This window comes from Porites lutea, chromosome 1 (genome assembly GCF_958299795.1).
Source record: "Porites lutea chromosome 1, jaPorLute2.1, whole genome shotgun sequence".
Lineage (NCBI taxonomy): Eukaryota > Metazoa > Cnidaria > Anthozoa > Scleractinia > Poritidae > Porites > Porites lutea.
Genome location: NC_133201.1, coordinates 35,543,158 through 35,675,162, shown reverse-complemented (window position 1 = coordinate 35,675,162; position 132,005 = coordinate 35,543,158). Strand labels below are relative to the sequence as shown.

At 38.2% G+C, this 132,005-nt stretch overlaps 6 protein-coding genes and 1 long non-coding RNA gene across 8 annotated transcripts; 3 read left to right on the top strand and 4 right to left on the bottom strand.

Annotated features, from left to right (window-relative positions):
- Positions 1-16,651: 16,651 nt before the first annotated feature.
- LOC140949194 (uncharacterized) lies at positions 16,652-21,873 on the bottom strand. The gene is made up of 2 exons (XM_073398426.1): positions 20,166-21,873; positions 16,652-17,905 (listed from the first exon to the last, which is right to left on the bottom strand). The coding sequence occupies exons 1-2, from the start codon at positions 21,208-21,210 to the stop codon at positions 17,490-17,492; spliced, it is 1,461 nt and encodes a 486-aa protein (XP_073254527.1). The 5' UTR covers positions 21,211-21,873; the 3' UTR covers positions 16,652-17,489.
- A 111-nt stretch (positions 21,874-21,984) lies between these two features.
- LOC140937783 (cilia- and flagella-associated protein 298-like) lies at positions 21,985-29,041 on the top strand. Its single transcript, XM_073387358.1, has 7 exons — positions 21,985-22,170; positions 23,749-23,916; positions 25,048-25,115; positions 25,323-25,481; positions 26,350-26,481; positions 26,995-27,090; positions 28,581-29,041. Exons 1-7 carry the CDS (start codon positions 22,032-22,034, stop codon positions 28,686-28,688), a joined length of 870 nt encoding a protein of 289 aa, XP_073243459.1. The 5' UTR covers positions 21,985-22,031; the 3' UTR covers positions 28,689-29,041.
- A 33,933-nt stretch (positions 29,042-62,974) lies between these two features.
- On the top strand, positions 62,975-64,015 carry LOC140928860 (trace amine-associated receptor 13c-like). Its single transcript, XM_073378668.1, has one exon. The coding sequence runs from the start codon at positions 62,975-62,977 to the stop codon at positions 64,013-64,015; it is 1,041 nt and encodes a 346-aa protein (XP_073234769.1).
- Positions 64,016-69,420: 5,405 nt separating this feature from the next.
- On the bottom strand, positions 69,421-82,239 carry LOC140949177 (uncharacterized). 2 transcript variants are annotated; one of them, XM_073398408.1, is made up of 4 exons: positions 81,984-82,239; positions 77,034-77,327; positions 74,444-74,749; positions 69,421-72,182 (listed from the first exon to the last, which is right to left on the bottom strand). In XM_073398408.1, exons 1-4 carry the CDS (start codon positions 82,039-82,041, stop codon positions 71,671-71,673), a joined length of 1,170 nt encoding a protein of 389 aa, XP_073254509.1. In that variant the 5' UTR covers positions 82,042-82,239; the 3' UTR covers positions 69,421-71,670. The 2 variants fall into 2 exon arrangements, with proteins under 2 accessions (XP_073254509.1, XP_073254516.1); XM_073398415.1 differs by having other exon boundaries at positions 74,507-74,749.
- Positions 82,240-89,682: 7,443 nt separating this feature from the next.
- LOC140928851 (uncharacterized) lies at positions 89,683-95,117 on the bottom strand. Its single transcript, XM_073378657.1, has 3 exons — positions 95,045-95,117; positions 90,777-91,064; positions 89,683-90,126 (listed from the first exon to the last, which is right to left on the bottom strand). The coding sequence occupies exons 1-3, from the start codon at positions 95,115-95,117 to the stop codon at positions 89,792-89,794; spliced, it is 696 nt and encodes a 231-aa protein (XP_073234758.1). The 3' UTR covers positions 89,683-89,791.
- Positions 95,118-97,186: 2,069 nt separating this feature from the next.
- On the bottom strand, positions 97,187-106,252 carry LOC140949162 (uncharacterized). Its single transcript, XM_073398394.1, has 3 exons — positions 106,001-106,252; positions 100,851-101,168; positions 97,187-97,544 (listed from the first exon to the last, which is right to left on the bottom strand). The coding sequence occupies exons 1-3, from the start codon at positions 106,074-106,076 to the stop codon at positions 97,228-97,230; spliced, it is 711 nt and encodes a 236-aa protein (XP_073254495.1). The 5' UTR covers positions 106,077-106,252; the 3' UTR covers positions 97,187-97,227.
- Positions 106,253-117,893: 11,641 nt separating this feature from the next.
- On the top strand, positions 117,894-125,656 carry LOC140949170 (uncharacterized). Its single transcript, XR_012167095.1, has 4 exons — positions 117,894-118,009; positions 120,456-120,522; positions 124,712-124,762; positions 125,267-125,656. It is a non-coding gene; the product is annotated as an uncharacterized lncRNA (long non-coding RNA).
- Positions 125,657-132,005: the final 6,349 nt, after the last annotated feature.

Here is a 132,005-nt window from a genome sequence, read left to right as displayed (position 1 = left end):
ACTCTTAACTGTAGGGTAAATTTCATTGATCTTTATTTAGTATTTCCTAGAAATTTTAGGATGGTATTTTTACCTCATACAAACACTGTAATTTTGCTGGAACCGTACTGTGGTACTATCGCAGAGCCTGGGTGACCTGTGGTCTCTCTCGCAATTTTTATCGCTGCACCGGTTGTATCCAGTCGAACATAAACATCTCATGCAGGAATACTCAAAACGCCGCGCGTAAATATCACTCGCTTTTAAAGATTACACATAACAAAACCATGCCATGCGTGTGGTACTATCACAGAGCCTGGGTGACCTGTGGCCCTTGCACATGAAATAAATCTGTAGGACGTTAAAGAATCCACGCCTCTTCGTAAAGAGTAGGGTACGTATATAGGGACCGGTGTAGTGGTCTATCTCACTTTCACACTCATGTATGGGCGCATCATTATTCATTCCTTCATTCCTTGTAAACTGCACCTTAAGCAGTCTGGCAAAGCCCCCCAACCAGAGTTGTAAATTATCCCTGAAAAGCCCTGAGGGGAGTGGATAGTAAGATATTTACAATTACAATTACAAACTGTACAGTTTTACAGTAATATTGTTGGTAAGGGAGGGTCTTTACAATGAAGCACATCATCAGCAAATCTCATTCAACATGAAGAGGGAAATCAGTCAGTTTTGGTCGTCTAATTTGGTGAAACAAGTCACTAACTTTGATCAACGCCAGCGAGATTTCTTTGTGACCAAAAAAATATGCCATTATTTAAGAAATTTTAATGCAAAATTAGCCATTTTGCGAAATCCAAACGGTGACCGCGTCCGCTTAATAGCGGTGACCGTTGAATAGAGGTCAAATTTACAGTCAATATATATGGAAAGCCGAAATTTTGAGAAATTGATAGGTGACCGTTTAATAGAGGGTTGAGAACTCTGAACAGACTAAAAAGTGTTTTTAATGTGTTGAGGAGGAAATCGTTGTTCAGGGTGCCCCGAAATTGTACGAAATTCCACGTCATGGTGGGGAGTCAGTTGTTGTTGTTGGGTTTGAAACGTGGTGTTTAAATTAGTTTTATCGCTGGAACTTATTATTTGAGATATTATCAATTTATCGTTTTTACACAAGCCTTTTACCGCGCTTAATTTAATCCACCGTGTTGGACCAGCCCTTAGCTGCTATTTCCTTTGGGCAAACTGCCTTTATCGCTAGGAGTTTTGCGTGCGTGTCTTTTTTTTTTGGTTAAGTATATCGATTAGGTATCCTCAGCTATCAGTACTAGTGTAGACTTCGATCCGTCAACTTCAACTCGGCATTGGGCCATAGGATCTCTCTACACCAGTCTTCATCTTCTAAAGCCTACTCAAGTTTTCTGCGTGTGCAAACCAAAATTAGTACTCCTTTCTTTATTTTATAGGGCTTAAGTTTTTTAGTTCTTCTTTTTAATCGTTTTTGGTCAATTTTAGTTTAGCAGCTGTTTATTATTGCCCTTTTATTGTTACCGAGTCAGCTATTCTCGGAATATTGTTACATTTTGGAGTTATTAGGTTAGACTTATATCTTTAATATAGGGTTTATGCATTATTAGCCGCCGCCTTGGTATAGTCATCGCATATTTTGATTATTTTCTTAGCCTTTCGTTTGATATCCGTAAATTAGTAATTTGGCATTTCTTAGCTGCTATCGTTATTGTAAACGAAAGCTGTAATTTTCTCAAATGCATCAGTTTATCCTAGATTATTAGTTACATTAGTTTTTTTCCCTTTTTTACTGTTGTATTTCAGTTCCAACCGACAATCTCGAAAATCTCGACATATCACGGCATACAGCTTTACAGCACGTGGTTATCAAACTCTCTTTCATTTTGGCATGCAATCAGTTTCAATTGAACATATCAAACATTGAACTTTGATTAAACTTGCTTATGGAAATCAGAACATTTCGTCGAGTTCATTTTTATGTGCCGCTCCTCTACCCTTGTTATTTACTTGGATTTTTCTTTCTTATCGTTGTAAGTGACAGTTGTTTGAGCACTGTTATAATTAACCCCATTACTTTTTCGATTTTTCCATTGCCATTGAAAAACTTTGCCTTCATAATGTAGATTTGTATGTTTCAATTATGTTATACATTGCATAAAAGAAAGGTCGAGACAAACAGTCAAAAACACGATCGTTTTTCTCTCCACTGAACTTAAACAGAAGGACAAATGCGCCAAAATGTCGATGGAAGTTTATTGAGTCGTCTCCTAGCTTCTTTTAGACAGAGTTGAAGTGATGAAAGGCTGGAATTTACAACCCCTTTTTTCGATTTTTTGTTTTCCAGACGTTCCCACCCTTGAAAAAACCATACAGAGATCAAGACAGCTCCAGTAATGGCAGTATCTCCTTTATTTCAACACCGTTCAAACCCAGTTGCATAAATTTTGTAGAATAATATAAGTAGTGGTACGATGAGACGAATGCCGAGTGTCTCCTACCAATTAGGGTATATTTTATACGTAACCCTGGATTATTTTAGTAGCCTTAGCTTTTAGGGGGTTTGATTTGTAAAGTTTACATCAGAATTGCGCCAAAGTAACTGTGGTAGGAAGCCATGTATATCTTTGCGCCTCTTATTTCTGGATAAGTAGCGCTAGTCAAGGTGATTTCGTCACCAGCCTTCAGGTTGAACACCCCACCAGTGTTCAAGGTACCATGGTCATTTGCAGTTATTGGCGGCTGCATCATGGTAACGGCTTTTCTGTTTACATTAACAAAGACTCTTCCTTTGTTCATGTAGTAAATTTGGGCGTAGATGTAATAGCGTCCGTTGGTAGGCACCGTCAGTTTGCCGTCTTGGTACCTCATACCGCCTGCAAGATAGCTGTACGGAGCACTGAGCGAAAAGTCCGCGATCACTACGAAGCAAAGTATTAACATTAATTGTTTTGGAAATCGGCATGATCATGCGAGACAAATTTTCAGAAATTTACTTTAATATGTAACCCTAGCCATTACCCCTACTGCATCCTACCCTACCCGACAGGGTGATTAGTGCGCTCCCCCATCATCTTTCCCCATCGCTTGAGTTACTACTTGTACTTTATTTGGTAGGATTTTAGAAATTTCATAGTTTTCATTTTTTTGCAAGTAGATAACTTAATCCTGCTTTGAAAAACCCAGCCTTGGTGACTACAAATCCTCTTACAATCATCTTTTGAAGAAACTCGAAGAAATGAACTTACTTGTACTTTTTTTTCTGTGGTCTGTGTTATAAATCATCGTAACCTTTTGAGGATACACTATCCTTCCAAATTTCTCGCTAGACAAAATAGAAAATTAAACGGAGGCAGTAGCCGTCTGTGATCTGGTAAAGCAGCAAATGACGTACCTGTGCCGTCGGGTGGGTAGAGCACCGTCTTGGCGACCAGCTCAGCCTCGATATGAGCAGCTGGTTTCTAAAAGATATAATTATCATGTATATGATGAATGTTTCCTTTAAAAACATAAATCTTTTAAGGTGAAAGCAGAGATCAATAAAATACTTAAAACACTGTGATGATCATGAGTTCCTGATTCAAATCCTCGTTGGTGAATTTCGTACCGAAAGGCGAGGATCAAGACTGCAAAATTTTGAATTTTTATCAATGCGTGTAGCTACAAGCTACAAGAGAGAGTTTGTTGAAAATTTGTCTTCCATAATTTATTGAAGATTAAATGGAATGTTTCACTAGGCTGTCTATTTCATTTAATTTCAGTAAGTATTGCCACTGAGTTACGCGTCTTTATGCCTTATGCGCTATAGAATTTAACATCAGCGAATAAATTGCTTATATCATATTATATATGGATGACAAAAATCACAGCTAAAAGTACTCTGCTACTTAGTGCGGCTTTCCGTTGTTTTAGATAGACCACTTGGCGGACCCTTCTTCAGTTGCACGCCATAGTACACGTTATAATAATCAAGGCCTAAAATAAAGCTCTATTCTCACTGAGGGCCGTCACGCCCCTGTGACCGTGGGACCCGTGCATTTAATTCCCGCGCATCTGTAGATCCACGGGGGAACTCGTTGTGCATATATTTGTGAGTGTAGTTTAAATTGGCCTTTTTTCATGCTGTTTATTCCCCTCTTTGTTAAAAAGGACACCAGACGCCCCGCTCCTTTCCGCCTCCGGGCTCGCCTCTTCCAACAACTTATCCCAACCTGGGGGCGTTTGGGAGTGGGGGCTCGCAGTGAGAATTTATTACAGTTCTTAGTTTTGAAAAGGGCCGGGCCAGAAGTTGGGCGTCATGCAAATTCATTGGTTTCCGATGTCCTTCCTCCTTCTGTTCAAACTACTTATGCTGGTTTAGAACAAAGCTCTAAATGGACTGGACCTTGGTGCTTGATCGAAGTACCAGAAACCACATCAGAAAACTACGCTCAAATTCCTTAGCACTCCAAAAAACTTCAATACTAAGTCTTATTGCGATAGGGAATTTTTCACGTGTTTATGCCATTTAAAAACTTATCTTTCTGAGTTGTAAATGATTGTTTGACTGATCATAAGATTTAATCGGATCTTTTGATATCGTCCCTTGTTTGAAGAAGTTTTTAACTATATTTTCTAAAGCGCTACAGAAAAAAATAGTAGGTTGGAGCCGTCTTTTTTAAAAAAAGTTCACTTACCTCTGCATGAGCTGTAAAAATCATCCCTGCAACAAAAAGCAACAAAAGGCGAGCCATCGTGTAAGCTTGTTGCCTTGATCCTCAACTCAGCGCTATGAAAGAGAAATGACACGACTGCGGTGAATGCTATCAACTTTATAGACGTCCAAACACTAGTTACTGCACGTTTCGTAGTTCACCACCTATCAATACCGTTCTATATAATTTTAAGTGTCATTGATGTGAGAGGCTATCAACTTTATTGACGTCTGAACACGAGTCACTGCACGTTTAGTTGCTCACTACCAATCAGTACTGTTCTATATAATTGTAAGTACCATTGATACGATGTTTAAGAGTTTCCTGAAAAGCACTTTTAGTGAAATGAAAACTGATTTCTGAGATAGGTACAATTGGAAAGCGATACTTACATTCTTATAATCTACAGCTGAGAAGCCCAGCTAATCTAGAGCGACTCAATAATTTTACTAAAGGTTGTTCAACTGCAGTTGACTCCCTTCTTGCGGACACACCCGCCAGGTATAACAAAAAACTGCGCCAGAAAATCTGAGAACTGGGGCAACCATTCCCGAGCAAGTGATTGTGCTCGCTTCAAGTGATATGTGCTTCTTCGAAAAGATACTTTAGTTGTGACAACTTAGTTCTCTTCGACCTTTTACGTGACAGAATCTACTTGATTCGTATAATGAAGCTTATCAGAAAGGCAGTCTCTCAATATCCCAGCGAAGAGGAGTAATTCCTTTAATTCCTGTCAGAGCTTACTGAATGACGCCCAATAGGCGCCCAATAACGTTGCTCAATGTTGATTACAAAATCGTGGCAAACTGTTTATTGCAAAACGTATAGAACCTTTCCTTCTTTCCTTCCCAAACTAATCCATTCGGACCAAACAGGATTTATGAAGGATAGATTTATTGGTCAAAATGTAAGACTTTTGGATGATCTTATGCAATACACGAATGTGAAGATCTCTGGGATTTTTGTTTTTATCGACTTTGAAAAAGCATTCGACTCCGTAGAGTAGAACTTTATAAAAAGAAGATTAGAATTATTTAATTTGGGGCCAGTCTTAACAAGTTGGTTCTCAATTCTTTACAGTAATTCCGAGGCAGCAGTGATGAACACTGGGTACATGACGAACTACTTCATTGTATCAAGAGGAGTTCGTCAAGGGTGCCTGCTGAGTCCATTCCTTTTTATATTGTCCGTTGAGTTACTTGAGTTGAAATACGACAAGAGCCAATTTTGTAAAGGCATAAGTCAAGAGGCTAAGATCTCACAATTTGCCGATGACACTACTCTGGCTAAAGACACCAGTTCTCTTAAATTCTCGTTACAGATCATCGGAAGTTTCGGCAGCATATCTGGTTCAAAACATAAAAAAAATATTGGAATTTCTCAGCATAAGAGATCCCGCTAAAATACTCGGGGCGCACTTGTCGTATAACGCAGTCAAGAACAACGATGACAACTTCTTTAGCAAGATTCGTCAAATGAAAACTAAACTGAACATCTGGCAAACGCGTGACCTTACGATTTTTGGCAAATCCGTTCTAGCCAAAACGCTTGGTGCCTCTCGGTTAATCTACACTGCTTCACTAATGACTGTCCCTTATGCAGTAACACGCGTGGCTCAAAGCCTCCTGTTCTCGTTTTTGTGGAAAAATAAGAAAGATAAAATTAAACGAAATGTTGTATGCCAGCCACCTGAAAATGGGGGCCTTAATTTTATAAATTTTGAAATAATGGTAAAATCTTTGCGACTCGCCTGAATAGCTAGACTGATTAGCAACTCTAACGATAATTGGAAGGCTATACCGAATTTCTATTTCGACAAATATGTCGGCCTGCCCTTCCTTCTTAAGTGCAACTATAAATACTACAATTTTTGACAGCAATGTACCTTTATTCTACCGTGAGTTATCAGATTATTTCCAAGAACTAACGAGATTCTCAGAATACGATAACAACAATGACCTCATTCTTTCGAATAATAGGAGAATTACGATAGAAAGGAATAGTGTCTTCTGGAAACAATGGTTTGATCAGGGTGTTACTTTCATTAGTGATTTAATGAACTCAAATGGTAAATTTCTAACCTTCGAAAAATTTCAAAATAAATTTGAAATTAAAGCTAACTATTTGCACTATTTTCAATTAATTGCTGCCATTCCTCCGGATTTGAAACGAAAGGCATTTGGTTCCACGTTTCCTGATCTGCTCGGAGCAACTTCAGATCACCGTCATACGGAAGAGCTCGGAAGATAGAACAATAGTCTTAACCAAATTCCGCTCTAAAAATTATTACAGTCTGTCCATAGAGAAACTAGTTTCGGAACCCTCCGTAGTAAGGGCTTGGAAAAAAGCTTTTCAGAACTTCCTGATTGGGGTACCCTGCAAGCAGTGGTTTCTCCGAGCCGGACGCTACGCTACGAAGGGAGAGAAACCACTGCGAGCATCCGTCTGCTTCTCTGATCGAGCCGCCGTCCAGCGCTATGGACGAATAAATTAATTTTTAAACATGTAAATCCTGTTTGACAGCAAGTTTAGGCTCTCGCACATTTGCTTACGCTTACAATTGCTGCCTTAACGCGAGCCTGCTGTCTACTCAGTTACTTTGTCAAATGTAGGCGAACCCAAATGGAGTTGAATTCCAAGTCCAAGAGCGAAAAGAAGAATAAATTTCGTCGTTTCTTGTTTACGTTCTCCATAAAACGCAGAATTAGGCATCTTCACGCCGTAGTCGTGCAAAAATGGCAAAGAAATGCAAAAATAAAAGCGTGATTGCACGTGCAAAGTTGTTATTTTGCTTATTAAACCTATTGTTTTGTTGAAGTTGTCGTTGCCGTCTTGTCGTTGGATATTCGTAGTCATCACGTGGACGCGGACGGACTAAAATCGCGTCCAGGAGGGAGAAGCATTTTTACCAATAAGTGCTTCATGCTGCGCGAAGTGAATTATTAGCTCGGACCTTTTAGACCTTTTAGGCCACCCTGGCACTTGTCCGTCTTTGCATTCCCTTATCATTATTGCCGTAATTGCCTTCTTTTGTCGGAGTCAAGCGAAATTTAAAAATGTTTTTCATTGGAAAAAAAATTAACCCAATCTTTTTATTTCGGCAATTTTAAATACATCTTTTATTATTATAGCAAACTTTGAGAAATAACATAAAATAAATAGTACTTGAATTTACACTGAGCTTTGGACTTGAGTGTCCATGGCTATCTACGGTTTCGCTTTATTTTATTTACAGTACTGACATATCGAATTCACTAAAAATCGTCGGGTGAAAGCAAGGATCAGAGTAACGAGATAGAAGAACACGATCCAAATGAAAAAATGAAGGACGTGACCAGCATTAGATTACAGTCAACTTCCTTTATTGCGGACACTGTAAGGACCTCGAGGTAGTGTCCTTATTAGCAATTAAGAGTCCGTGATAGCAGAACTTTATTTCAGTGAAACGTGACTGTGCAATTTATTTTTGCCTGGGATTTTGCTGCTGTCCTTAGTTATTATCGGAGTGTCCGCAATGCGAGAGTTGACTGTATCTACAAGAAACAACCTCGAACCTCGAGGAATAAATAAGAAACTTGGAAGAAAATGTAACTATTCTATCCTTTTCATCAATTTTTATAATAATTTCATCCATCTGAACATTCCGTGTTTTTTCGTGTTATTTTATGATTGTTTGTAATCTTAATATTGCACGCCTCGCCTACGACTGTCAACTGGTTTAAGAGCTACTTATCTGGTCGCTATCAATACGTGAGAATCGGCTCCACCCACTCGGACACTCTGCCAATCACCCATAGCGTTCCTCAAGGAGCGATTTTATCACCACTGCTATTCCGTATTTATCTGAATGATCTACCCTTAGCACCTAGCTCTTGTAACCTGGAATCATACGTTGATGATTCGAAGTTATTCCTGTCTTTTCCGCTGATAGAACTGGATGAAGCTATTGAAAAGCTGGAACAAGATCTTCTCAGCGTAGCCCAGTGGTGCTGTGAGAATCACTTGCTCATAAACCCAGATGTTAAACAGGCTACCACAGAATCTCAACATGTAATTTCTCGTCGCGACATGAAAACCTGTCGCCTCAGCCAAGGACTTGGGAGTCATTTTAGATCCTCACTTGACTTACGACCATCATATTTTAAAAACAGTTTCTCCCTGCTTTTCTAAGCTATATTAAATAAATAGAGTTAAAGAAGGCTTTGACAAAGAGACACTTAAGCTATTAATTACATCATTCGTTTTTAAAGTCTCCAGATTCCCTTATCCAGCCATGGAGAACAAGCCGCAGAAACTAAAGAATAAAAGAGGCTATATACCCTCAAAACAGGCACGTGTCAGGATGAAGGAAAATAAGTAGGTCAATATAATGAAGAGTTTTCAACATCCTGGAAAACGCTTCAACATCCTTTGCTTGCTTTTCTTAAAAAGACTATATGGTTTTTAAAACAACATTTTCCTGATCGTGCATAGTTAACTTGCACATTCTGTATCACCGCCTTCATAAATATCATAACAATTTCTAAAGGAAATGAATAGATGATGCGGTGTAAAGCTTTTTTCTTCGTGGAGAATTGAATGAAAGAACGAGAGGCAAAAAGACTCAAATGAGACTCAGGTGAGAGTACACCTGAATAAACTTTGAAACATGTATGAATTTTAATTCGTATATGAAGCGCTTTGGTATTGGCGCCCCAGTTGAACCTTATCTACAAAACAGTAAAGCGTGAACAAAGAGTATTACTATTTGTAATATCGCCAACGTGAGACTTGTCATATTTCACTGGTGCAAGTGTTATGATGTTATATTAGCCATACACACAGCCCCCACAAATATTTTTTATTTTGCTTGCTCTATTTTTTCCCGCGATCTTGGAGTAACAGCAAACATCTAAATGATCTAAATGATCTAAAGTTATTACATTAAGATAACGGCTTGCTCGGTAACTATAGTGTTCAAACGCAGCTCTCGCGAGCAGGGCGAAAGAGTTGGTTCGCAGCAAAACTTTTTAAGGAGGGTGGGGAAGGGAGAATTCCTTTCTCTCTCTTCTGCTCCCGCACACATGCCTCCAAGGGAACCGGGCCTGCCCATGAGGTTCTTGTTTCTCGAGAGAGGGTTGTCTGGTATCATTATACTCTGTCTCTCTCCGATTGGCTTTAATTTCCCGACCGAACCATTCATGACCAGCAAGCGCTGATCTGATTTGACGTCTATGAGGGGATAACAGCAAATTTTACACTACTGACGTCGCGCGAAGTAGCGGCGTGGGGCGGCATTTTGACTCTGATGTTCTGGCAGTGCAGAGTACGAAAAAATGGCGGATATTTTTAACACGTTATGTGCTGCACCTGTAGCAGGAGACTGCCAAGAGTACAATAATGCACTCCTGGTGCAAGTCATCAATGTAGGTGAACTTCAATAGGAGCAAGAGGAGGGCCGGCCACCTGGAAATGAGACCAAGGAGACAGAGCCTTAACGACCATACGTCGTTCGACTTTAGGAGAACGCAGTTCATAAAGTTTGGTGTCCTGTGCTAGTCAGTGGTGATCTTTTTTTCGTCCGGTCACCTTTTCAGTACCATCTTGAACTTTAAAATGGGTTTTTTTTGGAAACGACGACTCACAGGTTTCCCCTCCTGACCGAACACCCCTCCCCCTCGCCCCAACAGACACTCAATCCAGCACATGATGAGAACTCGTGTTCCAAACGGTCTTAGGACCTGTTTTCATTGAGGCGGGGGAACCCAGGCAGGTGAAGTAACCCGCCTGCCCGTATAATCTCTAATATGATCACCCCACTTATCGTGTAAACATGATCAAATTAAATTAAAGTGATATAGATTATATGGACAGGCGGGTTACTCCATCTAAGTGGGTTACCTCACCTACTTGGGGTCCCCCACCTCCAGGTAAACAGGCCCTTAGTGTTTACATCTTCGCTCGTAGAAAAATGCCCCGTGCGTAAAGTTATTCGTTCCAATCGCTATTATAGATTCTTGGTGACTGAAAGTACAAACAATTTTCTGAGTAATAAGTCCGAAAGAATAAGTAATAAGTCAAAGAAAGTTAAATATACTAAAGACAACCGTGTTCTTTGAAGACGGACAAATATGAGAGCGTTTTTTAAGGAGAACCAGTTTATTACTTTAAATATGCAAAAAAAACCTAGATAATACTGAGATGCAGAATCTCAGGACAGTTTTTGTCCTACTCATACGTAATGAATCACTAATAAATAAAATGGAGGCACGTAAGGCCAACAGAAGAGGTCGAATAAACAAAAAATAATAATTGAAGAAAATACATTTTTTTACATCTTTAGTTCAGAATTTATTATCAACAAAATAACGACGGATATGTAGCCTCGTTGCACATGTAATGACGAGTTTACTGTTGTGATAACGATGAAGCAATGGTTTACGAAAGCAAAGCAGTCATCATTCATTCATAAACTCAGTTGAATTTTGAAAGCCAGGTTGGAGAATTTGATGGTCAGCGAAACTGATATGGCTACCGATTGATGATCAGAAGCTTTAGACAAGTCTAACAACTACAACAACTAGAAAAACAAAAAAATATCCTACTGCTCATAAAATAAGTGGAAATTCAAAAATATGTAAAAAAGGAAATTCAAAAATTTCAAATGAATCCGCAAAGTTTTTCTCATTGAAGGCTGTTTTTAGTCTTCAGCGGCAACAGTGAGTCGTTGAGAATCACGCACAGCCCTTCGCTTCCTACTGTTCCACGCGAAGTAAGACACACCCATAATGCAAACGGCAGCAACCACAACCATGGCAGCGACCAAAGTGGGAAACATACCTGCAAAATACAATATTGTACAATGTAAATGATTTTACCCAAGTTATATTTATCATAGATCATTCAATTGCGTAAGGTCCTGGATACTGAAATGCTGACGAGCGTGATTAGATTTTGGACAACTTGTGTGTAGTTCTTTGAAAAAGTTAAATGGATGAAATATATAGTTCGTGCTATTACACATTCGCCTGATTAAGACCAGTAGGAAACATTCAAAGCTTCATGATTAATATCAGTGCCCATCGCGAAACAAACCATAAGGTTTGCTTGGGCAACCTATAGCTTTTCGTGCCCATATGAAAAGCTACATCCGGTACAGCATGGACGACAACGGCAAAGAACTGGAACAAGACATCGAACATCGCACCGGAGCGAAGCGGAACCGGAAACCGTAGCGGGTTTGGTTCACTAAACGCCAATCCTCTCCTCTGCCACCTTTTACTTTCGTCTCTCTGGGTTCCAGTCCTCGCTCTTACAAGTACCTTTTTTTTGACATCAAATTAACGACATTAATACACAGCACCAAGGAAAAGAATAAATAAATAAATAAGTCAGTAAGTAACAAAGCAAATTACAATAAAAATAAAAAGTATTGAAAGATAAAAAACCTGTCAGTTGCCACACATATTTAATATTGTTTGGCACAATTTTCAAAGCGATATTGTTCAAAAAGCTTACGTAAAAATTCATCTAACTTAGGTTTCGTTACAAAGTTCTTGCAAGTATACAAGTATTTCTTTTGCAGTAAAACCTATAGACGAAGTTTGCTTTGAGCTGAATTTGGCATTTGCATTGGAAGAGAGTCATCGAACGTGTTAAATAAAATTTTATTTCTTTGAAAGTTGTACGTTCTCTTTATGATATTCATTAAACCACCTTAAAGTTTTGGAAAAGAATTCCTTTGACTCTTGACAATATAAAAAGGTGTGTTCAACTGAATCTGGATTAAGGCAGAAAGGACCTTTGTCATCAGTTTATATTTCAGTAGTTCCTTCTTTGTCGTGATTATTCTGTGCACAACCTTAAAACAGAATTGTCTAAGCTTGTTATCTTTCGTGGATTTGTATATATTCACAAAACAATCACCCCAATCAGGAAGTTCTGAAAAGCTTTTTTTCTAAGCCCTTACTGCGAAGGGGTCTGAAAAAAGTTTCTCGATGAGCAGACTGTAATAATTTTTAGAGCGGAATTTGGTTAAGACTATTGTTCTATCTTCTATCTGACAGTACTCTGAAGTTGCTCCGAGCAGATCAGGAACCGTGGAACCAAATGCCTTTCGTTTCAAATCCGGAGGAATGGCAGCAATTAATTGAAAATAGTGCAAGTAGTTAGCTTTAATTTCAAATTTATTTTGAAATTTTTCGAAGGTTAGAAATTTACCATTTGAGTTCATTAAATCACTAATGAAAGTAACACCCTGCTCAAACCATTGCAGTGCCGTAGCCAGACCAAACGGCCAACCGAGGCAGGCGGGAGTTGCTAGGGGGGTTCGGGGGCATGCTCCCCCCCCCCCCCGAGAAATTTTGAACTTTAGTCTCTCGGAAATGCGATTTGCAGCGTTTTCTGGGCCTTTCGGTAACTTTTTTTTCGAGTTAATTTAAGTGGAATTTAAAAAGCAATAATCAGAAACAAACTACATAATCTGGGTGACCGTTAACCTCGCCAATGGTTTTGATCAGTATTTGTTCAAAAAAAATTTGGCTTAACGTACGTAGCCCCTTGAGATCGATGATATGGTAATTTTTTCATAGTATATTGACTGAATTGCTGAATTCTTTTTAATATCATGATGCGTTAAAAATATCCGATGATCGCTTATGTAAAATAAAAATGATCGGCGAAATTCGCCAAAATTTTACCGAGGCGAGTGCCTCGGTTGGCCTCATACTAGCTACGGCGCTGCATTGTTTCCAGAAGACACTATTCCTTTCTATCGTAATTCTCCTATTATTCCAAAGAATGAGGTCATTGTTGTTATCGTATTCTGAGAATTTCGTTAGTTCTTGGAAATAATCTTATAACTCAGGGTAGAATAAAGGTAGATTGTTGTCAAGAATTGCAGTATCGTAGTTGCACTTGAGGAGGACCGGCAGGCCGCCATATTTGTCGAAATAGAAAGTCGGTATTGCCTTCCAGTTATCGTCAGAGTTGCTAATCAGTCTAGCTGTCCAGGCTAGTCGCAAAGATTTTACCATAATTTCAAAATTTGTAAAATTAAGGCCACCATCCTAGTTTCAGTTGGCTGGCATACAACATTTCGTTTAATTTCATCTTTCTTATTTTTCCACAAAAACGAGAACAGGAGGCTTTGAGCCGCGCGTGTTACTGCATCAGGGACAGTCATTAGTGAAGCAGGGTAGATTAACTGAGAGACACCAAGCGTTTTGGCTAGAACGGATCCAGATTTGCCAAAAAGCGTAAGGTTACGCGTTTGCCAGAGGTTCAGTTTAGTTTTCATTTTACGAATCTTGCTGAAGAAGTTGTCATCGTTGTTCTTGTCTGCGTTATACGACAAGTGCGCCCCGCGTATTTTAATGGGGTCTTTTATGCCGAGAAATTCCAATAGTTTGGTTTTTTTATGTTTTGAGGAGCCAATCCTCAAAACATAATATACAATATAAATATAAAGAGGAATGGACTCAGCAGGCACCCTTGACGAACTCCTCTTGATACAGCGAAGTAGTCTGTCATGTAACCAGCGTTCATCACTGCTGCCTCGGAATTACTGTAAAGAATTGAGAACCATCTTGTTAAGAATGGCCCCAAATTAAATGATTCTAAGCTTCGTTTTATACAGTTCCACTCTATGGAATCGAATGCTTTTTCAAAGTCGATAAAAAGAAAAATTCCTGATATCTTCTTTACATCACTTTACAACCGTGTATTCCATAAGATCATTCAAAAGTCTTACATTTTGACCAATAAATCTATCCTTCATATAAATCCTGTTTGGTCCGAATGGATTAGTTTGGGAAGGAAAGGTTCTATACGTTTTGCAATACACTTGGCCAGGATTTTGTAATCAACCGTAAGCAACGTTATTGGGCGCCATCCAGTAAGCTCTGACAGGTCGCGGTCATTTTTTGGAATTAAAGAAATTACTCCTCTTCTCTGGGATACTGAGAGACTGCCTTTCTAAAAAGCTTCACTATACGAATCAATTAGATTCTGTTTTAAAAGGTCAAAGAAAGTTTCATAGAACTCTTTGGTGAAACCGTCTTCACCAGAAGTTTTATTTTTCTCAAAAGAATGTAACACATTTTTTATTTCTTGTACAGTTAAGTCATGTTCAAGCGACGCTTGTTCCTCGTTAGACAGACGTGGAATTTCCAAGTTTTGAATAAAGTCATTGAGGCCTAATTCCTGTTCAGACAATGGGACATCAGTAAGCTTGGATTTGTATGATTCCCTAAAAAACACCTCTATTTGTTTATTTATCTTTTTCATATCCAAAGTGATTTCACCATTATCTAACTTAATTTTGAGCAAGGTTTTCGTTACATAGTTTTTCTTTTCTAGATTAAAAAAATTCTTCGTTGGTTTTTCGCCTTGTTCTATCCACTTAACTTGGATCTAAAAATTGCCTCTTTACTTTTCAATTCGCACAAGGAATTCAATTCGTTTTTCTCTGCCTCATATTGATCTAGGATATGAGGGTTTAAATCGGCTTCATTGCAAATTTTATAGTCCAGTTCATCTAAATTGTGTTGGAGGACAATGTGACGTTTTTTAACCTCAGCTCTTTTTTTCTTAGAATAGCTCATGTTCTTAGCTCAAAGTTCCATCTTTATCAATTCCCAAAGAAGTTGCTTGCTTTCTACATCTTTGTATTTTTCTAGTGTCCAAGGGTAGATAAAGCTTATTAAATCTATATAGTCTTGATCTTCTAATAAAGTATTATTGAAGTTCCACGTCCCAGGCCCTCTTTTCAGCTCACTTTGTAACTCCATATACCTAAAAAAAATTGCTTTGTGGTCTGGTGCTATGGAAGAGCGCACCTCGGTTCTTTTAACATTACATGAGATAGGGCGAGATATGAGAAAAGTCAATTCTAGATTTCAACTTTGAATTTTTTGTTTCGTACGTAAATGATTTGGTGTCTGCATGGAATTGCCCATAAATATCCAGTAAATCGAGTTCTTCCGTCAGGTCAATAATCTAAGGCTAATCTAGCTTCTATATGTGGTTTCTTTCCAGGGCAATCCTCCCCATTTATCAATTTTGTTTAGGGTGGCGTTACGTTCCAGTCACCTGAAATGATTAATTTTGGAGTGTCAGTTTCGGAGACAAATTTTTCACCTAAGATTCTGATAAATTGTTCCTGTTTGCGGTAATCATTTGGTGCATATACATTAATCACATAAACGATTGTACGCTCTACTCGGAGTTTAGTGATTAAGTACCTTCCGTGGGGATCTATTTCTACAATGGACACTTGAAACTTCGATGCTGGATTGATCAGCATTGTGACTCCTTTCAAATGCTCCGTGCCATGGGAGAAAAAAACTTTTCCTCCCCATTCTATTGTCCAAAACTTCTCGTCTTCAGGCTTTGAAAAAGTTTCTTGCAAATTAAAAATTGTGGCTTTTTGGTTTTTTAAATAGGAAAAAAATCGCTCTCCTTTTGTCCGTATTGTGTAATCCCCTAACGTTCAAAAATTTTGAAATTTTTTTATATATGCGACATATTATTCTACGGAGGTGATAAGAAATTCATAAATATGCTGGGGCTTTGGTGGTTATAAACCGGCAAGAATAAGGTCGGATTAAATCTATCTTCTCGCACAAGTAACAGTTCCAGTTGTTCTTTAGCCTGTGCCCGGCTCTCAGATAGTATGGTGGAGAAGTATTAAAACGAGCAAAGCGAAAATAAGACGCGCGCGACTTGGGAAAGGGGGTGTCTCTCCCCAGCCCCCGCGCGTTTTTCGCATTTCTTTTTACTGAAAGACTTTTCACCACTCTCTTGGAGCCTGGAACAGGCTAGTTGTACTTGTGCCACAATTCAATCGCCTTGCATCCCTTAATTTTTTCACAGAGTTTAGCACATGCACTGCGCAAAGGATTGCACAACGCCCTTTTTTCCACTCAAAAACTGCGTCCCTCCTACGGTACGCTTTTAAAAAAGCAGTCCGCCAGCTAAGGTTCGAGCTAATTCTCAATAATACCTATACTATATTATGGAATTAAGCTTTTTATTGTAAATAGCTATATCATGTAATCTTAGGCTTTATACTGTAAATAAGTTTTTGGATTTCCCTTTCTTTCTTTATTTTTTTTTTCTCGGCTTATTAGCATATTTTTGCTAGAGGTCTAACCAACCTTATCAAATCCGAGATTAAATAAAGCTTCATTCAGCTTCATTCTCCATTTTCCCACTAAAATGCTCAGCCACCCCAAAATTAAAATTAAAATGCTCATCGTAAAGAGGCTATTTTGACAATTCTAAACGTTTAAACGAGTTTCTTAAGGCTAACATTCACAACTGAAATGCTCAAATAATGCTTAATACTTTTGCTTCACTAAAATGCTCAAGAAAATGCAAGCTAATGTACAAAAGCGTTGTGCGGGGAGGGAACCCACTCCACCCCCTTGTGCTAGAGGTCAATAAACCACCCACAGTTTTTATTTTCATAGGCACCCTCAATAACTTCTGAAGAGAAAACAAAGGGGCACTGAACAGGCTAGTTCGCAAAGAAAGCCATACAGTATAATTTAACTGATATTGTCTGATCAAATGCATGCACATGTATATATATATGCTGCAATCTATTGCACTAGCCTGTTCACAGACCCACTATTTCTCGCGTGCTCACTTTGCTCAAGAGCTCGCCGATGTTTTCGAAAAGAACTAAAAGAAAAATTTAACAACGTCTGTGAACAGGCTATCTATTGCACATGAAGAAAACATTGATTAGCTAATAACATAAATGACTGTTGCACTATTAAAATTGGGTATTTCCAGAAAACCTACATACTCCCACACAAAGACAATTCTCTAGTTATAATATCCCTATCACAACTTGCATTGTTTTCCATTCACGCGGAACATATTCACTACACAATCAGAACTAACAGTAGCGCAGAAACTGTAATCCTTATTCCACACTAATCCTTCAATAGACCCAGCATGCATTTTCCTGCACCCGAGCCTTTCGCCAGACATGCAATCCCATAGTACCAAGCGGCCATTCTGTGTTGAGCAGAGACACCACTGTCCAAAAGGATTGAGGCTCAAGTAAGTTAGTGTGTACCAGCCATGAATGTCTTTAGTGTCCAGCAAATGCTTCATTTGGAATGTTGTCCCATCTCTGATATGAACTGTCCTGTCATCAGCACAAGTCGCCAATATCAGCTGTCCATTGGACATTTTCTTCCAGTCTACTGATGTCACTGCTGTTGTATGACCAGTCAGAGTTTCCATTTTCTGTCCTGTTTGGGCAAGGAAAGCGTAAATTATAATATATTATATCAAACACATGATACTGTGCTGTACTTTTCATCTAAAAGCTCAAATGTCCTTCAGGAGAAATTCAACTGTGATCTTGAAAATGTCTGCAAGTGGCTTAAGACAAATCACCTAACAACTAACATCAAGAAATCCAAATTCATGATTATTGGAAGTACTCAAAGCCTGGCAAAGTTATCGTCAACTCTGGTGTTTTCTATTGAAGATGTCTCCTTGACTACCGTATTTATTCGATTAACCGCCCTGGGCGCTTATTAAATTTTTGGACCTGGAGGATGGGCGCTTATTCGAGGCTGGGCGCTTATTAAAATTTCACCATTTTCAGCAAGTGTAGTATGTTTATTTTGCCACATAACAATAAATGGTAATAACAAAACGCGAAGATGTAACAAAGCAAGGTTCCTGTAAACTACTCTGACGAAAACTCCGTCTTCGGGGAAGTCTCTTATTAGTACTTATTCAATTTTTTTTTGCAGGGGGGCCCACTGGGAGTGGGAAGCGGGGTGAGGGTCGGCACTTATTTGAGTTTGAGTGTGTGGGATGGTGGTGGGCGCTTATTCGAGGTTGGGCGCTTATTAACTTTTCTGCCTTTAGGATGGGCACGTATTCGAGGTGGGCGCTAATTCGAGGTTGGTCGCTTATTCGAATAAATACAGTATATTAAATCTAAGGACAACAAAAAGCTAGAGTTGCTTAAGCACATTATGAATTATTTGCCAATTTATCGTAGGCTTTTATTTTTTAATTCTTATGTTTTCCCTTGTTTGATTGGGCCGACATAGTCTCGGGGGATTGGGGTAATAAGTCTTTAATGTCAGATTTACAAGTATTTACAAGTACTACAGAACAAAGCTGCATGTATCATCTTAGACCTTTCTTATAGATCATCTGCAAGTGCTGCCTTAGGGAGGCTTTCCTGGGTAAATCTCAAGATCAGAATAAAGATGCATCGTTTAATATTCATTTAAAAATGTAGGAACCACCTCCTCTCACACAGGTTTGGTCCAGATCTAAGTTTAACATATGTAAGACTGCTGCCAAGCGCAAATGGGGCCATTGGATGTCAGTTAATTTTGTTAGTAACGATTGGAATGATTTGAATCAAGATACTGTACATCAGAAGCTAGGGATATTGTAATCTTTACGAAGCTTATAAAGGGGAGGGGGGCTTAAGCTTATAGTAAGTTATATTTAGTAGTTTTCGCATTACTTTCACCTGTTAATAATAATTATTCTCAAATTGCATGTTTTGGTGTCATTGGATTGAGGGAGGATATCTAGTTTTTTATTGTTGTTTATCTAGTTTTTTTACATATATAAGTGAAGTAGGCTCCCTGAAGCAAGATTGATTTTTATTTTATCTATTAACTGACAAAGATACAATTTATTGTTATCCTTGGTTTCACTTTCTGCTCCTGTTTGTTTGTTTGTTTTTCTCATTGACATCGATGCACATAAATTTTTTTTGTTCTCCTTCCTCCTTCTGCAAAATTAGCTACCATGATTTGTATCTAAGGCATGTTTCTCAAAGTTCCAATAATTAATGGGGCCGGGGAACTGTTACAAATTGCAATACTGTAGTTTTGCAGATAATTTCATGATAAACCTATCAGTTAACAAAACAAAATGTACTGTTCTGTACTCTACATTGTCTAGAACCACACTTTTGTTTTTAAGATTTTGATTTGAATATTGGATTTTGGGCCCGTAAAGTAACCAGGACTTCTGAGAACTGGGCCCAGCAGGAGTCACAGCTTTGAGAGTCAGACTAGCATCTATGTGGTATTCATTTGTTGACAATGTCATTTAACAATTATTGTTTGAGACTAACTATCATCTGAAGAAATATGGAGATCGAGGAAGGTGTAATCCACCTAGGCTGATTAGGCTGAGATGGATAACACCCTCCTGGATTACCAAAACAACTAAACCTTGTCCTTAGGTCTTCTTGGTCAACTGTCCAGTTTTCTGGCAATTATGCTGTAGAAATGATCTCATTTTTTACATATCGCAACCCTCTCCCTAATTTGGTCAACAGCAGCTGATTACATGATGAATAATAATTATCCGTGGGATTTTAGCAAATCAGAAACTGAGAAATATTTTGAATGAATAATAATACAACTCATGGCATTACAACTTACAAAGGCTTACAAAAATATGATAACCCTGTGGTAACCCTGCAACTAGATAAACAAAATTTGACATAACTACATAACTCACCAGTGTCAGCCTTCCACACAACAGTGGTCTGATCCTCAGAGGCTGTCGCAATCAAGGAACCACAGGGACTCCAACAAACACTCCAGATCTCAGCTGCTCTCTTCTCCACTCCCACCTTGATGAAATGAGCTTGAAAATTGAGCTCCTCTTTAGGATCAGATGAATTAAGCTGCTGAAACTTGTAGACACATAAATTTCCTGTGCCCAAACCAATAGCTAAGACAGTTAGGTCATGTGACCAGGCCATGGTCATTATGCCACCAATACAAGACAAAGCCACACTTGGAGAGGAGTCACTTCCAGGGAGCCATCTTAGAAGTTCACCATCTAAGCATCCAATGAAAGCATAGCCATCGTTCCAAGTAAGGCATCTTATGGCAGCTTCATACTTTGTCCAAAAGAGGGGATCTGTTTCTCCCTTCTTCCACACGCAAACATTTCCAGTAAAGTCTCCTGCCAAGACTAAATTTGATTCATTTACTGCAACACCACATCCAGTGACTTCAAGAAACTTAATTGTGTGCCTGACATCAAGGCTTAGAGGAAATTTCTTTTCAAATTTATCCTCTTTGTTATAATTTAGGCTGACATAATTAAGTGACATGATTCCACCCACCCACAAAGCATTTCCTGGTATAGCCCAGTTTAGGTGAATTATAGAATTTGTCGGACCACCACGGATCTCATGGAAAAGTTCCCCATTGGTTGACCACCAGGAGAATATCCCAGTCAGATATGACACAGTAAGGAGATAATCACCATGCCACAGGGCAACCTGTGCAGAACCTGTGGCTTGAAATAGCGATATTACTGACAGTTCATGTTCCTGAAGGAGTAGAAACAGACCACCCTGGAATCCCACAGCAAAAATTCCATTATGACAAGATGAGATACACATCAGCGACGACTTTGAATCACCAAGTGGATCTAATATTTGAGATTTCAACAATTCACCACTTTTTGAAAATAAGTGTGCCTCACTGAAGTTGTTATGATGCCTTTGTAGGAGGGCAATGACTTTATTTTCGGGCGTGAAAATTGCCATATCATAATAATCTTTCTGTTCCACATATGTAGAGCTACTTGGAGTACCCTTGTTGCTGGTAGATTTTGAAGGGTCACTTTCCACGACCTCATGAGAAGAATTTTTGGGAAGTTGTGGGGCAGCAATACGAGTGTTTTCTTGAATTTCTCAATTGTCCGCACATCTTACAACTTCATAAACAATCACCACTGAATCTTCTCCGCCGCAGATTAAAATTTTGTCCCCATTTTCAGACCAATCAGCAAAGTGAACCTCTCCTACACTTGAATTTGTTGACATTAGCAATCTCCACTTCGAACTCCAAACTTTGATTTCGCCGCTGTAGCTTGCAGTTAAAACAAGATCGAGGCGAGCGTTATAAAGCATTACGGTAATTAAATCGCTGTGAGCTTGAAAGGAGTACTTTCTCTGCCTTGTTTCGATATCCCAGCAGACTACAAGGGCGCCAAGAGGTTCAACGTAAGATCGTTGATCCTCTGGATCGAGAAATCTTGCCGGGAAACCGGCACATTGTCGAAGAGAACCAACTCCCCAGGAAAAATCCACCGTAAAACCGTACTTGCTGTTTGGCTCACAGCCTCCAGATTGTGACGGGGATTTATCCATATTTTGAAGACAACAATCGTGACCGGTGAAAAGAAAAAAGAAATTTGCAAACTCATGAAAGTCTATTCTGTATAGTGCTTGTATATGCGTCACGAAAAATAACCATACCGGTTACATTGCATTGTGGTGTAGCGTCTTTGATTTCTATGGCGACAAACCAAAACTATTTTCATTTTGTCCGCCATCTTGGATTTAGAGGGCTCTTTCATTTCATCATGGTCAAATTACACTTGAAACAAGGCGATGAAAGTTTGTTTCTTTACGAAACAACTTGTCAAGCAGAGCTCTCAGAGCTTATACCACAGTTAGTTCGAATTCAGAATGGTCGACTAAAGATAGAGCGCTTATTTTACGGTAAGTATAAATGTAAGCTTAAGATGATCGTTAATTTGTGTTCTTAACACTTGGAACACTGTCAGTCCTGTTCACGGGACTGTTAATAGTTTTCTCTGTCACTAATGTGTGCTGAAAAAATTCAGGTGAAATCAAGCACTCATCTCTAAATCGATTTTCATCACAAATGTACAGTTTACACATCTGTTGTTCGTCGTCCCTCCTTCCCTCTCTCAAACCAACATCCCTTACCAGTGGGGAGGGATATGAGAGTAAATTTTTAGATTATTTTGTATCATCAACCTGGAGTCTGTTTGTAACTTTCTAGACTATCGAAATACTCTGCTATGTATTTTTTAACTTAATCCTTAGGTTCTGTCTTCTGTGATTAGTGATAATTGATGAATGAAGTGTCTGTCATGTGAACAGAACTTTCAAACACCATTTACTGGTCACATTAGATTACTGCAAAATGCCTGCAATGATTATAATGAAATAGATAAACTGATTTGCCCCATGCCGGAAGTTGGAGCAACTTCAGAATAGTTCTGGCCACCTCAAAGCGATATCAATCAACTGCTTACATGATCTAGTTAATGGTCTGTTTTCATTCCACACTCTGGCGGTTCCATTGTCCTGTAGTCAATAAATCAAGTATTCAAACAGCTGTTACTCATAAATCTATATTAATCAATTATTAATTGATTTAAGTACATGTAAAATGACTGTTGCCAAGGTTTCCATGTACTGTAGTGGATGAATCCATTGTTATGTTGGTGATGTCACAGGCCCCCAGCAGTGCCACCACCAATAAAATGTACCTCATCTTGTTGAGAAGATCAAAGGCTTTCCACCAAAGGCAAATTCGTTTCGAAATACTGCAGCATATCAGAAACTCTGGGATGGGTCCATCAACCCCCCCTGCCCCCCCCTTCCACCTCCTTCCTTCCTGTTAAAATACTATTAGAATCAAATCATTATATACGAATTAATACTCTGCTACAAGAGGGCAAAGAGTACAATAAACTATTTTCAACCCCCATGCAAATGCCCTTTTCATATACCCTGATAAAGATGAATGCAGTGAGGTACAATATATTAATTTTGACATGTCAGTTAGTACTGTAATTGTTTTTAAAAATCATTTGATTCCATAATATTGACCAAAACCAGGTTTGCAAGCCTGCAACGGTAATAGCTGAACCCCAACAAAATTTATTCTCAGTTCAATGGTTACTAACTAATGGTTTCTGTCAGTAAGATGGAGTTCCTTCCATTGTTTGGTGTTTCCAGTAATATCACAATATACAAACAGCAGTGTGCAAAGAAAATCATTTTTACAGCTTACCATTTGGGCAAGCTGAAGCTAGCATTTACTAGCCCAGACATCATTTCAACTAGCCCCAGACGTTTTTTGACGAGCAGAATTGATTTCATAGTTCTTCTGTTTAATATTCGAATTGCTCAAAAAACATCACTTGCCCATTGGGGAAGTTAACAACAGAATTCACTAGCCCGATAGCAAAATCCACTAGCCCCGGGCTATCCAGGATACTACTTTCTTTGCATGTGACTCAACAACCCAATCTTTTATAATAGAAATGGAGGAGCTTGCAAAGCATGGCATTTCATTGCCACCCAACATGCAAGGCCTTGCTGAAGAACAGATCTCTGAACTGAATCTTCATGATGACTGGGAAGATGAATGCATTCCCAGTGGAGGTGTCACTGAAAACAGGGATCCACTTGGAAAAAGAAATGGGAAAGGTGAAATTATTTCTTATTTTTGTTCTATTTACATTTTGTTTACCTAATGCATTGAATGTACTTGTTGAAGTTCTCTTCAATATCTTTAACAAGCAGGGTGGATTATTTCAACAGCTTCTGAATTTTCTCAGCAAGTGATAGGTTCACCTAGGTTAATGATTCACAATATACTGGCCCGTGCTGCCTTCATTGGCTTTCTAGAAGTTACGTGTACCACAATATTCTACATGTATATGTAATCTTGACATGTAAGCACCTGTCCCATGTTATATGGTCAAGCTCCTAATAACCTGGTCAATTTTAATTTCACCATTAGAAGGCAATATAGGCACTCTCTATATCAAATGAAGCTATGTCAGCTACATTACTTGTACCACTTACACTGTAGCAATGTGATCATGTACATGTACATGTACATGATGTACAATCCATACACTGGGTGATCACATGCAATCTTGTCAGCTGGACCTAGTCTCTGAAATGCAATATTACATGTACACTGTGACTACTTCCCGTAATCTGAAGTCACTTGACACTAATCTTATAACTGCTGCTGAAACTCTTTTTGATAGCCTTTAAACCTTTTCATATAGACTATTCATATTTCAATTAGTTTTTGAATAAGTCTTGTTTTAAGTCTTTATTTGATACTGATGCTTGATTGAAAATAACGTTCCTTGTTTTGATACATCTCAATCAAAATGTTTTACAGCTATTGTACATTTGTACATTGTAGGCAGGATAACCAGAGTACATGTAGCAGGCGGCAAAGGCCTAAACTTGTGGAAACCTAAATGTTAAGTAGGCGGCAACTATTCCACTTAAAACAGCAAAATTGCTGGCTTCCAGTTTATTTTGACTGCATGGGCTGCATCTTTGATCGTTGTCGCCCGCACTCTCTATAAGCCTTTGGTAATCATTACTAGTATAATATCATATGGGAAGTTGTGAGAACTACATAACGACATGTACTATTATTACTACTATTTCCCCAGTTAGCAAGAACTGATCATGGTGTCTTTTTCTTTGTGAAAACTGTAATTACAGTTGAACCTCCATGTGCGACCACATCCCATAAGCAACCACCTCAGAGCTTGAAATAATTTCTGGTAAATGTTGTTTTTATTTCAGCCCCAAGTGAGAAAATGGCAGAAGTGATTAACAGGACAAGAAAAGAAGCAAAAGCCAAAATTGCCAAGGTATGCTTATACACTGTATCAGATGTTAGTCATGCTATTACCCTGATCTAAAAAGCTAGTGATATTGTCAAGGCTTACATGTACTTCAATGCAGTGGCCACAGTGGGTATAATTTTATTTTAATATTCACCCCTTGAGCTTTCATCATAGGTTTGAAGTGTCTGTTAGAAAAAGAAGGGCTAAAATAATTAATGAATTTCACCACAGGAACAAGTGGATAAAAATATACCTTTGACCCATGAGGTCGTTAAAGATGCCCTTGATCAGATGAAAGGTGCTGTGATGATTGTGTATCCCATGGGTCTTCCTCCACATGATCCAGTCCGACAAGAACTGGAAGACACAGAAGATTTATCAGGTACACAGGTGAGGTTGAAAGTAACAGGAAAGAATAAAATAATTTTTGTTGAAATTTACATACTTTGTACACTGTATGTGGTAAATGAGTTGAAAGCAAAGGTGACTTAATTGTAACAGTAACTGTTAAATGGCCAGTCATACACGCAGGTTGGCTACATGCAGTTACCTCAAAGCTACAGTACAGTTCACAGCCTTTGAAAATATGTGTTACAAATCTCGATGATAAACAAAGTCCCATTCTCACTTCACACCAAAAAAACTTTTATGAATCATAAAAATACCCTTAAAGACCCAAAATATCCACATTCAAATTCTCCAGACTGTTCTCCACACATTTCTCCAAAGAATACGCATTTGCACAATGACGTCTTTTTACTACTTTTAAGACCAGAATTCATTTTGTTTTTCCTTTCATATTCAAATTTGGTTATCCCAGTGAGTTTTAAATAACAAAAGCCCTAATTTGCACAAGAAAGCAATACCCTGAAGGATTCTGCTTGTAGTAGTAAAATGACGGCAATGTGCAAATGGCCTATTACTAGAGTCGCCCCATGTAAAGGAATCCAAGACAGTCTTGAATTCTGGATTCCGTGCCATGGATTCCGGATTCCAGTTACTGGTAAATCCAGTCTTTGTAAGTGGAACCTGGATTCTGGATTCCAAAGCTCACGATTCCGAATTCCACATGTAAAATTTTCCTGGATTCTGGAATCTGGATTCACCTGCATGGGGCGACTAGAGAGAAGTTTTTTTGACGTTAAATCTCGTAACCTTTTTTCTTAGTTATCTATTGGAAGTGAAAAGAGAAAATGGATTTTAGTCACTCTTAAAACTGAAAGGGTTTAATAATTTAAATCACTGTGGTGTTGTTTAGGCTTCCCTTCATGTGTTAGATCAAAACTCTACCCAGCTGTGGTGGGCAGGAAAGGAACTTCAGCGAGGAAAAAAACTTCAAGACTTCATTGGAAAGAACGAGAAGACTAAACTCATATGCAAGCTTCAAAAGGTGAAACAAGTCAGAGAGACAGAGGGAAAGTAATATAGTGAAATCCTGATGATTCTAACCTTCTCGGGAAAAGAAAATAATTTGGTGCCAAAGATTGGATGTAAAGTTACAGTATTTGACTTTCATTTTCCCTGTTATAGGTGCGGCGCTTATTTCAATTACGGGTAAAACACTGAGGGGAATATAGAGAAAATTAAGTGGGGGGCTTACTAGGCATGCACAGAGTCGACCTGTTATATGAACCAAGTTTCGAGAGTTTCCCTACATGTTAAAACTTGAGAACTCACGAGCTGGTCGAAGTCTTATTCTTCGAGCGATATGGTTTTGATGGAGCGTTAATTTTTAAATACCCAAATTAGCGCCGCGGCGCTTTTTCAAGTAGCGGCGCTAAATCGTTCATTTACGGTACTCTCGTTGCTTCACAGCGTTCCTGACCAACAAACCCCAAGCTACACACACAGTCCATGCTGTTACTCCTGACTAACCATACCCTTGTGGGGTTTTCTGTTGCAGAAGGGGCAGGGCCCGCCCGGTAGAGAACCAGTGTTCAGTGAAGAACAGAGAAAACAAATGACGGCTTATGCTTACAGAAAACAAGAGGAACTTAAGGTGTTTAATAGTATATAAATTTAGCCAGGGCTAAAAGCGAAGCCTCCATTTATATACTTACAATAAAAGCAATCAAATTTAAACTAATAACAATATAACAATAATAATTATAATAACAATAATAATAACAATATGAACTCTAAGCCATAAGCAAGCTTAACGTCGCGTATTTACAGACAAAAAAATCAAGTCGGCAGTGTTAACTCAGTCGATAGAGCGTGTTGACTGCAGAGCTGGAGGTCGCGGGTTCGATTCCTGGGGCCGGACCAATACTCAGGGTCTTAAAATAACCGAGAAATGAAGGTACTCCCTTTGCACCGCAACAGGCTGACCTTCGCGTGACTCGGATGACCACGTAAAATGGCGGTCCCGTCTCCAGTTGGAGACGTAACATATAGTGTCCCCAATTAGTACTTTCGTGCTAAATACGTTGACACTCAAATAAAAAGTGCAAGTGCACTATATGCATCAAGCTCGATCACAGTACTTCTTCCATACTACGTGTACACTGTACACTATTAAAATTTGGAAACATTTTTCTTTTTTTTTTCATAATTGTAATTATGTCTGGGAAAGAAGAATGTCAATGGCCTCGTCCAGTTGTAACACGTCTCATACCTAGGAAAATCTAGTCGAAAATTAATACTGGGGCAATATCATGAGAAACATTATGTATTGCCCAGTTTTTGCTTAACGCACACACAAGATACTTTAATACTTTTACTGTGGCAGCTGCCTTGTTTTCCTCTATACTACTTGGGGGCCATGCAGAAAGTAAAGGAAACAAGAACGCACATTGATTCTGATGTTATGATTGGTACCCCTAGATTTTTTTTTCGGTCCTAAAGGAGACTTGTCCTTTCCATATCGTTGCATATATGTTACAAGTCAAATTCGATTTCAGGTTTATTTTGATTTAACGTATAAGTTGACTCTCGATTTCCTTTGTCTTCTAGGGCTAGGAGACAGATGAAATTGAGAATCAACCTAGGTTAGATCAAAATAAACCTGAAGTCAAATTTGTATAGGTAATAGCATGATTTTTAGTGATATTTGGAATAAATACCACGAGTGATATTTCGAAATTGTTATACGTAATTTCACGAGCCGTTAGGCGAGTGAAATTTGAGACAATTTTGAAATATCACGAGTGGTATTTATGACAAATATCACGTACAAATTATGCTATTATTTGTTTATACAACTACCCGCAAAGGGTTTGTAATTTTCACATGGAGGTATTTCAAATTAAGCTGAAATATCACTGCTCTAAGCCAATCAAATTGCAGAAATTTCTCATGTAGTAGTATAAGACCTGTAACATGTACGTCTACTATGCTTATCTCATGCGTGGTGCTACTATGTATGTCAAGAAAGACGGGTCATCTACCCTATTATTGTCCTAAACAGAACCAGAATAATTTTTTAGGGCTCAACAAGCTTATGTTTTTGTTTATGGCGTAACATTTGCTCTTGCTTTGCGTTTACAGAAACTTGAAGCAGATGAAGATGATAGCTACCTCAACTCAGGTTGGGCGGATCCACATTCGCTGAAAAGACAGTTCCACGGTGTCGGAGACGTTAGATGGAGACCTTAGTAAAAAAAAATGAACTCATATTGAATGCGACAATTGGACGATAAAGGCAGGAATGTTTTCGCAAATATAGACCTTTATTACTATAAGATAACTGAGTGCTCTCAAAGACCTCACTGTTATCATTAGTTTTTTAGTCGATGTATAGATTGCTGATCCGTTCTTAAGTTGATATCATCATAATCACCACCCATGTGTGGGGTTTATCGCATAGAAAACTATTCGATATTTTATGAAGAGCATGGACCCCCGGGAGAAAACGAGTTGTGTTGGAGACTTGATGTCAGACGTTTAAACCTTCCGCTTGAAGTCTCCTATTCAACAAGGAACAAAGTAAAAACAGTATGATACCTGTATATAGGCATTCCTAGTTTGTATACGAAAGGATCAGAGCCAAGAGTCCTCATTGTTGGGGTATTCCTATTGGAAAGGGTCGAATCTTCCGAAGGTTCCTACCTTAAGATCAAGCTAGACTGCGAGCAGTCAGTTATTTTTCTTTTGAGTCACAGTCTTTTTACCCCGATAAACCATGTTCATGGGGTCTTGCACGTATTTGTGGGTGCCACTGGCAACAATAGTCTAATCAGCATTTCTACTAGTTAATTAGTTAGGAGGTGCCCTGCATGGGAATCTAGGTCCCGTTTGCACCTTACCTTTCGGTATTTAGAGAGACTCAGACCAATAAAGTTGATAAAACCAAAAACATAAATATAAAAAAAAGGCGAGAGCACACGTGAGGGCTGAGCGGTGAGGAACTAGGGTGGAAACCCAAGCTCTCTCCGCCCCAGTCTCTCCTCCTTTTTACCATTATTTGCATACTTTAACTTTTTCGCTCGCAGTGCGTGGCTCTGAGGAAAGAAGGAGAAGACCGCTCGCGGTCTAAGACTAAGAGATCTGTCCTTGATATAGACCCTTGTCTGAAAGGAGACTAGGGGTGCTTACCATTTGCACAAACCACCGGAGTGGAAAGCCTGTGCATAAACATAAAACTGCAAAATTCATGTCAGTTTCATCTCCTAGTGGTTTGATTCCATTTGAAACTGTGAAAGAAAAAAAAGAGATATTGCTTAAGCCCAGTATATTTGGAGAAATAAGAATTTGATTAGGCTGCGTTCAGCTGCTCTTGGTATCATTTTTGTACGCGATTTGGTCCATGCTTACAAATTTTCCGGTAATTTAGAAGCCGCTTGATAATTTAATTCAAAAAACTTGACAATCCCGAGATTTATCATCAATTTATATTGCCTTCACTTCACGTTTCTAGGACATTGAAAACAAGAAAGGCAAATTAGACAAGTGACAAACAAGTGACCGTCTCCATTATTCACTGGCATTGTTTTCAAGTTTTATAAGCACGTGGACAACTTAAGGAAAAAAGTAATAACCTTCAAAAGTATCCTCGACTACTTTCCGGTCATGTTGAAGGGTCTCCGTACAAAGGAAAATATGGTGCCGGAATGAGAACAGGTTAGGGGTGGTATTACAGAAAGGAAACATACATTGTAAGTGCCAATAATGTTTTGAATAGTGGTTGTTTCTCCATCCTTTATAATAAAAGAAAGACGCCGACATTGTCTTCGCCATTTCTACTATATTTAAAATACAGAGATTTCTTCGGAAAGTAATCGAGGTTCCTTTTATATGGAAATTGGCTTTTTTCCTAAGTTGTGCACGTACATATGAAACTGGAAAACAATTTGATAATGGAATGATTGTCAATTTGGACGAATAATTCGTCTGATTTTATCCTTCTGTTTATCCGTCTTTTTAAATGGGAGTTTGAATACGAATTATCCGTAATTCGTTTCGAATTCACATCAGACTTGATAAACTCATTCCAGTGTTCACCCCAAACAAAAGCCTAGAATTAACAAGAAAGGATGCGTTGTATTCTGGGAAGGAAAACATGGCCCCTGGCAAAGTGCTAGTAATCGTTAGAAGGAGGAAGAAGGAGTCAAAAGTAGATAAATCACAAAGAAAAGCTAAGAGGTGACCATTGTCCCACCTAAAAAGGTTTATTTCTGTTTTCATTCGTTTTGGAGTTCAAAAGGGCTTGGCCCAGCAGCACACTACTCTATGCACAACCCCTGAAGGGTCGGCTCAGAAGCGTTTCACGTAGTTTCACCCACAGAGATTTTAAAGTTTTATGAACACGAAGCGATGGCGCCCATTTTAATGGCTTGGTAACCGCGCAAGGGCTTCGAAGGCATGGTTCATCCGTGCAATGTGAATCCTTGACAAAGCAAATTTAAGTGTGAAAAGACGAATCTTTGCTGGCGTCATTGTTTACATTTTTCCTCATAAGCATACGACTTGACTCATAGAAACCGTGCCCGTACTGAACTAAATTCAAAAGTTGAAAGAGTTGATTAACTTGAGCAATTGGTGCAATTCTCAGCTCTTTGAAAGCAATATTGAAGGAAATATCAGCCATCGAGAACTGTGAAATTACTGGGTGGCAAGAAGGTTTACGTGCCATACATTCTTTGTCAAATTTCGAGTTTTTAAAAGAGTAGTTCTCCGAAACCATGCGGTACATCGATATCGGGCTTAAATTTTCACGAATAACTGATACCGTTATGCCCTTTCAACATTCAGAGGTTTTATTTTAATACCTTTCTCAGGTAATGATGAGCATGGGTTAATAGAGCAAAAATGTTCGCAAAGATTCGCCTTTACGATACGGATTATCCGTCTATAGTGTGAAAATGGCCAATTAATAGGACAATTCCACAATGATGTCATTTCAAAAACTGTTGATTTATTTAAAGCCTTGAAAGGATTAACAAATTTAAATCAGAAAGCAAAAACCAAATGAATTCTCGTAGTGGAAGCCCGAATGATAGGATGACTGCAGTTAAATTAAAATAGAAAAATTAATAGAGAACTGTGAATGAGCAACGGCTCCATTTGGTCGGCTCCAGACGCCGCTTTAATATTGTAGATTTATATCAGTTTTGCTATCACAGAAACTGCGCCTGCCTTGGGCATTTTGTAAGAAAGAATACACCAATAACTGCTTTTAACAGGGTATTAAGTGTCTCTTGAAAAGTAGTGTATGGTCACTGTGGAAAACCTTACACCTCAGGGCACTTAGCGTGCTGGGAACTTAGAGTGGATTCATTCACTCATTAATGCCGCATATTCGCACTAAAAGTACGCCATCGGATTTGCCCTCTGTTTTTTTGTTGTTGTTTTAAGCTCAAGAACAATTGAAAGTTCAAGCGAGCAAATTCGACTGCTCTCGGGATAATGGTGCAAATGATTCCACCTTTTGTACAGGGTCCAGAGGAGATGTGTTTGTCGTTAGAAAATCAAAACCCGTCGAAAACCTCCGAAAAATGGGTTATTTTGATCGCGTTACAATTTCGTTACACATTCTATAGACCGCAAACCAAGAGACTGAGGGCTCGCAGGATCAGCTTACAGTATAAACTACGGAAAGCTTGTCCTTTCTTTTACTCGGCACTTCGTGCCTCGGTCGCCCTTCGGGCGACGGCCTTCGGTCACCCTTCGGGCGACTTGCCGTGCGCCAGCGAGGATATGGATTGCGGTTATTGATTTTCAAAACTCGATCTGGATCAGATAAGAAGCGAAGAAATCGTTTACAGTAGATTTATAAAGATCCCATTGGGCTAATTAATCGTGCTAAGCGACGGGTATAGACATTTTTCAAGGTGAGACTTTAAATAAGTAATTCATTTATTCACACGAAACTCCTCTGGACCCTGTGCCTTTTGTCGTGCTGGTTTTTGTTGTTACTTTTGGTATAAGCAAAGCTGACATTGATAACTAAACGATAATTTATGCATTAAAAATGTTCGACTGTAATAATCAAAAGGAAAAAATAAGATAATTCATCTGGTGCTTCAATGTATCATCACATGTCATCATCAAACAGCTCAAGAGCCTGAGGGGACAGCTCTATTTGATACACTACTTTCTTAAGAAGCTTCGCAAGAAAAGTTTGTTCTTAGTTATGACCCCTCGCTGATGTGATGTTAGGAGCTGTGGCCTTGCCTTTGTATGTTTATTTGATTGTAGGGCCCGACTATCAGCTGTGAACTGCAAAGGCAGCACATAAGTCTCTTTTTTTATTTTCTTGGCACCACGTTTTCACTCGTGCAGTACTCGCTAATTTCAGCAGGTTTTATATCCTGTGAAAGATTTTATGCCGTCTATTGGCCACTTAAACACAAAACGCTGTCAATGCGAACATATGGTATTGTTATTTTTACGGTCTGGTCACTGGCCATTTCTGTGCTTTCTTGCCATTGGCTTCCTTTTGTCATTGTTAACTATCTGGTGTTTGTCCAGGGAGTCGATATCCCTCGACGATTTTTGTTTGTAGATATCATAAATATTCTTAATCTTTCCAACTCCATTCTAAATCCGTTTGTCTATGCGTTAAAAATCCCTGAGTTTAGGCAAGCACTGCGGGTTTCGTGAATAGGAATAGTAGGAAGAGAAAATATGGCTGCCGTTTTAATTAACTCCCGTGTTACAACGAAGAGCAATACAATGCAATTCCAGTCAAGTTCACCAGATCTACGAAAAAGAGGTTATGGACCTGGCACTAAGTTGTGAACAAAGATCCTGTCTAACGCGTAACTGATGGACTCTAAATGCACCACTGAGCAACCTCGTCCCCAGGGCTTTTCCCTTAAAAAATGGGTCCCACCCATTTTTTAAGGGAAAAGCCCTGGGGACGAGGTTGACCACTGAGAAAAAAATGAAAGGCACTACAATGGATTAAAGGACGTGTTTCAAGTGGAAAATTACCAAGTCCTTAAAAAAACATATTTTTTTCTAAGGTGATTGTTATTTTGAAACCGTTTTTGAATATAGAAATAAAAATTATATAAACAATAGAACTTTATTGGCTTTTGAATCATTACCGATCAGTACGTTAATTTTTGATGTTTGCTATATTTTCCGTAACATCTGATCGAGCCCCTGGAAATTGTCGTTTCACTGCTACCAATGCGGTATTGGATAATATTTTGGCTGAGGTGAAGGAACGGCAAATCACCGCAACGGCATGCAATTTTCAAAAAAGAATGACAAGGTTTTTTAAAAAAAGTGGGGTACGTACTACAATGTGTGACAATGTTAGCTCAAAGTGCTACCAAGAATTTACAAAGTGTGAGGGTACAGGGTCTGCAAAATTAATTAAACACCTTTACATGCCTGATAGAATTCGGTTACCTTTGGCTTGTTGCTATCTGTTGCGTTGGGCAATAACAACACTAAGTGGTGAACATTAATTTTTTTCAATAATCCGTTTTTACTTGGCCATCAGCGATTTCGTTCATAGATAACAGTAGACTGCGAGCAGTCTCTCTCAGTTTCTTCAGATTTAGTACTGGGGAGTGCACGCGCGCGCGAGCGTTTAGCGGCGAAGCCGCTTCGTGCCTCTCCAGTCTCGCGCCTTCAGTCACGCGCGTGGCCATTTGCGTGTCTCGGGCGTTTTGCTCGATGGACCAAGGGAAAATAGAGACTGCTCGTAGTCTAAGATAACAGGTATTCAGAATCAATACTATTGGGCTTAAATTAGTTGTTATAGGGTAAAATTTGTATTAGCTTTGACTTGAATAAATTGTAGCAGAAACTGAAACCTCAAATTACAAAAGTTATAACGACACTTCAGTTTTCGAATAAGGCTTAAACACAAGAAAATTCAACAACAATTTTATCATGATCGTACAAAAACCTGGTGGTAGAAGTCCGAGTAAAGAAAAGTCATCATGCAGAATACTACTTTAATTTTGTCGTTTCATATATTCTGCGCGGTTAATGTATGACAATATTGTCCCATATGGCGCCCGATAATATATCTACCCTAGAAAACTGTATCCAGCCACCTTGCTATGGATGTCAGCTGCGCAACTTTATTGTTTTCATGAAAATGATGGAAAGCGCAATTCCATTTCCAATAGATCAGAAAACCCTAACGAGTTATAAGCGCTGTCATCATTTACAGCAGAAAACTAATTGAAAACACCTTAACCATCTCCTGGAAGCTACTAGGTGTCAAACATTGGCATTAAGTTACTTATGCAAATTAGCCGCATAACAGGTGTTGAGCGGCTCCGTCATGCGAGACCAGACAATACGATGCGAGACAAACAACTCTATTTCGCACACTACATTCCATCCAGCTGCGGCAGAAGATGGAAAACAACTCGTTTATCACAAGCTACAACAAAACGTCTACATCCTCTACGATCAAAGACTTTCCTTCCCAAGCACAAGAAGGAGTATTATTGGTCAGCGCTTTTATTTTTGAAAGTGTTATGATTGTCGGAGGAAACATGCTGACAATAATTCTCTTCGTACGGGAGAAGACGCTTCGCAAGAAAAGTTTGTTCTTAGTTATGAACATGGCCCTCGCTGATGTGATGTTAGGAGCTGTGTCTCTGCCTTTGTTTGTTTATTTGTTGGTAGGGCCCTACTATCACTTATGGGCTGCAAGCAAGTCTACATTTAATTTCTACCTTTTTCATTTTCTTGATGTCACTTTTTCACAGTCCTCGCTGATTTCGGCAGTTTTTATATCCTGTGAAAGATTTTATGCCGTCTATTGGCCACTTAAACACAAAACATTGTCAACACGAGTGTATGGATTTGTTATTTTTATGGTCTGGTCTCTGGCTATCGTTATTTCAATTGCCTTTCACTTTTCTTTCTACCCAGAGTCATATAAAGCAGCTATTTTGTCTTGGATGATACTTCTCTTGAGTTTTTTGTCCATCGTTTGTGCTTGTAACATCGGTATATGGAGAAAAGTTCGAAAGAGAAATATCGCTTTACTACAGCAAAACCGACCAGCATCCCAAAACCAACGCTTGACAAAAACCTTGCTGTTTGTATCCGCCATTTCTGTTCTCTCCTTGCTTCCTTTAGTCATTGTTAACTATCTGACCATTTTCCGGCGGGTCGATATCCCAAACGTGTTTGAAGACAGCATAAATATCCTAAATTTTTCCAATTCCATTTTAAATCCATTCATTTATGCGTTAAGAATCCCTCAGTTTAGGCAAACATTGGTTTTGTGTTGTTCAAGACGTCAGGCCGTAATGAATGGGCAGGGTAAAGAAGAAAGAGCAAATATCGCTGCCTTTTTAAAGCCTGCGTTGCAGCTCAGATCATCACATCCCAAATCCAGTCAAGTGCAGAAGACCTCAGACAGACAAAAGGTTATGGATACCAAGCTATGATCAAACTGCCCGTTTTATGTATACAGTACTGATATATATATTGTAAATACACTGCAAGCAAATGGACGAAAGAATATTCATAAGAGCAAGTGTTTAGTAAACAGCAAGTCGTTAAAAACATTTTTTTCAGCACCGAGTGTGATTTCAAGCTGTATTTATTAAAAATAAGAAAAAAATGAGCCGTAAATTCTTACAATGTGGGTTAAAAAATGCCGCGAGCATTTTAGTAAGAAAGAAAACTTCAATGAATATGTCATTGACAGTGTATATGTTGTGGTTCAATTTCATCCTTTGTTTAAATTTTATTTCCCTTTGTTTCAAACTCATTAACATACATTACCATACCCCAAAACAAAGGAAAAGAAAAGTTAAACCAAGGGTAAAATTGAACCACAACATATATCTAAATATAGTGTAGTCCTTATCACTTTACAGCACTTGCGATTATACTGCGATCCGGAGGGGGTACTCACTATAATGGCCTATAGTAAGCGCAGGCTACTCCTGATAAGGGTAATTTTTTCAGGCTTCAGGTATGAAAGGGGAAGAGATTTCACCGAATGAAGAATAAGTAAGTGTATTTCGGTCGTGAAAAGGTCCAAAAAGGCTAACAGCTGCATTTTATGGTAATGAAAAGTCGAGAAAACGTTATGGTGTTTTAGTTTTTCAGAGATATTTTTAGAGACAGTAAATATACAGTACCAAGAGAGAAAGATCTTGACAGTAGTTAATAGGGATGGAAAGTTCTAAAGTAGATGTATAAAACTTTGGTGAGTGTCCAACCTCCCCCTCCCCCCTTGAGTCCTCAAACTAAACATGCGGGTAGTGTTAATCGTAACCACTTTAGCGACGCTAGTACACAGGAGCCCAGAATCCTGGCGACGAGAAAAATTGACAACAATTAGCGGATTATAATGTTTGCATAAAATTGATCGACTGTTATGAAAGCGAAAAATTCTTCACCTGGTTCAAAGCATCCGTGTCGAAACAGACAACGCCATTTCGCGCATTAGTCTCTTACACGAAGGCAGAGAAAATAAGATGGAAAACAACTCGGTCACCAGAAGCTCTACCAACACTTCTGCATACCCTACGATGGCGGACACTCCATCTAAAGCACAAGGAGCAGCAGTGGTTACCGCCTTTATGTTTGAAAGTGCCATAATTGCCATGGGAAACATGCTGGTAATAATTCTCTTTGCACGGGAAAACAAGCTTCGAAAGAAAAGTTTGTTCTTAGTAATGAACATGGCCCTCGCTGATGTGATGTTAGGAGCTGTGTCTCTGCCTTTGTATGTTTATTTGATTGTAGGGCCCTACTATCAGCTGTGGCGGACCGCGAAGGCAGCACATGAGTTTATTTATTATTTTCTTGACACCACCTTTTCACAGTCCTCGCTAATTTCAGCAGGTTTTATATCCTGTGAAAGATTTTATGCCGTCTTTAGGCCACTTAAGCACAAAACACTGTCAATGCGAACATATGGTATTGTTATTTTTACGGTCTGGTCATTGGCTATTCTTGTCTCAATAATAGTCGTTCTCTTTTATGAGTACAATTCATTTAAAGCGGCTACCTTGTCTTGGATGCCATTTCCCTTGAGTTTTCTATTCATCGTTTGTACATGTAACATCAGTATATGGAGGAAAGTTCGAATAAGAAACATTACTTTACAACAACAAAACCGAGCAGCATTCCAAAACCATCGCTTGACAAATGCCTTGCTGATTGTATCCGCCATTTCTGTGCTTTCTTGGCTTCCTTTGGTCATTGTTAACTATCTGGTGTTTGTCCAGGGGCTCGATATCCCTCGAAGAGTTTTGTTTGTAGATATCATAAATATTCTTAATCTTTCCAACTCCATTTTAAATCCGTTTGTCTATGCGTTAAGAATCCCTGAGTTTAGGCAAGCACTGCGGGTTTCGTGTTGTACACGACGTCAGGATGTAATGAATAGGCCGGGAATAGTAGGAAGAGAAAATATGGCTGCCGTTTTAACGCCCGTGTTACAGCGAAGAGCAATCCAATGCAATTCCAGTCAAGTTCAGCAGATCTACGGAAAAGAGATTATGGACACTAAGTTGTGAACAAAGATCCTGTCCAACGCGTTACTGATGAACTCTAAATGCACTACTGGAGAAAAAAATGAAAGACACTAGAAAATGGATTAAAGGACGAACTTTTAGTGGAAGATTACCAAGTCTTTAAAAAACGTATGTTTTTTAAGGTGATTGTTATTTCGAAACCGTTGTTGAATATAGATATAAAAACTATGTAAACAATAAAACTTTATCGGCTTTTGAATCATTGCCGATCACTATGTTAATTTTTGATGTTTGCTATATTTTCCGTAACATCTGATCGAGCCCCTGGAAATTGTCGTTTCACTGCTACCAATGCGGTATTGGATTTATTTTGGCTGAGGTGAAGGAACGGCAAATCACTGCGACGGCATGCAATTCTAAAAAAAGAATGACAAGGTTTTTTTAAAAAAGTGGGGTACGTACTACAATGTGTGACAATGTTAGCTCAAAGTGCTACCAAGAATTTACAAAGTGTGAAGGTTCAGGGTCTGCAAAATTAATGAAACACCTTAACATGCCTGATAGAATTCGGTTACCTTTGGCTTGCTGCTTTTGAAGGTATCTCGCCAATCTGTTGCGTTGGGTAATAACATGCAGCACTAAGTGGTGAACATTAATTTTTTTCAACAATCCGTTTTTACTTGGCCATCAGCGATTTCGTTCATAGATAACAGGTATTCAGAATCAATACTATTGGGGCTTAAATCAGTTGTTATAAGGTAAAATTTGTATCAGCTTTGACTTGAATAAATTGTAGCAGAAACTGAAAGCTGAAATTACAAAAGTTATAGCGACACTTCAACTCTCGAATAAGGCTTAAACACAAGCTAATTCAACAACAATTTTATCATGATCGTACAAACCCTGGTGACAGAAGTCCGAGTAAAGAAAAGTCATCATGCACACGGCCATACTACTTTAATTTTGTCCTTTGATATATTCTGCGCGGTTAATGTATGACAATATTGTCCCATACGGCGCCCGATAATATGTTTACCCTGGAAAACTGTATCGAGCCACCTTGGTATGGGTGTCAGCTGCGCAACTTTATTGTTTTCATGAAAATGATGGAAAGCGCAATTCCATTTCCAATAGATCAGAAAACCCTAACGAGTTATAAGCGCTGTCATCATTTACAGCAGAAAACTTATTAAAAACACCTTAACCATCTCCTGGAAGCTACTAGGTGTCAAAGTTACTTATGCAAATTAGCCGCATAAGAGGTTTTGAGCGGCTCAAAACTCGTCATGCGAGACCAGACGATGCGACGCGAGACAAACACTAGAACTCTATTTCGCACGCTTCTTTCCACCCAGCTGCGGCAGAAGATGGAAAACAACCCGTTTATCACAAGCTACAACAAAACGTCCACATCCTCTACGATCATAGACTTTCCTTCCCAAGCACAAGAAGGAGTATTATTGGTCAGCGCTTTTATTTTTGAAAGTGTTATGATTGTCGGAGGAAGCTTGCTGACAATAATTCTCTTCGTACGGGAGAAGAAGCTTCGCAAGAAAAGTTTTGTTCTTAGTTATGAACATGGCCCTCGCTGATGTGATGTTAGGAGCGGTGTGTCTGCCTTTGTTTGTTTATCTGTTGTTAGGACCCTCCTATCACCTATGGGCTGCAAGCAAGTCTACATTTCATTTATATCTTTTTCATTTTATTGATGTCACTTTTTCACAGTCCTCGCTGATTTCGGCAGTTTTTATATCCTGTGAAAGATTTAATGCCGTCTATTGGCCACTTAAACACAAAACATTGTCAACACGAGTGTATGGATTTGTAATTTTTATGGTCTGGTCTCTGGCTATCGTTGTTTCAAATGTCGTTGTCCTTTCTCTCTACCTAGGGTCACATAAAGCAGCTGTGCCGTCTTGGATGTCATTCCCCTTGAGTTTTCTGTTCATCGTTTGTGTTTGTAACATCGGTATATGGAGAAAAGTTCGAAAGAGAAATAAAGCTTTACTACAGCAAAACCGAGCAGCATCCCAAAACCAACGCTTGACAAAAACCTTGCTGTTTTTATCCGCCATTTCTGTTCTCTCCTGGCTTCCTTTAGTCATTGTTAACTATCTGACCTTTTTCCGGCGGGTCGATATCCCAAATGTGTTTGTAGATATCATAAATATCCTTAATTTTTCCAATTCCATTTTAAATCCATTCATATATGCATTAAGAATCCCTCAGTTTAGGCAAACATTGGTTTTGTGTTGTTCAAGACGTCAGGCCGTAATGAATCGGCAGGGAAAAGAAAAAAGAGCAAATATCGCTGCTTTTTTAAAGCCTGCGTTGCAGCCCAGATCATCACATCCCGAATCCAATCAAGTGGAGCAGACCTCGGACAGACAAAAGGTTATGGATACCAAGCTATGATCAAACTGCCCGTTTTATGTATACAGTACTGATATATATATTGTAAATACATTGCAAGAAAATGGATGAAAGGATATTCATAAGAATAAGTAGTGTTTAGAAAACAGCAAGTCGTTAATAACATTTTTTTCAGCACCGCGTGTGATTTCAAGCTGTATTCATTGAAAATAAGAAAAATATGAGCAGTAAATTCTTTATTTGGCGTTTAAAAATGGATACAAGTATCTTTTCTTTGGTCATCATGCGGTTTTTAGCGGAGCTCCACGCGCGCGCGAAGCGCGCGCGTAGGCGGAGCCCCATTGCTAAGTAAATCTACCCATCCCAGAAAATTTGGTAATCACGTGACCGTACACCGACCGCCGACCGCCGACCGACCGTCCGCCCGCACCACAGGAAAACCAATGTTTACTCTCACATTTTATCTAGTTTGGGAGCCCAAGAGAAAACTAATTTCACATCAATGTTGTGATCAATTGACAGCTGTCAAAACAGGGCATCCGCTGACCAGTATCACCTGACCGTAGCGCGGGCTCAAGTGTCGACCCATCGAGGTCGAGTATTTTTTGAAGTTATCCGCTGACAAATTACCAGTTTGAAATGATCGCAGGCTCAAGTTTATTTTTTCCAAGGATTCATATCAAATATGTTGTGTTTATGTCACTATGGCCCCGCACTATTAGAATTTTGATTTCAAACTGACTTCGGAAGCGAAAATTAAGCCAGTTTTTTTAAAAGTACAGGCGGGGAAGACCTTATCTTACCATGGTCATGCGTTGGTCACGCTCTACGTCCAATTTTTATACTCTGATTGGTCAAAATTTGACAGGTGAGTTCATGCGAAAAAATTATGCAGCATCTTGAAAATTGTTTACTTTGACAGCTGAAGCTGAAGAGTTTTGTGTCAACTTGTGATGTTTTTAACTGTCTTTTTCTTCTGGATGTACAAAATGAAATACAGCTGCTATCAAGAGTCTTCTGTTATTCATGGCTGGTTTGTTTACTGGGTTTTTGGTTGAGGAACGCGTCGCTTGTCAAAATTTGGTAATTCGATTTCGGATGGCATCGTTTTCGTTTTTCACCTTGCTTAATGCTTAAGAGGCTTTAAAAGTCTCAAGCAACTGTGGCCTTCCTTGATAGCTTTCAGGAACTGAATCTCGAATGGTAAGCCTGAGTAACTATTGTATTTGATGTTTGTTTTTGTTATATCTAATTTCATGAAGTCTTGCACATTCACGCTGACAGTTTATGCGGCAAGTTTATGCACGTTTGTAGCCGTAGTTTGAGTCAATGATCTGACCTAGTATCAGGTTTGAACGGTTTGATATAAGCTTACAGAACTTTAAAAAGCCTTCAGATATATTTGCTCACCACAGATAGAAAACGTTCCGAAGAATATTTAGTTATAAATTTGGCTGTAGAAAGAAAACTTTGAGCGATTTTCTTGCTTCGAGGAGTTCACCTTGGAAAACAGTAAACACCCGCGCCGGGAAGCCGGCTTATAAAGCTTCACGCCGAGACTCAGGATTTTTAGAGACACTTTAATACTTGTCTTCATGAATGAAAATTGTTATCTCTGTAAATGTTTCACCGAATTATATTTCTTTTTTTGATTGTTAGTAGTCTCTCTTGCAATTTTAATCGCTTGTCTGTGCCGTTTGTTTTCATCGTTCATGAACATCGCTTGCAGGAGTACTCAAAAATGTCGCGCGTATCAAACGCTTTATAAGATTACACATCATTATAACTGAAACCATTAAATAACAAAAAAAAAAAATTAAATTCGCTATACTGTTGAAGTGTAACGCTATTTAAAAAGTTCATTCAAACACTCGACCACACTGACAGCTCGCACTATAGAAACGAGAACCGGGTAGCCATATGGGTGATTTTGGAAATTTTTGAACGGTTTCGCTTTACGATTGATCGTCCTGAATATTGACTCAGTGCAATTTGTCTTGAAAAATTGTGAAATACTGCATTCTGTCCGAGGTCTGTGTGATAAATAGTACTGTTTCACCTCAAATGTGATGTATAAAAATTATAAAAGGTTGGTTTAAACACCCCCAGATTTGTTGGCAAGAATTTGTAAAGTAAACCTGTCGAACGCAAAAAAATTCGGCGTGATTTGTTTTCCAAGAATTTGTTTTCAAGGCCTAATCTACTGTGATCTTGAATGTGATCGAAGATCTTTGCTATTTTTTGGGTGTACATATAAGGTTATCAATTCGATGTAAGATGTTTCACTCTAAAATAACTTAGCCTTTCCCTCAAAAGTCACATGAATGTGCCCTTAAGTTAAATGATTTGTGGATTAAAAGTTTATTTTTTAATTTAAATTATAAATTTATTAATTGGAGCTTCGCTTTTAGCCCTGGCTAAATCTATATATTAGTGGTTCACGATCATACACTTCGGTGACGTATGAAAGACGCCCGCAGGGACGAAGTGACGCGGCACGCCTGAGGAGGAGGTCCAGTGGTGCAGGGGGGCGACCGCACTTTTCCGGATATTTTTGAAAATGGAGAGTTTTTTTTTCGTTTTAGCCTTTCTTCCACAAGGAAAACGGTGTTTTCAGGCAGGAACACAGTTTTTCAAAAACGGTCTTCTGAGTGGAGATTTTTGAAAACGCCGGCTTATCGTTTTTGTGCACAAGGTAAGGGATGCTATCGTATTTCATTCGTTATATCCTTTTCGTGTGCAAGGGCAAAAGCGGGGCATACGCTACATGTCTACGCGAATTTTTTCGAAAACGGAGAAAAAAAATATCGGTTTTCTTCGTTTAGATACGTGCGGACACGGAGAAGGCCCAACTTCCAAAAACGCTTATCAAATTGATGATTGCATCTCGGTACGCAGTTTAAGACCAGTGGGCGAAGTGTCTGGCACTTTTAATTGTTAAAATAATACTAACCCAGGGATCAATTCAGTGAAACTAATACTAGTCTAATTTACAACAGTAGCTTTGATTTTAAACCATGTAAACTCTAAAACTATAGCTACTCTACTTCAGTATATCTTACATTGTGGGTGAAAAATGCCGTGAGCATTTTAGTAAAAAAGAAAACTCCAATGAATATGTCATTGACAGTGTATATCTAAAAAATAGTGTAGTCCTTATCTCTTTACAGCACCTGCGATTATACTGAGATCCGGAGGGGGTACTAACTGTAATGGCCTATAGTAAGCGCAGGCTACTCCTGATAAGGGTACTTTTTTCAGGCTTTAGGTATGAAAGGGAGAGAGATTTCACCGGATGAAGTATAAGAAAGGGTATTTCGGTCGTAAAAAGGTCCAAAAAGGCTAACAGCTGCATTTTATGGCAATGAAAAGTCGAGAAAACGTTATGGTTTTGTGGTTTTTCAGAGACATTTTTAGAGACAGTGAATTTACAGTACCAAGAGAGAATGATCTTCACAGTACATGTAGTTAATAGGGATGGAAAGTTCTAAAGTAGATGTATAAAACTTTGGTGAGTGCCCGGACTCCCCCTCCCCCCTTGAGTCCTCAAACGAAACATGCGGGTATTTTTGTTAATCGTAACTACTTTGGCGACGAAAGTTGATACAGGAGCCTATAACCCTGGCGACGAGCAAAATTGACAATAGTTAGTGGATTATAATGTTTGCGTAAAATTGATCGACTGTTATTAAAGGGAAAAATTATTCACCTGGTGCTTCAAAGCATCCCTGTCGAGACAGACAACGCCATTTCGCGCACTAGTCTCTTAAACGAAGGCAGAGGAAATAAGATGGAAAACAACTCGGTCACCAGAAGCTCTACCAACACTTCTACATCCCCTACAATGACGGACACTCCATCCAAAGCACAAGGAACAGCAGTGGTTACCGCCTTTATGTTTGAAAGTGCCATAATTGTCATGGGTAATATGCTGGTAATAATTCTCTTTGCACGGATAAAAAAGAAGCTACGAAAGAAAAGTTTGTTCTTAGTAATGAACATGGCCCTCGCTGATGTGATGTTAGGAGCTGTGTCTCTGCCTTTGTATGTTTATTTGATTGTAGGGCCAGAACATGAGTTTATTTTTCATTTTCTTGACACCACGGTTTCACAGTCCTCGCTAATTTCAGCAGGTTTTATATCCTGTGAAAGATTTTATGCCGTCTTTTGTGATTGACCACTCAAACACAAAACGCTGTCAATGCGAACATATGGTACTGTTATTTTTACGGTCTGGTTATTAGCTATTCTTGTCTCAATAATAGCCGTTCTCTTATATAACTACAAGTCATTTAAAGCGGCTACCTTGTCTTGGATGTCATTTCCCTTGAGTTTTCTATTCATCGTTTGTGCATGTAACATCAGTATATGGAGAAAAGTTCGAATGAGAAACATTACTCTATAACAACAAAACCGAGCAGCATTCCAAAACCAATGCTTGACAAATGCCTTGCTGTTTGTATCCGCCATTTCTGTGCTTTCTTGGCTTCCTTTGGTCATTGTTAACTATCTGGTGTTTGTCTAGGGGCTCGATATCCCTCGACGATTTTTGTTTGTAGATATCATAAATATTTTTAATCTTTCCAACTCCATATGCATTCTAAATCCGTTTGTCTATGCGTTAAGAATCCCTGAGTTTAGGCAAGCACTGCGGGTTTCATGTTGTTCACGACGTCAGGATGTAATGAATAGGCTGGTAATAGTAGGAAGAGAAAATATGGCTGCCGTTTTAACGCCCATGTTACAGCGAAGAGCAATACAATGCAATTCCCATAGTCAAGTTCACCAGATCTACGAAAGAGAGGTTATGGACACTAAGTTGTGAACAAAGATCCTGTCTAACGCGTTACTGATCAACTCTAAATGCACCACTGAGAAAAAAATGAAAGACACTGGACAATGGATTCAGTTAAAGGACGTGTTTCCAGTGGAAGGTTAGCAAGTCCTTAAAAAGCGTATTTTTTCTAAGGTCATTGTTATTTTCAACTGAACCGTTTCTGAATATAGATACCTTTCCAATTTGCCGGACTACAAAATACAAGGACCAATCGAAAGCCAGGAAAGTGGATTCTTAAAAGGGGATAAAAACTGAACGTTAAAGAGTACTGTAAAATTTTTTCCCGAAAGGTAAAGGGTAAAACTTAAGGAAGCCTGAACTCCGGCCAATGAAAGCTGCAGTAAAGTAAAAACCCGTGTGTAAGAATCTTTTTTTGTGTGTGGCAAAAGGGATTCTTGTGTTTTGGGTGGTGATTTGGCAACCGGGGCTAATAAAATCTTTGGCCATGAGCGGCAAACTGTGCCAGTTTCCGTGTATATGTTTATGAATTGTCTTCTTGCGGTTCTAGCCCGGATATGTCTTAGCCCTTTGCTTCACTTTGTCCGTAGCCATACAAGATAAGGGTTCCATTATTTTAGTCACGATGCTAATTAACTAGCAAAAGCAAGACAACTCGAAGCAAACACAAAGTGAGCCCCGAAAAATCGCGCTCATGTTATCAGTTTGGTGTGAAAAAAAAAACTACGAGAAAAAAAAGCTGTCAATTGAGAGTTGCTGAAATAAATCAGCTGTATAGAGACGCTTAAAAAAGTGTCGATTTATTTATTTTGTTTAGACTTGTTTTAGTACTGCCTCGGGCATTTTATTAGAAAGAATACATGTACATCAATGACTGTTTATTGACAGTCATATCACTTTCCGACAGCTGAGGCCATACCTAAACTAAACATGCAGGTATTTTGTTGGACTTAATCATTTTTTGCGACTAGTAAAGTTGACATTGAGGAGCAGTTCTTAATGTATGCGAAGAAATGATCGAAAAAGATAATATTTACCTGAAGTTTAAAAGCACACAACCAATTTTTTTAAACGTGTAACAGATTCTTACAGATTCTTACACGGAAGCAGATCCGAAATTAGATGGAGACCCATTCGGTCACCAGAAGCTCCAACAACATTTCTACATCCCCTTCGATGTTGAGGAGCTTTTTTCCTTCCCAACCACAAGGAATAGTAATGGTCACCGCCTTCATGTTTGAAAGTGGTCTAATTGTCGGAGGAAACATGCTGGCAATAATTCTCTTTGCAAAGGAGAAGAAGCTTCGCAAGAAAAGTTTGTTCTTAGTTATGAACATGGCCACCGCTGATGTGATGTTAGGAGCTGTGGCCTTGCCTTTGTATGTTTATTTGATTGTAGGACCCTACTATCAGCTGTGGACTGCAAAGGCAAATACCTTCATGTTATATTTTTATCATTTTCTTGATGTCACGTTTTCTCAGTCCTCGCTAATTTCGGCAGGTTTTATATCCTGTGAAAGATTTTATGCTGTGTATTGGCCACTTAAACACAAAACATTGTCAACACGAGCGTATGGCATTGTTATTTTTATGGTCTGGTTTCTGGCTATCGTTGTTTCAACTGTCTTTCTGCTTTCATTCAACCTAGAGTCCCTTAAAACAGCTGCCTTGTCTCGGATGTCATTCCCCTTGAGTTTTCTGTTCATCATTTGTACATGTAACATCAGTATATGGAGAAAAGTTCGAAAGAGAAATATTGCTTTACAACAGCAAAACCGAGCAGCATCCCAAAACCAACGCTTGACAAATGCCTTGCTGTTTGTATCCGCCATTTCTGTGCTTTCGTGGCTTCCTTTTGTCATTGTTAACTATCTGGTGTTTGTCCAGAGGGTCCATATCCCTCGACGATTGTACATATCATAAATATTCTTAATCTCTCCAACTCCATTCTAAATCCGTTTGTCTATGCGTTAAGAATCCCTGAGTTTAGGCAAGCACTGCGGGTTTCGTGTTGTTCACGACGTCAGGATGTAATGAATAGGCCCAGAATAGTAGAAAGGGAAAATATGGCTCCCGTTTTAACGCCCGTGTTACAGCGAAGAGCAATCCGATGCAATTCCAGTCAAGTTCAGCAGATCTACGGAAAAGAGATTATGGAAACTAAGTTGTGAACAAAGATCCTGTCTAACGCGTTACTGATGAACTCTATACGGTGATCCAGAAGGGTCACACATGCAAATTAAAAATGTTGCTGCAAATTAAAAATAGTACATGCAAATTAAAAATTGTACATGCAAACTAAAAATATTCCGTGCAAATGAAATATAGTACGTGCAAACTAAAAATTGTGCTGCAAATTGAAAATTGAAAACATATCGATGCAAATTAAAAATGAAAAGTCCTGCGCGCGCAGTATCAGTGATGAGGACCTGGTCCGACCCGCGCGACCTGGCCTTGTAGCCGTGGGCCCATTCATGTTTCAAGTTTGTAATATTTTTAGTTTGCATGTACAATTTTTAATTTGCAAGTTCTATTTTTAATTTGCAGAAACATTTTTAATTTGCATGTGTGACCCTTCTGGGCCACCGTAACTCTAAATGCACCACTGGAGAAAAACTGAAAGACAGTAAACAATGGATCATTAAGGGACGTGTTTCTAGTGGAAGATTAGCAAGTCCTTAAAAAACATATTTTTTTCTAAGGTGATTGTTGTTTTGAAGCCGTTTTTGAATATAGAGATAAAAATTATATAAACAATAAAACTTTATTGCGGGTTTTTGAATCATTACCCCGCGATCAGTATGTTAATTTTTGATGTTTGCTATATTTTCGTAACATCCGATCGAGCCCCTGGAAATTGTCGCTTCACTGCTACCATAGCCTGCGAAAACATCCGTTTCTTGTCCCTAGCGGCGAAGAGCGAGGAGAAACGGGTGTTTTCGCAGGCTGCTGCTACCAATGCGGTATTGGTAAATATTTTGGCTGAGGTGAAGGAACGGCAAATTTCTGCGACGGCATGAAATTTAAAAAGAACGCCAAGGTTTTTTTAAAAAGTGGGGTACGTACTACAATGTGTGGCAATATTAGCACAAAGTGCTACCAGGAATTTACAAAGTGTGAAGGTACAGGGTCTGCAAAATTAGTGAAACACCTTTACTAAAATGCCTGATAAAATTCAGTTACCTTTGAGGGTAGCTCACCAATCTGTTGCCTTGGGCAATAACAGCACTAAGTGGTGAACCAGTAATTTTTTTCAATGATCCGTTTTTACTTAGCCATGCGATTTCGTTCATAGATAACAGGTATTCAGAATCAATGCTACTGGGGCTTAAATTTGTTGTTATAGGGTAAAATTTGTATCAGCTTTGACTTGAATAAATTGTAACAAAAACTGGAAAGGTTACAACATTACAAAAGTTATAGCGACACTTCAATTTTCGAGTAAGGCCTAAACACAAGCTAATTCCAGAACAACTTTATCATGATCGTTCAAAAACCTGCCGGCAGAAGTCCAATTAAAGAAAAGACATCATGCAGAATAATACCTTAATTTTGTCGTTTAATATATTCTGCCATAAATATTTACCCTTAGAGCAGAAGCATAAAAGCTTTGGTACAAAACGATTGACCTTTAACAAACACTACGAAAGGTTAACAAGAAATCAAAAAAATTGCTCCTCTTGATTTCGCAGCCGCATAATTCGAATAGCGTGAGAAAACAGACAACATTTCGCGACGCCACGAACGGTTTCCCCGCGAAATGACGTCTGAGAAACGAGCGTAGAAATTCCATACTGATGACGCGTCACTACCCGGATCTGGGTAGTGCTTCTGATTGGCTGAGGCAAATTTCACAAGCGGCACGACCAACCAGAAGCACTACCCAGATCTAGGTATTGATGCGTCGTCAGTGTGGAATTTCTACGCTCGTTTCTCAGACGTCATTTCGCGGGGAAACCATTGGTGGCATGGTGAAATGTCCTGTGTTTTCTCAGGCTATAATTCAAACAGCCTTGACAAGTTCAACGGGGTATAATTGTCGGCCGTTATTGAATAATGATGTTTATTTCTTCATACTTTAGGCAGAAACCTGTAGGACAACAAAATATTGTGTAAATAAATTATATGATTTTTATTCTATAACATGCTTTGAGCCGTTCTTTTTAGTGCCGATACATTACCGGTTTACAAAATACAAGGACCAATCAAAAGCCAGGGAACTGGATGCTTAAAAGGTATAAAAACTGAACGTTGAGTACTGTGATTTGTTTTTCCGAAAGGTAAAGAGTAAAACTTAAGAAAACCTGAACTCCGGCCAATAAAAGCCGCAGTAAAGTAAAAACCCGTGTGTAAGAACCTTTTTTTTTGTGGCAAAAGAGGTTCTTGTGTTTTGGGTATAGTTATTTGGCATGTGTGCCAGTTTTTGTACATAAGTTTTTGAATTTTTTCCACGCCTTGTTTTGGGTAGTTATTTGGCAACTGGGGCTAATTAAATCATTGGCCATGAACGGCTAATTGTGCCAGTTTTTGTGCATATGTTTTTGAATTTTTTTCGTTCGGCTCTAGCCCGGATATGTTCTAGTCCTTCGCCTCACTTTGTCCGTAGCCATACAAGAAAAGGTTTCCATTATTTTAGCCACGACGCTAATTAACTAGCAAAAGCAAGACAACTCTATGCAAACACAAAGTGAGCCCCGGAAAATCGCGCTCATGTTAACAGTTTGGTGTGAAAAAAAGAACAACAACAACAAGAAAAAAAAAGCTGTCAATTGAGAGTCACAGTGCTCAAATAAATCAGCTGTACAGAGACGCTTAAAAAGTGTCGATTTATTTATTTCATTTAGACTTGTTTTCGTACTGCCTCGAGTATTTTATTAGAAAGAATAAATCAATGACTGTTTATTGACAGTCATATCACTTTCCAACAGCTGAGGCGATACCTAAACTAAACATACAGGTATTTTTGTTGGACTTAATCATTTTTTGCGACTAGTAAAGTTGACATTGAGGAGCAGTTCTTAATGTATGCGAGGAAATGATCGAAAAAGATAATATTTACCTGAAGTTTAAAAGCATACGTGTCGAGGCACACAACCAATTTTTTTTTCTCAAACGTGTAACAGATTCTTAAACGGAAGCAGATCCGAAATTAAATGGAGACCCATTCGGTCACCAGAAGCTCTAACAACACTTCTACATCCCCTTCGATGTTGAGGAGCTTTCCTTCCCAAGCACAAGGAATAGCAATGGTCACCGTCTTCATGTTTGAAAGTGGTCTAATTGTCGGAGGAAACATGCTGGCAATAATTCTCTTTGCAAAGGAGAAGAAGCTTCGTAGGAAAAGTTTGTTCTTAGTTATGAACATGGCCCTCGCTGATGTGATGTTAGGAGCTGTGTCTCTGCCTTTGTATGTTTATTTGTTTATAGGACCCTACCATCTGCTTTGGACTGCAAAGGCAAATACCTCCATGGTATATTTTTATCATTTTCTTGATGCCACGTTTTCACAGTCCTCGCTAATTTCCGCAGGTTTTATATCCTGTGAAAGATTTTATGCCATCTATTGGCCGCTTAAACACCAAACAATGTCAATGCGGGCGTATAGCATTGTTATTTTTATGGTCTGGTCTCTCGCTATCCTTACCGGTTCCATTGTATTTTTCCTTTCTTACCACCAAAAGTCATTTAAAACGGCTGCATTGTCTTGGATGTCATTCCCCTTGAGTTTTCTGTTCATCGTTTGTGCATGTAACATCAGTATATGGAGAAAGGTTCGAAAGAGAAATATCGCTTTACTACAGCAAAATCGAGCAGCATCCCAAAACCAACGCTTGACAAAAACCTTACTATTTGTGTCCGCCATTTCTGTTCTCTCCTGGCTTCCTTTGGTCGTTGTCAATTATCTGACCGTTGTCCAGGAGGTCGGCGGCGTTGTCACTGACCTGATCGTGGGTATCATAACCATTATCAATCTTTCCAACTCCATTTTAAATCCATTTGTCTTTGTATTAAGAATCCCTGAATTTCGGCAAGCTCTGTCGCTGTGTTTTTCACGACGTCAGGCCGAAGTGAATAGACCGCGTATGGAAGGAAGAGAAAATATGGCTGCCGTTTTAACACCTGTGCAACACGAGATAACAACATTACAACCCGATTCCAGTCAAGTACAACAGACCTTCGAACAAGAGACGATAGACACTAAGTTATGATCAAACTTCATGATCAAACTTCTTATTTTCTACAATAATAATAATTCAATTGCAATTATTACACAACTAGAAAATTGATTTAGCCAGTCCCTAGGCCTTATTATTCCACGCAGCCAAAGTGTTTCGGGTAACGGGTTCCAAGCCGCGAAAATTGAATTAGCCGAGAGGGACTGGGAAAACGCCGTACGGGGACTAGACAAGAATGGAAAACACTAAAAGGTTGTCGTCAGACAGTGCCAGTCAACGGACAAGTTTATAACAGGAATAGCTAGTGATTAAAAATACTTCAGCCGTGATTGGGAATTTGAGAAGTAGTTAGATGTAACTGAAAACAAGGAAATTCTTATTTTGCTTTAAAATATGGATGAGTATTTTCTTTCTTGCCATTATGGAGAAGAGATCGAAAGAGAAATATCGCTTTACAACAGCAAAAACTAGCAGCATTCCCGGTAAAAACCAACTCTTGACAGAAACCTTGCAGTTTATATTCGCCATTTCTGTTCTCTCCTGGCTTCCTATGGTCGTTGGTAACTAAGCTTAACTATCTAACCGCTGTCTGGCAGGTCGATATCTCAAACGTGTTTGTAGCTATCATTTTTTTTCCAATTCCATTTTAAATCCGTTCATGTATGCATTTATTTAAGAATCGCCGACAAATATTGGTTTTGTGTTATTCACGACGTCAGGCCGTAATGAATGGGCAGGGTAAAGAAGAAAGCGAAAATATGGCCCCCTTTTTAACGTCTTTGTTGCAGCTCGGATAATCACGTCCTCAATCCGGTCAAGTACAGCAGAAGCTAGCAGACCACAAACAGACAAGAGGTTATGCAAACCAAGCTACGTGATCAAACTGCCCGTTCTATATACATTATTGACATACATTGCAAATACACTGCTAGCAAATGGATGAAAGACAATAATGGGCTATTCATAAGAACAAGTGTTTAGTGAACAGAAAGTCGTTGAAAACATTATTTTTAGCAGCGAGTGTGATGTCAAACTGTATTTATGAATGTAAGAAAAGAATGAGCAGTAAGATCTTTATTTGGCGTTTAAATATGGATATGAGTAGTTTTTCTTTGGTCATCATTTTTTTTAGATCTTCACGATCATACACTTCGGTGACCCATGAGAAACACCCGCTGGAACGAAGTGACTCCTGAGGAGCAAGTCGAGTTGGGCGGGGGGGGGGGGGGGGGGGGGTGGGGGGTTCACAAGGTAAATGGTGTTTTCAGGCACCCGAAACACAGTTTTTCCAAAACGGTCTCCAGAGTGGAGGTTTTTTTTTTTAAAACGTCGGCTTATCGTTTTCGTATGGACGGACGAAAACGGAGGCTTTCCAAAACGATCATTCCATACATATCATACAGCGAAAGGTAAGGGATGCTATAGTATTTCATTCGTTATATCGTTTTCGTGTGGAAGGGCAAAAACGATTGGCATACGCTACGTGTGTACGCGTATTTTTTTTTGAAAACGGAGAAAAATATCTCCGTTGTCAAAAATTTTGGATACGTGTGGACATGAACGAGGCCTAACTTTCACAGTGTTGTTAATCGCGATTCGCTACTATCTTCAACTTTGTCCGGCCTTTGTAGCGAGGCTCCCACGCACAGAGCCCCATACTCATAGAATAAGGTCAACCTCTTTTCGTTTGGTTGTCACGTGATTGACCGAGCGTACGTACTCGTCTACAGATTGTACGGGTGGGGTAGGGGAGACTATCAAAAGGAAGGGAATGCCTTGGCAAATCCACATCTCTTATATTGGACATTCACAATATGGTCAATTGACAGCTGTCAAAACAGGATAGCCATTGACCAGTATCACATGACCATATTGCGGGCTCATATGTCAACTCGTCGAGGCGACGTGATTTATTTGGAAGCTGTCCGCTGACCAGTTAATTGTTTTACTAGATCATGATCATCTTATACTTTCTACACAGGAAAACTGATAATGCACACATATTGGACATCAATGTTGTGATTAATTGACAGCTGTTAAGACGGCATCCGCTGACCAGTATCACTTGACCATGTCACGGGCTCAGGTGTCGACGCATCGAGGTCAAGTATTTCTTTGAAATTATCCACTGACAAGTAAATAGTTTTCAAATTATCGCAGGCTCAAGTTTATTTTTTTAAAATTCAAGTGAAATATGTCGTGTTTATGTGCAGCACAATTAAAATTTTGATTTCAAACTGACCTCAGACGCGAAAATACTTTGCTCACCATTGTCACGCGTTGGTCTCGCTCTACGTCCAATTTTATACTCTGATTGGTCAAAATTTGACAGGTGAGCTCATGTGGAAAATTTATGCAGCATCATGAATCTTTTTTACTTTCACAGCTGAGGTTGACAGAGTTTTGTGTCAACTTGGGATGTTTTTAACTGTCTTTTTCCACTGGATGTACAAAAATGAAATTCAGCTGCTATCAGAAGTCTTCTGTTATCCATGGTCACGAGTTTGTTTAATGGGTTTTTGGTTGAGAAATACGTCACTTGGCAAAGTCGGAAATTCACCTTGCTTGATGCGTAAGCAGTCCGGAATATCCCTAAATTTAAGGACAGGGTCAACTGGTCACGCGACACTGTTCAACCAATGAGGAGGCGCGCTTGTGTTTATCAAAACATTGACCCAGTGATCAAAAATTTTCACACCAGTCGACAGAGTTGGACAGATTTTAAGATAAGCTTACAGTAGTCGTCTGGGTTTCACATTATTTCAAAGAAAACAATTGATGTAAGAGAATAAGAGTAATATATAGATTTAGCCAGGGCTAAAAGCGAAGCTCCCGTTAATAAATTCATAATTTAAATCAAACAATAAACTTGTAATCCACAGATCAGAGCTCATTCATGTGACTTTTGAGGCAAAGGCTAACTGCCTTCTAGAGAAAAATAATTTGACAGTCCAAGAGTTAAACAAATTTTACATCGAGTTAATAGTCTTATTTGTACAACCAAAAATAGCAATCATGTTCGATCACAGTAGATTAGGCCTGGGAAACAAATAGACCTATTCGTGTATTGTATTTGCATTAGCTGTTGCATCATAATGTGGCATTCACCAGTCTCTCCAACATTGCTCCGTTTGAGAGACTATGGATAATTGCATGGACAACCCCAAAATATAATTTTAAGAAACACACGCGCCACGATAGTCCTTGGTGGCAGGCAAATTACACGTTGCATTCCTCTGTCTAAAAGGGAAGCCAAAATAAAAACTCAGGCCGGATTTTTTGTCTTCGACAAGTTTACTTTACAAGTAAATCTTGGCGACGAATCTGGTGGTGTGTAAACCATGCAGCCTTTAAAATATACTTTTTCTAATCACGTCTCAGGTACACAGTGCTATGAAGCCCTTTTTCTCATCATACAGACCTCGGACAGAATTTGTTCTTTTTTGCCCTATTTAAACTCATAATTCTGCAGTTTTTCACAATTTTGCAAGACAAATTGCACTCATTCAATGTCCAGGACGATCAAAGCACGCCCTTCCTTTTCACAACAAATTATAGCATTGACCACATTATAAAACGTTTTCATGAAGAGAATTCCATAATGCCGGGACTTTTCAGTAAGAAAAATCTGGTCCTGTGTGATATGCAGGGTAATAATTATGGGCTTTTAGTCAAAACGATAAAAAAAAATTCCCAAAATCACCTTTTCGGCCAGCCGGGTTCTCACTTTTGACCGGCACCAAATTTGCAGTGCGATTAATAGAGTTACCATTTACGCTTCAACATGATAGAGGATTTGTTATGTTTAGGTTTCAGATTTCCCTTTATTTATAAAATTGTTTATGGTTTTTTGTTACGTGTAATCTTTAAAAGCGAGTGATATTTACGCGCGGCGTTTTGAGTATTCCTGCATACGATGTTTACGTTCCACTGGAAACAACCGGTGCAGCAATAAAAAGTGCGAGAGGGACTACTAACAATCAATAAAATAAATATAACTTCTAAGCTTCCTTCTTCAGCTTAACCTTCAGTGATCTTTAACAATTCTGTACTTCTCTCTTTTTCTTCCCTTTCTCTCTCTATAACTGCATACAGAACCTTTTCCTTAGCAGCTCGCTATTTATTTGTTTGGTCATTGATAATAGATTTACATTGATAATAATGCATAGGATGCATTTATCGCAAAACTTATGTTTCCTTAGTTAATTACTAAAAGGGTAGAAATGTCTATTTAAAAGATAAGTATCTTCCAAGGGACGTCAAGTTTGGAGACAAGATGTCCCACTCTCAAAAAGCACGCTGTTAATGTTTATGTTTCTACATGAAAAGCTTATTAGTAAATTGCTTACTCATCATGTTTCATTTTTAAAGGTAAACACTTAGAATGCCCTCTAGAACCTTGAAAGCCTATTGATCGGATGTTTATCGAACTTTTATTAACTTTCCATATATCTTTAAAATCGGGGAGATTCAGAGTCCTGTGACACGCCAGTGGACATCCAAACAACAACTATCATTGTTTTTCTTGGTCTTGTTCAAAGTTTCAGTGCTTGCACGTTTCCCATAGGACCGTCTGTTCTTGCTACGTCATGAATGCGGGCATTGTCCAATCCATTTTTCTGTTAAGGTGGCCCCCGAACATGAAACCAAAACAGAACAGCAGCATTTGCTATCATAAAACGACATTTACAGCTGCAACAAGACTCGCCTTCACCGACGAACCGCCATCAGCCAAAAGACACTTTCTGGGGCGTTGTCACAACAGGAACTTTGCACCAATTGGCTAGTTCGTATTGCCCGTTGTTTTTTCTGGCATTTGATTGGTTTAGACAAGCTATTTTTCTCAAACTGTACAGTTTGCCTATTTTCAAAGGAAATTCCCCTTTAAAGGGTATATGCAATAGCTATGCTGACGACGTTGGATTAACTACCAGCTATGTAATTATCGAAATTAATGGCAGGTTTAAGTTTGAACGCTTTAAATGAAAGTTTCAAAGTTTTAAATGAAATCGTACTTTTTTGCGGGTTTCACTAACCCTCCGTCCCCATATGCCTGTGAAAGTATTGGGAGTTTGCTTTATTTCAGGAACGACGCTCACTAGCAAAAACGAACAAAGCGAAGAAAACACAAAGTGAAAAAAGTGCTTTCATTTTAAATTTCGTGTATACAAAACTGAAATAAAGTAGGGAGCTGTCCATTTCAACGGCTCAGATAAATCGGGTACAGAGACGTTTAAACAGTGTCCATTAATTTACTCTATTCTGAACTGACTTTTTCCACACTGCCTCGGGAATGATTTTAGTAGAAATAGAACACCAATAACTGTTTTGAGAGAGTTTATCTTAAAATATAGTGTATTCATTATCACTTTACAGCACCTGCGATTTGGTGAAACTAAACACTAGTTTTAAATACCTGGGTATTTTGTTAATCGCAAATATTTTGGCGACAAGCACAATTGACATAGCGGATTATAATGTACGCATAAACATTATCGACTGTTGTGAAAGGAAAAAATTATTCACCTGGTGCTTCAATGCATCCGTGTCGAGACAGACAACGCCATCGCACACTAGTTTCTAACACAGAGGCAAAGGAAATAAGATGGAAAACAACTCGGTCACCAGAAGCTCTACCAACACTTCTACATCCCCTACGATGACGGATACTCCATCCCAAGCACAAGGAATAGCAGTGGTTACAGCCTTTATGTTTGAAAGTGCCATAAGTATAATGGGAAACATGCTGGTAATAATTCTCTTTGCACGGGAAAAGGAGCTTCGCCAGAAAAGTTTGTTCTTAGTTATGAACATGACCCTCGCTGATGTGATGTTAGGAGCTGTGTCTCTGCCTTTGTTTCTTTATTTTTGGGCAGGACCCGACTATCAGCTGTGGACTGCAAAGAAAAATGCCCCCATTTTTTATTCTTTTCATTTTCTTGATACTACCTTCTCGCAGTCCTCGTTAATTTCAGCAGTTTTTATATCCTGTGAAAGATTTTATGCCGTCTATTGGCCACTTAAACACAAAACATTGTCAACACGAGCGTATGGCATTGCTATTCTTATGGTCTGGTCTCTGGCTATCCTTGTTTCAATTGCCGTTTGCCTTTCTCTCTACCTAGGGTCACATAAAGCAGCTGTCTTGTCTTGGATGTCATTCCCCTTGAGTTTTTTGTTCATCGTTTGTGCATGTAACATCAGTATATGGAGAAAAGTTCGAAAGAGAAATATCGCTTTACAACATCAAAACCGAGCAGCATCTCAAAACCAACGCTTGACAAAAACTTTGCTGTTTGTATCCGCCATTTCTGTTCTTTCCTGGCTTCCTTTAGTCATTGCTAACTATCTGGTGTTTGTTCAGGGGCTCGATATCCCTCGACGACTTTTGTTTTTATATATCATAATTATTCTTAATTTTTCCAACTCCATTTTTAATCCATTTGTCTATGCATTAAGAATCCCTGAGTTTAGGCAAACACTTATTTTGTGTTGTTCACGACGCCGGGCCGTCATAAATAGGCCGCGTCAAGAAGGAAAGGAAAATATCGCTGTCGCTTTGACGCCTGGGTTGCAGCTGAGAACTTTACATCCCGATTCAAGTCAAGTACAGCAGACCTTCGAACTAAAGACAATGGACACTAAGTTATGATCAAACTGCCCGTTCTATATACATAATGATATATTGTAAATACACTATGGACTATTCGTTTCATAAAGGAACAAGCGTTTTAGTAAAAAGCAAGTTGTTAAAAACACTTTTTTTCAACAGCGAGTGGGATAACCGTAAACATCACTCCACTTCTGGGAGTAATGAATGACGTTCTTTGGACTATTGATGGTCGGCAAGATGTTGTTTAGTCATGCTTGATCTCTCAACCGCATTTGAAACTCTAGACAAATACAAGGATTTTCATTGCAGCTGAATAATGGATGGTTAGAAGTACAGAAGTTGGTGGCCTTATTTCTCTTCAAAACGGGAACCTGCGACGAAAAAACTCTTGACAGTTTTTCGTAGACGCTATATTTTGCTTTGGTAAGATTTGTTTGCGAAAGAGAGGGGCAAATACAACGTATGATTCATGAATAGAAGTTCTTTAATATTACCGCGCACTCAGCATAAAGTTGTTCTTCTTGTAGTACTAACTGTGTTCGCCGTAGGTTTCTGATTACTCTGTTTCTTGCAATAAAGCTTAAAGTAGGAATATCCTTTCAGATAGGAGATAGTCTGTCAGCACTCTACCTCTATTCGTGCGTCAACTTTCACAAATGTGTTAGTGTAGCATTTTAAGGTTAAATTTGACCAGCATTTTGAGCAGCGAGTTCTACGGTCACGATTGCCTTCAAACTTGCAGATGTAAAACTAGAGAGCTCTGAGGCTTATTTGCTGAAGTTAAGGAAAAATCTGCCGTGGGATTTCGAAGTTATTTACATTTTTCGTAAAAATGCGGCTTTAAATATATGCCGATATCTCAAAGGTTTTTATATGTACAAGAAAACAAATAACATTTTCTTAAAGTTCCATTATTATTTATTTGGTATGCCAAAAATCATAGAAATCGGTTGAATCTTTCATTCTGAAAAACGCAAATAAAAACATAACCAACACACGTATAAATAGGTTCAGGCCACCTTAAGCACCCTTCAGAAGTGGATTAGTGAAGTTATAGAATGAAACACCATCAATAAGTTATTGTGCAATCCTAGTAAAACAGAGGTCATTCAGTTTAGTTCTCGTTTTGTCAAGAACCCAATTATTCTTAGTGATTTTTTGATAGAGTACAACTCTCAGACCGAGTTTGTAATCTCGGTGTCAACCTAGATATATAGAGAGCTCAATGTTAGTCATCATAATTATTAATGGAACGTGCAAAAAGGCCATGCAGGCGATTCGATTCATTGCCAGATTGAGGAAGTATCTGCGCAAGGATCACCTTAACATGATGTTCAATGCTTTTTTTATGTCTCGCTTGGATTATTGTAACAGTTTATATTGTGGCTTACCTAAGCGAGAAATAAACAAGCTGCAACGTGTTCAGAACTGTGCCCCATACTTGGTTTCAGGAGTAAGAAGATCTGACCATGTAACTCCTGTCGTGAAAGACTGCACTGGCTTCCTATGGGCACCCGCATCATTTTTAAAACACTGCTTTTAACATGTAAAATTTTAAATGATTTAGCTCCTTACTATTTGTCTTCACTCCTTCTCAAATACCAGCCGACTCCTTTACTCCGCTCATCTAGTGGAATGCTGCTACAAGTTCCTTCTGTTAAAACCGTGACTTACAGGCACCGCTCATTTTCATATTATGCAACGAAAATCTGGAACAGTTTACCTGATCATATCAAATACTTTGAATCTGTTTCCACTTTTTAAAAATAATTACTGTACATAGTTCTTTTAGATTTAATTTACTGCTGTAAGAGCATTGAGAATTTCTTTAAATGCACCATAAAAACCTATTATCATTATTATTATTATTAATTATTATGATTATTACTATTATTATTATTATTATTATTTTAAGCCGCATCTGAATAGTAGAAACATATATTAAGCGCTCAAATCTTTAATTGAAGTCTTAATATTGATCAGTACTTTTTCCCTAGTTAATATCTGATCGTAAAAAGAATGACAAGAATTATAGTGTGAGACACATACTACCATGCATGAAGAAAAAATGCTGGTGATAAAATTCAGTTACTGTTGGTTTTTTACTTTTGAGGGTATTTCTTTCATGCGTTAGGTTAGGTAATTATAGAATTTAGTTGTCAGAACCAATTTTAGCCGTTTTTTATTAGCCTTGCATTGCATTCTAAGTTAATAAATAGGATTCATAATCAATACTATTGTTGCTTAATTAGTTGTTTTGAATCGTGGTGAAATTTGCATCAGCTTTTCAATGTCAATAAAACTGAAATCACAAATTAAAAGTTACATTGAGACATTCAATTTTTGACTAAGTCTTGAAAAAATTTTTAAAAAACTGGGAAAAAAGCCAAAAAAAATCAAGGTTATTTTTATCAACAACGTTGTCGTCTATCCGTTTAGTAATCGAGACGAATGTCATTGTGTTACAGTGATAATTTTTTTTTTACAAAGTGAGGCAAGGGTAGCCTGAATTTCATCCCATTGCTTCGAGTCGTTTTCTCCTCTCAGCATAGACGTTACTGAGGGAGTAATAACGACTCGAAGTAATCGGATGAAATTCAGGCTATCAATATTTTTCTCCGTCAATCAGTTTGCCTCACGGTATTTTTCACAACCTGTCAGCGCTGACCAAATTTGGAAAATACTATCAATTATTCCATCTTTGACTGTCACAATCCTCTGTCACTGACGTCATTTTTAAGACGTCATACAAGAAAAGTGACGGGACAGCTAAGACGGTTGGGTTTGGAATGAGTGCAGAACTCAAGAAAATGGCGACAGAGTTCACAACAATGTAAAGACAAAAAAGCCAAACCACTAACTAAAAATGATAGCAAGAATACGCAAAAAAAAAACACAAAAAACATCACCTTTTCGGCCAGCCGGACGGGTTCTCACTTTTAACGAGAACCAAATTTGCAGTGCGATTAGTAGAGTTACCATTTACGCTTAATCATGATAGAGAATTTGTTATGTTTAGGTTTTTTCCCTTTATTTATAAAACTGTTTATGGTTTTGGTATGTGTAACCTTTAACAGCGAGTGATATTTACGCGCGGCGTTGTGAGTATTCCTACATGCGATGTTTATGTTCGACTGGATACAACCGGTGCAGCAATAAAAATTGCGAGAAGGACTACTAACAATCAATAAAATAAATATAACTTCTAAGCTTCCTTATGTTTCCTTAGTTAATTACTAAAAGGGTAGAAATGTCTATTTAAAAGATAAGTATATTTCAAGGGACGTCAAGTTTGGAGACAAGATGTCCCACTCTCAAAAAGCACGCTGTTAATGTTTATGTTTCTACATGAAAAGCTTATTAGTAAATTGCTTACTCATCATGTTTCATTTTTAAAGGTAAACACTTAGAATGCCTTCTAGAACCTTGAAAGCCTATTGATCGGATGTTTATCGAACTTTTATTAACTTTCCACATATTTTAAAATCGGGAAGATTCAGAGTCCTGTGACACGCCAGTCGACATCCAAACAACAAATATCATTGTTTTTGTTGGTCTTGTTCAAAGTTTCACTGCTTGCACGTTTCCCATAGGACCGTTTGTTCTTACTACACCATGAATGCGGGCATTGTCCAATGCAAATTTCATCAGTTTGATCTAACTGAACATTTTTCTTTTAAGATAGCCCCCAACAAGAAACCAAAACAAAACAGCAGCATTTGCTATCATAAAACGACATTTACAGCTGCAACAAGACTCGCCTTCACCGACGAACCGCCATCAGCCAAAAGACACTTTCTGGGGCGTTGTCACAACAGGAACTTTGCACCAATTGGCTAGTTTGTATTGCCTGTTGTTTTTTCTGGCATTTGATTGGTTTAGACAAGCTATTTTTCTCAAACTGGACAGTTTGCCTATTTTCAAAGGAAATTCCCCTCTGAAACTATACAAATTAATCCTTAATTGGACAGTTCGCTAAAATTAAAGGGTATATGCAATAGCTATGCTGACGACGTTGGATTAACTACCAGCTATATAATTATCGAAATTAATGGCAGGTTTAAGTTTCAAACGTTTTAAATGAAAGTTTCAAAGTTTTAAATGAAATCGTACTTTTTTGCGGGTCTCACTAACCCTCCGTCTCCATATGCCCGTGAAAGTATTGGGAGTTTGCTTTATTTCAGGAACGACGCTCACTAGCAAAAACGAACAAAGCGAAGAAAACACAAAGTGAAAAAAGTGCTTTCATTTTAAATTTCATGTATACAAAACTGAAATAAAGTAGGGAGCTACAGAGACGTTTAAACAGTGTCCATTAATTTACTCTATTCTGAACTGACTTTTTCCACACTGCCTCGGGAATGATTTTAGTAGAAATAGAACACCAATAACTGTTTTGAGAGAGTTTATCTTAAAATATAGTGTATTCATTATCACTTTACAGCACCTGCGATTTGGTGAAACTAAACACTAGTTTTAAATACCTGGGTATTTTGTTAATCGCAAATATTTTGGCGACAAGCACAATTGACATAGCGGATTATAATGTACGCATAAACATTATCGACTGTTGTGAAAGGAAAAAATTATTCACCTGGTGCTTCAATGCATCCGTGTCGAGACAGACAACGCCATCGCACACTAGTTTCTAACACAGAGGCAAAGGAAATAAGATGGAAAACAACTCGGTCACCAGAAGCTCTACCAACACTTCTACATCCCCTACGATGACGGACACTCCATCCAAAGAACAAGGAATAGCAGTGGTTACCGTCTTTCTGTTTGAAAGTGCTATAATTGTCATGGGAAACTTCCCTCGGGTCCTCAAACTAAATATGCGGGTATTTTTGTTAATCGTAACTACTTTGGCGACGAAAGTACACAGGAGCCCATAACCCTGGCGACGAGCAAAATTGACAATAATTAGCAGACTACAATGTTTGCATAAAATTGATCGACTGTTATTAAAGGGAAAAATTATTCACCTGGTGCTTCAATGCATCTGTGTCGAGACAGACAGCGCCATTTAGCGCGCTACTCTCTCACACGAAGGCAGAAGAAATAAGATGGAAAACAACTCGGTCACCAGAAGCTCTACCAACACTTTTACATCCCCTACGATGATGGACACTCCATCAAAAGCACAAGGAAGAGCAGTGGTTACAGCCTTTATGTTTGAAAGTGCCATAATTGTCATCGGAAACATGCTGGTAATAATTCTCTTTGCACGGGAGAAGAAGCTTCGCAAGAAAAGTTTGTTCTTAGTTATGAACATGGCCCTCGCTGATGTGATGTTAGGAGCTGTGTCTCTGCCTTTGTATGTTTATTTGTGGGGAGGAAGCTATTATCTGTTGTGGACTGCAAAGACAAATGCCGCCATGGTTTATTCTACTCATTTTCTTGATACTACCTTCTCACAGTCCTCGCTAATTTCAGCAGCTTTTATATCCTGTGAAAGATTTTATGCCGTCTATTGGCCACTTAAACACAAAACATTGACAACACGAGCGTATGGCATTGTTATTTTTATGGTCTGGTTTCTGGCTATCCTTGTTTCAACTGTCTTTCTCGTTTCTCGCTACCTAGGGTCATATAAGGCAGCTGCCTTGTCTTGGATGTCATTCCCCTTAAGTTTCCTGTTCATCGTTTGTGTATGTAACATCAGTATATGGAGAAAAGTTCGAAAGAGAAATAAAGCTTTACTACAGCAAAACCGAGCAGCATCCCAAAACCAACGCTTGACAAAGACTTTGCTGTTTGTATCCGCCATTTCTGTTCTTTCCTGGCTTCCTTTACTCATTGTTAACTATCTGACTGCTATCCAGCGGTTCGATATCGCAACATTGTTTGTAGATATCATAAATATTCTTAATCTTTCCAACTCCATTTTAAATCCACTTGTCTATGCATTAAGAATCCCTGAGTTTAGACAAACACTTATTTCGTGCTGTTCACGACGCCAGGCCGTAATAAATAGGCCACTTAAAGAAAGAAAGGAAAATATGGCTGCCGTTTTGACGCCTGGGTTGCAGCTGAAAACGTTACATCCTGATTTAAGTCAAGTACAGCAGACCTTCGAACAAAAGACAATGGACACTAAGTTATGACCAAACTGCCCGTTTTATATACATTATTGATATATATTAAATAATACACTATGGACTATTCGTTTCATAAAGGAACAACTGTTTCAGTAAATAGCAGCAGCGAGTGTGATAACCGTAAACATCACTTCACCGAGACGGCCCTTCTGAAAGTCGAATGAATGACGTTCTTAGGACTATTGATGGTCGGCAAGATGTTGTTTTGTCATGCTTGATCTCTCAGCCGCATTTGAAACCCTAGACCATGCATACTATACTTTTGTATAGACTGAGTAGTTACTTCGGTTTTTCCCACACAGTGCTAAGATGGTTTTCTTCTTATCTTGCTAGTCGAACACAGCCTGTTGTCATTGGTAACACATTATCTAGCGGTCGCAGATTAGAATTTGGAGTTCTACAAGGTTCGATACTCGGTCCTTTCTTGTTTACTCTTTATTCAAGACATAATCTCTGCTCATAACCTAGACTGTATGTTCTATGCAGATGATTCTCAACTTACATTACTGTTGATCCTCTTTATCAACGTCCTGCCTTAAACACCCTTCAGAAGTGTATTAGTGAAGTTATAGAATTGAACACCATCAATAAATTAGTGTGCAATCCTAGTAAAACAGAGGTCACTCAGTTTTAGGTCTCGTTTTGTCGAGAACCCAATTCTTAGTGATTTTTTGATTGGCAACGCCAGAGTACAACCATCAGACCGACTCTGTAATCTTGGTGTCATCCTAGATAGAGAGTTCAATGTTAGTCATCATATTAATGGAACATGCAAAAAGGCTATGCTGGCGATTCGATTTATTGACAGCTTGAGGAAGTATCTGAGCAAGGATCACCTTAACATGATGGTCAATGCTTTTTTATGTCTCGTTTGGATTATTGTAACAGTTTATATCGTGGCTTACGTAAGCGAGAAATAGACAAGCTGCAACGTGTTAAGAATTGTGCCCCATACTTGGTTTCAGGAGTAAGAAGATCTGACCATGTAACTCCTGTCGTGAAAGACTTGGACTAGCCTTCTATTGGTGCACGCATCAATTTTAAAACACTGCTTTTAACATCTAAAATTTTAAATGAGTTAGCTCCTTACTATTTGTCTTCACTCCTTCTCAAATACCACCCGGCTCGTTTACCCGTCTCATCTAATGGACTGCTTTTACAATTTCCTTCTGTTAATACCGTGACATACTTATTATTATTATTATTTTAAGCCGTATTTGAACAGTAGAAAAATATAAGCACTTGAATCTTTACTTGGCGTATTAATATTGATCAGTACCTTTTCCTTTGTTAGTATCTGATCGAAAAAGAATGACATTATGATTATAAAGTGAGGCCGTCAGGTGATAGAATTCATTTACTGTTGGTTTTTGCTTTTGAGGGTATTTCTTTAATGTGTGAGGTTGGGTAATTATAGAATTTAGTTGTCAGAACCAATTTTAGCCGTTTTTTATTAGTCTTGCATTTCAGTCTAAGTTCATAAATAGGATTCATAATCAATACTATTGTTGCTTAATTAGTTGTTTTGAATCGTTGTGAAATTTGCATCAGCTTTTTAATGTCAATAAAACTGAAATCACAAATTAAAGTTACACTGGGACATTCAATTTTTGACCAAGTCTTGATAAATGAGCAATTCTTCATTACTGTTCAAAAACATTTTTAAAAAAAACTGGGAAAAAAAGCCAAAAAACTTCAAGGTTATTTTTATCAACTACGTTGTCGTCTATCGTATAGTAATCGGGACGAATGTCATTGTGTTACGGTGATATACAGTTTTTTTTTTACAAAGTGAGGCAAGGGTAGCCTGAATTTCATCCGATTGCTTCGAGTCGTTTTCTCCTCTCAGCATAGACGTTACTGAGGGAGTAAGTATCAAAATATTTCTCCGTCAATCAGTTTGCCTCACCTGTTTATTTTTCACAACCTGTCAGCGCTAACCAAATTTGGAAGATGCTATCAATTATTCCATCTTTGACTGTCACAATCCTCTGTCACTGACGTCATTTTGAAGACGTTACACAAGAAAAGTGGCGGGACAGCCAAGCCGGTTGGGTTTAGAATGAGTGCAGAACTGAAGAAAATGGCGACAGAGTTCACAACAATGTACAGACAAAATAGCCAAACTACTAACTAAAAATGATAGCCAGAATACGCAAAAAAATATATTCCATTGTTGACTCTCACAATCCTCTGTCACTGATATCATTTTGAAGACTGCATACAAAAAAAGTGGCGGGACAGCCAAGCCGGTTGTGTTTGGAATGAGTGCAGAACTGAAGAAAAAGGCGAGAGGGTTCACGTTCGCAGGCTAGGCGGGAGATTTTATTAATCGTAATCTTTTTGTGACAAGTAGGTTTGATGTTGATATGCAGATTGAAATTATGCATAAAAATACTGATTCTCAAAAAGGTCCTCTGATGCACAGCTGTGAACTCTATTCCGGACGTTTCATAAGCGGCGGCAGAAAATGGAGAACAGTTCAGTTATCAAAAGCTCTAACAACAACACTACATCCCCTCCATCCCAAGCTCAAGTAATAGCAATGTTCAGCGCTTACATGGTTGTGTGCGGGAGAAGAGGCTTCGCAAGAAAAGTTTCGTTCTTAGTTACGAACAAGAACCTCGCTGATGTGATGATACTAGGAGTTATGTCTCTTGTTTTCTTGTCGGTAGGACCCTCCTATGAGCTGTGGAATGAAAAGGAACGGCTGTCTTCATTTATGATCTATCATCATCTTTTTTTAAGTGATCTCTTAATTTGTTGATAGTACCTGCTTTTCTAAGTGATAAAGGAAAACTATTCCATAATATTGGTGCTGCGTTCTCGAACAAGCAGTCACCCATTGTTTTCTTCTTCTCTGTGCTTCTCACTAAAAACAGTGTTGCTATGATAATATGAAGTAAATCATAGTTTGAAGACGGTAAAACTGCTATTAAATCAGAAAGATGTTAAGCACTTAGAATCTTGATGCATGTAACTTTATAGACAATAAGAGAAATTTTAAATTTAATGCACCTACGCACTGGCAACCTGTGCAGCTCTACACGAATTGGGGTGATATGACAAAACTTACGGGCGCAGTAAATAAGCCTAGCATTTGTGTTCATTACGCGTTGCAGTTTCATTATCTGACAATCGAGAACGCTGTAAAGCGGCCTATTACAGTAGTCCAATCGACTGGTGATGAAGGCATGAACCAGCTGTCCAGTATGCTCCCTTGAGAGGAACTTCCTGATACGACGAGTAGCATCCGCTGCCGCAAGTTTTGGATACGTGAGTAGACATATCCAGGTGGGAGTCCAACCAAGCACCCAGATTCCTTGCGGAAGACACAGGAGTCACATTAGCTTCGCCAACCTTGATGCTGTTCATAGACACCTTAGCCAGCTGTTGACGACTGCCAACCAATAGAAACTCCGTCTTTTCATAATTTAACCATAACAAATCCTCTGTCATCTAAGCTCGCACATCAAGAATGCAGTTCTCTAACGCAGTCACGGCTTCGATTTCGCTCAGGCTATCACATGGTCTGAATGACATATTTATTTAGCTGCGTGTCATCAGCATAGGCATGCTCAGAAGGGAAGTGCGAACGTAGGACCTCAAACAGCTTGCCAGTATAAATCGTAAATAAAAGTTGACCTAAACATCAGCCGTGTGGAACACTGTATTCTGAAGTAAATGTTTGAGAGAGTGCCGTTTACAGAAAGACGCTGCGCTCTTCCCTCTCGGGTAAGATTGAAACAAGGAAAGCGCATAACCACGTAAGCCCAACAGTGACTGCAACCTTGAGAGCAGGTTGCCATGATCGACCGTGTCGAATGCGACGCTTTGTTCGATAACACAAGAAGTGACTTGTCACAAGACCCTTATCCATGTTCTTGGCCATCATAGCTTGATAAGAAATAGAACACAAATAGCGGTGATAAACATATTCAACTTACTCATTTTTATAAACTTGACGTTTCGTAGGCTACTCAACATACATTTTTAAAAGTACCGTTACAATTTTGAAAACTGTACTTATATACTAGCGAAAAGGGACTGGGACCGAAATTAAGTACAAAACTTAACAGCTAATCTATAAAAAAATGTTAATTAAATAATGCATCAGCTTCTCGCTACCGACGTTTACATTGAAAGCTGGGTTCACTTCTTATGTAAGCAATGTTTCTTTGATTTTACACTGTGATAAATCAGTTTTGACGCTAAGATATCAAAATGATTTCACTTGATGTTGTGTCCATTGGTGTTGAAATTGTCAGCGATGGCTGATGTGTGGTCATTTTTAGCAAGGGCCTCAAAATGCCAATTTTTTCTATCATGAAGCCTCCGTTTAGTTTTCAAAATTGTAGGGGTACTTTTGAAAATGTGTGTTGAGTAGCATACGAAACGTCAATTTTATGAAAATGAGTAAGTTGAGCGCACGATTTCTTATTCGCTAAGGCTAGTTTGCGAACACCCTCCTCAGACAACAGCGAGAACTCAAAGAATGTAATGTTAGCACGGCATACATCACTGGTATCTCCGCACTCAGCACGACGTTGGTAACCAGTATTCAACTTCAAATTGAATGAAGTGATCTTATGAACAAAGAATTCATTGAGTACCAGTCTAAACGGCTCCCTAATTATCGTCCTACCGACCGGTTTAGATTGGTGAATTTTTTTAAGTATGAAGGAAATAGATATTCTAGGCAAATTGAAGGTTTCTTGCCATGTCATCAATGTGTTTGCCCCGATGTAATTCTTTAATGATATTATTGAGAAGCCCAACTTCTCCGGCAACATTAGCCAAATACCCTAGACTTATTATTAAACTCCGTTTTTAGTTGTAGAGTTAGCGCTCAAAGGATTGTACATAAATCAATGTATTGAAAACCAGTGTGGTTAATCACAACTTGGTTGGCCTGCTGTTGATCTTAGGTGTATTACCCCACAAAAATATCTACATATAAACGTTTAGGGGCAGCCAACGACTGTTTTACGTAAAATGGCTGTTCGGAGAAGCAAATATTGCCTAGAATTTTCTATTTCTTGAGAACGGCTAAAAATTTCTAGATGACCGTTTCGATCACTACAATTTTCGAAGCTTATCTAATAAATTCCTTACGATTTTCTGAAGTTTAATTTTTCACATTTCATTCCCCAGGCTAGGCTACATTTCAAAGAAACTTACATATTTCAGATTCACAATTGTGATGTAGAAAGCCGGGAATCAGCGACATCTTCTCTTTCCTAATATGTTAAATTGCATCTAAAATGTTCGGGAAAATAATATTGAAGCCCTAGTACTGAAGGCAAGACTCAAGTTCCCTAAGATGAGCGAACAGATACAAATTCAATGAAACCGTCGTTGGGTGCTTCTGAACGTTGATTTCCCCTTAAATCCAAAGTCAACGTACAGTGTTTGCATGTTAACAGTAAGTTTTATTTCCATAAAAATAACCATCTATTTACATTTTCAAAACCGTTATTATGTACTGTAGTGTTGGATATATGATTTAAATGGTTATTACACAAGTCCACTTTTCAAGTCATCTTTTGCATCCGATCTACATGTTATGCCAGGCTCGAGCCAGGCATGGTTTTGCCACCCCTCAGCAATTCGTTGAACTCGCTTAACAGAAGTTGGCGGGCAATGCTATACGCACTAGCAAAGTTACAAAATCACGACTGTTTTAAACAACAACTCTCTCCCTTTAACCGATCCCACAAGGATAGACAATGAAGTTAAATGGAAGCTCTACTAACTATATTTATATGACTCTAAAAGAAAGCAATGCTTGGACTTTTATTTGATATCTACACTTTTTAGCAATGGATACCAAACCATCAACCATCCAAAAAAAAAGAAGAAAGTGTTCTAAGAAATCAAATTACACTGATTAAGTGATAATTGTATTTTTCTGAAGCTGCATTCTGAAGACGTATAAATTGTACCATAAAAGATTATAACAACCGATTTATCTGGGTAAAATTATGATTCTACACAAGTGCTGCAATAAGAAAATAGCACAATTACGAAATTTAACTGCGACTATCAGAATCCTTCAGTTTAGTGTTCTCTTGTACAAATTAGTGCTAATGGAGTTGACAAATCTTAATAAGAAAACAAAATCCAAATGAATTCTGGTAGTTGTGGTCAAATGTTGTCATCGTGAAAATGGCGGTCTATTAACACGAAAAGAGTGCAAAAACAAGACAATATTGTTTCAACGTCTACATAAATAATATGGTTGGTTTTTGATTTAGCTAAACCAACCAATTAAACGTTTAATAAGAAGGTGTCAATCCATCGCTCAAATTGAAGTAGCATTCTGGTGTTAGTCTCTTTCCTCCACAGAGGCTCCTGCAATGGTTATCATAAATTCATTCTCATCTCCCCAGCCTCTCCGTAAATTACATCTGTGTCATTCAATATGAACCCTATCACCTTGGTAGGAGTATCCGCAGTATTTTTGAACACGCCTCTTGCACATCTCCCATTTATTTGCCCCCCAAAATTTTGCATAAGCATTGTTTTCAATTTCTCTTGGGACTGCTGTAGTACGCAGGAGAAAAGAAAAACAAAGGTTGGGCAAAATTCTGGGGGGCAAATAAGGTGCATTATGGGAGATGTGCAAGTGGTGTATTTGGTAAAGCAGGTCGCTTACTGCCATGCCACCCCCCACCCTCCCCCCACGTTAGTTCTCTACGCTATTACAGTGCAGACAGGTATTGTGAAGGTATATTTTTCCAAGTAATTCATGCGTATTAAAATATTCGTACAAATACATACAGGTGCTAATACCCAGGTCTGCCAGAGATGTATGACCAGACTAGATAGTCGAGAAAAATGTTGTATGAACTTAAGCCATTTAGGTAAATGTCAAAATCTTGTATGTTTATTGCAGCAAAGTTATCGTATTATGAAATGCAGTATTCACCTGCCAAAGAAAGGTCTGGTCACCCTTAAAAATCCCAAGGAAAAAAAATGAATATGCAGTGTTAATTACAAAGTCACGTGCATGTATCAGTGAGGTGAGGTGTATGTTAATAAAACGTGAAGATTTCTGAGGGAGGTGACTGATTGATATCAACAAACGTTTGATCAAGAAAATTGCAATTCTGCACCGAGCTGGTGACTCCACCAGCAGCAGACATGAGTGGACTGCTTATCGACCACAAATTTAGAATTGTTGACCAAGAACCGTGCAAGTAGAGTAGGAAGATCATGAAGCTCCTCATGCCATGCTGTAGAACATAACAATAAACTGCGGTAATTCCCCGACGTTTACCTGGCACTGTTTCGGTTGGGAGGAAGAGGTGAGAGGACTAGAGGATGGCAAGCCTCATTTGACCTTAGTCGTGTTGTTATAAAGATTTTAAGGCCATTTCCGTGATCAAGACAAATTTCACGGAATAAAATTCCTTACAAATTCTTCACCTCTGGACGCATATTCAATCAACTCATGGATTGCCGAATGCCAGGTAAAACTTGTGCTGCAACTGGCATCTCATAATGACCGCTACCTAGTCTGCTGTGTCGTCTGCTATATGACTGGTGGTCCTGCGTCATTCAAGAGCATAAGAAATCTTTTCCTTTACCGTTTCCTTTTCTAAGAAGCCTTCACCGAATAGCTGCCAAGCTTACTTGTAACGCGTTCTAATAACTCTCTACCTTTCTTCTTCAACCGGGGAGGATGGGCGCAGTAACGGCCCTTGTTGGCAAGTACACTGTTTGACGTTGATTCCAGAAGAATCATATTTACTGTCTCTACTCTCAGTCGTTGATATCACTGATGGACTATCACAAGAGGATAATGGTTTTCTTATCGATATTTGATCGTCACTCCCGATGTTTTGGCTATTATAAAATCGGACTATTTCCGAAAGGTAACCAAGGTCCTCGCTGCCCGATTGATTGGCATCATTATGGTCAATAATAATAATATCTCCTGGATTGATGTTGATTTCTTTCGTTTCCTCGTCATTCCCCTGTATTTCTATGGTAACACTCTTTATCTTGCTTCCATCTTTCCCTTGGTTAGCCTTCTTCCTTTCCTTAGCAAGCTTCCTTTTCTTTCGGAAGCTTTTAGCAACGTACATTGTTAATAGCAAGGACAGCAATCCAATCGTGCCTCCGGCTACTACTGACAAGAATACAACAAGGGTATCACGCGGGTTATCTGTGTTCAAGCAATAAGATAAACAAATGAATGGGTAAGTATACCAATGATAAAATAGTTTAGAGAAATCGTTGAACTAGAAAAGTGGAATTGTACGTTAGCATTTTTGTGGCCTTGGCAGTCTTGGTGGTTGTGGTGGTCGTACAACAAAGGAAACGTGGCTCTGACCAAATAGGCCAAAAAAAATTAAGAGTTGTGTGCTCAGTGCACTGGTCATAATTGAATACAGGCCAGGTTAAAGGTGACCTTGTCTTGTGAAATAGTTTACTGAATTTTCATAGCCTGCGAGAAAGCTCTTCTGGGGCTCTCGGGGGGAACGGGGGTAGGGAAGGGCAGGTGAAGAACAGCTTGCACTCACGTTTCTTAAATTTGAATATCTGCATCCCAGAATGGGATGCGAAATGCTGATTGGCCAGGAGCCTAGGCTCCTAGGCTCGTTTAATCAGACGCTGACGTAATGTTCCCCTGTGAGAGCTTACTCGCAAGATAACAGGCCAGACACCTTCATTAGCGTGAAACCTTTGAAAACCCATTTTCATATTGCTCTAACGAGAAGATCTCTTTCAAAGATTTAACACTCTTAAAACTGCAGGCAGGCTATAGACTTTAAAGTTGGTGGCAAGAATGCCAGAAACAAAATAAAAATATAATGGTAATGGTGGTGGTGGTGGCGGTAGTGCCGTCCTGATCGTTAAGATGTGTGTGTAGTGGTGGCCGTGAAACAATGAAAATGAGATGAAGATGGTGGTGACGATTGTTAGATTTAAAGTTTATTACCCTTTTAAAAAAGCCCAAAACTTTCCTTCTATTCTTTTTCGTTCTCTTTTGTTTGCTTCGTCTGCTTTTAATTCATCAGGATACCAGTCACAAAAGAGAAATATTTAAGACGTAAGATATCGTTCTTCTTGAACCTTTTTTCCTGTTATCTGTCTTTTTAATAGTTAGGATATGAAGTATTTTTACGATTAAATTATTTTAGGTGAGAATAAATTTTAATTAAGAAACCTTTAGGAAATAGACGCATTTTAAGTACCCGGAACAATTTACTTTTAAACTGGACAGCAGCACGATTTTTCACTGTCTTACAAATACAAAATAAATCAATTTCTATATGTCTTTTAGCGTCCTAATGGTTTCTTTTAACATTATCCCCTTAAAACAGTTTACCTCAGTCGCGGGAACGTGGCACAGTAGAAAATCTCATCTTGTTTTCTTCACAGTTGTTTAGTGGTATGATTTCGTTAACCCAATTTCAGTTTCATTTATTAATAAGGAATATTTTGTGAATTATGTCAGGACTCGAATACAGTTTGATACTTAAATATTTTTATTTGCAGTGAAACTCCATATTTTTAACAAAAACTGTACATTTCTAGTCTAAGTTCTTTACTATTTATGAACGGTAAAAATTACCTGATCGAGAAATGAAGCGCTTTGTCCAAAACAATGATAACCACGTCAATCAAGTCTTAATTTCCTCACCGTACATTCATTTAGAACTCAGAAGCGAATTTTGTCTTAATTTTTTTGGTGACTCTTATCATCGACGATTTATTATTTTAATTTTTTTGGTATAGTCATTTTTTTATTTTCATAAGATAATTCTTTAGTTAATTTTATAATTCATTTTAAAAAAAAGTTGTCTGCTTTTGTTAACTTAGTTTATAGGTCATTTAACAAAACACAAAACTGTCTGTTTCATGGCTTACAGAAAAAACATTGTGGATTGAGAAGAACAGCATCATAAATTTTCGCTGATAATGGAGAACAATGACTCTACAGTGCCACCCTGGCTCTGACGTGACAGTCACGTGAGTTTCTTACTCTTACCCTTTCCCAACACGCTCAATAATATGAATGCACACGCATTCATACACTGTAAGTGAATGAACGTTAAAAAAACTTTAAAGGGAAAATGTTGTTTAAATCTTTCTTTGCTTTAGATTAGGGGGGGAAATGATCGATAGGTTCCTAGTTTACTGGTAGAAAATAGAAACGTTATAGGGAAATTGTGTTTCTCCGCTCAAATTGAATACAAACTCTTTCGCCTTGGGCAACGTAAGATGTTATGATGAGAAACTGTTTACAAATTGGAACGGATGATAAATGCAACGCATTTTAGAATTACTTTCTTGTCTAGAGAATGAATCTACAGGAATGGGTAAATGTTAAAATCAAAGTAAGAATTATGTCGTGTGTCATTACGTTCGACTTGACTCACGTGACCACAACGCTAGAGCTCAGGTTCCTTCACCGCGTACCTTTGATAAACCTGTATGTGAGGTACAGAGATCTCAGCAGGGACAAAATGCCCTCCTTCTCACCTCTGCTACCTGATGCCTTGTCTTTTGGTTTCTTTGCAGGCTTTGGAGGTGAAGCTGTGGTCACAGAGCCTCTGGTGGTCACTCTTGCTATCCAGGTTCTAGTGGCTGAGATATTCACGTTTATGCTGTTACTTGTCGTGTTTAGTGAAGTTTGAAACGTGGATGTGCTTCTTGTTGCTGCTATCGTTTTGGTGACTCTCGTTGCATGGCTTGTCGTTCTCGTTGGCTTCGTTGGGTCCCAAACTGTCGATGAAATAAATTCTTGTGGGATCACCGAAGAATTTCTTTATTATGTCAAATAAATTAGCTCACCCGACTAGACTGAAACAAAGTTAGGATCCGCCCAAGTGAAAAGGATAAAAGTGTGGCAAGTAAGCGCGAACTCGAAGCACGAAGGATAAGGAGAAGGGAGGACGTTTTGATACCCAGTGAACGCCTCCGAACGCAATGCGCTCAGCACTGACAACAAGAATATCCAGCAGGCGCGTAGGAGGGGAAGTCCGAGGGGTTCGAACGAACCCCCTTTGCTGGTCAAAGATGGAGGATTTTCATGGTGCAAGTGCGAGCGTTCAATCAGCACAATGAGAAGGCTAAACAATTACATGAGATGTACCATTGGCTAGAGTAGGCTCTCCTCACTGGCTATCTTGCATATCAAGAACGATATGCCTATCGATCTTGACAAAGTTGTCAATTTATTTGAAGGCCTCCACCCGAGGATGATGCAATTGCAAAGTTTGCTTTACGAAACGAAATAGTCCTGTTGTGAGTTGATAATTAAGTAGCCAATGCTCAGGCCCCAGCATATCCTAATGACCTAGTATTATATGTAGTCAAACTAATCCCACCATATACTGTATTTCCTAAACAAGCGTTCCGGATTTGACAAATGGAGTCTCGAAAGGCGAAAGGCGGGAAATACGATTTTGGGGGACCGAGGTGATACGTGTTTAATACATAATGACGATTGATGCCGCCTTCAGTACAAAGACAGCGGAGCCGGGGAACTAGGGGCTTAAGGTGTCGGTAAAGGAAAACGAGGTGCCCACAGAAAAAAATTCTAGTCGCGCGAGTATTTTCGCTACAAAGGCCAGTTATATATTAAATTAAAGCTAAAAGACTAAATTACCTCATAAAAGATTTTATATTATCGAATTTCAAAAGGCGCTGAAGTTTTTTGCTCTCGAACTCAGGGGTATCGACATTACTGCTGAAGCTCCAGCCCTTTCGCGTTGTTAAATATTCACTTCCTTTTTACTGCATCTGATTGACAGATCAGAGACCTAAAAAAGGGTGTGAGGAAATTTGCATATGTCTCGTATTAGCGGAATTATTGCATTCAAACTAAAAAGTCGAATCTCGAGCGCGATTTACGCAAAAAAAAACTGACATAAAATGAGTTACAAAGGGAAATCGGAAAATTCCTCACACCTTTTTTTAGGTCTTTTATCTGTCAATCAGATGCAATAAAAAGGAAGTGAATATTTAACAACGCGCTGGGGCTAAAGGGCTGGAGCTTCAGCAGTAAAGTCGATACCCCTGAGTTCGGGAGCAAAAAACTTAAGCGCCTTTAAAAATTCGATAAAATAAAATCTTTTATGAGGTAATTTAGTCTTTTAGCTTTAATTTGATATATAACTGGCCTTTGTAGCGAAAATACTTGCGCGACTAGAATTTTTTTCTGTGGGCGTCTCGTTTTCCTTTACCGAGACCTTAAGCTTTTGGTCTGAGATACCTTGCAGCACACGTCAAGTTTTGTAAAACGTTTCGTATACTTAGCCGGTATGTATCACTATGTATGAATGTTCCAAGTCAAACGGAAATATTGTTGTTACGACTAAAAATACCTGTTGTTTTAGACTTGATCGAGTTTGAAATATTCACGTGGAGACTACTGAAAATAGCATTTCCAGGTTTCTAGATTTCAACATTTTGTGGGAGAGCAAATTGCCCCAAGAAAGTCCTAGAGGTTCGAACTTTGACGCTCGCAGTATTTCACGCTGTTAAGAAATATTCGCATCAGTACAAACACCCCTTCTCAAACCTCAGCTACGCGCCTGATCCAGATGGCACAGTACTCGAATAAAAGTACGAGAAAAGAGTCTAGCCCAGAAGATTATATTTGCATCTTTTTTCCTTCGTTTTCATTTATCAGAATGGTTAGAAACATAAGGTATCGTACAAGTTCAGTATTGTGCCTGACTTTCGGTTTGCCATTTTATTGTTAGTAATACCAAATGATCATACAGAGGAGACCGAGAAATGGAACCGAAACCACTAACGCTTTGACGAATAACCTTGCATTGGATCGGAATATTAACTCACATAATCAAAAAAATATGAAACACCCTAAAACAAAATTTAATCGTAATTCCATTCTTTCACTTGGATTTTTGGCCACCAGGGTTCAACCCATGGTGTGCATTTGGCCCCAAAAAGAGAGTACGACACATTGTTATTCTGTTTTTTACCTGCGTTTATATAAACTTCTGAGATTAGACGAGTAGAAAACAAAATTAATACTCACCACAACCATATATAACGTCCAGGTACTTGTAAGTCTCGGGGCATGGATCCCCAAAATATGTGCTATTTGCTCTGACTGTACACTTGCGTCTGTGCGTGCACCTCTCAATCATTTTATCCCGCGTATTTGGCGCCTGGCAGTTCAGATTACTAATGTTTTTATGTGGACAGATGGCGTTTCCAGCCTCCAGGCGTCCGAATTTTGCCGTGTATATTCGGATCGTCAAGGGATCTTGGCATTCCAGTCTCAACTTTTTATTCTCACATGCGTATTTTGACTTCACCGCATTGGTACCTTGTCAGGAAAAAAAAAGGACAAGAAAGAGGTTATACATTACACAGTACTATTTGAGAAAATTTGTCGTAATATTCGTGAAGTGGCAATAGTAAATAAAGCATTTCAGTGATAGTGTATGCTAAGCAAATAATTTCAATTAAATTATTTTTTGTAAGCTGAGTTATTGTGCTGGTCAGTTTGGCTCAGCCTCGCCTGGAGTGCAGTGTTGACAGTCGATCAAACTGCATACGTTTGCGTGGTTTGTCCTTAGGAGAAACGAGTACCTGAAGTTTTTTTTGTTTTGAGTGCGGCTGATTCTACTTATGAAATTGTTGTGATTAAAATGATTCTTTATCCAGAGAGTAAGCCTTGCTAGCTTCAAGAACGGTCCTCTGGACTGAGTCGCGTATGATCTGATCCCATACAATCACTTCTACACAGTAATCCTCATTGGCAAACTAATCTAACGAATTTTTGAGCGTGCCATGTATTTACCACTCCTTAGAATTTTGTCAGGTTTAATACGGGCTTTTTTGCTCATCAAGAGGCAATTCAGATGTGCGGTGGTGGTCACGACTTGCGTAATGTTCTTAATTTTCCTTTTCCTGTGTCATTCGGAGCACTTCTTCAATAGCAAAGAATAAGCTACATCTAAGAAAACATTACCAAAACCAGTCTTAGCCATTCAATTTCCTCCTGCTTTAAGGCCAAAAACGGCTTAAAGGAAGTATTATAAAGCGTCAAACAAGAAGTGGGCAGCTAAATTGGTTCATGATGGCAGCTGGATGAGGCTCTTTGCCTACACTGTATATATTTTCAGCGATAAAACAGACGAGGACAAGAGGACGAATACCGACTCTAAACGTGGCTTTTAGGTGCTAAATTGTGAAGAAAATAAAATTACCCGGCACTTCGATCGATCTATAAATTTGTTCTTAGTCTGTTCGTGTTCCTTCTCAAGATTAATTTTAGAGCTACCTCCAGACTAGTCAGACATTTCACTCATACTAATTTTTAAAACAACGAGCATTCAAAAGGCAATTAGTGCCATTAACAAATACTTCTTTAGCAACTACTCCGGATCTCCACTCAAAGACGACAAAGACGTCCAAAATAGAAAACGATTTTCATAAGGTACAATACTATATCACGTACATGCATTATACATAAGAACATTATAATGTCTTCGTTTTTCTGAAAAACATTTTGTGTAAGAAGTGCTTTGACTGGAAATCTTCGCCTTTTTGCTTTCAACTTAAACTTTTCTAGGATCGGCATGTAGCTGCGATTTGACTGTTAATAAAATATCGATCGATTTATCAGCCGCCTGAAAAGGACACCGGCCAAGACAACAAAATAACAAAAGCTAATCTTGGTTTGGAACGCCACATTTAGGTCAAAGGAGAAACACACCCATGCACGCGACACTGTTGGCTGAAACACGTCGCAGCGATGAATTGCGTCGTTTTCACTGGAGAATTTTTGCAGAAAACAATTGTCTCTATGACAGAATTTTGTCGTCGCGACATTGGGACATAAATTCAAACTGATTTGATTTTTTGCAGTTTGTCGCCGTGAAGACAAAATTCTGTCGCGTGAGACAAAGTTTTTCACAAAAGTTCTTCAGGACAAGCGAAGAGATTTGTCGCTAGGATGTGCCACCGCAACGTATTTTACACGGACTTGTTGCCCGACCGGTACTCATGGAGTGGTTTGTCGCAGCTACGTGTTGCATCGGCAGGTTTCCGATTGTGTTACGACCTTTAACCATGCAAGAAAGAGGGGTGACGTATTTTAATCAAGAGCAACAATAATTTCCAACATTCTTAGTCCAGCACCGTATTCGAATTGAGGTGACTCCTTGCCTCCGGTTTTATTCATTTTTTTTTTCCTTTTGAACAATTCTTCGGAAGTTCGACATTTTTTAATACAATGCCTTAAATCTTAAGACAGAATTTCCCCATCCTTATCGTGCTACATCATGTTATTTTAACACTGATTCCGGATAATAAAAGTGCCCAATATGACCGGTAGACAACCTCAATGAACCTCTTTGGCCTGAGGCTAGCCACATTCCGGTGCAAAAAATGTTTATTACCACATCAATAATCTTGTTTTACCATGGCTTTTGGCATCTCTTTACCAAATACATATTTTCTAAAATAATCGTCTTACATTTATTGCCATATTGTAAGTCAAAAAAGGGCAATAACTGCAAGAATTCAGTTTTTATTCGCAGCTTAGAATATTCCTGAAGATAGACTTTTTAACGCGGTTTGTATGTGTCATTTCTACGACGAATTGCAGTTTCCGAGGCTTTTATCAACTTCCTCTGCTCTTGATAACTGATAGGCGGTAACATTACTAACACATCAATAACCTTTCTTTACCAGAATTACGACCAATGAACACCAGAAGGAAGTTGAAGGCGGTCAGAAACTAATGAAAACATCCCGCGATTTTTTAATTGCTTGTTTGCATTCTTTCTTTTCATAAATTTCTCTGAAACGAAGATATGCCTCAGGAATACCTGTAAGAGGTGTTTGAACGCCAAAAATGATTTCGATTTAACGTAAACCAGTGCCCCAACCAGTATTTCCCTGAAATTAGGCTTTTTTGTAGTCAATGGCTTGTTCGTTCTTATAATTTATTAAACCATTACACTTTGGTATTGTTCTGAAGAAAAGCCAGTTGTTTTACTTTTAAATCAAAATACTTCAAAAAAATTTTTTTTTCAAAGGCTTCCCTCGACTTCCTGTTATAGTTCGTAATGAGTCATATTTCTATGACCCTGGCATATTAAAAGCACTGAACTCAGTTTACGTAAAATTAATTCGAAAGTGATAATATGTAGTTTTCCCACTTAGTTGAGATAAGATTTAGCTACAAGAGCAATATATTACTCAACATAAATACACTTAGCTTGAGTTATGACGTTCAAGACGCGAAAGGGTCAGTAAACGAGACCGAAATAAGCTTTTGTTTACCTTACGAGCCCAAAAAGCTTAACTTGATTTGCATATGAATTCATTCTTGTACATGAGGTCGGAGTTAATTACTCTTTGTCTTTCGATAATCGAAATTCTTTATGAAGCTGTCTTTCAGGATCACAGACAAATTATTTTTAATTGAATGGGTAATTATTTTAAGGCGAAAGCTTATCTACAGAGGAAACAAAGAAACGAACCCGACGGTCCAGTTGTGCTACACAAATACCACCCTCGATTAAACTACAATTCACATATAAGTGCGAATGTGGCGAATGGCCTCATCAACCTTGACTGTAAACGACAAAACATTATAGAGAAAAAATACCAGACAAAGTCCTTGCTTGAAAGATTCATTGTTCGTGACACAAAGGTTGTTTCCAATAACATCCCTCCCAAACCGATTGGCTATCAGCGGTAAATATGAACTGATAACTACCTAACGATTCTTTCACAAAACAATAAATCTGCTCTCCGCCCACGACTGCAAAAGAGAAATACTTCCCCGATATCTCGAATCAAGTCACTTTATTAGTGGGTTGAATACAGGGAATATTCTGAGGATTCTTTTTTTTTTCTTTCATTAATCGCCCAATTGCAATAACGTGCACAAACATAAGGCTATCTTATTTACAATTCATTATTCTTGGATATCAGTGACGAGGGATTAAAAGGAATTAAACTTTTCACGTTTTTCGCTTCTTTTAGCCTCCAGGCAATGAAAAAAAACACAGTAAGTTAGTAGACGCATGCCGACGGGCTTTCAGGCATGCAGTGATTAAAACCCATGATGTGGGGAGATATTATTTTATACTTATCTCTAAAAACCGAGCTCCAGCTTCATAAAAATACACTGGTTTAGAATATAATTAATCCCAGCTTTTACCTCAAGTCTCTTCTTAGCATTATCGATGTTGCTCCTCGGGGATTCTTTAGAGCACACAGCACGAATCACGAATCGCTTTGCGGCAATGCCCTCAAACAGGTCTTCTATCTTATTTAGTGCATTCAAGAAATAAATATTTGATTATCTTCGTCAAGGAGGAAAAATAAATACGCTCACTTCGGTACATTCTTGTAAGTATATTTTTTGTTCTTTCGGCAAAATAAACGTGGAGGGAATGTTAAGTCCATTCAACATCTGGCGCAATTCCCAGAATGTCTATAGAAAACCCCACTTACTTTTTTAATGCAAATAGTGATACTATATGTGTATAAAATTAAAGTTATATAAAAGATAGTGCTGTCTATTTTTTCCACTAACAAAAAGAATGAGTAGGGCGCAATTTTGTTTCACCATGTAAACAGAATTCCATTTCTCGCATATCAGAGGAAGCGAATCTGCATCTATTAATCTAATTTGGGCGGAAAAAAGATGTTTCCTCTAAAACCCAGTAAGCTTTATAAATTCCAAACATGATTATCCAAAATGCTTTAGCCTTGTATTATAACATTTACGCTTTAGACTTAATAAGATCATGAGAGTACCTGCATGGAAATCAACACAAAATTTCGAATGTGCTCTGTAAGCTTCTGTAGACCTCCTAAAAAAGTTTTCATTTTTTTGATTGCAATATTGATAAGTAATATAGCATAGTCAGCAGGTATTCAATGCTCGCTCACAATGCTGCACTCGTGGTCGCCATAAAGCCTTAATATGAACATAAGAGAGGCTTGTTAAACTTACCTCCAAAAAACAACGTTGATCCATATACGAGCCAGAACAGAGCACGGTTCAAGGACATGTTTGCGGTCTGTGTAGAGCCCGCACAGTTGTTCTATCTCCGCGGTGTGTTTGGGCAAACTTTCGGTAGAACTAGGAAACAATATGGCAAGCTTTGTTTTGACACGTTCGAAGTGAGCGCAGCATGTTCGATGCAAGTTAGTCTCTCAAAAGTAGGTTTGTGTTTGTTGATGCTAATCACACTCTAACTGGCTATGTCTCCTTAGTTTTGCCGATTTGTTGACAGTTAAAATACAATTGCGGTGTAATCAAGACACGTGACCCATGCGCTGAAGCCAACCTGGCTGCTCTGCGAACCTTTAGGAAAAAGAGCCCGAAATTCGGTCTTTTATAGCACGTGACTTTCTTACCGTTGATATTATCTGCTTGAGAAAATGAAATTTTACAAAAAAATTAAAAATTTTCAGCCATACAAGTACCATTGTCGATTTGTTTGTCAAAAGGAACTAATGAATCCATAATTTCCGATAAGATATCGCTTCTACTACCAACAGAGTAGCAGTATCTTTGGTCAGTTATATGTGATGTGAAAAAAAAGTAGTCCCACTTAGGGCAACGTATAAACCAAAACACACGTGGGAATTCAGTTTTAGGTAGATAAGCTTAAAACGTGATTGACAAGTTTTAAATCTTACGACTCTGATTAGAATGACAAAATATCCGGAGAAGGGGTGTATTTTGTGTCTATTTAGCAGCTCATCAGGTCATAGTTGCATGGATGCCCTCTGACAGTTCTTCATCTTTCGCCTTCTCGCTCGCAAGCTGAAGTAAATTCTATTCGGTGAAAGTCAATTGCGTAATAATAAGACTATAATAGCTGTCATAACAAACATGAAAATTGTAATTATGTTTTACCACACCTGACAATCGCCCACTGTTAAAAGAAATCAAAAGACGTAATATTTAACAGACAGCGGATCAATGAAATAACTATACTATTTACTAGCTTATACTGTCCATGGATCAGTATCCACTGCTGATGACTCGATCAAAGATAAATTTTGAATTAAAACTGTTCAGCAGCAAGGTGACTAAACTTATCACGTTCTTTCGATAAAGATATCTTCGTAGATTAATACCAATACTTTACAGATTCAAAAATGTCCCATACTAAAATGAGAGTTTTCTAGAAGGAGGTCTTCCGTTGCACATGAGTGAATCATGAAACTGCTTAGGAACTGGAGTTCTTTTAGATATATATTGCTATGTGACTATTAAAATTCAGACGTTCTGTTTGAAAATTTGAACTTTACGCTATAAGATTCGCGAACTTTTTAGAATTCTACTTTAAGAAGCTTCTTATGTGAAAGAAGGATAAATCTCCAAATCTTCTCTTGCCCTTGTGCACTTTAATTGAAATAGTTCCTTTGTAAAGTCTGGCTGCCGGGAACAGATGTAAACGCTAATAAATGTCAAAGCCTCTTAAGGCTAATGAAGTGAAATCTATTTTTAGGGAATAGTAAAACCCTTGTCAACTCTTGTTTGTGTTATATGGGGCATGTTAAAATATATTTTCTTGAACAATTAAAGCGAGTATTTTGAGTTTCAAAACAATACTTTTTTGTTTTGTTTGTTTTGTCTTTGTTTTTTTTTGTTGTTTTTTTCTGTCTTGTTTTGTCTTTTTTGGTTTGTTTGTTTTTCCTCTGTTGAGGCACAGCACCAATCCGTGCTTCAAAATTGGAGCCTGGTTGCATAGAACATTTTTAAGAATTAAGAAGAACAATTTTCTGCAACCATTCTCTTTTCTCGCAAGATGAACACGGCCGATCGATTAGCAAATAACTATAGGTAACACATAAAGAGTACAAGAACACTATTTTACAAGGAAAACAGCTGAAAAAAACACTTTTTCTTAAGTTGCTTTGATAAACAGCAAGCGCTAAAAGATAAATGATTTGAAAAATCTCTCCCTTACTCGACACCGCACCATAAGACATCATTCTCTGTTATATCTTTACTTCCAGACACCAGGTGGGCAAATCCCTTTTACCACTCATATCTAAGCACTCACCCGTGATTATCCTCAAAAGCTCTCTTCTATCAGAAGTAGAGGCAGAGATTATATGAACATTGGTGTCTAAGGAAAATGTGAACAGGTCCGAAGAAGGCCATGTTGTTTGAAAAACGATGAATTTCTCTTTTTCGCAGAATTTTCGTGAAAAAAACCGAGTCTAGAGCATGGCGAAGAGATACGTTTTTTGTTCTTGTGAACCAAAATGGCCAACCTAAAGGGGGTAAGATATTATAAGGCCTTAGCAACTAAATTTCCTGTTGGGATGCACTCAACACAATGTGCAAGCGGTAAGGCCTCTGCGAAACGCTTGAGAAAAAGGTGTGGCCCCTACTCAGAATTTCTGACTTGTTCCTGAATTACTAGGCGTTCGAGAACAAATGTCTACCGTAACTAGGAGTAATCGGAGCTTAGGAGAGTGCGTTTGATATGTTTGCTAGGCGTACAGGTAGCAGTTGAGGGGAAAGGGTGGATGGTTCTTGCGATAGATAACTATGATTATGGCATATTTTGAACGTAAGGGTTGCGCGCAACGAAACCTCGATTTAAACTGTATATCATAATGAAAAGGTTTTGAAGGCTAGTGAACAGCATGATATCGTAGGGTTCGTCTCAAGTGCTTGTTATTTTGGGGAGACACAGGCCAGAGCCTTCGGGCGTGTAAAAATAACTTTTTGTTTTACTGGCGCAATAGATGTTCTACATGGTGCAGTTGTTCGAAGGCCTATCAGCGCTTGACCCGAGTTTCTTTTTCTTTTGTTAGAACTTTTCTTTGGATAATTTTCTCAGTTATTTTTAAGAGCGTCTAATCATCAACTAGTTGGCAAAATGAAGCTTTCACATCTGAGTTCAAATTTCGCCCTCCTAGCCTTGGGTTATCTTAACCCAGCTTTGAACAACCTGGCCCAAGTACTGTTAAAAAGCAAACGGTTGACAAAGTTTTAGATGTAATCATTAATTTTATTTAATATTGGGAATTCCACTTGTAGACAATTACTGAAATTTACCGAGATAAAATGCCGGTAACGGTTACTGGTAAGTCTTCTTCACTTGTGATGATATTAAAGAACGACCCAAAACCACATTTTTGTGGTGAATGCCGGGGCATAATGATTATGTTTTAACACTGGTTCACTTACACTACACCTCTTAATTTCCCACGTTTCAAGGGAATAATCAAAGCCTTCAGTGGAATGTGTGTGCGGCTCACGTCAATAACTTTTCCAGTAATTTGGTCGAGTGTATTGATTTCAGTGGCTTGAGTGGCGCTAATGTGGGCTGGTCACGTTTTTCGGAATAAATAACACAGAGCTAAAATGTTCGTTTGTCCAGTGCCGAAAATATCACAAGTCATGATGAAATGGTGCCACCGAGCTTCACATCTCGGTAGATTTACTTTGTGGAATAACGGCCGCCCTAACTACCCAACTCAGTAGATTTACTTTGTGGCACAACAGACGCTGAGCTTCACAACTCGCCGGTGAATTTACTTTGTGGCACTACGGACGCCGAGCTAAACAACCCGGTTTGATGCATACACCAGGAGCAGCACGCATTTTCCAATGAAAAATATGAAGGCTTAATCCAAAGTAAAATTTTACCCAGGTTGTAAACTTTCAGCACACTTTTGAAAGATGAACGCTTTGGAAGATTCATTAAACACAGATCGATAGTAGACTTTAAGCAAACTCTTAAATATGTTCGCTTTACGAAGATTCAGCACACTTTTAAAAGATAAACGATTCACGAAGACAGACTAGCAGACCCCCAGCAAACGTTTGAAAGATGAACGCCGAGTTGCCTAGTCCCTGTCCGGCGTTTTCCCAGTCCCTCGCGGTCAATTCGTTTCGGTGACGTATCCGAGGCAAACGGGCGGGAAACGCCTAGACAAAAAAAGAATATGCAAGCGCGCGTTACTTTTTGAAAGATGACGTTAATGTTGTGAGCAGCAAGCCAGCAGGCAGCAGGAGATTTTGGTTATTAACCACTCTTGTGGATATTTGTAGGATCGACTTTTGCCGACCGGCTTTGAAAAGTCATCAGAATGTTATTCATAGTCCTATGAAGATTTATACTGCCGACGTTCACAGAAGTGATGCGTGTATTATAAATGTGAGAAGCATTAAATTCAACTTGCATGCGTTGTCTCAGGATCGTGTTTTGAGCAAATGTTAACCAATGAAAGAACACATAACAATAGACAGAGGAATTATTTCTCGAAAATTTTTGTTCAAATCCCATAAATTAATCCTTAAAAACAATTCGCGTGACACAAATTTGGCTCGTGGATCCGTTCACGCAAGTAAAATCGGCTGAGCACATGGCAAAAATTATTCAACACAAATCTCAAATCAGGGCGCTCAAGCCGATCTCAAAATGTATAAAACGTTAAAGATAAAATATTCACAAATGCGTAATTTTCTTGACTATAGAGTGCAAAATGTACCTGAAAATTCTTCAAAAACATCGCTGCTTGGTGGCGTTTCAAAACAAGCAAAGCGCTCCGATCGGCCGTGATAAAAATTCCGTGCATTTTAAATTCCTCGAAGAACAATTTTATAACGCCGGAAAAGCCTTCCTTTGTCATCTTGAAGAAAACTAAGGATTCTTTTGAAGATTCCTTTCCCATCTGTGTGTTTTAGCGATGTATTTTTAACTTTGAAATTCGAAACAGTGGTCTTGTTTACCATCGCCATTGAGCTGTCTCACTTTTGTCTCACTTTTGAGGATCTTTGTCTAGGCCTCACATTTTCGCTTGGACCACGTGACCCGAAACGCTTTGGCCGCGAGGAAAAATGAGGCCTAGGGACTAGGCAAAACGCCGAGGATACTCGAATCACCACGGGAGTTAGCGCGTCAAAGTGAGGCAAAACGTAAGCAAGCGCCTCAGTGGAGGCAAACGTGTGTCGACGACGACAAATGCAATCTCGAAAAAAAAACTCTCTCTTGTTAATTGCACAGGACACCCAATAATGCATAGAACACCCAACACAACTTAGGGTTGCCTTCTCGTACCTCGAATGCAATAAGAATAATCTCCCTCTTTGAGGCTTTGGCTGATTTGAGAAAGGATTATACTTTTTTAGTAACTTTTGACCTCCATGCCCAAATTTGTAAAAAGCTGGATAACGCTCTCCACTGGATAAATCCTTGTCCAGTGGATAGCTCAATTGGTTTCTGTAATACAGTAAAAACCCGCATAACAGAACCTAGAATTTTCGAGGTCAGGCTGAACAGGTTCTTATATTTTAGGGTAGTTAAATAAATAAATAACGAGTTGCAGGTAGCACATCCACATAGTTGTTCTTGGTTTACCTGATTCCTGGTCGAATTGGAATTTGGAAATGTTGGTTTTTGAGGAGAGGGGAAAACTGGAGTACCCGGAGAAAAACCTTTCAGAGCAAGGGAGAGAACCAACAACAACTGAACTCAACCCACATATGGCGTCGACCCCGGGATTTGAACCCGGGCCACATTGGTGGGAGGCGAGTGCTCTCACCACTGCGCCACCCTTGCTCCCCGGTTTTTCAAAGGCTAATCAGATCCTCAATGGTTCTTATTTTTCAGAGGTTGTCATAGTGTAACCGTTGGTAGAAATATTGTACTTCTAACAAAAATGCTTGTATACAGAATAAAGAAAACATATGCACAATAACTCTTTGTCAGAACTTTCTCGCGCGATTACAATTCAGAATTTTGATGCCAAATGCCAAATTCAGCCTGTAGGTTCTTAAATTACTACGTTCTTATATGCGGGTTTTTACTGTACTTATTCGCTAGATAGTGATTTATCCGGTGGATAGTGCCATCCATCTTTTGAACAAACGGGGCCAGGTTACAGAAGTCTTTAAGGGGCTATGTCACGCTACTTGCTATCTGATTAATATAAAAAGTTAATAATTTGTCTTCGCGTCGACTGAATTATCAAAATTATGGTCCAGTTTTGTTTCTGAAGACTATATTTAGGCAAAGAACCTGTTTCCTGTCGTCAGTTGCAACGAATGGCAAGGATTGACATGGATTAAGACTTGACTGAAGAAGTTAAGCCAACTCTTTTTTCATTTTTGGTTCAATGCTGAATGCAAAAATCGCCAAATGTTTAGTGCTCCCTGATGAAATTAGTTTGATCGTCTTCATAACTCTAGGGGAGCATTTTGTGTATTGGTAATAAAAAAGGGCTTAAATAATGACTTCGTGATCAAGTATAGAATTGACCTATGAAAGCAATATCCTCGTTACGTAGCCCCTTTAAAGTTTCTGATTATGTACATGTCACGTACACAGACATTCTTGCACTTTCTTGGCAGCAAAACGTAGCTAAATTTACAATTTATTGATTGGTCTTTGTCTTCTACGCGTTAGTATAGTCTCTGTCTGTTTCAGCCATAGGGTGAATGATAAATTCTAACTTTTGAACATGACGACTAAAACCGGTACCACCATTCAAATCAAGCCTCTTGAGTTTTTTTCACATAGTACTATTTTGCTTATTTGGAAAATTTGTCTAGTTTTGACCTTTGCCTCTTCTGGCAGGCCAAGAGTTAAGGAAAGCCGTATCACACACGACAAACATGTCTTATGTCAAGTGTTTCCTTTGATATTGAGACAACGAGAGATGAGCTCATGAACAGAGGAGACGAAGGAGGGGATTCGTTATATTAACCTCAACGAACAATTACATTCAAAGCAAATTAAAGATAGCAAAATATTGTAGCAATTAGCCGAACTGCATTTCGATTTCTTCATTTTCTTTGCTTTCTTTCCATGCATTATTATTTTTATTATTGTTTTGAATATGCGACTGAGTAACTCATCAGATCAAAGCAGAGGTACAATATTTTTGTTATCTAGTTTTGAGCTACTTCAAAACGATCATAATAACCGTCGCTAATTTTAATCTCCGTTCAAAACAAACATCAAGTGTTGTGGTTGCTCTATACTGGAAGGTGCGAGGCAAAGGAGACGTTTCCAGTAAACGCTAACGATCGATCAAATCGTAGATTTAAGAGAGCAAACTAAGAAAAAATGGTTACATAGAACCAAAAAAGGAAATTAACCTGAAGTCACTGAAGTCAGTGAAAAAAGATCGTGTTCTTTTATTGGCAAGGCAAATATATTGTCAATGGAGTATTTACAACCTTTCACTTGTAAAATGTAATACTTGGCTAAGCGAGAAGACACCAAGCTCCTGAGCCAACCACGTTCTAGTTCTTCCACGAGGGTCTTAGCCGTTATTTGCGCCCTTTCAGAAAGGTTCTCCATAAATTGACGAGCAAAAAGCTCCTGCAACAGTTTTGATTAAAGCAGAGATCACTTTCATTCTCACAGTTCTGAAAAATATGTATTTGATCGTTGACTTATTTTCGAACGGCACCTGCGTTGTTTGGAAAACTGGTTTGACAAGCTGTCGTTAATTTGGCCAATCACAGTCTTACCACTTTCACGTCACCGGCTAGAAAACTGTCACACGTTCCTCAACTCTACAGTTTTCTCAGTAAAAGTTTCGCACATAAGAGCTGGATTATTAATAGCTTCTGAAATCTTTTGTGTGTAGCATCGCTTAGTAATTTTAATCATTTCTTATTTTACAACACAGCCCCCGTAAAAATACTCAGCAATGATACACACCGAACAATCTAGCATAAATGTATTTTTAGATTTCACATTAAAACATCTTTTAAAGAAGTGTATGCAAAACAGTGACTTGTTTTCAAATCGGCAGTCCAAAGCCTTCCACAATCTATAACCTCAAAAATGAAATTGCAGAGGTCATCAAAACCAAGGAGAAAATTCCCCCGGTGCTACATTTAATGCCCTGAGCTGAGTCAAAAATGGGTTCTAGATCGAAGTTGTTGGATGGATCAAACACTGGCACGAATTTTTGGGTCTTGGCAGTTTTCTTGTCTGGTCTGGTGGTTAGTACATGTGCATGTATGTTCTTTTCTGAAGGTTCTGTTGATGATGGCTGCGTCGTATTTGTGGAGGTTGTGAGGTTCATTGCTGATGCATTCAATCCTTTAGTAGTTGCAATTGAAGACTGAGGAGTCGTTGCAGCATCGGGTGGCTTCACTAAATCTAAATAGTGAAATACAAAGCATCACATAATTTAATTTCTTCTACATCTTTTAAAAAAATAACATAGAGTTTGTGTCCTTTCTGTTCCCTCTCTCCTGTCTGAATTTCTGAGGTTTTCCAGGATGCCCGTTTTCACTCAACGTGCGCTTTGGTAACCGGTGGTCGCTCTTATATCCAATGAAACATTACAAAAATTAATTAGCAGGTTATAATTGAGCACTATTTAAGCAGTTCACCTAAATTTGAAGCACGTCTAATTGCTTTTGATTGACGCTCGATATTACATTAGACGATTCTATTCATTGTATCAATAACACAGTAAACAAACCCTAACAGGCCATTTCCGAGTTGCCCAAGCCTTAGTTTCAAAGCTAAGGTTACAAAGCTTTTCATCATGCAAATAACTCGGAAATGGCCTATTGGCAATAAAGGTTTCGTGAAAGATTATTCATAATTATTCATAATATGTTTTACAGCTATTCACTTACTGTCAGTGGCTTAAAACAATCGCTAAAAAAGGTTTTAAAGAGTGGGAAGTTGCCTCAGAACAGACAAAATTGAACACAAATTACTTCCTTTGACATTACTCCAGGAAAGCATTCTTTCAAAATTCAAAACAGCACAGACTGCAATTACGAATATGAACTTACCACAGGCATAGATGACATTAAGGTACCTGCTTGAGCTTGGGCAAGGATCACCAAAAATGTGGGTCATTGCTACAAGGGAGCAACTTGATTTATTATCACATGCGAACTTTATTTTGTCTGTTCTGTCTATAACTTTGCATGATACGTTCGATACTTTTCCCTCGCCACAGACGGAAACCTCTGACCCACCATAGTCTGCTCCGTGAATCTTGAGTACTTTAGGCGATGTACAGCTCAAATGCATGACATCATTTTCACACACGTATTTGCTGCGAATGTCCCTCATATCTACAAACAAATTTGAAATCATTACCCTGATTAAGAAATAGTACAGTACACCTCTCAGTAATCAGGAACAATTTTTTCTCCTGTTGCATCAGATTAGATATTCGCCGAGCTTTTCTCGGTTTGGATCCATAATTACGTTATTACACTGATGTTATCTTTTATCTTTTGGCGTGATTAACACTTTGGTTAGAATTTGTTTGAAAATTCTATGTGGTAATTTTCTGGATAAAACTAAACTGTCATAACAAGCGACGAGCAGGTACATAAAATCACATTTTACTTTTACGAGTTTATAGCAGCTTGTACTGTGGTGAGAAAGTAAACAACATCCTATGTTTATTAAAAATACGTAATATATAATTTTACACGTAAAGGTGAATTCTTAAAAACAGTCTCCAAATAATTTCGCCTAACCCTTAAAAATAACGTTCTTCGGTGATTACAGAGGAAGAATTTAGCTTGCAAATAATTACGAATTTAGATGAAAAGCTGAAAATATTTATCTGAACATCACAAGAAGTATTCTAATAAAGATCATTAATAAACGGTTTTTCGACCATAATGATTTCAAAATTTATCTTCGCTTACGTAAATTAAAACTGAGGCTCAAGAAAAAATGAATGCTTTTAATTAGTAAAATAGAATTCTTATCAGGTTAAAATATTTGTTTTTTACCGTCATCTTACTTTAGAACTTAGGTAATAATGGAATTTATTCCTTTTATCAAACTTTTTAATTCAAGAACACTGAACGTACTCTGCTCAAGACAGTTCAAAAAGATGATTTTGAACTAAAGGGGGTGGCTAATTGTGTGGTGTAAAACGACAGAACAAGCAACTTCTCAGATACTTTCAAAACAGCGATGGTATTTTTCTTTCATTAAGGATTTTTTGGCATTCTTTAAAAAAAACGAATTTCAAAATCTGTTTAAGAAAAGTCTATGAATAAGATTCAAATCGGTAAAAAGACAGTGACATGAAAACCGAACATTCTCTTCCCACTATGATGTGAAAATTCCTTGTTATCGCTTGAAGATACCAATAGATTGCTTCGCTGACTAAATTTTGAGAACAAATGTCTCTTACCAATTTCCACAATGTCAAAAGTAAATTTGGTCAAAGGAATTCAGTCAGTAACGGTGCATTGGTATAAATATTTACTGATTTGTTATCTGTCATAAAGAAGAATCAAATTCACTCAGTGTATCCACTTAAAACCGGATAAAAACAGCTATTGAACCTTACATGAAAGCCGTTCACCCAGTGATTCTATACAGTAAAAAAATGCATCCAAGTTGAAAGTATTGTAAGTTTTACAACAACCTACTTGCAAGAACTCCTGTTATGGTGAAGGCAGTTGTTATCAAAATTATCCATCGTCGCCAATACAACATAATTTCCTTGCGCAGATTATCAGAGCTATTGCTGAACTCAAAACACTGTTAACACGGCAAAGTATCATTCACTACTGCGTTTAAATTGGTCGGTCCAAAGCAAAAGAGTTGGCAAGAAATAACACCGGTCCAATTACAGCACTACTCTTCTCATTAATTGGCTTCATGGGTTTTTAAAGTCTTGAAAATCGAATTTCCGAGTACAATTACTTTATTATTAATTATACATAACAATTGGTGAAGGCTTAAAAACTATATCCCCAGGTAAATATTTTGACCATACAAAAAATCTTTTAATCCTTGAGGCATGCTCTAAGTGTACACCTGTAATTTTAGCTCGGATGTCTCGTATAGCACCCTCACCCTTCCTTTTTCAAATATAAAGCTTTAGCAAAGTGTCGTTGCTTTGCCCCGTAAATTTTAAAATTTTGAGGATAATTATTTATTGGGTTCGTTAAATAAAATTACCGATGCCCAGTAGGACACCGATGGAAGTAAATTTTGGAATTTTTTATGCACATAGAAATCCTCATACGTTTTCTGCTTTGTAAGTTATATCTTTATACGAGGGTTGCATACAATACTAAACCTTATTTCTATTTCCTTCTTGAAGGTCCCAGTTTGCGGGAATGTTCTTTCAAATAAAAGCGAGAAATTTGTAAGTAAATAAGCAACGTGTTTTGTCGCGGGTTTTTTCCTCCACAAATTAAGGATTTAAGCGAAATTTACCGTAATCAAAGCACTTGAAATAACATGATTTCAGCATAGTTAAGGCTAGATATGAATTTTTGGTAGATCGCTAATCTGAAAAATTTAATGCAAGTTTGAAGGCTCCTGTAGAGTAATTCTATAGTTCAAGAAATAATCTTTATAAGTTCATTAAAGAAACGCTCATCGATTATGTGGTTTGTTTTGACTTAAAAATAACTTGCAGATTATATTCACGAAAAAGAACTTTAGCAAAACACATAGCTTGTAATTTCTTGTGTTAAGATTAAAGAGCTTTGGTGGAACAAAAGCTAATTTAAATCAACATGCTTCGGAACAAGCAACTAAGAAGCAGAGAATTGTCCCGAAAAAGCGTGGAGGGAACTCGATTAATTAAGATGTTATAAGATGCATAAATCAATTCCAGCAGTGCTTTAACCTTACACGATCATTAACCAGTAAAAAAAACCCTGCTTTTGACTTTTCTACCGCTTTAAACCAAACGGACACAGAGGTATTGAAATCCTAATGCTAAACAACTTTAAAACACGGAGTATGAACTATTCCACTAAAAAAAGTAAAAGTACTGCAGGAATATTTTTTGCAGAGCAGTCGGAGTAGTCTACCTAGAACCTCATTACGTAATTGCCTTATTTCTATCGTACAGTGACCGTAACCTTTAAAAGGACTGATTTAGATTATTAAAACAATTGCGCAGACTGTGACAATAGAAACTTTGAGGCGTGTAGAGACAATTGCCATAAAGAGAGCCATTGAAAGAAAAAGAAACACATTTTTTCCAACGTTTAGGATCCAGTTTAAGGTAAACGAAATGCGAGGATAGAAAATCACTCATTGATACCGGCCATTTAAAGCAATTGCTTTTGAACTAATTGGACAAACAAATAATACTTTAATTGGTATCAGAAGCATATAGCCCTTAAGTGTATAACTCTAATCCAATGCCGGGGTTCTTCGGAGAACCAATCAAGATCTACTCCCTAAAATGGAATCACTGATACGCGAGACTGTAGCGCTAGTGTTATTAAAACTTTGTATCGCGATGTAAACGAAGTGCTACAAAGGGTAGTTACAGTTTTACGAAGTACAATTTGACCAAAATCGGAATTCAAAATGACCAGGATTGACTTACTCCGAACAGGACAAAGCCGGCTAATCATGATAAGCATCTTACGTGCCTGCAGGGGCCCGTTTCTCGAAAGTCCCGGTAACTTTTCGGGCCCGAAATCAAATATTCAAACCGAAATATAAAGAATAGGAACGCGGGTCCTGGCTAGCAAACTACTCCATTTTGTTTCATTAACTCATAGTTTTATCATTTTAGATGGAAAACTATTGAAACCTCGATCTTCAATGTAAACGGAGACAGCTTACCGGGCCCGTTAATTATCGGGACTTTCGAGAAACGGGCCCCTGGCTTAACTAGAGTCACCAGCTAGCGCGTGCTAAAAACAGTTTACGTCTACATTACGCGACCTTATGTTTTACCTGATAGTTTTCAAAGCTGGCTATGTTAATATTAAGAGCAATGGACAAAGTCCGTTCAGAATAACATATAGCATGTTTTGAAATGACCACTAAGACGGAAAACTACTTATCGAGCACGAAGATTTTTTACGGGAAGTATTCGCAACTGAAAATTATTTGTACACGCCATAGTGCAAGTTAGTCCGCGCAAATGACTCGTTCGACTCCGTTACCTGTTAATATAAATGTTTTTGTTCCCTGCCTTTGATTATGTTATATAACAAATTTAAAGGTCTCAACGTGTACTGTTGAGTTGTGGATGTACTTGATTACTTGGAGAACTATTAAGGACTTCAAGAGTTCGTTATAAGCTATTTTTTTGCGGGGATACCTTCAATTCTTTGATTCCATATTGGGGCAAGATGTTCTTTGCTTCTGATTGGATGGCTAAGAAACCCCAGCATGGTTCTAAACAAACAAGGGGAAGTTAGAAGCTTCCGATTTATATGCTTCCGTTTGGATACTCTTTCACTGACTCCTTTTTCTGCGAAAATTGTCACGTTTGGCGGGAAATTTTGACGCCGGCTTATTAACAATTCAGCTGCGTGAGGAATGGGTATCATATTCCACCTTTTGGAGAATCAACGCTGAAGAGCAAAGTTTTAAGTTAAAAGAATTATTTACTCAAAGACCCCGACAACACTGACGAGAGAGTGTGCCAAAATTCTGCGAGAAGTGCACCGTGCATCAAGACGAAACCTTTATATTAAAAGTTACAGCTTTATTTAAGATTTGGTAACTGAATTAAAGTTCATAACTTAAACTATTATTTAAAAATAGCCCATTAAGTTTTTCTGTGCGTTTCAATAACGAAACAAAACATTATGATACTTGTTTTAGTTTTGCTGCAACCAGACATGTTCTTCTAAGCCTTTCTTTAAATGTTTTAAATAATCCTTTCCTAAACTGAAGGCTTTAACCAAAAAGTTGTAAATTTTCATCCCAGGTCTCTGTTGCATGTTCGCGTTTTGGGGACAGAGAACATTAAAAAATTGTCTGAAATTTTTTTCTAAATTAATTAACGGGAAAAGTGCTGATACACTGTTTTAAACTGACTTTCCAGGCAGGCCCTGTTATCAATAGCGGCTCTGAAAACTAAATTATTTACAATAGAAACAAGAGTATTAACAATAACAACCGAAAATTATTACAAAACAAACCTAACCTAATTGATACATGGACATAGAATATGTCAAGCACCAAATTCTTTAACCTCTCACGATTAATAGGAATAAAAATTTACGAATGAGAAGGCAGGAAATTACATCGTCGACATAACAAAGAGCTCAGAGTTTAAAAATTTATCGTAAATTAAGGCTCCATTGTAAAAGAACTCTCTATTGACGGCTTAAGTAGTAAATTGCGCGATACGAGGGAAATTACTCTGTCGCGTAATTCTGGAAACGACATCCCGGTTGAAGGTGAAATAATAACGAAGAAAATGAGGGACAGTATAGGTTAAGCATTTCTTAACTAACTTGCAGACATGTTTGCCTCTGTGGCACCCATTTTAAAATCTGCATGGCAGTTTCAGTTGAACTACTCGATTTTGGCTGTTCGACATTGGAGGCTTTCAAGACCGTCTGCGTCGCACTTGTTACAGCAGGACCAAACACTATCAAAGTAACAAAAAAAATCGGAACTATAAGCGACTTATACGGAGTGTTGGCTGCACCTACTGTCAGTGTCTTGAGTTTCCGGGGTCCGTTCCAACATTCCCACTCTTCTCCTACCTCCTTTAGCAACTTAACATGTGCCTTCTAATTAAGGTAAATTGAGTTCGTCAAGAACAACGGCTAAGTACTTAAAATCACTTACCCAAGTTAATCCATAATTTTCTACGTAAACCTTAAAGCTGGCGTCCGTTCCAAATATTACAACTTCGGTCTTACGCTTATTAAAAAAAAGAAAGTTCTCATGTGTCCATTTGTTTACATCGTAGGTAATAATAATAATTAACATTTAAATAGCGCATATACAGCAGCTCTATGCACTTTACAGAATATTCACACGATAGTAAAAAATAAAAATGCAAAAATGAAATTTAGATAAAAATTAATTCTTGAAAGCGATATTTAAAAAATAGGTCTTCATCTTTGATTTAAAAGTTGTTAATTTGTCAATAGATTTAATGTCGTCGCGTAGCTGATTCCAAAGGTCAAGGACGGAGATGGCGAGCGCCCTGACGCCATTTAACATTTAACATTTAACATGAGGACTTGTTATAATCAGTCTGGGCTAAAAGTAAAAAATTTGGGTTGGTGACATAACAATGCCCCTATCACTGAAAACAATAGGTAGTGCAGGTTATAGGGACCAATGAAATAAGAGGTTTGGATGGGTGCAGGTCAATCGTAGGTGATGTGTAGAGAAGGTAGAGGACTGGGCCTAACACGGAGCCTTGGGGTATGCCGAAATTCAATTCATGCGATAAGGACTTACCGCATAATCAAAATAAAATATATATATATATATATATAAAAAAAGGAGAAATCTAAAAACTGATATTGCATTTCACCCATCGATGAAATGTTGCAGCGTTTCAAAAATGAACCGAAGGCTGGAGATGAAGACCACGACCAGGCAAAAAGGACGATAAAGAAATACAGCGTGGCTGCCTCCTAGGACAGTCAATGCAGGATCTACATCCACTTCATCAGAAATATTGCAAGCCATTGGACGACGTCTCCTCCAAGTTTTAATTGGTTTCCCTGTAGCCGTAGTATCGTTTGGAAATTTTGGTACTTCAGTGACTTTAGTAGTCATTTTTGGTCGTGTGGGAGGAGGATGTGTCAAGCAACTAAGGCGCGTTGTTGTGGATACACCCTTATCTGCAAATATAAAAAATAAAAGTTATATTAATATTTAAGCAAACAAGAAAGCCATTATATTGTTGCCCTTATAAAATAAAGTTTTAACATCTGAGTAATTTCGTGCTTTGAATTCATAATGTTTTTATTAATTTTCATTGTACGTGAATCACAGATGAACCAGCAACGTTTCAAGTGTATTTTATTAAATAAATGTTATTTGAAATCTAAGATTCTTTTAAAAGGATTGTTTATTGTTTATTTTTTCCTCCATTCATTTATTTTACAAGCCATTTATATTGTATTACAAGATTTGAAGATGAAGATGCTATTTGTAGAATTAAATATCAGGTTACAACCACTATGTCGACCGATATCTCGGTCGACATTACCCACAGTAAACAAGATCCGGATATAGTTAAACTAATTACTTGCCCTTTGATTAAATTACAGTTTTATTTAGGTTAAAAGGATCATTCATATTTGGCAAACTTACCCATATTAATGATGATGAGGATAATAATACTAATAATGATAATAATAACAATTTTATTCAATTAAAAATATGTGCATAATTTACCGAAATATTTGAAGTAAGAATTAAGTACTACACAACATTAAGATTTATATAAATCATACAAATACAATCACTGTGTCAATAACGATTTCTCAAATACATTCCTTGCGGATCAGATGCGATCAATAACTCTCACAGGCAGTCCAGAGTTTTAAATTAAGTCATTACAAAAGAGAACTACCCGTCTCTGATATTAAAAAGAAACAAGATAAAAATAAAATCTCTTATTCCTAAATTCTTAATTCTTTAAAAAGTCCCTGAAAAAAAAAAAAAACAAACAAAGAATAATTCGGGCAGGCTCGAATATTTTCGATCTGTACATCTTAGTCAACAAAGTCTAGCTGTTTTCATCTGGATCTTGAGCCTCTCAAGCATTATTTGAGATCAGCTCCACAAGTCTGTTGTGGTACTTAACACACTCATCCGCCATTCCACCTGTGGTCGTGAAAACTAGGGGAGTGAACGTTCCCTGTTCGATCTCCATTACTCTTTCCGCATACTGCCACTTCTCGCTCTCATGCATCTTGTAGATCTGCTTAGGAGTCAAGTCTTTGTAAGAGTCTGCATTAGGGTGACACACCTTAACGTCGAAGAATGCAGATCTCTGTCTGTCCCAAAAACCTCGAGCATGAATATCCAAACGGGCATCAGAGGCTTTGTTAGCGCCATGATTTAATGTCTCCCCAGTGACCTCCTGAAGGACCAGCTCTACTTCCACATCATTACAGACCATCCTTAGCGTCTCTGCTTCCGAGTCGCACAGTTCATCATGGCGCTGGATAATGAACTCGCCGCGCCGACACACCATTGCGTGATCCACGCTAAATTGAACACCGCATGCTCAGATCATAGGCGTGTCATATATTTCTCAGTAGCACCGTAACTTGGTTGCATCTCTAAATCCTTCTTATTCAGATTGCAATCCAGCTCTTTCAGGGGAATCACGGTCAGCCAATTTGAGGATTCCTTCTCTGTAGCTAACTCAACAGCTCGCTTAGCTTTTGTCGGCAGGGAGTTCTTTGCCTGCTTTAGCCTCTCGCTTAGACAGTCGTCTTTTTGTTTTCGTTTCTCAGTTTCAGTGTTCGAATTTCTGAGGCATCTGGAGGCTGGCGCCCTTGCTCAACAATTCGTCTCACGAGCGGATTAGTAACTTTGATTGAAGCCTTGTATTCAGAAGATGAGGTCACTACAGGATCTGTAAATCCAAGACGTCCCATGCGCACCGGGAGACCAAAGTGGTCGTGCTCTACTTTAGTGACTAATAATAGCAAAAATAATGATGATGACAAAGACCTTATACAGTACACCCACCAGCTGGCTCCTCGCCAAAACCACAAATTTTTACATAGTACATCTCTGATCCTGTCAATTCAAATTAATACAACCAAGCGCAACGTAACAAAGGCGTGAAAACAAAATTATAATATAGACTTAAATTAAAACAAACTGATTATATTTATAATTTCATCATAACTAACTACTAGAACAATTTACGATGCTAGTGTTCCAGTGATGTGTACGTTCCATATAAAGTGCTCTTAAAATCTGTCCCAAGCAACTAAGTGGATTGATGGCCCTCTCCTTTACAGTGGCTGTCCAACATTAATTTAATAGGTGATATCTTCCGCTTAGTCTTCTACGCATTGAGAGCCAAGTTGTTATCAGCTTACTAGAGATAGAAGGGTTCAGTTCCGCAGCAGAATTCCTTAGCAAAATGCGAAAAAAAGGCTGTATCATCTGCCTATTGGTAGCATGGACTTTGGCAGGTCGGCCACGTATAAGTTAACATGCGTAGCATCCAAGCACTTGCTACGCAAGCTACTTATAAGTTGAGGGTGAGGTAGCCCAGTTTAGAACCCCGCGGGACACCAAAGTCTGCAGACGAAAGACTGGATTTCCTGGCTTCTATCTGAAAAAACTGGTGCCAGTCGGAGAGATAACAAAGCAAACATCTCAGAAAGCTGTCGGCGAATCCAACGAGTGTAGTTTAGCTGGCCGTATTGAAGGCCGTAAAACAATCAGCTCAGACTAACATCATCACTACACCTCTCTCCATTGCTCGTGAGAGATCATTGCAAGTCAGCGAGAGAACCTTTCCCTCAGAGTTTCCCGTCTTTAAGGTGGCTTGTACTAGTTTTCTTGCGTACTAGTTTATCGCGCGTGCGCATTCCACAACTAATAAACTAATATATTTTTTTTTATATTTTTTTATTTCTTTACTGATTAAGTGTACATAACATTTATACAGCTATTTCGAGAAAGGTTGTCGGACACAAGTCAAGCAACAATCCCGAAAGGTATTGTGGGTGGTTTTGAGTCCACTCATTTGAAAGAATGGCACGAGAGGCCATGGACGTATGTTTGCGAGCGCTAAAGGAAAGCAACAAAAGTAGGTTCGACAGCTACCGTGTCAGCAACAGTGTATTGATCATATCCCATATTACCTTTCGGGATTGTCGCGTGCACATTTTTTCCGACAACCTTTCTCGAAAAAGCAGTATATACAAGGTGGAAAAACAATAGAGCACAAGTCCCCTATATGGTTAAACCACATTTAACCACACTTAATCTTCTTCGCTACATTTCGTGGTTTGGATCATGTTTACCAAAAGTTACTTTTTATTTATAGAGTCCAAGAAATCTGAAAAGTTAGAGTCAATTTAAATTTAAACAAAGTATCTACTCTAAACAGAAATTTGAGTGCGTTAGGTCGATAACGTGTATAATGCAGCACGCTAACGTTAACGTACCTTCTATGCAGTCGTATAAAACCACAAAAGGTATGTTGATTCTCAGGTTTCTGCACGGGAGATAAAAGCCGAGGTAAGTATCATGAGCCACATGAATGCTGCAATCGGCTTTTCCATCGCAGCTCTTCATAAAGGCGCAAGCCAGACAGTCTTTCTCATCTCTGGTAGCTTGACACTGATCATTCTTGTTGAGTAAACTTCCATTCTCATTGCCACAGTCAAAATTTGCGAGCTGCCCGACCTTGACATTAATGATATGGACAACAGAATTGTCGGCATCGCAGCTGATATTCGCCACGTGATTCTCGCACACATACTCTGTAAAAACACATGGAAATGAGTATAATAAACAATTGTTGGATGAGGTGATTGTGATATCGGGAAAAATCAAGGTCGAGGTTAGTGTTATCAGCTGAGCCGAAGGCCGATACTGATAACACTTACCGAAACCTTGATTATTCCGGATATCACCCAACGAATCTAATAATCGTTTTACTGTACATTGTTATAAAATGAATAACGACAAAAACACCGTCGCACGGAACCGATTTGACCTTGCTCTTGGAAATCATGCATTGCGCGCGCAAACTACAGATGAGTTAGTTATCTGCTTGCAGATACCGTAAAATTCCGAAAATAAGCCCCGGGGCTTATATTTTTCAAAGGCCCTTTTTGACGGGCTTATATTCGGAGGGGCGTATGTACGGATAGCTTGTACTGGGAAGGAAATTTACCACTTTTGCTTCATGTTACTTCGTATTCGAGGACAATTTCCAATTACAAGCCCCCCGGGGGGGCTTATATTCGGAGGGGTGATTTAACGGAGGGTTTTTACGTTACGATTTTGGGGGCTTATATTTGTAGGGGCTTATTTTCGGAATCTTACGGTAACTAACTAGTATATAGGTTGCGCTGATTTCCAAAATTAACTGTAGGCTCTTAGGCTGCGTGCAAACGGACCCAACAACTCCCATCATTGTTGCGCCAACAATGTTGGGAGTTGTTGCATGCGTGTTGGCAGTAGTGTGCAAACGGATGCAACAACTCCCAACATATGTTCGGACCTGCAGTGCATCGTGGGAAGGATACAACCTATAAGTCTTTGTAAACCATGCGTAATGAGCGTGCGTGGCCCCAACAATGTTGGAAGAGCTGTGCAAACGAATACAACATTGTTGCCCTACACTTCGGCGATCATGGAACAAAAGAAATGTTGGGAGTTGTTGGCTGAAAAGTTCGACCGGTTTCAAACTTTGCGCAACAACACGCAACAACATGCAACAGGGTGTGCAAACGGACGCAACACGTAACATCCAACAATGTTGGGAGTTGTTGGCCAACAATGTTGCGTCCGTTTGCACGCAGCCTTAGCCAATTAGAATATAGATAGTAAGTACAAAGTATAATAATTTACATAATCACTAAAATGAATTATGAAAGAACTGTATGACCATGCATCTGCAGCATGTAGTGCTCAATACGATAACAATTTGAAGTTGAAATATCTGTCTCCAAGCAAAGGTGATTCAATGGACGAATGATTAGACAGATAGTAGAACACTCAGAGAATCTACATATGGGAATTTTTTATCCTTGACAAATGCAAAGCCATTTTCTTAAGTCGAAAATTAGAAGGGTTTGTTTGGGGAAAACAACTCTTATCACCCAGTCATGATTGGGCAACCCGTCAACCAACGGAGCGAACGAGAGAGAGACCCTGGTTGGGTCTGGTCACGTGGCTCCAGAACAAAATTAATTCCGAGGAAGGAAGTCCTATGTCTTTCAGCGTTTTTGTTTGGTTCGTTTTCACCTTTTTTTTGCAAGAGCAAGATAGATTTGCTAAGCCTACAACTATAACTGAAATTTGGGAAATTTCTGCCTAAACAGAATTATCACCAGATAAACAAGCCAATCACCCGCACGGAAGGAATAAAAACACTCGCGTTGTCGCAGTTTAACCGATGACACCAATCACTAAAATCTACGATCTTGAGTTCTACACAAGCGTGTTTATTTATTGAAGGGAAAATGTATGTTAAATTTGCATTGAAAGTATCAATGTTTGTCGGCGACAGCGGTTGGTAAACCTCCCAAATCAGTACATGCAAAACCTACACCATTAGCGGTGACAAAACATATCAGTTACGTTGAGAGCAGAGAATTCATTTTACTTTCACGTTTAAAATAATATGTCAACTCTAATGACTTAACGGAGAACTATAGTCTGAAATGTCAGCTTTCTCCAACCCCTAAGCTTTTTTATGATGCGGCAAAAAAACGTATCGCTTTTACTGGTTAACACAGATAAAAAAAAAAAAAAAGATTATTTAGTACGTGCATTTCAGGAAAGGATGACCAAAACGTGACACTGAAGACAACAGGAAATAGTATATAGTACAAACAGAGACAAAACCGACAACATAACCCAGTGATAACCCTCCAAGCGAAAGGCTTTCTTGTATGTGGTCCATATGAAAACTTTATTTAAAAACAAATGCAGCTCAGTGATTTCTTGAAATCCTCTAAAGCATACCTAACCCTCCAAAAATTAAATAAGGAACAATAAACGGTCAGAAGTCGTGCAAGCTACATTTTTTAACAAAGAAGCTTACGACTATCCTGTTGATTTTAACGACGACAAAAGAACAACATAGGTCAACACGAAGCCGTAGACAAAAATTCACCCCTCCAAGATTCTGTTTACCTCTTTTCATTTCAAACATCAAACTAACAGCTGAACTGAGTCCGGGAGGCGTATTCTTTCTTCCAGCGCTTCGTCCTGTTTGATTTATTTTCGAGGTCGGTGATCAGAGGACGGAACCGCTTGATACATCTTTTCGACGCCCTTTGAAACTGCATAATCTTTGTCTTGAAAATACATACATAAGTGGCCTCCACAACATAGAAATGGCAATACAAATCTAGTGCGTTTCGATAGGAATACAACTGCCTAAAATAGTTTTGACTGCGCAAGTGGTGAATCCGCGATTTCTTTGCAACATCCGATAAACATCCAGATATTCTTCGGGAAGTTCCGCTTTCTCTGTCAAAGGATTCGGCGTTCAAGGTTTTGTCTTGACTAGTCCAGGAACCGATGAAAAACATGGTACACAGTCTCATGGCTGCACTTTTCACTGACCTGTCTTCGCGTTGTAGAGACAAATCCAATCAGTGCGAGAGACTGACGTGTTTTAGTATCCCGGGTTCCAAAAAAAACAGTTTTATTTATATAGGACACTAGCCTGCGAAAACATCCGTTTCTCCTCGCTCTTCGCCGCTGGAGACGTTTCGCGCGGAGGAACGTCTGCGACTCAGCGACAGAAATTCCATACTGATGACGTAAAATATGTCCAGAATCCAGTCAGAAGCCCTGATTGGTCGACGGAGTAGTTACATTGTTTTAGCTATTGTTTACGAATGACAGACAAAAGACAAAAAGGTCACAAAGGTCAAATGTAAACGTGATGAATCTCTAACAAAACAGTCAATATTTGTGGAATATAGTCTTCTCTACAACAAGCATTTGAGTTTTGCTGTACACAGGCTGGTTTTGCTGGAGCTCGTTCGCAGATGAACACAACACTTTACCAAAATTGATCAGGAGAAACCTAAAACTGAATAAATTTACATTTGGAACCCCACGACCACCGGATTTATTAAGTAAACATTGATTTGCGTCGTCAGTATGGAATTTCTGTCGCTGAGTCGCAGAAGTTCCTCCGCGCGAAACGTCCCCAGCGGCGAAGAGCGAGGAGAAACGGTTGCTTTCGCAGGCCAATAGGACACCTTTCATAAATACGGCAGTATTTCTTTTTATCTTATTTAATTTTGGGTTTGTTTTGTTTCGTTTTTTGTTGTTGTTGCGTCACAACATTTTTGTTATATTTCACGCACACACAGGATACTTTTATTTTATTGAAATATTGTCTGAATTCATTATTCTAGACTGTGATGCGTGTGTTTTGACCTGAACAATTTATCTCTCCATCTATCGATTCTGGGTTGTTAATTTATTTTTTAATTCTGCCGACCAAAAACCATTTTCACCATACCTAATTTGCATAGACTACAAAGGAGGTACACTCTTTTTTTTCTATAAGAATATATTTTATAAGAATATCGAGGCTGAAATTTGCGAAATCTTAAGAATACTTTAAGAGTAAACTCCAGGCTGAGATTTTGAAAAGGATATAATTTCCTGTGGTGAAAATCTGTAAATACAATACAAATATACCTTTTCAATTTATTCCTTTCTTTAAACGGCAAAGTTAGTTAACTTTATTTAACAAAACTATAATTGATACCTTAATATATTCTAATTCGGAAATGTCATAAGCTATTATTAAGAATAATACAAGAATATTTACAGCCTAAAATCGGCGAAAAAGTAAGAATATTCAGCCTGGCCCTGGAAAACAACATTCTTATAAAAAAAAAAAAAGAGTGTGTTCAGATGCTGTGGCTTTTCAGGAACTTGCATTTCGTCAGCTGAGCACAAAAACAAAAGTTTTGTGGCGTAACTGCTATTTTTATCATGATGATTTTATTTTTTCGGCACTTTTAATTTGTACTTTGTTCAAAATTCCCAAAAGATTCTTCCCATTTTACGGAGAGTAACACTGTAAGCGACGGGTGAAGAAAAATATGAAACTGGTTGTACTAAAGTCAAGCAAGCTTACGGCTGACCCAAGGGGGGGGGTACTCTCCTATATGAGCCATATTGGTATGTGCCGCCCCAAAGGGTAGGGGTTTTGCGCCGTTTTGATCTGTAAACGGGTAAAGACTTTGCCTATTTTGGCCTGGAATCGGGTATGGTTTTCAAGGGGAATTAAGGGAGTGTATGAACGAATTTAGTGTTTCAATTCCCAATGAATAAAAAAGAAAGAAAAATATGCGAATTCCAAATGGATTTTAAGAAATACTTTTTTTGCTCCGCTAATCTAAGTAACGACGCCATAAATTCTTGGAGGCCAAGTCTGAACGCGGGTCTGAAAAATGACAGGTTTAGTCTGAAATAAGGTCAGGATTTGGAGAACCCGGCGGCACACCCCCACCAAGAATTCCCAGGAGTACCCCCCGGAACGGCTGAAAACGTTTCTTGATAAAGAAATTATAGTAAATCTTACCACATCCGTTATAAATACATGTACCTGCCTTTGGAAAAAATAGTGAGTTCCTCTTCGGTATTTCGCATCTCTGGCCTTTGCATGGAACAGTTAACAACATCGCGATACCCTGACAAAAGCCAGACAAGAGACGGCATAATTCACCGTACACTGTGTTAGCGCTATGGAGGTTAAACAGTCGTGGAGAGCTTGGTTGATTTGAAAAGTGTCGAAGGGGACAAAGATTGTTAAGTTCCTTTTTGACAACATTGGTTACATGCTTTGACCGGAGCTTGATCGATGTCTTTTCAAATTTAATGTTATTATCACCACGAAGTTAATAACGTAAAAGCGTTTTCACCCGGTTAAATATTCAAACTTCTCTAAAATCATTATTCGTTCATTTAATGATGATGGCTTTCAAGTCCAGGCGGTTTGCGTCACGACCCACAAAAGTTCATCGGTAAAATTGTTGCTGTGCCTCATTTCAATCGTAACACGGTCGAGTTCGCAGTTCCAGGGATCAAAACACTGCTTCCTTTTCTCAAAAACATTACGGAAGAGAGCGATTTGGAGGATTTTCAAGATCTCATAGTGGCCTTACATGCTTGCTATTAGCTTCATAAGGCAATTTCAATAAGTTTGTATCGCGATCGATTCGGGGACGATCGAAGGTGCGATCTAGCCGATTTTAAGCGACGATTTTCTGCTTCTCAGAAGAGCACTGTTTGGTTTATATGTATATTTTTTATCTCAGAGTGAAAAAGATCTGTAGTTCATACCTGGATTTGCTTAACTAAAAAAAATTCGTCCACTAGTAGAGTTTATATATTTGATGGACTTTATTACCGCCAGGGAGGGGGAGCGCGAGCAAACAGCAAGGTGAGAAATCGTCTCTCAAACAATTTTATTTTCATCGAAAAGTTTATATTATTTTGCAAACAGTGCCCGTTTGTAATCCTTATGGGCAAATAAATCTTCTATCAGGCAAGGGGAAAACAGATCGATTCTGTTATAAACCTAACCTCGCAGTTTTAAAAATCCTGTATGTTGGCTAGATCTTGGATAATGGTTTTGTGTTTTGGTAGACATTTGGGATCACTCACCGTTTCTGGGAACCGAGTCATCTTTCTACCGACGCTCAAAAAAACCATAACCAGACAGAATCCCAGAAGTAGTCAGGGTTGTTTGTGAGGGACATTTGTTTTGCGAACTGTGTTGACGAGTTTTTTTTTTTTTTTTTTTCAATCATTTGAAATGTTCAGTCTATTATTAATGACATTTATTGCCAATCCATTGTTCTTATTATTATATTTATATTTAATTATTTATTATTGTTCTCATTTCATTTAGTATAATTATATTGTCAGCCTTCTTGCCTGCCAATTTTGTAACCTGAATGATAATGGTGTTGATGGTTTTCTCCATTTTATTTCAAGATCACCAGTTTAATGCAACTAACTGCAGGCATAAACATTCATGCGCTTTCTCTCCTTGCGTTCAAATTTATTTTTCCACCTTCTAATGCTTACAAAAGACTATTCATAAAGGGAGAGAGAGAGTACTAACGGTTATGGGAGTCCCGAAAATATTGAGAATGAGTTAGAGTCACTATTTAAAAGAGCTGTGTCGCCAAATTTACAGCCAAATTGAGTGAAACATAAAAAATTAATTGCTCAAAACATGAAAAAGCGGGTATAAATAACAAAACAATAACATGTGGAGTAGAGGAACGGATGGAGAAAGTTGAAAAACATTTAGACAGAAATCAGGAAGGTTTTTATCTATTGCTTCTGTACCAGAGAATATCTGTGAGATATGGGTCTGACATTGTCCGCGGATTAGGATCTCCCTTTTTTTCCTATCACAATACACTTTATACAGGTGTTTATAAGAATATCGAGCTGAAGAATATGTTAAGACCAAACCCCCGGCTGAGACTTTGAGAAAGATAAAATTTTGTGGTTTAAAACCTGTAAATACAATACAATTATATATCTTCAACTTACTCCATTCTCCAAACGGTGAAACTTGCAACAAAATGAAACTGAAAAATTACCCTTACTATAATATATAAAATCCCAATCTATTCAGTTTCTACTATCAGGTCATGGGCTTTCCTCGTCGCATTTGTGAATTAAACTCAGGATAGACGCATAGACGGTATAATTTGTTTTTCCTTTATTTAGCACTAAGCTTGCCTTAAATTTAAAAAAAATGTAACCCTACTTTTTAAGTAAGTTCATCGGCAAGTTAAAATTAGCCAAGAACCTAATGGGGAAAGCTCTTTCGCCATGATACTGATAATGTATTTAAATTAATACATTTTCTAATTTATTTGACGATGATCCTACAGATGGCATTAGTTGTGCATGCGAAAACTATGATGTAAACTTTGCAAAATTCCCACTTCAAATCAGAAACGCATTATACTGTTGTAATCATGAAAGGCAACTGGCAAAATGTCAAATTTGAACTCTTAGGGCCTTTTTTCATGAAGGTGGGGGGATCCCAGGAAGGTGAGGTAACCCGCCTGCCCATATCATCTCTCATTTTAATTTGATTAACAATAGAAAGCAACAGGACTAAAGGTTGCAGCAAGAGCAGCAAGTGAGAGCAGAAAAGCTAAAACACGTGGTTTGCCAACATTTTTCTTGTTCACGTGTTAAACGGGTAGTAAGATTGCATGTAGAGGAGGGTTCTTTTCTAACCCCACCCAAGCGGGTTACCCCACCTACCTCGGGTCCCCCACCTTCTTGTACTGTCAAACTCAGAAAAAGGTGCACGCCTGGAAATTTTCGCGCGCGCCCGGTACTTTGAGGGAAAAAGAAAACAAGCTTAGCAACTCGACAAATAGTGTATAACACAATCTAGGAATCAGTCGTCATCCAAACGAAAAACAACGACGGTCAAAGCTGTTGGCTCATTGCAAAGTGGAAAAAATGGAACTGTTTCCTTGTGTAGACTAATTAGATCATTTAAGCGCACATTTTGTTCATTTGTCTATTCCATCTGATTGGCAATTTAATCTGATTGGCAATCAACTGCCATGCTTTCAGCACTAACAGGACAGTACGCGCGCACTTAAATGGCCTTTTTTTCACTGCTTGGAATTTCTTGTGTTTTGATTTAAAAATAGAGCCTTATATTATCACAAATTTTGTTAAAGTTAAGATTAATCGGTAGGAGAACTTCACGTAGTCTAATTCGGTCTGTAATCATACTAAACAATTATTGGATGAGGTTTTTGTGATAATCAAGGTCGAAGTAAAAATCATACACCGTAGTCATACATGACATGATTACCCGTGACGTCGTGTGTAGATGACGTCCCAAGCGCTGCTTTCGAAATCTCACTGCACGCTTTCGGCCAATCACAAATGAGATAGGGAGTTGAATGTACAATAACAGACCAAATTGGACTCCACTCTGTCCTCTTCCTATTAAAAATTAAACACTTAAGAAATCGAAAATTAAAAACTGCAAAGCATCATTCTTTGCCCACCTCATTCTTTGACTTCTTCCTCCTTTTACGTTTCTTCTTTGTTTTTTCTTTGTTTTCCCCTATGAAAAATAAAAAATTTAATTTACATCGCCATATTTAACCGCCAAGGCCCGGGTTGTTTCCAAACCAGCTTTCTGGTTTGGAAAATTCAAGCGGAGTGCTTAACGGCTCTTTTGCGTGTTCTTGCCTTATTCTCAAGTCATTTGGGCTTGTACGTTTGATAAATATAATGATGACTGTCCTATGAAAGGGGTTATAGGTCACTACCGCTATAAAAAATTACTGTAATTTAATAATCTAAAGTACCAGTAAATATTGATTTTCGAGACTGCGTATGGTAGGTGTGCATCACATTAAAATACTTAAGAGTGAAAGAAGGAAACCCTGGGCACGAAGTACAGAAACTGATTTCTTTCTTTTTTTTTTTTTTGATAAAACGCTCATTTCGCGGCCTAAGCACTTATACTGTGATCATCAATCAACAACAACAACGTAAACAAAAACAATATTCTAACGAATATGCTATTTTTTTGCACGGAAGAGAAAGAAAAAAATTCTAGCAACAAATTCCCAGTAACATGTACTGTACCTTTTTCTGTGACACCTGCTTCCCCTTTTGGCCTCTTTGCCTCAGGTGGACCTTAATGTTTAATACCAAAAAAAAATTACTATCACCAAAAACTACATATTCAGTTTCTTTACTAGGTAACGTTGGCATTTTTAAAAAACGTTGTTATGGTGAGGAAAATGGTTTGACTTGTTTTGTTGTACTGTGGGAATGACAGTCAAAGGTATACAGAAAGTTGAATTAACTTAATTCCATACCTACACCTCCCATGGCATCATCATCCTTTCTTTCTTCTGCAAAGTCATTTAAATAGACAATATAAGAAAAAAGTCCAAAGAAAATCAAGTAACCTGAATTTTTAATATACACGTAACATAATGATAAAGAAATTTAATGTGCATGAGTAGACTGTTCAAATTCAGCTCCAAACGAAATATCAAACGACAATTAAATGGCTCATTGACTTTTATGAATCTTCATCTATTGACAACCTGTTTAATATTATTGATCTAGGATTGCTTTAAACTAAGCAAGCTCTGAGCTGGGTCACTAAGAACTTTGTAATTTATCACGGAGTCTGTTCGAGTCATTTTATGCATGGGACTTGAAGATTTCATTAATTTCCACGTCACCACTTCATATCACGTATACAAACGTCATCTTTGGAAGTCTTACCGGGTAAGGTTGAGTACAAATCCTCAGTGCCTTTTGGCAATGATCCTCTTAAGGAAACCTGTGAAAAACAAGGACGCAACATCAGCCTACTGTACACACTGCGTAGTTTCTATGTGATGTTTCTTAATCTAAACATAAATTGGACCAATACTGGAAGGCTTTCTAATATATCACATGATACTGTTGTAATCATGAAAAGCAAGGTGCTAAATTTCAAATTTGCTATTACTATTACTTCACTATAACTATTATTATTATTAATTTAAATATTACATTTTTTGTCCAAAGAACAGTCAACGTGCATAGGGGAAGACAATTCAGAGACTTTTCTGAGTACAGTGGTGCTGTATTCCATAGGCCTTAGAGCAATAATAATTACCTCAGAATCAAGTTCTAAGCAGAGAATTCCTCCACCCCCCCCCCCCCCCCCTCCCCCCTCGGTTTGGAGTGCAAATCTGGAATGGAGTGAAAATCTGGAGTGCAAAGAAGTCCGTGATCAGTTTTTCGAAAACCTCATATTTTCGGTACATTTTCTGTAATTTTGATACTAACTTTAATTGAATTTGAATTTAAAATTAAGCTGCTATCCGTTTTATCGGGTTAATTGCCCATAAAAGTAAGGTGTCCTTCTGGCGCAAGGTGATTGTATGAGAAAAATATTTTTAAGATTTTACTAGTAGCACGGGTAACGAAGAAGTTCGATTTCATAACCTGTGATGGTATGTCCAGAGATATAACAAGATTTTAGTGTTTACTGCCATGAATAAACGCTATAGTAGTGTTTCATAAAACCAAACAAACTCAGAGGACAACACGGTGCCACAATCATTATCATCACCACCATCATTATTATTGTTACTCTTATTATGGCACTAAAACTCAGGGACCTAGGTGACCTAGAGAGTTAATTGGCAAGTTCGCACGCGGTCCATATGGTCTTAAAAACTTCACACAAAATAAAGTTTTTGCTTTCGTTTAACACATTTGCCCAGGAGCCGCCCGTAATCGCAGGTGCGGATCCACATCGCTTCTTCCACTTGTGATGTCATCAGGTTTTGTCCGCTAACTTGTGCAGAGTGAAGAGATCTTTTAAACATTCAGTCAAGGGCGCAAGACAAAAAATAAAAAATAACCATGTTACATTGACCGGAAAATTTCCGTAAAAATCTTTTTCTTACCCACCTTAAGCTAAGGCTTTCTCGCATTCTGATTGAGTATAACGTATTTTCTCGATCCCGGCGTTTACAGTAAAAACCTGCGTATAAGAGCTTAAGTTTTTCCAAGCTAGGCTGAGAAGGTTCTTATAAAAATGTTGCTTTCTGGGAATTTTTTTTGTTATTTTTAAAGGTAAATAAGGTGTTTACATTGGTGGGTGTGGCCTATATTTTGGGCCTATTGTTGGTTGCACGCATAATCAAGAGAGAATGAGCTTAGATCATTCTCTCTTGGCATAATATGTTACGGCAAATCCCTTATCACGTGAACGTAGGTCTACAAGTAGAAGTACATGTTAATTGTCTCATTAAAAGGAATTTAACTTCACTCTCTTGCTTCAATTTACTGACTGGTAGAGCTTGTTCTATTATTTTGCACAAATTGGCTACTCTTTGCAAATACCGTAAAATAAGTCCCGCGGCTTATATTTTTCAAAGGCCCTTTTTGAGCGGCTTATGGAGGGGTTAATCTTCGGATTAGCTTATCTATGAGGGGAAATTTGCGTTTCAAACATCCATTGGGCTAACCTTAAAGTTGGGAGTAAATTTACCGTTTTTCTTTGTTTTACTTTGTATTTGAGGGAAACTTCCAAGTACAAGACCCTTAAGGGGATGGGGGGCTTATATTTGGAAGGGTTATTTAACGGAGAGTTTTTTGCGTTATGACTTTGGGTGGGTTATATGTCGAAGGGTTTTTACGTGGAGGGGTTTATTTTCGGAATTTTACGGTGTGTCGCAACTGATATAGAAATCATGAGGAGTAAATTTTTAGCAAAGATGGTGAGTGCCAAATTTGCATACCAAAACACAGGTCCTGTTTGCCATATATTACTCCTCAGTATTTATATATTTGCGACATATTTACAAGGAGCAAATTTGTGCAAATCCATTTCAAAAAAAGTTCAAATGCCTCTATCTTTATGTATGTCATCAGATGCCTCCAAAAAGAAGGATGTAGCCAAGCAAAAGTAGACCATTTATTCTCTTCCATAGTTCTACCTAATATTACGTATGCTTTATCTGTGTATGAGGCCTCTGAAGCAGAGCTAACTATTGCCCAGCAGTTTTTAGATCGATGTTTTAAACGCAGATACATATCCAAGAAATTAGAGATAGTTGAATTACTTAAAGTGCAAGATCATAGAATTTAAAGGAAGGTTTCTAGTATCCCGAACCACCCTCTTAGAGCAAATTTCCCTGGGACTAAGATTACAAGACACAACTTAAGGAATAAATCTCCGGCAATGCCTGCCATTCACACGGACCGTTTTAAGAATACATTCTTTACTAGAATTGTCTTTAAGTATAATCTAGCTTTGTAAATAGTGTACTTTCTGTATTCGATTTTTGTATTTGTTTCTATGTTATACTAATCTCATTTAGAGACATACTTTAGCCCATTAACATTGTTATATTTAAATGTAACATAAGATATGTAATTTTATCTTTTGAACAATAAAGACACTTTACTTATTTATTTATTTATTTATTTTATCTTATGTGCTCCAACATTTTTCAAAGAGTTGCTTAAGAGTTGCCCCTTTTTTCTTATTATTGCAGATTTCTTTGGCTCTTGTAAATTTGCTCCCATCCTTTTTGCATATCTGACAGGGTTTTCAGCTTCCTTTGACCACAAGTCGACTTCAGAGTTAGAAAAAGGTTTTTCCTTAACGAGCTTTTACATTTCGTGACCGCCATTTTAGAAATTGTCGTCCCGCTGGGACAGCGGCGCTGACCGGCAACAGAAAACTCAATCGCACAAAAAGGGTTTCTTAAACTATCTAGCATTCTGCTTCGCTTGCTTTACTAAAACGTTAATTAGCTAGGCCTTCAAACAGCTTTCTGGGTATAGTGGAGCCTTGAGTTGCGTCCACCTCTTGTAAGCAAACAGTTTTCCAAAATGTTATAAGTTTACATTTCTATAGTTGGATAGGAACCTGTCTAAAGTTGCCCGATTTTTGTTTTTTAAAAAAAGTTGTCAAAAACCTAAAAAGTTGCTCAAAGTGGTAGAAGTTCAGCCTAGTCACAGCTCACGGTAGAGTCTAGGATTAACCGAGCCGAGAACGCCTAGGGACTAGGCTGGTAGAAGTTGTCAAAATTTGCGGGGCAACTGTGGCTCACCCGTGGCGGGGGAGGGGAGGGGGGTATGGGGGTGTTAACAACTTTACGTATAAGGCGGCCGGCGTTTATTCCGTGCCGGCGTTGAATCAAAAAGTAATACGGAAACCGGACCCATTACCACTCGCTCATTAAGGCAAACGTAACTAAAAAAAGACAGGCAGATTCCACATTGATCACATTTAATTAATGTAACTTATAATATTACAAGGAGACGGAAAAAAGGATACTCGGTAAGGCTCGGTATACTTACTAACAACTAAACGATTTGACCCTTAGGCATTTGTAAGTATAATCGCCATTTCTCTTTTTTCTTTCCTTCTTCTCTGTTTTCCGTTTGATTTTTTTTATTCAACATGTGATCTTCGAGTATGGTATGTCCAGAGATGTAACAAGATTTTGGTGTTTATTGCCATGAATAAGCGCTATAGTAGTGTTTCATGAAACTAAACAAACTCAGAGGACAACACGGTGCCACAATCATTATCATCACCACCATCATTATTATTGTTACTCTTATTATGGCACTAAAACTCAGGGATCTAGAGCCCGGGGGGAGGGCACTGCCATATATGGGCTATATAGGTATGTGCCGCTGTGAAGGGTATGGTTTTCAGGCAGTTTACTCTAGGATAGGATATTTAAATCAGAGTGTTTGGGTCTAGAATAGGGTATCATTTTTCAGGACAATGATCAGTTGGTTGAAGATTTTATCTAGACAAGGGAATTAGCTACTCTAAGATAGGGGGATTTGGGGAGTTTACTCTAGTATAGGGTAGCAAAATTCAGCTGAAGTAGCTCTGTTATAGGTTAAGGGTTCCAGGGTCCCAGCGGCACATCCCCACCCAGAAATTCCTAAAGTACCACCCCCGGGATCTAGAGTGACCATTTAGTTGACAAGTACGCACGCGGTTCATATGGTCTCAAAAACTTCACACAAAACACATTTTTGCTTTCCTTTAACCCATCTGCCCAGGAGCCGCCCGTAATCGCCAGTGCGGATCCACATCGCTTCACCCACTTGTAATGTCATCAGGTTTTGTCCGCTAACTTGTGCAGAGTGAAGAGATCTTTTAAACCATACCAAAATGAGTACAATTCAGTCAAGGGCGCAAGAACAAAAAAAAAACAAAACCATGTTACATTGACCGGAAAATTTCCGTAAAAATCTTTTTCTTACCCACCTTAAAACTTTGCAAATACCGTAAAATAAGTCCCGCGGCTTATATTTTTCAAAGGCCCTTTTTGAGCGGCTTATGGAGGGGTTAATCTTCGGATTAGCTTATCTATGAGGGGAAATTTGCGTTTCAAAAATCCATTGGGCTAGCCTTATAGTTGGAAGGAAATTTACCGTTTTTGCTTTGTTTTACTTTGTATTTTCGGAATTTTACGGTGTGTCGCAACTGATATAGAAATCATGAGGAGTAAATTTTTAGCAAAGGTGGTGAGTGCCAAATTTGCATACCAAAACACAGGTCCTGTTTGCCATATATTACTCCTCAGTATTTATATAATTGCGACATATTTACAAGGAGCAAATTTGTGCAAATCCATTTTTTCTATTCAAGAAAAGTTCAAATGCCTTTATCTTGAAAGCCCATGTTCTGCTTTTATACAAGTTCAGCTCCAACATTTTCAAAAAGTTGCTTAAAAGTTGCTTTGGCTCTTGTAAATTTGCTCCCATCCTTTTTGCATATCTAACAGGGTTTTCAGCTTCCTTTGACCACAAGTCGACTTCAGAGTTAGAAAAACGTTTCTCCTTAACGGAGCTTTTACATTTCGTGAGCGCCATTTTGGAAATTGTCGTCCCGCTGGGCCAGCGGCGCTGACCGGCAACAGAAAACTCAATCGTACAAAAAGGGTTATTAAACTATCTAGCATTCTGCCTCGCTTGCTTTTTACTAAAACGTTAATTAGCCAGGCGTTCAAACAGCTTTCTTGGTATAGTGGAGCCTTGCGTGCACCTCTTGTAAGCGAAGAGTTTTCTAAAATGTTATAAGTTTACATTTCTATATTTCGATCTAACACTTCTCGTAAGCGACCGTGACCACTTTTAGAGCTAAAATTTGAAATTTGCTCCTTTTTTTAACTCTCGTAAGCGATCACTTGACAGATAATAGAGGGGAAAATTTGTATAGTGCTATGTATTTCTTATCTAAAGTACCTCGAGCAATCATCTCTTGACTTCTTCTTTACCAAAAAAGGAGGTACATTAATTTTGTATCTACTGCATTATAAGTTACCAGACACGAACCTTGCTCCTCTTGAAACCACATGTACACTTGCCGTCAAAGTTCGTTCATTTTTGACTTCGGATAATTTTGCTCTCGTTTCAGTTTAAAAGAAGCACATGTTTGTAGATGTAGCACAATCGAAAAACACGATACCCATCATCATCTGAACTCTGCTACGCGACCAAATCCCGTAAGCGACCAACTGGGCTAGACATTTTGGGCGGTCGCTTACGGGATGTTCCGGACTAGGTTTTTTTGAAAAAGTTGCCCGATTTTTGTTTTTTTAACAAAGTTGTCAAAAACCGAAAAAGGTGCTCACTATGCTCAAAGTGGTAGAAGTTGTCAAAAGTTGCTGAGCAACTGTGGCTCACCCGTGGCGGGGGAGGGGAGGGGGGTATGGGGGTGTTAACAACTTCACGTATAAGAGCCGGCTTTTATTCCATGCCGGCGTTGAATCGAAAAGTAATACGGAAACCGGACCCATTACCACTCTCTCATTAAGGCAAACGTGACTCAAAAAAGACAGGCAGATTCCACATTGATCACATTTAATTAATGTAGGCTTCTATTATTACAAGGAGACGGAAAAAAGGACACTCGGTATAAGGGTCGGTATACTTACTAACAACTAAACGATATAACCCTTAGGCATTTGTGAGTATAATCATCGCCATTTCCCTTTTTTCTTTTCTTCTATGTTTTCCGTTTGATTTTTTTTTATTCAACAAGTGATCTTCGAGTACACTTATCTACAAACTTAACAAAGCAATTTTAATCAAGTGATTCAGATTTCCACCAATGCAACTGATCTAAGCTTTAAATTTCTAACTTTAAGGCTCAATTAAGGTGTTTCGATACAGTTTTTTAGAGGCCATACCGATATTTTTCAATCGCCTTACAAGTGGTTTTAATTTTTCTTTGTCCGATCGCTATAAAAATTTCACCAGTTATTGGCTATGGATTGAAATTTGTGAAAATGTAGTTTTAAGTAAAATCGATATTTGTCATAGTGATATCGATTTAATAAAACCTACATTTTGAGCAGTGGAGAGGATTCGCCAGCAAACTGCGCTGTTGCAGCCATCTGATAAGTCGAGCTACAGGGCCCTGCCTTAACCTAGTAAAATAATCCAGGTCCATTTCCAACGGATTTGATGGATAAGTTTGCTTACAATTTGTAGCGTCTGCGACATGCGTCGAACCGAGCGAAATAGAATGGCTTTAAATTTTCTGGTGTATTTAATAAGTAACTTCCGGTATCACAGCGAATAATTAATTTCCTTTTTTGTGACATATTTCCCAAAAATTAACCATTGACGAACAGCTATTCTGAGGATTTGATGGCACATGTTTCCAGCAGAGGGCCTACAGATCAATTACCCATAAAAGAACAGACTTTTTTTGTGCAAATTGATGAAATATTGAAACTGACAAAGCAGTTTGGTTTTGTATGAACGTTTGCTGTGACCGTGTCATGTAATCTTTAACCACCCTATCAAAAATATGCCGCCGGAAATGTGTTCTGTGCTCCCATTGTTTGATCGAGGCTTTAGTACCATCCGCGCACCCTTGTACCGCCAAAACCCATATATGGGCATCGCACGTGTCCAACGTGGATATCGAGTTCGCGTCCTCTCTGGGTTTAGCATGGTGGCGTCACCGTTGTGGAAGGGTTATAATACGAGTTTCAAGACCTTTTTACGGAAAACTAGTACAGAAAATTCGCACCAGAGGTTTAAGGTAAGCTCATTCATAATCAAGTAAAGGTTAGCGCATAACACTAAGCTGTTAATCGTGTCCTCGATCCTATGTAATACTCGCTACATATCAGCGTTCAACTACATTTTTCAAAGCTTGTTTTCAAAACTATAAGATATTCGCACTTTAAAAAGCTTGTAGCCAGTAAATCGCCGCGATTCATTTAGCAATTAATGAATGAGGCTGAGTAGGATATGATAGAGGAGGGTGTTATCAACCAAAGCCGAAGGCCGTGGATAACACCCTCCCAGATCTGCTTAATTCTTCATATCCCACGAAAGCCGAATTCATTAATTGCTTTATTATTCATTCAAAATAATTCTTAGTTTATAAACATAGCTAAAACATGCTTAGCTACATCGATGTTCAGTTCATCTTCGATAGTGTACGTTTAGGTTTGTCCAGCTCCACAGATATTCTCCGAAAAGCATATGTCGCCCTCCGAGTTGTCTTCTTGCTGTTTTTGCTATGTTTTTTGCTATTATTTCGCCTGGTTCCAGCTGTAAATCTTACTCTTGAAAAGAGTTAAGAGTCCGCCATTTTTATATTCACAACCAAAACAACTCAACCTCATCCCCAGGTCTTCATCGTAACGGTGCCTTAACCTGTAAGAATGCTGCAGTTTTGACGACATTTCCTCGTTACACAAAAAATTTTTCCAAATGTGATCATCAGTAACTGGTTATGGTGAATTATGCATGTATTTTGAATGAATAATAATATCAGATAAGTGCAACATCGAGTACTCAAGGAAAATAAATTTTGCTTCGACCCCATTCAAGCGGTGCACTGCAATCCAGGTAATGCTTCGCTTCCGTGATTTTCTGACCAAAGATGGGTTTGTTTGTAATGTTGCATAATACTCTGGAATCTCCTCTTTTAGATAGTCAGAACGAGCATTAGATATATCGTTTTGCCTTACAAACAAAATTTTTTATCTGCAAGCTTGTTCCACGCTTCCTTCAAGTTCTTTAAATATGTGGGTCCCTCCAAATATCTGGGTCATGAAGACAACTGTTAAGACCGGCTTATCCCAGCCCGTATTATTTTTTGAAGAGGTATACAAAACTGGACTGCAGACTAGGTTTTTGAGGGGAAGTAACGTAATTTTAGGAACGTTATTAAACTGAAGGCTAGATTTCCTGAGGTTAAGTAACAATAATGTATCTGTCAAATCGAAGCTTCAACATCCCCCCCCCCCACTATGGTCTATTCAGGTGATCAAATACCCCCACCCCAGGGACAAACCTCTCGTGCAAAGCATCGGAAATCACTGCTAAAAGGTCACTGAATGTTCAGTTTTTCTTGGTGTGTCTTGCAACATACAGAGCGTTCTATAAAAAATCCCACTTACTGAGATTATTTCATTCCATACATGCATGGATGTATTCCTCTTACTAGGTAATTAGTTATATAGGTGATTAGTTAATCCAGATGTTTTTTCATGAGACTGACTTTGTCTAGCGTGTTGACCCAAAAGTTTTGCACCTTTCTCGAGTAAACAGAAGTGAATCTAATACTGGGTCCGGAATGACTATGTTACTTCCGTTGGATTCATAATTTGTCAATGTTTCTCAGAAGAGATAACGTGACAATCGAAACCAAAGGGTAGTATGAATAGAATAATCAGTTTAAATTAATGTAGATTCCACTGTTTGGAGATACTGCACATGGCATAGGCCAGTCAATTAGCAGCACTTCATGTTGATAAAGTAAATTCAGTTAATTCTAGGGAAGTTTTGTAGATAAAATTTTGTAGTTAAAATTTGTTCTAAGGTTCAACTAGAGTTTCTTTTGTCTCCTATGAATCATACTAGAGCTAGGAATGAAAAGAAATTCAGAATCAAACTAGGTTAAATATTGATTAATCTGAAATTGATTTTAACCCTTTAAGCCCCAATGTGCACATACAAATTCTCCAAACTGATCTCTATACATTTCCTTCAAGAATAAGTTGAGAGAATTTGATAAAAGATCAAGGCCAATTCCCTTAGGTGATCACTTTATTAATTCTCATAACCTAATCTCTTGACATTGTATGGATATCGTTAGGAGAAAATTGACATTAGACACTATTGGGACTTAAAGGGTTAACAGCAGCATATATAGCATAAAATCTGCTGTCCTTGGGGTCGTATCGGTCTCATATTATAATGTGGCATGTAGTTTTAGAATAAAGAACAGTAGCTGTGATTGGCTGAAATCAGGAAAAGAATGTGGTTCAAATGTGAGCAACCATTTCTTGGGGAGGAGTGCCATACAAGATAGAAATGCTACGAGGAAGACTACATGTAAAAAGTGAAGATATAGATAAAAAAAAAAAGAGTCTACCAAGATGGGATTAAATTTAAATAAAGGGTCAATGTCTGTATTACAAAGTAATAATGTAAATGTGATAAGAGGTCAATTACTTTTTTTCTTTTTACAGACTGAGAGACAAGAATTTTGTTATGGAGACAACATTAGGACAGTGGTTTTGAAGCAGCCATGCATAGGTGAGTGCTTCATGGAAGAAATCTCTTTATTATTACAGACTGTATTATTATTATTATTTCTTTTGAACTGCTGATTAACCCACAAAGAGACCAATTCATTGTGTAAGGACATACTATAGACTAAAGGGGAAAAATGCAGTTTTATAGTACCGCCATTTCTAAAACAAAACATTTTACTGGTAATATTAAAATCTATTTAGAAGAATTTGTTGGGTGTGTTTGGACTGAAATTCTTGCATTTCCTGAAGAATGGTCAGTAATTAATCTTTTTTCCTGCAAATAAAAAACAATTCAATGGTCTATTCAGGTGATCAAATACCCCCACCCCAGGGACCAATCTCTCGTGCAAAGCATCGGAAACCAATGTTAAAAGGTCACTGAATGTTCAGTTTTTCTTAGTGTGTCTTGCAACAAACAGAGCATTCTATAAAAAAAATCCCACCTACTGAGACTATTTCATTCCATACATGCATGGATGTATTCCTCTTACTTATTAACTATCTAGCATGTTGACCCAAACGTTTTTAATACCGGGTCCGAAATGACTATGTTACTTCCGTTGGATTCATTATTTTTCATTCAGAAAGGGTGGTATGAATAGAATAATCAGTTTAAATCAATGTAGATTCCACTGTTTAGAGATACTGCACATGGCACAGGCCAGCCAATTAGCAGCACTTCATGTTGATAAAGTAAATTCAGTAAATTCTACGGAAGTTTTGTAGACAAAATTTTGTAGTTAAAATTTGTTCTCAGGTTCAACTAGAGTTTCTTTTGTCTCCTATGAATAATAATAGAGCTAGGAATGAAAAGAAATTCAGAATCAAAACTAGGTTAAATATTGATTAATCTGAAATTGATTTTAACTGCAGCATATATATAGTATCAAAATCTGCTGTCTTTGGGGTCGTATCGGTTTCATATTATAATGTGGCATGAATTAATGTAGTTTCAGAATAAAGAACAGTAGCTGTGATTGGCTGAAATCAGGAAAAGAATGTGGTTCAAATGTGAGCAACCATTTCTTGGGGAGGAGTGCCATACAAGATAGAAATGCTACGAGGAGACTACATGTAAAAAGTGAAGATATAGATAAAAAAAAGAGTCTACCAAGATGGGATTAAATTTAAATAAAGGGTCAATGTCTGTCTTACAAATAATGTAAATTTGATAACAGGTGAATTCCTTTTTTTCTTTTTAGAGACTGAGAGACAAGAATTTTGTTTTGGAGACAACATTAGGACAGTGGTTTTGAAGCAGCCATGCATAGGTGAGTGCTTCATGGAAGAAATCTCTTTATTATTACAGACTGTATTATTATTATTTCTTTTGAACTGCCCACGAAGAGACCAATTCATGGTGTAAGGACATACTATAGACTAAAGGGGAAAATGCATTGTTATAGTACCGCCATTTCTTAAAGAAAACAAATTTTAATATTAAAATCTATTTAGAAGAATTTGTTGGGTGTGTTTGGACTGAAATTCTTGCATTTCCTGAAGAATGGTCAGTAATCAATCTTTTTTACTGCTAATAAAAAACAATTCATAATATAAATTTGGCAAATAAAAACAAAGGTCATCGAAGAAACTGAGAGAGAGCGAAAAGGTGCCCATTGAGGAGTTTTCTTACCTATTGTTTGTTCTCTTTTATTGTCATAGCACCACTTACATGTACATGTACTACTCAAGCACCAACACAAGTAATGATATTACAAAAAATAATAACTTACAATGTATATGCCAGACAGTTCTGTTGCTCAATATTGAGCATTTTAGTCTGCTAACAATAATAAAATGTTATCATTCATTGTCAAAGTTTTAAAGGATTAAAGATGAGCCTAAATATAAAATAAATGGGAAAATTAACACAACATTAAAATTAATGTTCATATTAAAGTTAAATTGGTGAAATTTAAACCATTTTGAGTCCTAAATTGCAAAAACATAATGAATAAAATCTTATAATGTTGCGTAAATATTGCATACTAGTATTTCTAACACGGTCATGAAAGTCCATTACATCTGTGGAAATGAATTTATAGATAGAAATATTAGTAATGTACGTCCTTAAACTGATAAAGTAAGTACATTTTCCATGTACTTGCTTTTGCAGGCTTTTACACATGTTACCCCTATGACCTGTTCTCATCCATATCTTAATGAGCAAACCTGTGTAATGTGTTGATGACACCTGAGCTATTTGTCAAGATACAGAGACAGACCAAGGAGGGTACTTTCAAGATTCTCATGAAGATGTCAGAAAGCCAGACAAGCATATAACAGTCAATATTATTATTATAATTAAAGCTTGGGACACCAAATGGAAACACAAAGACATCAACATCACTGGTAGCAATAAAATGCATACATACTCTATGTAGTAGTAAAATATGTTGTGCTGACAGGTCAGTGTCTTATTTTTTGCAATATTATGGAAAACACAAGAGGAACAATAGAAGGGAATTTAAAAAAAGTTAACAGCAAAAAAGAAACAATAATGCAATTATCTAGAGGAATACAACAGGGTGAAGAAACCTTGCGAATCAAGAAAAACAATCTTCTCTTGGTGAAGAAACCATGTGTATTAAGCGTGAAGAAAATGAGTTAACTTATCAGAAAACAGATGAAGTTATTACAGACATACAAACATGTCTAAGAAGAAAGCAAATAAATGAAAAGAAAATTAAATACAGCCTTATTGAAGTTCTCCTAGAAAGAAAATGCCAGACACCAGAAGTCTATACAAACATGTCTAAGAAGAAAGCAAATAAATGAAAAGAAAATTAAATACAGGCTTATTGAAGTTCTCCTAGAAAGAAAATGCCAGACACCAGAAGTCCAGAAAACAGATGAAGTTATTACAGACATCCAAACATGTCTTAGAAGAAATCAAATAGATGAAGGGATATTAAATACAGGCTTATTGAAGTTCTCCTAGAAAGAAAATTCCAGACACCAGAAGTCCAGTGACAGATATATTATAGAAGAAAACTGAAGTTAAAGCCAAAGAGTGAACCATCTAGAGACTGCAAAGACATTTGCTCTCAAAGGACTTAAATGCCTGAAGGAAAAAAAGTTCATGAAGACCTTTCATTTTTCTGATTTAAAATGAGTAGGCAAAGTCTTCCCTGCATCATTTATTATCTAATGTACTTTCAAATAAGTTCTAAATAAATTAAGCAGCTGATACCATAGAACCTGAGTTTGAGCTAAAGGGTTAATTACAACCAAATAAGTTTAAACGCCTAAACTGACTGTCTTATTTCTGCTTGGTTACATGCACATGTAAGATTGTGAAATATGTATGACTCCGATTATTGATGACTATGTAGGAAAATACAATCAAAAAAGGAACAATCAATCGATAATCAACAAAAAGGCTTTTTGCACCTCTCTTCTCATTGCATGTATTTTTTTATCTAAGAGGACTTCGTGCATCTTTTTGTATACGAAAAGATACTCTGTTAGCAAAAACAAAAAAAAATGACAATTGGTTAGAAAAAGGTCTGATTGGCAGGCAATGATAGCTCATGATGGCTCGCTGAGAATAGGTTCAGATGGCTCGCTGAGAATAGGTTCAGATGGCTCGCTGAGAATAGGTTCAGATGGCTCGCTGAGAATAGGTCCTGATGACTCGCTGAGGATTCAGGGTCTTGACTCGCTGAGGATTCTGGGTCTTGACTCGCTGAGGATTCTAAGCCTTGACTCGCTGAGGATTCTGGGTCTTGACTGGCCAAGAACATGATTGGTTGGCTCGCTGAGAATAGGTTTGGATGGCTCGCTGAGGATAAGTCTAGTTGACTCGCTGAGAATGAATCTGGATGGCTCGCTGAGAATGAGTCTGGTTTTTTGCAACTGGGCTTTGACTCGCTGAGGATTCTGGATTCTGACTCGCTGAGGATTCTAGTCTTTGGCTCGCTGAGGATTCTGGGCCTTGACTCGCTGAGGATACTGATCGTGTTCTTCCAAAAATGCATGGGTGAATAAAACTGCACCATTTGCTAAGAGAGATTATAGGAGGAATAAATTGAAATGGGAATAATAAAAAAGAAAGTTTCACACAGGAAAGCAAATTTAAGGAAATAAAAAACCTCGCATAGGATTCTTTCCATGAGCACTTGTTGTGGTGGTGGGAGTATGTCTTTCTAGAAAGACATACTTCCACCTTTTTTTTTTCTTCATTTCAGGTGTGTGCAGGAAGCATTCAAGGAGTTGAATTTTCAAAGTAATGTCTAAAGGTGCGTTGAAAAGTCAGGTTTCACTTTACAGTGTATTATAGATAATTAGACATATAGCAAGCGTAGGGAACTTCCAAGAAGTGAAATAACAACATAGGTGGAAGTTAAAAAAAAAGAAGAAGAAGAAAAGAAGGCAGTCAAATATAATTCAGAAATGATGGCCTTCAAACTTGTCCCTCAAGACATGAGCACTTGATGCTTCAATAGCCATGGAAAAAAATACTCAAGTCATCAATAAAATTAATTGTAAAATTATTTTACACAGGGAACACATTCATTTAATACAATTGTAAAATTATTGTTGAAAAAGTTGAAAATAGGGGTAGTATTGACCCACAAAAAGTATAGAAGTCACTCTCCTCAGAAAGTGAATAAGAAGTGTACAAGAGGGGGAGGGGGATTGGTTGAGCTACATGAATAGTTCAGAAAAAAAAGTTGTAGTTGTAATATAGCAAAGAACATAACACAACAAGCAACTACATGTATTTCTTTTTTCTCTTACAGAGCAGAACACAACAGAGCAGGAGCAGAGCAGAGGCCAGCAGAACATAAAACATCAAGAAAATGAAAATTAGCTTTTGTTACTGTAAATCCTCTGTCTACCTCCTGCCCCTCTCCCCCCCCCCCCCCCCCCCGGCATTTCAACTAACTCTCCCACTATAAATAGCTCTCCTCTCTCCCCTTATTATTAATCAAAAGTAAATTGTTCACTGCATTAAATATTATTCATGACTAAATACTGCATGTGAACCTATCTGATATCGTTGGTGCTGGAATGTCAGTTTTGCTTCAAAATTGCGCCCAGGGTGCTCTTTAAAGTATTAAGGATAATTTGTCAAAAAAAAAAAAAAAGAAGAAGACAATTGTAAATAAAAAAAGAAAAAATTGGAGGAAGTTGAGTAGTTTCTTTTCATATTATATAAGTATTCAGGGCTGTGCTCTAGCAGTACCCAAAAGCCCCTGGCACCCTCTTTTTGCTCTTGAACAATGGGAAAATCACTCTGGATTTCACAGGTTCAGAGCTCTGGGTTTCCCTTCAATATAAACTAGAACACAGCCTTGTTACAATAATTACACTAATTATTGTGGATTTTTCAATACTATTTTAAAAAATGTATAAGCTTTGATAGAAAATCATATCGGTTACAGTACAAATCTGCGTGTAAGAACCTACACTTTTGAAGTCTATAAAGGAACTTGAGTTTGGTGCCTTTCAGCAAGGTCCATGAAGACAGTTACAATCTGTAGTTTTTATAACCCTGTTTTTGTTCTGGAATTACAAGACTCACAGTGGTACAGTTTGGTACAGTATTTTCTTGTCTTATCAATTTGCAAACTTCAAACTCCTTTTTTAAGAACCTGCTTGATTTCTTTCGTTTTTGGGACTAAAAAGGTTGTTATATATTCAGTATATTTTTGAGTATTAGGATGGCAAATTTCTGCCAGAAAGTTCTTAAACCACTAGATTCTTGCATGCAGGTATTTTCTGAATGATAATCTTCCCAATCTTGTACTTCTTACAACTATTCCTGCTACTGCCAGAAAATAGGTAACCCTCTGCAACATGTACATTGGAAACACTAGAACATATTTCTTAGAAGCGAGAAAAAATAATGTTGGGTTTACAGGCTGATCCAACGTGTTAACGCGCTTATGAGACCGCCAATAACGTTAGTACTGTGTATTCCTATAATAATTATATAGATGAAAATGAAATGAAACTTTAGTATTCAGAACGATGGATTGATGAGTGAAATAAAACAGCCGAATAAAAATGGGATAAATGACCATAATTTCAATAAAGATTTAACATTTAAAATAATGGAAAAAAAGAAATATCGCAAAACAAATGTCCCTTTCAATTGTCGACAACCGTGACTACTAGGTTCGGATCCTAGGTTCAAGTATCCCTTGCCGTGACTCATCGAGTAGTCTTCGTCGACACATCTTGCCTGGTCGAGTCGTCCTCGTCAAGTCATCGTCTCGTTGAGTCGTCCTCGTCGAGTCAACTTCACCGAGTCATCCTCGTCGAGTCATCGCCTCGTTGAGTCGTCCTCGTCGAGTCAACCGTGTCTCACCGAGTCATCCTCGCAGAGTCATCGAGTCCTCGTCGAGTCTTGGAGTGAAAATAGAGTCGTCCTCGTCGAGTGTTGAAGTACCGCTTGAAAATTCGAGGATCTATTTATTTATTTTTGAGCGTCGGTAGAAAGATGACTCCGTTCCCAGAAACGGTGAGTGATCCAAAAAAGGTAAATAGACGCGAAGGCTCCTCAAGACTCGACGAGGACGTCTCGACTTAGCTTTATGACCTTACGAGGATTACTCTATAGCACAGGATGACTCGCCGAGGATGACTCGATGAGGCACCATTACTTGGCGAGAATTCTATGAGACACGTTGACTCGACGAGGACGACTCAACGGGGGTGACTCGACGAGGGTGACTCGACGAGGGGATGACTCGAAGAGGACGACTAGGCGAGGATCACTCGACGAGGCAAGATGATTCGACGAGACTACCCTTAGTCATAATCCCAAAAGTAGTCAGGGTTATTTTTTTCAATCATTTGAAATGTTCAGTCTATTATTCATGACATTTATGGCCAATCCATTGTTCTTATTATTGTAGACACATTTCATTTCATTTCATTTCATTTAGTATAATTATATTGTCAGCCTTCTTGCCTGCCAATTTTGTAACCTGAATGATAATGGTGTTGATGGTTTTCTGCATTTTATTTCAAGATCACGAGTTTAATGCAACTAACTGCAGGCATAGACATTCATGCGCTTTCTCTCCTAGCGTTCAAATTTATTTTTCCACCTTCTAATGTTTACAAAAGACTATTTATAAAGAGAGATAGAGAGTACCAACGGTTATGGGAGTCCCGAAAATCTTGATAATGAGTTAGAGTCACTATTTAAAAGAGCTGTGTCGCTAAATTTACCGCCACATTGAGTGAAACATACAAATTAACTGCTCAAAACATGTAAAAAGGGGGTATAAATAACAAAGCAACAACATATTGAGTAGAGGAACGGATGGAGAAAGTTGAAAAACATTCAGACAAAAAGCGGGAAGGTTTTTATCTATTGCTTCTGCACCAGAGAATATCTGTGAAATAAGGGTCTGACATTGTCATTGCGGACACCGCGGATTAGGATTACACTTTTTCTTCCTATAACAATACACTTTATACAGGTGTTTATAAGAATATCGAGCTGAAGAATATGTTAAGACTAAACCCCCGGCGGAGAGTTTGAGAAAGATAAAATTTTGTGGTTCATAACCTGTAAATACAATACAAATATATATTTTCAACTTATTCCATTCTCCAAACGGTGAAACTTGAAACAAAACGAAACTGAAAAATTACCCTTACTATAATATATAAAACCCCAATATATTCAGTTTCTACTATCAGGTCATGGGCTTTCCTCGTCGCACTTACGAATTAAATTCAGAATAGACGCATAGACGGTATAATTTTTGTTGTCCCTTTATTTAGCACTAAGCTTGCCTTAAATTAAAAAAAAAAATGTAACCCTACTTTTTAAGTAAGTTCATCGGCAAGTCAAAATTAGCCAAGAACCTAATGGGGAAAGCTCTTTCGTCATGATACTGATAATGTATTTAAATTAATACATTTTCTAATTTATTTGACGATGATCATACAGATGGCATTAGTTGTGCACGCGAAAACTATGATGTAAAATTTGCAAAATTCCCACTTCAAATCAGAAACGCATTATACTGTTGTAATCGTGAAAGGCAACTGGCAAAATGTCAAATTTGAACTCTTAGGGCCTTTTTTCATGAAGGTGGGAGGATCCCAGGAAGGTGAGGTAACCCGCCTGCCCATATCATCTCTCATTTCTTTTCTCTCTTCCTATTAAAAATTAAACACTTAAACAATCGGAAATTAAAAACTGCCAAGCATCATTCTGTGCCCACTTCATTCTTTGACTTCTTCCTCCTTTTACGCTTCTTCTTGGTTTTTTCGTTGTTTTCCCCTATGAAAAATAAAAAATTTAATCTTACATCGCCATATTTAACCGCCAAGGCACGGGTTGTTTCCAACTTATCAACCAGCTTTCTGGTTTGGAAAATTCAAGCGGAGTGCTTAACGGCTCTTCTGCGTGTTCTTGCCTTATTCTCAAGTCATTTGCGCTTAAAGGTTTTAAAGGAAGTTTGTGTTGTTATGAGGGGTAAAGGGTCCTTATTTTAAGTCGTTAGCTCAAAAAGTGTACGCAGTAGACAGTTTTGTTTGTTGAGGACGTAAAAAAGGGAAAATATAGCATAAACAACGGTTTGCATTTAAAAGTTAACTGAGTAGCTCAGAAAAATATCAACTCAGAAACACTCCTTTTTTCCTCTTTACCTCTTTTCAAATATCAAATCTATCTTGGTTTAAGAAAGACTACTGAACAAAAGTTATCAAGGTGTTGTCGATTGTACTCACTATCGCTTTGATACAAAGTCTCTTAATTGAAAGTCCCTCGTCTTATATTTCCAATGATCTTGCCAGGCAGTCAGTTGAGGATGACTTTATTTTCAGTTCTCATGTTCCAGTACACCCCTTTACATGCGAAGAAAAAGCACTGAAGTGTGAGGTTAAAGGATGCAATAATTACGTGAAGAATTTAATCCCTCACGTAAAGCTTACATAAAGATTTGCATATACATAGCAAACACTACATGCCAATTATTTTACAGTTACGCTTTCAGTTTCCCCACTGGGTTATGAAAAATGTTTTGTTTCCAAAGGTCATTACAATATTCAAACTTATTTACCTTTTCCGGTTTAAAATGGAACAAACTCTTACTGGATTTAGCGTTTCTCGCTTCACGTCGGCTTCCGCTTCGGCATGTTTTCTCAGCCCGTTTCCCGGGAGCTGTGCTACTTGGTTGAGACGATCTTTTAATTCCAAGACACTTTAAACGCCTCATAACGGCAACACTGTCAGAGGTAGATCCGGGTAGACCCCAAAATTTGTAAAGAAGAAGAGTTGAAGAAACACGATGACCAAAAAAATCCGATAAAACCGCTAACAGTAGCCAGCAATGGATCCAAGAAGAACGGCAAAAACAACACTCAAATCATCATGGCGGCTTGTACATGACCGAGCAATTCAAACTTGTCACAAACGCTTAAGAAAGCACAATATTTAAAGTAACGTAACTACTACTAAGATAAAGTGTTTCAACAACTTTCCACGACCGTATAGGGTGGAAATTACCTACACAATCTTGGAATAAAGCGAAATTTTCACCATATACACTTCTGAAAACGGCTCTTCCCAAGCGCGAAAATCACTCTACAAATAACGCATTCTATTGTTCGAATCTCGTGACGCACACTGCCTGGCTTTTATCTATAATTAACGAAGTTGTGTAAATCATACAGTAAGATCATAATCACAGTAGCAAAATTATCGACAAGAACGGCCATTAGTTTTTGGTCCATTTTAAGGTAAAAGTGAATGCACTCCCATCGGTTCAAGTAACTCAAATTCATTGTTTTGAATATTTGAAGCCCGTAATACGTACTAGAACTTATTTTTCTATGATTATAAAATACACAGGTGATTTAAATCGATTACAATACTATTAATCAATTGTACGTGATATAGAATCATTTTCTGTCTATTAAACTGGCAATCCCTTTTGAGAAAAAAAAGCCACTTCCGGAGCACAAGTAATTGCTTCAATAAACTTTCTTATCGCAATAGGCGAGTTTCGAATAATTAAATTCGCACATGGTTGCGAGGGTGAGGGGAATTAAAAGAAAAAGAAACCGCATAAAAATTCAGGTATTAATAATTAATTTCTTTTGAATCATTCCCCTCAAACTCGGAGTCAAGTGCAGATTTGGGTAATTTGTAACTCGACTCTCAAATTTTCTTTTTTTTTTTTGTAAATTTGCTATCTAACCATTTTCACTGTGTCTATACCTCAGTTAGAAATGACTAGTTTTATCAAGGCTTGTGTCGGTAGACGGGTAACAAAGAAAGTACCCATGATGCATTATCCTTCTTTAAGACGGGCAGATTAGTAAGGAAAAAAAGTGAAACCTGCCCTCCCCAAATCCAAAATTTTGCCAAAGTAAGAAGTGAGTGATAACTTTACGGTCGGGCGGCGAAGGTGGGCGGGTCCTCAGAACCTTCTACAGTGGAAAACTGATTTTTCTAGCCACCGTGAGAAAAAAAAGTGGATCGCATTAACAGGGTAGGAGGTTTGAAAAATCAAGCTTTAGAGAAATCAGGATTCTACTAGAGGTTTGAAAAATCGAGGGTAAAATTACAGTTTTTGACTGGTGAAGTGTAGTTATGTTTAGCATTCTTTTTTACCAATCGAGGACAGGACTGTACTAACTAATTTTTTTCGTGCGTCAGATGGACTACCTACCTTTGACCATTTGAAACCACAAACAAAAAGCTTGCTTCGTGTGATAGTACCTATTGTCTTTGATTGAGACATTTCATAGCAGAAACCTTATTTGCCTGGTTAAGATAGATGGAAGATGCGTGTTTAGTATACTAGCTTATACTGGTGCTGATACGAACAATAATTTGATGCAATAAGGAGATAAAAAGCAAGTAGCTTTCTGTCTTTCAAACACTATTTATTTGAAGTTCAGCCCAGATCACTTTCATCATTAACGAGGACGCTTTCAGTACATATCGTCTTCAAAACTCTTGCAGTTTTCCAGTGTCTAGCAACTGGTACTTACTTATCCTGGCACTGACGTTATATAAAAGAAAGGACCACTCCCCCAACTCAATCCACTTAACCGCTATTACAGCTCGGTCTCTTCGTGGCTGCCGGGCTTAAGGTTGTGCTGTTGTAAGAATTAAAGTTAAGTTTAATCTACAGTTAACCGTGTGTTACTAAAACTGCAATTTTGGCCTTTGAAACGTGACAAATTTTAACTCAACAAATTGTCTCCTGGTGCAAAAAGTGTCAGTGATATGTGGAGATATGTTAGGGTTCACCGCAATCACGAAAGTAATAATTTTTCTTTCGTGGAATTATATACTTTAAAAGTTGCCAACCCGAAATTTTCTCGAAGTCAACGTAGACCAAGCTGGCACTAATTTGAAAACTTAAAAAAGTCTAAAAGAAATAATTTTTTGGATTGTTTGTTTGCTTGTTTTTTTGTTTCTTTGTTTACTTTGCTTGTTCCGGCACAGAGTAAATACCAGAACGAAGATATCTTCAAAACTAGATACTAAGAAAGGAA

What these genes read in the sequence shown, in the direction of transcription:
- LOC140949194 (XM_073398426.1), bottom strand. Translation starts at nt 21,210, where the DNA reads ATGGCAATTTTCACGCCCGAAAATAAAGTCATTGCCCTCCTACAAAGG. An exon ending in TGTGTGGAAGGCTGACACTG is followed by an intron (nt 17,906 to 20,165) that starts GTGAGTTATGTA and finishes TTGCCCAAACAG; the next exon opens with GACAGAAAATGGAAACTCTG.
- LOC140937783 (XM_073387358.1), top strand. Translation starts at nt 22,032, where the DNA reads ATGGTCAAATTACACTTGAAACAAGGCGATGAAAGTTTGTTTCTTTAC. An exon ending in TGGAAAAAGAAATGGGAAAG is followed by an intron (nt 23,917 to 25,047) that starts GTGAAATTATTT and finishes TTTTTATTTCAG; the next exon opens with CCCCAAGTGAGAAAATGGCA. An exon ending in TCATATGCAAGCTTCAAAAG is followed by an intron (nt 26,482 to 26,994) that starts GTGAAACAAGTC and finishes TTTCTGTTGCAG; the next exon opens with AAGGGGCAGGGCCCGCCCGG.
- LOC140928860 (XM_073378668.1), top strand. Translation starts at nt 62,975, where the DNA reads ATGGAAAACAACTCGGTCACCAGAAGCTCTACCAACACTTTTACATCC.
- LOC140949177 (XM_073398408.1), bottom strand. Translation starts at nt 82,041, where the DNA reads ATGTCCTTGAACCGTGCTCTGTTCTGGCTCGTATATGGATCAACGTTG. An exon ending in GGACGTTATATATGGTTGTG is followed by an intron (nt 74,750 to 77,033) that starts GTGAGTATTAAT and finishes TTTCATCGACAG; the next exon opens with TTTGGGACCCAACGAAGCCA. An exon ending in CACATACAGGTTTATCAAAG is followed by an intron (nt 72,183 to 74,443) that starts GTACGCGGTGAA and finishes GCTTGAACACAG; the next exon opens with ATAACCCGCGTGATACCCTT.
- LOC140928851 (XM_073378657.1), bottom strand. Translation starts at nt 95,117, where the DNA reads ATGCTGGGGTTTCTTAGCCATCCAATCAGAAGCAAAGAACATCTTGCC. An exon ending in ATGGAATCAAAGAATTGAAG is followed by an intron (nt 91,065 to 95,044) that starts GTATCCCCGCAA and finishes ATTTGTTTGTAG; the next exon opens with ATATGAGGGACATTCGCAGC. An exon ending in TAATGTCATCTATGCCTGTG is followed by an intron (nt 90,127 to 90,776) that starts GTAAGTTCATAT and finishes TTCACTATTTAG; the next exon opens with ATTTAGTGAAGCCACCCGAT.
- LOC140949162 (XM_073398394.1), bottom strand. Translation starts at nt 106,076, where the DNA reads ATGTTGTTAACTGTTCCATGCAAAGGCCAGAGATGCGAAATACCGAAG. An exon ending in ACTATTTTTTCCAAAGGCAG is followed by an intron (nt 101,169 to 106,000) that starts GTACATGTATTT and finishes GTGTTTTTACAG; the next exon opens with AGTATGTGTGCGAGAATCAC. An exon ending in TTTATACGACTGCATAGAAG is followed by an intron (nt 97,545 to 100,850) that starts GTACGTTAACGT and finishes TTATATTTGCAG; the next exon opens with ATAAGGGTGTATCCACAACA.